The following is a 144,179-nucleotide window of genomic DNA, read 5'->3' as shown; positions in this document are numbered from 1 at the left end:
GACTGCCTGCTAGACCGATTCCCCGTGGGTGTGTAACCCTCAAGACTAGTCTCGTTCTATGGTTTTTAACTCTGGAGCGTCCGAATCGTTGGCTGAATGGTCAGCGTACTGGCCTTCGGTTCAGAGGGTCCCGAGTTCGATTCCCGGCCAGGTCGGGGATTTTAATCTTCATTGGTTAATTCCAATGGCTCGGGGACTGGGAGTTTGTGCTGTCCCCAACATCGCTGCAACTCACACACCACACCTAACACTACCCTCCACCACACTAACACGAAGTTGCCTACACATGGCAGATGCCGCCCACCCTCATCGGAGGGTCTGCCTTACAAGGGCTGCACCCGGCTAGAAATAGCCACACGAAATTAAAAAAAAAACCTGGAGCCAGTGCTAATATACGGTAATCTGTGACAGCGGCGTATTTTTGGGGGTAGTACTTTTATTTTTGTGAAGTTCGTCCCAAATGCTAGTTCTTTACAGACACCGGAGCGTCGGAAGTTTATCCCGCAGGAGAATTTTTAACGTGCCAGAAGCCAATGGCACGGAGCTGTTGCAATTACAACACCCTTTTAAGGGCCACCGACCCAAGCCTGGATTTGAACCTGCGAACTCGGACTCAGAAGGACAGCGACTCCAGCAACTGAGCCACATGAAAAGGAGGCGTTTGTAATTAATGTTATAAATAGGTACAGTTATCACTTTTACAAATTTTGTATGAGGAACATTTATTAAGACACACATTTTCCAACTGTCCTAAATGCACGAGACCGGACGGAAAAATTAGCTGGAAGCTAACGATCCTTGTAGGTGACTTAAGGCATCATGCATCGATTCCCGGCACTGACAGAGTTAGAAAACGAATGGGATGGGGAAGATACAGCCTTGTTTGTGGGTGCAATAGAGTTGGCCCTGTGTCTCCCGTAATCGAAATGTCTAGGACACACTTCACCTTCACGGGGCGTAGACCAAACGGGTTCCTTTTTTAAAAGACAAATTAATTAAATGAGATTCTACTTCCTCTCAAAAGAACGATATTGTTAATTTTACGATCAGTATCAATAATGCAGCCGCTTTATGTTTACAGTACAGAAGCTATGATTTCGATTGTTGGATATAATTACATCGTAACAATCAAAGCCACCAATATTTATTGAAGATCCGTCACCGTACTCGGCAGAACCGGCTTTCTTTTCAAATCCCCCTCTTTGAGGTAAAGTCGTATCCACGCTACTGGCCTGGATTTATACCGCACCCACTGAGTACGCCACTGAATCCACTCACCATTTAAGATACAAGGAAAGCCCGAAGAATTGTTGGATACTCAAAATACACTAACATAAATGATGTAATGATTCAGAAGTAAGTTACTTAAAAAAAGTAAGCAACCTTAGGGCTCGTGGGATTTTAAATCTTATAATCATTAGCGACGAGATCTACGGTTTTAAGTAGACTCCAGATCAACAGAACGTGACTTGCCATTTCAAAAATTGTGCATGCATCGACTGCGATTCAAACCTCGGCCGTCTTGATGAGAACATAGAACCATTGGAACTGAGCTATCACGCCCGCCAATTAGGAAATAGTTACCCGCACTTTTGATGGTGCTATTTGAAGTTCCAATCAGTCCCCGGGCATCTGACAAAACACAACTTGTGCACACATCCGCGATCATATCATGCTACTACTCGTACATGCTAGTGCTGCTGTTAGAATACAATACATTTTGATAACTTACCGAGGATGGGCATAGCTTTGGCTTCTTTATAACAAAACGGTCCATCTTCAATAATGTCACTAATATGGCACAAAATTAACTAACGTGCAGCTCGCAATTCCGTCACAGTCTTCCGAACACTGCAAGTTAAATACAGCACATATCTATAGCATGGTACAACCCGACAATCGCGACCACGTGACATTGTTGTTTCCAGGAACCGAGTTTATACAAAAGCTGACATGATGTTGTAAGCTTGCAACTGTTTCTGACCTTGGTCCCTCCCGTTACCTCGGTAGTCACATTCCGGCCCCCTACAGAGTAATCCCTTGTTAATTGCCCTTCTCCTTATCTTTTGACATTTGTCAACAAGTGGTTATATTCCTAATAGTGAGACTTCTACAGGGAATGTCCCCGCTCATCACAATGCTAAGTGTTTTCCTTCCATTAAAGCTCCTTCAAGCAGTACATGTATGGAGAATTATGTATGGCCCTACTGAGCCTTGCTAGTAGATCCGTTGTCGCTACGTTAATTTAACATTTCGGCGTAAGTTCTTTATTTGTTCCTACCGTACGTAAAACAACGGCTGAACCTCGCTCTAGTTTCGGGAAATATTTTTTTTTGGGGGGGGGGGGCCCGGCCAAGGCCAACTAGATATACAGGCCATAAGGCTCCCCCTCCACTTCGGGCGCTACGTCACACTAGTCGCCAGCCGCTTCACTTCTCGCCAGTGACTTGTAAGCTGATCTGAACCTCGCAGCAGTGAGGCTATCGATGGTGTTGAATGATTTAAACGTGTGTGAACATTGTGAATTATGGCCACGTCGTGTTGTATACCTGGTTGTAGAATCAACTACAGTTCAAAACAGCCTAATATTTCAGTGTTTAAATTTCCTACTGGCGTGTTTCGGAAACAAAAGTGAATCATAGCTATCCATCGAACCGAATTCATCCCTTCAGCAAGCTCAGTTGTGTGCATAAAACACTTCGACGAAGTTTCGTAATTAGGGACGATTCCGTTAAAAGACCTGATGAGTCTCTTTTAACTGTAAAACCTAAGCATTTAAAACTCTCAAACGATGCTATTCCTAGGTTTTAAAATGTGCCTGCCTATCTGTATAAAAAATCTTCCAACAACGAGCAAAAATCCTATTCAAAGACAAGAAGAAATTGAAAAACGGAAAGAGGAAGGAAATAAAGAAAGCTGAGGAAGAATATGACAGGATCAAGGACTTCGATGACGTTCAGGGTAATTTCAGTATTAAACGCAAATTAGATTTGGACAAAATTTCCGTCAACTTTAGCAGCCAAAGTCTGTATTTTCAAAATGTATATGATTGAGGAAAACATTCCGAAAATTGGTACTTCCTTAACATTAAACGAGGCTCTTGATTTTAAATCCATTAAACATGATATTTTCATGAGTGATAACCCTGATATACGTGCATTAGGTGATGGGGGCAAGATATTAAAATGGTCAAATTAGAAAAGTATTTATAACTTCCTGTTTCGACCTGCTCGTAACTCAAAAGTGACTGTCCACGACAAAATAGAATCTGTACACAAAATAATCGATGAAATTGAAAGTGAAATTGATGAGTGTATCATTACTGATAAATTATAATTTTCTTAAGAAACAGTTAAATATAGCCTTTGCAAAGAAAGTATCTTACTCCTGTATTCTAATAACATGGTTCACTTCAATATTTTTCGCATTTCCTGGGGCGTAAAAGAAGATAAGACAGTCAACGTTTCTTACAATGCCTCACTTGGTTATTCACAGTATTTTACTGCAAAACTAGGCACGGGGAAATTCGGGTATTGATGATTCACATTGGAATTACTTGAAAAGAAACTAAAATTGTTAAAGGAGCATAAACTATTTTGTAACTTGTTGAATGGAGTCTACATAAAACGTGAGCTGAACTATAAAGGACGAAAGGTTTTATTTTTGTTTTTGCTAGTGGCTTTACGTCGCACCGACACAGATAGGTCTTATGGCGACGATGGGATAGGAGAGGCCTAACAGCTGGAAGGAAGCGGCCATGGCCTTAATTAAGGTACAGCCCCAGCATTTGCCTGGTGTGAAAATGGGAAACTGCGGAAAAACCTTCTTCAGGGCTGCCGACAGTGGGATTTGAACCCACTATCTCCCGATGCACGTTCACAGCCGCACACCCCTAACCGCACGGCCAGATCGCCCGCTAGTAGGAAAGGTAGAGGGAGTTGCTTTTAGTAGTAAAAGCGGAGAAAATAACACTGCATTAGCTACAACTGCACAAACTTTTATGTTGTCATCCAGTCTTTAAAAAAATAAAGACGTTGTTGATTTGTTTCCATGTAAGAACCTAACGTGACATTTCTTAGAAGAACTAAATTTGCAAGTCTTTAAAGTATTAACAGATAGTCCTATAGCTTATAAGGTAGCATGCATAATTTCTAATAATAACAGGAACATGTTTGAAAAGCTGTGCAAAAGCAATTTACAAACCACTTTTCAAAATCCATTTGACGAAACACACACACACAAAAAATTGTTTGATACTGGTCATTTATTTAAAATCTTAATAAATAACTAGCTTAATCAAGCTGACAACTTATCCTGACTTTGACAACTCTGAGTCAGACAAAAAATGTCTGAGTCTATCTAGTGCGGCCTTGGCTTGCTCCTGCCCTGTACCAAAAGGTGTTGTACCAGACTCTTTTAGAGCTACAAAATGTAAACCTGTATACTAATGTTTTTGCATGAGGATTCTCAGAGAAAAATTCTGACTATTGAATAACAATAGAAAAGTTACCGTAGATAAACTCATCGCTGAGAAGAAGAAATCCTCAGGAAAATAAAAATGTACGAACTGAAACCTTAGGAATTGTTAGGTAAGTTTTAAGTTGCAGCTTAATTTCTAAGAAAGGTTTCAGACTATTGTTGTGAATTGCCATCATGCATGTTCCTAGAAACATTAAAACTTTTTGTATACGTATTATGCGTTCTAATCTTTTAAAGATACCGTGTTGAGTTACAAGTGACAGATGTCATCATAATTTTACGTAAAGAAATGTACATGTACTGCCCTGCCAGTTTTCTCCCCGCATAAAACTCGTGTAGTATACAAGCCTAAGTAAAGCCACAATTGAAGGAGGGTTCACTTTTATCGTTAACGTTGAATAAATGAACAATATCATGGTGAAAGTGAGAGCGGGCCCTACACTGCCATGCTGAACGCCAGCCACTAGCGTGACGTCACGGTCCGAGCCTTGTGGCCTGTCTATCTAGTGCGGCCTTGGCCCGGCCCCCCTGGCCCCCCCCCCTGGCTACGCCAGTGACTACAACCCCTAAATACCATCATAACCATGTGCAGAGATCTGACCCTTTATTTACAATCATATTTATGTGATTAGCCCTATGAAGATCTTCCCTTATACGGTATGCGCCTAAATACACAATAGGCCTACTCATTTTCGCGCAGTGCGCATGCGCACGCCTGAGCGTCTGCGTGTATTTACATCGCCATGATGAATTGTTAGTTGTGTAAAGAACTTTGTGCTCTGTAATTGGAAGTGACAATCGGTCTCGCGACGGAGGAATAAGTGTTTATAGTGGAGTATTATTTTCGCTCGCACAGAAACGGTTATCAAGGTGGACCTAGTTTAAAGTTAGCGGCGGAACAATATCGTGTGCATGTATGTATGTTCAGTCTTCAGCCCTAAGGCTTGTTGGATTCTCAACAGCTCTGCCATCAGCTGTCATAGATAGCCTAGGCATCACTGAAGAGGCGTAGTAGGGAATTGAGGAGTGAGGTAGTTTCCCGTTGCTTTCCTCACCGTGCCAGAAGTTGCTATTACAAATCAGTGTGCCAAGCACACTGAAATGCATTCACCAACCGACCCATTCAGCAACATTTTCACACCATTCATAGCAGGGGCTGGCTGCACAAGGAATGGCATTACTAGCATCGCCCACACCTCAGTCACTTTCATATCGTCTAAGCCAAGGATAAGCCAGAGACAGATCAATGAAAGTAACAAAATAACAAAATTGCTCTAGCCTATACCAGAAAATATAGTGCACTGTAAACACTAGGTCCTGCCAGCAAGGGCATTGTGAACACTTCAATAAACCAGCTCCTAGCAACACTGTTATGCTATCTATTGGTAAAAAATTTCTTCGTACGGGTAGTGTATTGTGTCAACGCAAGGGAAGTTCTGGTAGGCCAGTAACTATGTCCAGAAATGAAAATCATGTATGTGTCCTCAATCAGGTGTTCAGTCTCCAAAGCGAAAACTTCGTCGAATAGCCCTGAAATTAAACATCAGCCCTACGTCACTTCGATGATTGTTTGAAGACATAGGTGGATTTCCTTACCGAATACAGGTTGGGCAACGATTGACGGAGCACGTTAGGCATGTCAGGGTGGAATATTGTGCACGATTTTTGGCCATGGTGTACGAGGATCCAGATTTATTGTTCAACGTGTGGTACTCCGACGAAAGTCACATTCACTTGGACGGTTTTATCAATCGCCAAACAACTCGCTTTCTTGGTTTCGAGAGGCCAGACACTATAGTCCAGAAACCGCTACATAGTGTGCGTGTGACGATTTGGTGTGCATTGTCAGGAAACGGTGTGCTAGGTCCATATTTCATAGAGAATGATGATGGTGCACCTCTTACTGTTAACCAGGAACGCTTTAGAAACATGGTGATCAGGCCATTTATTCAGGATCTAAGAAGGTTTTGTCGTGCCAAGAATATGCAGATGAATAGACAGTGGTTCCAACAAGACGGGGCGACCTGCCACACCGCTCAACAGACTATGGCTATGCTGCAAGAAACCTTTCCAGGACGATTAATTTTCAGCGGGGCTGAATTTCTCTCCCCATCACATTCCCCCGATCTCACACACCTGATACTTACGTGCGGGGAATGTTATAGGAGCAAATTTTCAATTGTCCAGATCCACCCAAAACTGTGCCTGCATTACGACAGAAGACCGTCTCGTTCTTCGGGACTCTGCAGCAACCTATGTTCCAGAATATGTTGCAAAATCTGCGTGATCGTTATGAACACTGCCTATAGCCCAATGGAGCACATTTTGAACATTTACACTATCATCTCGATAAGTAAGGTAATGCCAATGGCATAATTTCCACTACTGTATATTTTGGCGCATACCGTATTAACACCTAGGTACTTACAATGATCGTCCTCTGCCACGTACTTCCGTAGGACTTCGATTCAAATTTCCAACATGATTGTTGATGCTGTTTGAGTATAGTTCAACGAAGTCATCCGTGTTAAGATGTCAGATGCATTCAAATGTATGTACTGTCAGCAGTATGTAAAGATTGTTGGTTACAAGGATAATGTCGAGATAGAGGAAGAGACTAAGGCCAAAGAAGTAATAAAATTTACATATGATAATAATGACATTTACAATAAGATACAAAAGTTGAAAACTAGAAAAGCGGCTGGAATTGATCAGATTTCTGGGGATATACTAAAGACAATGGGTTGGGATATAGTACCATATCTGAAGTACTTATTTGATTATTGTTTGACCGAAGGAGCTATACCAGATGAATGGAGAGTTGCTATAGTAGCTCCTGTGTATAAAGGAAAGGGTGATAGACATAAAGCTGAAAATTACAGGCCAGTAAGTTTGACATGCATTGTATGTAAGCTTTGGGAAGGCATTCTTTCTGATTATATTAGACATGTTTGTGAAATTAATAACTGGTTCGATAGAAGGCAATTCGGTTTTAGGAAAGGTTATTCCACTGAAGCTCAACTTGTAGGATTCCAGCAAGATATAGCAGATATCTTGGATTCTGGAAGTCAAATGGACTGTATCGCGATTGACATGTCTAAAGCATTTGATAGGGTGGATCATGGGAGACTACTGGCAAAAATGAGTGCAATTGGACTAGACAAAAGAGTGACTGAATGGGTTGCTATATTTCTAGAAAATAGATCTCAGAGAGTTAGTGTAGGTGAAGCCTTGTCTGACCCTGTAATAGTTGAGAGGGGAGTTCCTCAGGGCAGTGATATCGGACCTTTATGTTTTCTTATATATATAAATGATATGAGTAAAGGAGTGGAATCGGTGGTAAGGCTTTTTGCGGATGATGTTATTCTCTATAGAGTGATAAATAAGTTACAAGATTGTGAGCAACTGCAACGTGACCTCGAAAATATTGTGAGACAGTAGCGTAGCCAGGATTTCAGTTTGGGGGGGGGGGCCCATTTTTAGGTGACCAAACTTCCAGAGTTAGGTGGTATAGAATACCTAAAAAGGAAATTAGTGTCCTTGGATCCAAGTAAGAGTGGCGGATTCGTGCGGATTCCGGAAGCTAATAGTAATCATCATCATCATCATCATCATCATCATCATCATCATCATCTTCTGCTTCTTCTTCTTCTTCTTCTTCTTCCGTTTTTCCTACATCTGTGGGGGTCACGGGTGCGAACTGTGTCATACATGTGAATTTGGCCCTGTTTTACGGCCAGATGCTTTTCTGTATTTATATCAATGACATACCATCCGTGACAGGAAATAACATATCGACACTGCAAGACAAGATATTAACAATGACCTCTGATGACTCGGTATATATGCACAACGAAATTCTCAAACTCCACAAAATCTCAGGCAATCATAATTGTTTGTCCAACCCTTGTCCCGTTTCCCTACGGGGTCGGGTATGAGGTGAGATGAATTTGTCGTGGCGGTTTTTTTATGACCGGATGCCCTTCCTGACGTCAACCTCATCAGAGGAGTTAATGGGAGATGAAATGAATGACGTGATATATGATAGTAGGGAGAGGGTGAAACCCGGTGCCGGCACATAGCCTACTCCTGCCGAATAGCACCAAGGGGTCTGCTCAAGGCTTAACGTCCCCATCCGACGGACGAATCACCATCAACAGCGTCATATGCCCTCACTCCATATGAGCACTGCGGAGAGGTTTGGAATTTAATCCAGGCTTTTGGCACGCAATCTAGTGATTAGAAATTGTATACCAACACCTCCCCTACCCTGCCGGCCAACATTCTGATGGTGAAAATTTTTTCGACCAACGGGACTCGAACCGGCTAACCTCGGTGTTAGACCGTTTTAGACTTCAGCGCCTTAACGATCATGGCCACCAGGCGGGCTCAGGCAATCATAATTGGACCACGAAAAATTTTTTTTTTTTTTTGCTAGTTGCTTTACGTCGCACCGACACAGATAGGTCTTATGGCGACGATGGGACAGGGAAGTTCTAGGAGTTGGAAGGAAGCGGCCGTGGCCTTAATTAAGGTACAGCCCCAGCATTTGCCTGGTGTGAAAATGGGAAATCACGGAAAACCATTTTCAGGGCTGCCGACAGTGGGGTTCGAACCTACTATCTCCCGAATACTGGATACTGGCCGCACTTAAGCTACTGCAGCTATCGAGCCCGGTACCACGAAAATTACTGAGCTGCTCAAACAATGTCGCAATCCCGCCTATCCTACTGAATGGGAACATTATTCCCCACAGTAAACCGGTTAAAAATCTTGGCTTAATTATGAATGAAACACTTGATTGTTCTGGTACACGAAAGAAATACGTAAAAAAAAAAAAAAAAAAGACCTTTGGAGTGCTTCACCCTCTTAAACGGCAGAGGGACATATTTCCATTTGAGCAAAAGGCAAAACGAATACAGACACTCATTCCCCCTATTCTTGATTACTGTTACGTTGTATTAGTTGATATGACGAGAGAAGAAACACTTAAACTTCAACGAGCACTGAATTCCTGCCTGAGATTTATTTACAACATCGGGTACGATGTTCATACCACCCCATACTATGAGGCTGTCCCATGGCTGAAGCCTGATAAACGTCGGCAGCTACACACTTTAACGATGGTGTTTAGGAGTGTTAGCTGAAAGTCAGCCACTGTATATTTCTTCTAAATTCACCTTTTTATCATCATTTCACAACTTAAATACACGTTCTAGATCCTATCTTTCTATTCCACTGCACCGCACAAATGCAATTAATAGATTATTTGTGGTGATCGGCGTCACATTATGGAATTCCCTGTCAGCTCAGGTCAGAGAAACTAGCTCTTTATTAAGATTTAAGGTCACCTGCCGAGACGTCCGACTCGTTGGCTGAATGGTCAGCGTACTGGCCTTCGGTTCAGAGGGTTCCGAGTTCGATTCCCGGCCGGGTCGGGGATTTTAACCTTCTTTGGTTAATTCCAATGGCCCGGAGGCTGGGTGTTTGTGCTGTCCCCAACATCCCTGCAACTCACACACCACACATAACACTATCCTCCACCACAATAACACGCAGTTACCTACACATGGCAGATGCCGCCCACCCTCATCGGAGGGTCTGCCTTACAAGGGCTGCACTCGGCTAGAAATAGCCACACGAAATTAAATTAAACCTGCCGAGACTACCTGCTGAGGACAGCTGACTGAATGGTTGAAGTGTGAATGTGTGCGTGCCTGAGGATGTAATTTTTAAGAGTTTTTAATATTGAAATGAAATGGCGTATGGGTTTTAGTGCCAGAAGTGTCCGAGGACATGTTAGGCTCGCGTCGGGATGAGAATGTAATGATGATGAAGACGACACATACACCCAGCCCCCGTGCTAGCGAAATTAACCAATGATGGTTAAAATTCCCGACCCTGCTGGGAATCGAATCCAGGACCCCTGTGACCAAAGGCCAACTCGCTAACCATTTAGCCATGCAGTCGCACACTTTTCAATATTAATTAGTTTTAATATTAATTTAGTTAGTAATGTATTTACATGCATTTTTAAAACTATTAATTTATGTAGTTTTAACTGTTTTACGTATCTCAGTATTCTATTTAAGATTTTGATTAGTATGTGGTTAAGTATACGAGAGGGCCTCGAGCCCTAACTTCGCTACTGTAAAAAAGGCACTAATAAATAAATAAATATAGAATGTAAGGGGTATGGGTATAGACATTTTGTTAGTTGGTTAAGAAAAATATATGTCACACCATACGCTAGGGACATGGGCGCCCGCAAGGGGGGGCAAGGGGGGGCACTTGCCCCCCCACTTGCCCCCCTGGAATTCTAAAGATGTTGATGTTCAATTGTTTAATATCATACCAGATTATTTCATAAACTGAAATTACTTACAGTCATCTAGCATATGTTATAACTGGAAGTTTCTGTAAAGAATTTAGTTGCTGATGTTATATTGGTTTTTATATTCAAGAAAATTGTTAATGTGCCCCCCCCCTGGAAAAGATCCTGCGGGCGCCCATGGCTAGGGAGTGTTTACCTTGTCCTATTTGTTTCCCTTGCGGTTAGGGCAGCGCAGTTGTGAGCTTGCATCCGGGAGCCAGTGGACTCGAACCCTTCTGTCGGCAGCCCTGAAAATGGTTTCCCGTGGTTTCCCATTTTCACACCAGGCAAATGCTGGGGCTGTACCTTAATTAAGGGAACGGCCGCTTCCATCCCACTCCTACGCCTTTCCTATCCCACCGTCACCATAAGGCCTATCAGTGTCGTTGCGACGTAAAGCAAATTGTTAATTCGTTTCCCTCGTAAGCCTGGGGTGCAGAATATAGTAGCATTAAGTTACAGTTTTGTGACGCTAATATTCGTATGTATAATTTTTATTAACGTGCCAGAAACCAACGACATGGAGCTGTTGCCATTTCAACACTGTTTTGAGGGCCACCGACCAAAGTCGGGATTTGAACCTGCGAACTCGGAATCAGAAGGACAGCGACTCAACCAACTGAACCACATGAAAAGGAGGCGTTTGTGATTATTGTTATAAATAGATTCAGTTAGTATGTTTACACAGGTTTTATGAAGAGCATTTATTAAGGCGTACGTTTTCCAACTGTCCTAAATGCACGAGACCGGACGGAAGAACTAGCTGGAAGCTAAAGAGCCTTGCAGGGGTGTCGCTTACTTCTCTGTACACTTTTCCAAACCAAACTCCATGGCGTAACAGCCCCGAAGGGCCATCGCCTACCAAGCGACCGCTGTTCAGCCCGAAATCCTGCAAATTATGAGGTGTCTTGTGGTCAGCATGACGAATCCTCTCCGCCGTTATTCTAGGCTTTCTAGACCGGGGCCGTTATCTCAACGTCAGATAGCTCCTCAATTATAAGCTCGTGGGCTGAGTGTACCTCGAACCAGTCCTCAGTATGTATGTTGGGTTTTCAGCCCGAAGGCTGGTTTGATCCTCTACAGTTCCACCAACAGCTGTCATAGATAGCCTAGGTGTCACTGAAGAGGCATACTAGGGAAGTGAGGAGTGAGGTAGTTTCCCGTTGCTTTCCTCACTGAGCCAGAAGTTGCTATTACATATCAGTCTGCCAAGCCCACTGAAATGCATGCACCAACTGACCCTATGAGCGATATTTTCACACCATTCAGAACAGGGACTGGCTGCATAAGGAATGGCATTATTAGCATCGCTCATACCTCGGTCACTTTCATATTGTCAAAGCCAAGGATGAGACTGAGACAGGTCAATGAAAGTAACAAATTTATTCTAGCCCATACCAGAAGACATAGTGCACTGTAAACACTACATCCTGCCAGCAAAGTCCTCAGATCCAGGTAAAAACCCTGACCTGGCCGGGAATCGAACCCGGGGCCTCCGGTAAGAGGCAGGCAAGCTACTCCTACGCCGCGGGGTCGGCTTGTTACTTTCAGGTCACCTTATTTTAGAATTAGACTTAAGGCATCCTGCATTCGATGCCCGCCACTGACAGAGTTAAGAAAGGCATGGGATCGGGAAGATACAGCCTTGTTTGTGGGTGCAATAGAGTTGGCCATGAGTCTCCCGTGATCGAAATATCTACGACCTGGCAGGTAGTCACCTTCACGGGGCATAGTACCAAAGTGGTTCTTTTTTTTTAGAAGAAAAATTAAATGAAGATTCTACTTCCTCACAAACGAAGAACGATATTATCAATTTCACGATCAGTTTCAATAATGGAGCCGGTTTAGAGTACAGAAGCTATGATTTCGAATGTTGGATATAATTACATGGTAACAACCAAAACCATCAATATCTACAGAAGATCCGTCACCGCACTCGGTAGGACCGGCTTTCTTTTCATATCCACCGGGCGAGTTGGCCGTGCGGTTAAGGGCGCACAGCTGTGTGCTTGCATCCGCTTCGAACCCCACTGTCGGCAGCCCTAAAGATGGTTTTCCGTGGTTTCCCATTTTCACACCTTAATGACAGCTGATGGCGGAGCTGTTGAGGATCCAACCAGTCTTAGGGCTGAAGACTGAACATACAACATACAATTAAGGCTACGGCCGCTTCCTTCCCACACCTAACCCTTTACTTTCCCATCGTTGCCATAAGACCTATGGTGCGACGTAAAGCAAATTCTAAATACAAAATAAAACATCTTTTCACAACCCCTTTCATGGAAAAGTTGTATCCACGCTACTGGCCTAGACTTGGCCACTGAAATTATTTCGTGGGTACGCCACTGCATCCACTCACCATTTAAGGTACAAGGTAAGCCCGAAGAATGGTTGATACTCAAAATACACCATCATAAATGATGCGGTTATTACTCAAAAGTACTAAAGAAAGGTAAGGCACGCGACCTAGTGTTTTAAGCAGAATCTGTATCAAAAGAACGTGACTTCCCATTTTAAAAATGTTTCATGCATCGACCGGCCGTCTTGATGAGAAGATAGAACCATTGGAAGTGAGTTATCACGTCCGCTAATTACAAGATAGTTACATGCACTTTTGATGGTGCCATTTGAGGTTCCAATCAGTCCCCGGGCATTTGACAAAATATATAGACCTACCTATAGAACTAAGGTACGCATCTGCGATCTGTCTTGCAATTAGAATTTTAAAAAAATCATAACTTACCGAGGATGCACATTATTTTGCCCTTAGTGACAAAGTTATTATATGGCACAAAATGAGAAACTAACGTGCAGCTCACAATCCTGTCACAGTCTTCCGAACGCTGCAACTTAAACACAGCACATGTTTCAACCACGGTACAACCCCAGTTTCGTGGAACTGATCTTCAAAAGCTGACACGACGTTGTTCAACTATTTCTGGCTGTGGACCCCATTATCTCGGTGGTCACGTTCCGGCCCCCTACTGAGTAATCCCTGGCTAATTGCCCCTTTCCTCATCTTTTGGCATTTGTCAACACATTCGCAATACTGAGGGCTCTACAGTGAAATATCCTCGCTCATCACAATCCTAAGTGACTTCCTTTCATTCAAGCAGTACAAATATGGAGAATTATGAATGGCCGTATTGAGCCCTGCTAGTAGATTCTTTGTCGCTACGTTAAATCGTCATTTAGGCGTAAGTTTTAAGTTGTTCGTATCGTACGTAAAACAACGGCTGATCCTCGCTCTAGTTTCAGGAGACATTTTGGGGGGGGGGGGGCGGCCCCAGTGGGCCCCCCCCTTGGCTACGCCAGTGGGTTCAACTGTTCCACTATTGAGCTGTTCCATGCTGAATCATCTAAAGAAAGAAACTCTATAATGGTAACTGATCTTCGAGCAGTTGGCACTTGAATAATAATAATAATAATAATAATAATAATAATAATAATAATAATAATAATAATAATAATAATAATAATAATAATAATAATAATAATAATAATAAGTGCTAACCAACGGACATGAGTGGAAACAGAAGGGAGAAAGTACATATTAGCTTACAAAAATAATTCGTCAGTGTAAAATTGTTGTTGGTTAGGTTTTCAATGGTTTTGGTGCTGGGGGCGGCTGGGGGAGGGGGCGTATACTTGTTTTTTGAGAAAAATTAAAGTATCGTGATCACCTCCGTTATTATTCCTCGCGCAGTTAGGAAAGGCTTGAAACAAAGAGGATCGGAGACTTTTACTACGTACGGTTTGTGGATAAGCTAATGTTAACCGTGAAATTTGGCATTTACTCTTTACGTCCCCATGATATTACTACGTCACGGTTGAGGAAGAAGGGAAAGGTGCAAATAAACTGCAGGGCCATTCACAAAGCAACTGAAGTGGATTATTAAGAGCTAGATCCAAACCAAACCCCATGGCACTACAGCCCTTGAAGTGCCTTGGCCTACCAAGCGATCGCTGCTCAGCCCGAAAGCCTGCAGATTACGAGGTGTCGTGTGGTCAGCACGACGAATCCTCTCGGCCGTTATTCTTGGCTTTCTAGACCGGGGCTGCTATTTCACCGTCAGATAGCTCCTCAATTCTAATCACGTAGGCTCAGCGGACCTCGAACCAGCCCTCAGGTCCAGGTAAAAATCCCTGGCCTGGCTGGGAATCGAACCCGGGGCCTCTGGGTAAGAGGCAGGCACACTATCCCTACACCACGGGGCCGGCTTAGGAGCTAGATACGGTGAAATAAAATGACAAGGTAGCTATAGAATACGTTCGCTCGGAAGGACGTGGGTTCGAATTCCCATCAGAAAGTCATAAAATTTAAGAAGCGAGATTTCCACTTCCGGAGGTCACATGGCTCTGAGGTTGACTCACCCTCCACTAAAATGAGTACCAGGTTTCGGGGGGCTATTTCTAGCCGAGTGCAGCCCTTGTAACGCAGACCCTCCGATGAGGGTGGGCGACATCTGCCATGTGTAGGTTAATGCGTGATATTGTGGGGGAGGATAGGGTTATGTGTGGTGTGTGAGTTGCAGGGATATTGGGGACAGCAGAAACACCCAGCCCCCGGGCCATTGGAATTAACCAATGAAGGTTAAAATCCCCGACCCGGCTGGAAATCAAACCCGGAACCCTCTGATCCAAAGGCCAGTACGCTGGCCATTCAGCCAACGTGTTGGACAATACCAGGTTAATTCCTGGGGGCAAAGGCGGCCGGACGTAGAGCTAACCACTCAACTCCATCAAGTGCCAAGGTTACGGGTAGTGGAAGCCTTCACCTTCCAACCCTCCATGGAGATGACTTTGCTCTTTGCTTTGCTAGCTATAGAATATATCATTATCGTTCTAGTTATTCTTTGTTGTTGTCGTTTCTTTAATGTTGCATTTTTATGGTTGGCATTATGGCACGTGAGTAATACTGTGATTTTTATCTTCTTGCTAGGGGTTTTACGTCGTACCGACACAGATAGGTCTTATGGCGACGATAGGACAGGAAAGGCCTAGGAGTTGGAAGGAAGCGGCCGTGGCCTTAATTATGGTACAGCCCCAGCATTTGCCTGGTGTGAAAATGGGAAACCACGGAAAACCATCTTCAGGGCTGCCGATAGTGGGATTCGAACCTACTATCTCCCGGATGCAAGCTCACAGCCGCGCACCTCTACGCGCACGGCCAACTCGCCCGGTGATTTTTATCAGTTATTAGTATTGTTGGAATAACATAACGGCTTTTCTGCAAGGCGATGAAAGGACCAGCATGCATTTATACCAGGTACCAGTGGAATCCCCAAAATTTTGCCCCCTCCCCCCTATTGCCGGATATGTAGGTTAACAAATGAAGTTGCCAGTTATAATATTATTATAACGCTAGTATCAAGAGGGATAAACGTCAAATATTAAATCAAAACACCGAACAACAAGCATATTGCGACTGGATAATGGCTTTATTTCAGACTGAGGTGTACATAGGGTTACCAACTGAAAATTTCCAAATGCAGGACATTGCTTAGCAAAAAGCAGGACATTTAAGAAAAATGCCTGACAATTTCAATCGATAACAAAATTATACATATATTACGCACAACTTTTTACAAAAGGAAATACCTTACTTAATGATCAGTCCTTGCTGCAGTTCATTTCCTTGAAGCTGTATTTTCAACAGAACCTACTTTTGAAAGAAGACGCGAGTTATTTTCTTGAAGTACATATTTATAAAATTCTTCACACGACACATCTTTGAAACTGAACTTCACAAGTAACATTCCTTTCACTGATTCTATCAACAAACGGTTCCTTTCCTTTGTCCATTGAGCATTTATGAATAAAAACACACATTCAGTGGAGGCATTGCTGCCTGGTATGGCAAAGAAAACTGGCAAATGTTCAAAAGTTCAGAAAATACCTTAATGTTCTGGCACTTATTAAAAAAAACAGACCATTGATGGTCTATTGTTGTATCTTTATCCAAAGTTGAAGTTTTAGGATCCGGGAGATAGTAGGTTCGAATCCCACTATCGGGAGCCCTGAAGATGGTTTTCCGTGGTTTCCCATTTTCACACCGAGCAAATGCTGGGGCTGTACCTTAATTAAGGCCACGGCCGCTTCCTTCCAACTCCTAGGGCTTTCCTATCCCATCGTCGCCATAAGACCTATCTGTGTCGGTGCGACGTAAAGCCCCTAGCAAAAAAAAAAAAAAAAAAAAAAATAGGAAAAGCCCTTACGTTGCAGAACTGGTCGAATAATTTTGAATCATCTATTTCTACACCTTTTGACTGTAAGTACTGAATACATGGTACAATACCATCAAATATGAGGTCTTTAATGTTTTGAAGTTTCAACCATTTGAAACACTTGAATTCCTCTATAGGATGCATCCATTTATCCAAGTACTCAGTGCAGGTTTCATAGAAACAAGATACATTCTCCATAAACACTTTGCATTCTTTATCCACACCATCTTCTGAAAATGTATTTAACATCTGTCTGACTTTAAGGGGAATGAATTGACCTTCAAGTGTGCCTTTCAATGAAGATTGGACAGATTCTAATAGTTCAAGCACTTCTACAACTGAATTATGTTCTTTCTCAAGTGACAAAATTTTATAGTGAAAAATGTGCATGGTTGAGGAAAGAAGCAAAAGATAGAGCTCTGAAAAGTCATTTTTAAGGAAGTTTCTAATTGATGAAGGCACTGACTTCCTACCCTGAGAAAGAAAGTAGGATTTCAGAGCTGGGAACAATTGCAGGATTCTTTTAACTGCTGGATGCAATGTTAACCACCTAGTCTTAGAATGATTTAAAAGCTGCAGATAATTTACATCAACAAATTCACAAAAGTCTTTCAGTTCCTGAGTGCGCACTGCATATATATGAAAGAAGTTGAAAATTTTCATCACCACAGACACAGTATCAACAGGAAGAGCATCAGCTCCATGTTGAAAACAGTTATGTAGAATGTGAGCAGAACATCCAACACCTACTATGTTTTCATTCAAGTCTTTTTTGAGAGCAGAGAATACATTCTTCCCTTCCCTGTGTGCAAGGCCTCAAAAATTAACATTGGCATTGTCTCCAGAAAATGCAATGCATCTAGAAGTAATTCTATGCTTTTTGAGAGTATCTGAAACATAGGAGGATATACATTCAGAACTTTCATTTGGACATGCTTGTTTTTCACTGTTAACGTGTCTTTCCAAGTCACCAACACCTTTGTATCCGACATTAACATAACTATCACACACTGCACATTTTGCTTCACTTTCACTGCGTCCGTGAGTAAAGCAAGGATACTTATGTTTTAGTTTATCTGAAAATTTACACTGTCTTTTTTTAGATTCACTCCTTTCAGGTTGCAAAGATGACATACCGTTACGTAATAGGATGCAATGAGATTAATATTTCACTCCACTCGCTGCATACTCGCACTATAATTTACGGCGACAACCAGATAGCCAAACACGATAGCTGCAAATCATATGGCAAGCACATGTAAACTGTAGCTCTCGACACTTCCGGTTTCTCTCAATATAAACGTGTAAATGAAGCGTGTTGATTGGTTGATCGATGCCTGGACTTCGAGTTCAATATATCGAATATTAGTATTACTTATTTCCACCCTCGGAAGTAGCGCCCTGAGCACATGGAGTTGATGTACTATACAATAACATGCTGTCTTCAACCAAAAACCTAAGTGAGCAATCTTGTAACGAAAAATGCCGGATAATGTCGATAAATTAGAAATGCCGGCCGGACATAACCAAAATGATTGAAAAGCAGGACATGTCCGGCAAAAGCCAGACGGTTGGAAACCCTAGGTGTACATGAACTTTCTCACCAGGGCTACTTGATACAAGAACTGGAAAAAATTCAAAGGAAAGCGGTACGATTTGTTCTGGGTGATTTCCGACAAAGGAGAAGTGTATACCAATATAATGGTCCGTTATTGAACATTATAAATTTTCCAGCTAACTCATTCTTGGTTGCCTGCGTTTCACCCCCGTGGGCTAAGTTGGGCTCGTCAGTTGGGACTTAGCACACCTCCCAAGACGCAAGGCTAGTGCATACCGTGGAGGCCACTGCTTAGGCTACCTGAAGCCACCAGCAGTGCCAATGCACTATGAGAGCTATGCCTCATTTCCAAAAATTGATGCCTGCTTGGCCATTAGATGATATAGATGTTGATTCCCATAGGGAACCCAAAATATTTGTCCTGAATGAGCAAATTCATAATACCAATATAATGATCCATTATTGGACATTATAAATTTTCCAGCTAACTCATTCTTGGTTGCCTGCGTTTCACCCCCGTGTGCTAAGTTGGGCTCGTCAGTTGGGAATTAGCACACCTCCCAAGATGCAAGGCTAGTGCATATCGTGGAGGGCACTGCTTAGGCTACTTGAAGACACCAGCAGTGCCAATGCACTATGAGAGCTATGCCTCATTTCCAAAAATTGATGCCTGCCTGGCCATCAGATGATATAGATGTTGATTCCCATAGGTAACACAAAATATGTGTCCTGAATGAGCAAATTTATAATACCAATATAATGGTCCGTTATTGGACATCATAAATTTGCTCATTCAGGACAAATATTTTGGGTTCCCTATGGGAATCAACATCTATATCAAAGGAGAAGTGTTACAAAATTGTTGCAAACTTTGGACTGGAAGGACTTGGGAGTAAGTTGACAAGTTGCTCTTCTATCTGGTATACTTCCAGCTGTCAGTGGAGTGTTGGAGTGGAATGACATAAGTAGACGAATAAACATGAGTGGAGTTTTAAAAGTAGGAAAGATCGTAATATATAGCTAAATTTGTAATTCAAGAAGACAACTAGGGAAAATATTCATTTAAAGGAGGAACTGGTATAATTATCAAGGGAAATGTTCAATAAATATCCATGATCATTGGAAATGTTTAGAAAGAAAGCTAGGTAAAAAATTGACATGGAATCTGCCACCTGTGCGACAGCCCTAAATGCAGATGAATGATTGATTCATTGATTGATTGATTAAAATCATTACCTTATGTCTCTCCAGAAATGGACAACACGTTTCCTAATATTTTTACCTCCTGACTGCGAACGGAACACACATTCATCCGTGGGATCTGAGCATGCACTAAAACCTTCAGCTAGTCAGCCCCTAAACGACTAAAATCTTAGGACATAATTAGTCATCATTTCTGTGTTCAGATGAGCAGAGTAAACGAAAACACTCTCGATACAGGCATAAATCCTTGTTCATAAGTGGGATGGAGGGATTAGCCTGGCTACCTTCAACCTGGGAATTAACCCTTTCACTCTGGCGTAGCGAGTACGGTGGCATGACCCTCTGGATGCAAGCAGCGAGTAGCTCAACTAGACCACTGTGCGGGATACTTGTCTCGCTCCGCTCTCCCGTCCGCATATGGCTCGCAACGTGAGGAGTGTACAGAAAGAGGTGAAATGTATTTTGTTTCACTTTTAATGCGGAACTTCACCTGCAGCCACCTTCTGAGAAAAGTATATTAATCTCCTCACACGGAAGAGTTATGATATTCGCGTTATATACAGCTGAAGGAAACTTACATTGTTCACTAAACTTTTCAGTGCAAAATTAGCTGCGTCGAAATTATGTTTCTTCGGCTTTAGATTCTTCTTTTTCCAATTTAGTTTTATGCTCGGTGGTTCAGGCACCTGGTCTTCATGTTCACTATCTTCATCTTTAGTTGAATCGTTGAAGTAGGCTGACGTTTTAGACTACGAAGCAGTAACTGAAATAGAAAACATGCCTGAAGTAGAAGGTGTGATTGAAGTCGTTTCGTCACCAGAATCAGATGACAAGTCAATATCATCGTCATCTTCTTCAAATACCAATATAAATGGTCCGTTATTGGACATTATAAATTTTCCAGCTAACTCATTCCTGGTCGCCAGCGTTTTGCCCTCATGTGCTAGGCTGGGCTCGACTAAGTCTCTCATGGTGCATTGGCACTGCCGGTGGCTTCAAGTAGCCTACGCAGTGGCCTCCACGGTATGCACTAGCCACGCGTCTTGGTAGGTGTGCTAGGTACCAACTGAAGAGCCAAGCCTAGCTTACGGGGGCGAAACGCTGGTGACCAGGAATGAGTTAGCTGGAAAATTTATAATATCCAATAACGGACCATTTATATTGGTATTATAAATTTACTCATTTGGGACAAATGTTTCAGATTCCCTATGGGAATCAACATCTATATCATCTTCTTCAAAGTCACTACCCAATATAAGGGCAGGCGCTTCCTCCACATTATATCTTTCTTCCGTCATCAGGCCACTCAAAATTTAAAAGTGATTGAAAGCTAAATCGAGAAGCACTAGCATGTCAGCACAGGGGAGCAACTGGGCGCGCAGTGAGTAGCATACCGGATGCATTCGTATCATCTTGGAACTGGTTACTCCTGTCATCTGGTGATCATAGCCATAATTATAGACTCCCAAGACAGGCACGAGAGACCTCCCAGGCCGAACTTTCCCAGCAGTCTATCGTAGCGAAACGGTAAACAGCCGAAAGATACGCGACTTCCACGGCAGTCGACAGGCTATGAGGCACAGCTCCAGCACGACTGCTACAGCATTCCACTGGGTGCACGGCACAGCTCCCTCCCGACTACTAGAGCAGTCGACCGGAGTGAAAGGATTAACCTGGTACCCATTTATGGTGTAGGCTCAATGAATCCCACGATTTGTAACGGTTCAAATCCCGTTACAAGGTAATATCTGTATTTTATTATTATTATTGCATCTGTGATATTATTATTATTATTATTATTATTATTATTATTATTATTATTATTATTATTATTATATCTGTGAGATTACTATTATTTTCTTATAATTATTATTCAATTCCATTATACAATGCTTGTCGCTTGCGTATTTGTAATTGAGTGTATGCATATATACGTATATGCAGATTAACATTAAATATCTGTAAGTGAGAGCTTCGATGTGACAGATGTGGATGTTACGTTGTTATATTGCTATACTGCCGCCATTTCTGCCAAGTCATCGCCACGTCATGGCTACGTCATCGTGAGCTTTTAGCAATTCGCTCAGAGACTCAGCCGCCCCAGGGGATTTCCCCATTACATGCAACGGTTTGAGGCGTTGTGGGAGTATGTCATTGTTATTTCTGGAGATTACGTAGCTGTGTCAACCAACGTCTATAAAAGGTGGATGCATATTGTAGCGTCAGTCATTAGTTAAACGGAAGCTGAACAGTGAAGAAGTCTACGAGATGAAGAGGCCTCAGTCGGTCAGTCAACGAATGTGAACGAGAGATGGAGAAGACTCAGTGAGCCATTAATTATTGGTCATTGAGAGTGTGAGGCCAAAGTTAGTCCGTCACTTAGTTGAAGACACGGACGCAAGGGCTTACCATGGAGTCAGAGAGGGATACCACCTTCTATGAGGTAATACCATATTGACTTACAAAGAAGTCAGATGATATGGAGAAGAAGCAATCACAAGGATGTATCACCAAGTTAGGCGTGACACATCTACAGTAAACACCAGATCTAAGGAATACGTCGTAATTACACTCAAAGTGTTGAAGGTACAGTCAAGTGAATCAGTGAGGGAAATATTTCGTATAAATTGTTAAATGTCCGGTCAAGAAGAATTCAAATTCATGCCTAGTTTCTTTCAGTTGCAATGTCATAATTTCATATTCTCATCTGTTTTATCACAACAAGACTCACTATTTTCTATATATAATTTAAAGAATATATTTTGTTCTATCAAACAAATTCATAGTTTTATTTCAATGACAGTAAAATATCTTAACCTGAAAATTAATGGGGAAACCGAACGCCAATCTCCTTTTCCCAGAACTTATATGGTATGTTGTCAAAAGTAAGCTTATTACCCCACACCCTAGAGATAGTCAAGATTCTCATTCTATTATTGCTGCACTGAGTGGTAGCTGGCGCCCTTCAAATAACGTATGTGTAAGTAAGCAGGTAAGAAGTAAGCGTGAGTCCGGGGTTCGACGATTGTGTATTTTATTTAATGAATGTTAATTTTCATATTTTCCATTTTAAATGCAGATATTCAGATTTTTCAATATAAAAGCAGTTTTATATGTTTTAAAAGTTAGTCATAGGATTAGGAAAGTCTCAGATTATACTATATCCTTCCCCGGGAGACGGAGACTTGTTTCTATATTTTCTGCATCTTTCCTCATTTTAGAGAAATCGAAATATCAGGAAGGTGACATCTTGTTTGGCTAAACATACAGAAAGACATTCAACAATGGGGAAAAGCTTGTATACCTCATCAGAAAAGTAAAATCTCCAGGCATACCATAGCACCCACTAAATATTTTCCCAGTATAAATGAACGTTTCCAGGTGTTTCACATTGATCTCATTGGCCCTTTACAATCTTCAGATGAATTCACCAATTGCCTTACATGTACTGATAGATTTACAAACTGGACAGAAGTCATGGCACTGCAAAATACCCGAGCCAAAACTCTATCTCAAGCATTCTTCAACTCCTGGATCACTAGATTTGGAGCTCCACACTAAATAATGACAGATCAGGGAATGCAGTTTCAATCAAGTTTGTTTCATGCACTACCAAAGATTTGTGGTTGTCGACTAACAAGAATAACTACCCATCATCCTCAATCAAATGGAAAGATAGAAAGGTTTCATCGTACACTGAAAAGTTCAACATGTGCCCACGCTCATGTACTCATGTACTTCCAACTATCCTAATGGGACTCCATTGTATTTCCTGAGAAGAGGCTAACTCAACAGTCTCAGAAAAAGGTTTAAGGCACAACCCTAAAGCTACCCGGTGATTTCTTTGAGTTTCCTGACCTCAAGACACGCAGACTTGCCAACATTTGTCACTACCCTTAAGAATCAAATGAATAACTTTCAGCCAGCTGTCATCACAAAAATCGAGGAACACCATTCATCTATAATGACCCCAGGCATACCAGCTATGTGTTTGTGAGAGTCGACAGAATCAAGACTGGGCTCAGACAACCTTATGAAGGTCCGCATGAAGTCATTCAGCGTACTACAAAATTCTTCACACTGATGATTAAGGATAAACAAACAAAAATTTTATTACATAGGCTCAAACCGGTGTTTATCTTGAAGGACTGCGATAGTGAACTGGCCATTCCACAACCATTAATGTCGGCCAAAATTAAGTGCAATCCAATACCACAAAATTTTACCAGATCAGGACGTGTTATTAAACTTCCTGTGTGCTTTGCAGACATTGAGGTGTGAAATCAATACTGGGGTGGGGGGGGGGGGAGAGTGATGGGGGATATTGTGGACAAGGGATAAAGTTTATGTAAGCAATAAAACATAAGTATTAGGTTATTTTTGAGTAAGTGAAGATACTTAATTTTGTTAGCAAATTTGATAGGTCACCGTGGGTTATTATGTAATTATTCTGGTCTGGTGTGAATTTAATCATGTAATTTTTTTCTTCCTTTTCTCGTGTACTGTATTTTGAGGAGTTTTCGGTATTGCTTATTGTACTTACTTTCTTTTCCTGTCAAACATGGTTGCTTAGTAGGGTGCGAATTTTTACCACGTGTTTAAGCTTTTGGTACCTTATCTGTTGCGTTCACGCCTCCGGTGATTCTTGGCATGACCATGTAGTACTTTCTAGCGTGTACTTGTTCTAATCATTGCATTTTGAAAAGGTAATTGTGGTTTGCGAGAAGCGTGTGTACTTTCTTTTGCTCTATTGGTACCCAATTTCTTAATTGTTAATATCTAACTACTCTTTTGGTCTGGGTGCAGGTCAGCTCCGTCTATCATAATTCGATTATATCCTGATCATTTACGTTTGCGAAATTTTGATCATAAATTTATTTATTGGCTCTTGAACTGCTGTTGCCTTGGTTTGGTACTCATTTTGGAAAATTGTAGGCAATTTCTGCTCTGTGCGTTGTCGTTAATCCGGTAGGAAAGCTGTTAGTGTACTAACCCCTATTTATCTTGCCCTGTTTTAGTTTTTGGTCCTAGTTCTTGTTATCTGATTCCTTGCGGGTAATATTTCGGTTATCTATTCCAATTGTGGTATTGTTTGGTGTGCATTTGTTGAAACGAATTATCTTTTGGTTACCTTGTTGGTGTAAATTGACTAGGATCTGGATATACCCGGTGTTAGGTCCTGTTGGGTGTATATTTTGTTTTGCCTGTGGGTATTGGCAATGGCGGAACTCTGTCGATCGGAATTGGTGGTGGTTGGCTGTTTGTATTTACGGCATGGACTTCACAGTCTTCACTGCCTTCTGTCTCCAACTTCTGGTGACACGATTCCCTAGGTTGCGAGTGCTCTGATGTCCTTCTCTGGGGAATTTCTGTGATCTGTTGTGAGTTCCCGGTTTACTGAGTTATCTATTCCTAATCATTCTTGTACCGATGGTTTACTGGTGAGCAAAATCCTGTTCCGGGCTAACCTTATTTGGTAAATTTTTCTTTGGGTTTTCCTTCCTGGTAGTGGCGGTTAACTAGGTGGTTTCTTGTCGTATTTCTGCTTGCAAGTGGTATTAATTCTGACCTCTTCTGAAGACCTTACCTGCCTGATTTTATTTCCTGAAGTGGTGTATTATTCTTGTATTATGTTATTTAAACGAGTTGTAGCTCCATGTCGTCCTGCCCAGTCTATTTGTTATTGTGGTGTTTTGCACTTATTGCACTAATTGATCCTGAACCTGAGGAGGGCGGTCTCCTTTCGTGCCTAGTAGGTATTGGTTTCGGTCCTGACTTAATAAAGTTGTAAACGGTACCGTGGTTTGGTTTTAGGTTTACCTTGTGAGGTGGGATGATGGCTTCACGACATGTTGTTGAGGGTAGTTGCTGTTTTCTTCCCTTTTTAGCTAACGCATGTCCGCTGTGGTCCATTATGATTGTATTGTTGTCGTGTAGTATTAGTTATTTGTTATGGCGCTTCGGTATGGGCGGTGTTGCCTTTAATTTACCCTGTGTCCCCGTAGATTGGGAAATAAACTCTGGCATAGATTTACAACTCACTGTAGATGTGTCTTTTTTGCTTGCATATAATGTGTGATTCCTGTATGACCTGGTCTGTTCTTTGATTTTAATTCTCTGCATACCCTAGGAAACTGACGTCATCATGCAATTATCCTGTACTATAATGTTCTTCTCGAATCAACCTGCCAGCCTATTGGCCCTTTTCCTTCTGGAGTGTTTGAAAACCTTGGCTATCGGTTTGTTATCTTGTCGTCCTACGGTGCGGCAGTTGCGTATGGGATCAGCTGGTGCTTCATAGGCGGCATTGAAACCTCCCCTCTATCTGGTCATGTGATTGTTTAGTTGTGTTTTCTATTTCTCTGTTATTTGGAGTGTTTTACAGCGACCTAGTTCGTGACCTACCTTTCATATCCTATTTACCTTGTTCTATATTTGGTGAGGTGCCTGTGACTGAGTGGCCACAGTGTGAGTCTACGGATATCACTTATTTCTAGTCCGGATTTGTCCGAGATCTCTTGTGGATAGCCGGTAGGGAATCTTGTCAGGTCTGTGCTACCATATTCAAAGGCGTTGGCTTAATTGAGGTGCCTTACTGAACCTTTAATTGATTGAGTGGCCCATTGTTAAGGTATATGTTTGTATGTGTGGTAACATTGTGAGAAATATGATTTTAGATTGGGTAACACTCCTGTTTCCTTTCGGCCAATTTCTGTCCCGTTTCATCATGGTGTTAAAGATTGTGTTTCATAACCTCTGCTACCCTCCTATTACTCTTTGCTTGGTGTTGTTTTTAGCTCGTTGCTGATAACCAACTATACGCGTACCCTCCATCTGAAAGATCTCGAAGTCTCCAACTGCAGCCTCTACATTCATCTTGTCTTGAGTAATTATTTACTGTAACCCATGAATTTTGATCCTTACCTAGTATCCTGTTTCTGGGAGTTTCTCGTAATGGTAATATAAAAAGGGTAAACTATATCCTATCCTGTTTCTTGTTTATTTGGGTTTTGTATGGAGTGTATACGTGGAGTTAAAATTAATTTTTTGCAAAATTTATTCCTAGATCTTGGTCATGTACTTAATGGGTTTATGGCTTGTTTATTGGCTCACTGATTGGTGGTTCTATTCCTTTTAAAACTAAAAAAAAGGAGGTTGTAAGCTTAATTTACTTGTAGTTCTGTGTTACGTTTCACAACATGTTTTTCTTGGTCAGCGTCTTGGTTTGGTAATATTATGTATGGACGGGAGTTTCTCTTAGCATTTCTGTTATGGGGATCATTCTGCATCCATGAGTTGGTGCTTGTCTGTAGTTTTTTCCCTATGTAACGTTAGCCTCCTGGTTTCAGTTTGTCGATGGTGACGTTATTGTGTAGCCATCCTGATAGGGTTGGTTGTATGTATTGAAAGGTGTTTTGAGGAGATAACTATCTTTGGTTATCTAGGTTTTGGTTCTCCTTGTGTGTTGAATATTGTATCCCTGGCCATATATTTTGTTGGCATGATACTTTAAATGTAATGTAATTAGGTATCTGGGTATGGATTGTTTAAATAATTTTTGTATTCTCTGCTTGTGCCATACCGTAATCTTAAGTCATGTTAATCTAGTTTAAGGTTAGGTTAAGTATTTTCGGGTTTGACCTTGTGTTTGTGTTTTACGCTCACCAAAGTTGTTTAACTCCTTTTCTTCCCTTCCCCTTCTGGCATTTTCCTTTTTTGCGGGGTTGTCGTTACCATCCCAAAAAGGGGGTGGAAACAAAATGAAGGCGTTTCTTATCCAACGCAAGTCCTATAAATAATTACAAATTTGACAAACATGTAGTGATTTAAGTCTAGGTATGTGATCGAGTGCAGTTAAGACCTAGAAGGTCTAATGTTCTAAAAGCAAACATATATGAACTTTTCCTAAAGGTGTGTATGTACCACAAGGTAGCGTAACCTTCGATCAGATGACGCATACGAACTTGCGGAAGTTAATTGTTCACATTAACGCTTAGCAAGAAATCTGGAGGATAAGTATCCCCTGTGATCTGGACCATTAATAAATTTGCCTGCGTCTTGTGTGTTGCACAGTTTGGTGCATGGGACTTCATTATAATTGAAAGTGGCTAGACATTTGGTGCCGTCTAAGTGAACTGTACTGTTTCTTGAATTCTAATCACATATGTTTGGGTTCTTAATGATTGTTGGACTCGTTCTGCTGGTGGTGCATAAACTGAGACGGGCGATTGGTGGTCATTTTCACATACGGACTATTCTACCAAAAACTTAGTTTGCTTCAAGACCACCGCCTTATGATGGTAAACATGTGCTGTACATGTCAAGTTTCGGGGAGGGAGACTCTTACCTGCGTAACAATTTTTCCCTCTCGGTAAATATTTTTGAACTAGCCACATGGCTGTAGAAAAACTGTGTTCTTAACAGTGGTTCGCCGCTTCGTTATTCCTTCTTTTCAAAACTTATAAGCTGGAAACTTCTCCGCTGAAGTGGTTATTTGTTTTCCAGCTAACTGTGCGCTCGTCCTGTCTGTGCCTTACTATATTCTCCTGAACTCTAGTGGCGTAGGTATGAACTATCTCGCGAACTACCTCACCACTCGGTGGCTCTCCCTCTGTGTACATGTGATCGCTGGGGCAGTGGACTGTGGAATCTCGGGAAGAAAACGCCATTGCTGTTTTGTGAGAAGAAGGAGATGGATGTGTGGGGCTTCTCTCTCCCTAGCGAGATGATTTCTCCAAAAATGTTCGAGCCTGGTTAAAGTTACATTGGTAGGGCTTTGCCCTGGTGAAAACTGCAAGTTATTTTTGTTTAATATTCCTCGCCTGGAAACTGTATTTTATGCATTTCTTCAAAATACGTAAGTAGAATGTACTACCGAAGCGTCCTCACAACTTCATCTGGATGAAACTGTAAGTGTTGTTCCAACTAAACTTTTACTGACTTATTGTGAAAGACCTGAAAATTTCCCTATGTGAAGAAAGTGTGTGCGACACGATGTAATTTGGCGTAATCTAAAAACTAAGTCTTGCCTTGTGGAATTTCAATTTTTTTTGGCTTGTTCAATGGAACTTATAGCATGTGTAATTTACGTCAGTTAACTAGGGACTTGCGTGCTATGTGAACGAATGTTTTGATTTCTTCGAAATCGTAAATTGAAAACTTGGTGTTTATTAAAGGCTTTCTAAGTTTCTATTGTTGGTCGTTGCCATGGAAATGCTAAGGTTGTGATGTTGTTGTGATGGGATTGATGATTTGTAAAAGTTTTGTGGTAAAAGCTATTATTTAACTGGAATAATTAACCAAGCGAGTCGCTCCAGGGATGTGGGGGTTACGTGTATATCCTGTTCCGGTTCTTTCTTCTTTTCTTGCTTCTCTGTTTAATTTTAATTTTTAAATTAAATTTTTCTTTTCTTGGTATTTCGGTGATTTTCTGGGCCCGGTTTTCTCTTGTCCTTTGTAAGTATTCGCCTATTGTTGTTTTGAGGCTTGTGATTGGCCCCTTCGTTCCCTTGACCTATTGTTGGTCGTTGCCATGGAAATGCTAAGGTTGTTGATGTTGTTGTGATGGGATTGATGATTTGTATTGACGTGCCTGTTATGAAATCTGCCTTGTGGGCGGTTTTCCTTGGTCCCTTTTATTTTTCTTTGGCATTTTAATTCTTCCTTCTGCTCTTTGTTCCTGCCGGTGTCGCGCAGCTTATTTTTATTATTATTATTATTTTAATTTCGAGAAAAGTGTACGTAATACCTACCCATCCTTGTAGGGGCTCGTTTGGATACATCCTAAACAAGGTTTTCAGTATCAATAAAAACAAAAACTGTTTCTGTCAAGGTTGTTTTTCAAGGTTGAAAAGATGTTTGAGAAACTTAGGTACTGGTCAAGGAAACCTTTTGGTTTGTAAGAAACCTTATGAGTTGATGAGGTGTTTCATTAATCTACGTAATCTTACTAAGTCCTTTAAAAAAATTAAATAATTATTTTCTTTATTAACGGTCGACCGTAGGGTTTTAGTTTGAGCTTTAAGTTGTTATATTAATTTAATTTTTTTCCAGCGAGGATATTCAATTTTGTTAATTACTTAATTTTGCTGATTAAATATCTCTTTGTTCCCCAAAGGTGTTGGCGTTTTCCTTTAAAGGGGTGATAATTTGATATGACCAGGTGCACTTTTATCCGCTCCTCTGGGGGCTCTGTGTTTTTTTCTTATGGTAAGTGCCTTTCTTCCTTTTAAGGTGTTAGTCTAGCACGTTTCCATGTATCTGAACCGTGCCTTGGCTGCATGGTCAGACCTTTGGTGCTGTCACTTGGGGTAATTGCGACTTTAATTGCTCTAAGTGCTACAAGCTAAATTAAAGCAGATTGCAAATAAAGTCAACCTGTCAAGTGAATCTGAAGACAGTTTTAAGTTCCTTAGCAAGAAACAAAAAATAATTAATGCAATTGAAGATTTTTATTTAAACGGGCAATACGAAAAAAAGCGACTAGGAATAGTGATTTTTTTATTAAATGAAATTGAGAGAAGACATTAGATTTAATACAACTACTCTGTAACTGTTCACTCTTCTAAACTTCACTCTCGAGAACACGAAAGTTAATAGCTGGGGACACATAAATACAAATATAAACTACAGTATATGTGGCTTGCCCGCAAATTGCCACGCAAATAAAATCAATTATCACTCGTTGGTTTCCCATTTCTGTATGTATTGTATGGGCGCCAGCAGTAGTATAATAGGACAGTTCGGCTGCCGCCACCGCCACCGGGCTCCCAGGGGCTTCCTCCGCCACCGCCAACCCGAGGGGCCCTCCAAGGGGCCTCCTCCGCCACCGCCACCCGGGAGGCCTTCCCAGGGGCCAGCTCCGCCGCCCGCGGGAAATTTGAATTGGTAAACAATGCCGTTGTCCGTTTTGCTCTATGGTGCACCGTTTTCGAGATATTTAACATTTTGCATTTAAGCCCTAAATATCATGAATCGAACTTGCACGACACGTTAGCCTCTAAGCTACCTTTCTTCATAAGAGCGGCAGCCATCTTGCGCAAGCACCCTTAAAGCGTCTCATAAGGAGTTGTGTATAGTCGCCATCTTGTGTCCGCCATCTTGCGCAAGCATCCTTAGGGCGTCTCAAGCCATCTTATGCAAGGACTCTTAAGCCGTCCCATAAGAACAGCCGCTATCTTGAGCAAGAATCCCTAGGGCATCTCATAAGGAGCCATGTATAACTGACATCTTGCGCAAGCATCCCAAGGGAGTCTCGTAAGTTCCTATGTATAGCAGCCATCCTGCGTAAGCACCCCGAAGGAGTCATGTATAGCCACCATCTTGTGCAATTAGCGTCGAGAGATGGCTGCTGTAGAATTTTTCTTTTTAATTTATCCACCACCATATTTCAAAGGTATGTACCTAAAGAGCGCAGCACTGAGGTTTGTGATGTAAGATGGCGGATGACAGCTGTCAAAAAGCACGTGAGTTTGTTTCCAAACAAGAGCACGTGGAGTTCTTCAATTTTCCGCCACCACATTTCAACTGTATCTAGCTAAAGATGGCAGCACGGTGCTCTCTTGATTAAAGATGGCGGATGATAGCTAACAGAACTTTTCAAATTGCCCGCTACTACGTGCTTAAGGTAGTAGCCATAAAGATGGCAGCGCGGTGTTCTGTGGATTAAAGATGGCGGATTACAGCTGACGAAATTTCCCGCATGATAGCAGCACGGTGCTCTGTTGATTAAAGATGGCGGATGACAGCTGTCAGAAAAGCACATGGCTTTGTTTCCAAACAAGAGCACGTGGAATTTGCCGCCACCACATTTCAAAGGTATCTAGCTAAAGAGGGCAGCACTGTGCTCTGTTGATTAAAGATGGATAATGACGGCTGTCAATAAAGCGCGTGAGTTTGTTTCCAAACAAGAGGATGTAGAATTTTTCAAATTGCGCCACCACATTTCAACTAAAGAGGGAAGCACGGTGCTCTCTTGATTAAAGATGGCTGCTGTCACGTGGAATTGCCTGCCACCACATTTCAAAGGTATCTAGCTAAAGAGGGCAGCATGGTGCTCTCTGGATTAAAGATGGCTGCTGTCAAAAGGCATTTTTCAAATTATACGCCACCACATTTCAAAGGTAAGTAGCTAAAGAGGGCAGCACTGTGCTCTGTTGATTAAAGATGGTGGATGTCAGCTGTCAAAAAGCACGTGGATTTGTTTACCGATTCAAATCTCGCGCTAGTGACGTTAAGTTGGTAGCACTAAGGTTTAGGCCCGTCACGATGGCAGTACTGAGGTTAGCGATACGTTGTTGTCTGTCAAAAAGCACGTGGCTGTCAAAAACACGTGGATTTGTTTACCGATTCAAATCTCACGCTAGTGAGGTTAAGTTGGTACCACTAAGGTTTAGGCCCGTTAAGATGGTAGTACTGAGGTTAGCGATGCGTTGTTGTCGATGACAGCTGTCAAAAAAGCACGTGGCTTTGTTTACCAATTCAAATTTCCCGCGGGTGGCGGAGCGGGCCCCTGGGAAGGCCTCCCGGGTGGCGGTGGCGGAGGAGGCCCCTGGGAGGGCCCCTCGGGTGGCGGTGGCGGAGGAGGCCCCTGGGAGCCCGGTGGCGGTGGCGGCGACCGAACTGTCCTATTATACATCTCCCAGCTTTACAGTTTTAAACAAAACTGTACAGCAAAATTTATATTTAACAGCATAGAGACTTATAATTAAATCACAGGGGTGGAATTTTAAATAATTAATCATTAAGTATCGCCTTTAGAAAAAATTAACGCAATATCTGGTAAAAAGGATTCATTAAACCAAAAAAAAAGAGATGAGTCGGAAAAGTAACTTTTAGCTTGGAGGGAATTAAGAATTTAAAGCTACTGTAATTTACTGTTGCTTGCATTCTCTAATTGTGGCTCACCAATTGTAGCTTCCGTTGAGGTCATCGGTATTCCGTGGTTACTCGTTCCTCTTTTCTCGTTGCAGACTGGCTCCATGGATATCCTTCCTTCCTTCTGCGATATGGTTTGGGCTATCTGGATTAGCACTCCCTAACTGCCTAGTCTTTAAATTAGACATTGGATCTATGCTTGTGAAAATTTATCACCGTTATTCGTATGAGGAGAAAATTCAGTGTTGTTAATTTTTCCATGTTATCAGAAATCGTAATCCAACTTAGCTATTCTTCTGATACAATACAGACTTGTACCAAGTTCCGCGGACTTCAACTAACGTAGTTCTTCGTAAAGAATAAATATAGGATATATCACAAGCCGTATGCTTGTTTCGTCTCACCCTGACCCGACAACATCACAGCAGCTACGTACTGTGTCTTGAAGCAGCAACACACCGTCCCGAAAAATAATTGTGTCTCGAACCGACCACTCACTGTTCCAAAATAATAAAGTAGTTGTGTGTTGAGGATTACTCCGCGCAAGATAATATACAGGAGCTCTCCACTCCCTTGGTAACTGCTCCAGACCCAGTCTCTATACAACGTAGCATCTGATTCAAACATCTCATATCATATCTTCCCTCTCTTCATTTTTCACCCGGAACCAGTAGGCGCGTCGATGATGTAGTCTCCTAGCTTGCTAGCCTTGCACGCGGGCCGCTGTGTAGTACAGTACTCATGAGTCAAACCCAATGACTGATCATAACTTCCCCGTTTCAAGAATAACTTTTCCGTGTACACAATATGAGATGAAATGACACAAACTCAGACTCAACATATTGACCATATTTACAGTACATAATGAATTCCTATCTTGTAATTTAAATCATAAATGATGTTCTAATATATACAATATGATTCCAAATATCTTATTTACAATTGATTGAAGTTAAATTAATATGTGTTAATGAATAATTTCCGATGACCGATAAGCTTGATATCGAGTGATATCACGTAATACGACTGTACAATAAATTAGTATGGCTGGAAAAGCATGGACGGTTACATACGCCCTCCTGTTATTTACAAATATAACATATATGAAAATAACACACTACACCAATACGGCTGATACATTAATTCACTCATCATTATATCTCATAACAATTAAGAAAAACTTACATAATCAAATCTTGCATCTCACTGTAGAGTGTTTGTTTCAATGACACCATATAACACTTGTAATAATTCCTGTCGATTTTCTTCCGAAAGTTTGTCAGCAACACTCATAATATTTACAACATAACAACAGGCAAATAAAACTATCTTTGCACTTCACCATCAAAGTGTTCTGCAGTTCCAAGTTATATTACAGTATATATGCACCACACACATGTCATCACACGTGGCTTACCTCTCTTAGATGGCAGCAAGCAATTTCTTGTTTTCATGGCAAAAAATATACTTAGAAACTTATTGCATTAATTTCCTTCTGCAGTTTCAAAAAAAATTCCCAAGTTATTCATGGCTTCTACAATTGTGTCAGGTCTAGGTTCACAACCTATACATGAATTCATGTTTTCTAACTGAGGGACATTTGGTGTTATCAAAACAACACCTGGGAGATATTACGGTTAATTCTCAGAAATATATCGTCTCAGAGAGCGAATATTATAAGTGTCCAACATGACACGATCACCATCTTTCAATCGGTATGCACAAGGAACAACCCGACAATGATTCTTGAATGGACCCTGATACAACAAAAATAATTTCTTCGTCACTTTCTCTTCACTGGATGAGAACATAGGAACACGTGACAGAACAGAATCTCCTACCTGAAATTCGTCTAACACCTGACGATTCTGCTGTTTGCTACGCTTCTCAGCCGCTTTAATCAAATTCTCTCTCGCTAATCTGACATATATCTCAGTGTCCGCTGAGGTTCCTGTGTAAAACCTAGTACTTTTGTCAGCTCATTCCTTGGATTGCTGCCAAAATGAACCTCTAATGGAGTGAATTTCGTACTTTCATGCTGTACCATATTAATCCATTTCTCAATCAACGCTAAAGAACCAACCCACGCAGTGTGCTTGTCATGAACTAAAGATCTAAACACCCTACCTAATTCCTTCATCGTGCGTTCACACATATTCCCTTGTGGGTTCCTAAGTGAGAAAAAAACATGTGTGATACCCAACTCACAGTCATCACAGCCTTCCACTTCTTCGAGGTAAATTGAGATCCGCTATCAGATAATAACCTCCTATGCGTACCTAATTCCTGTACATACTTGTCACTAATAATCTTACTACAACTAAGACCTGTCGCTTTTCTCATCGTATACAGTCTGACTAACTTGGAAAACGCGTCAATCTCCACAAAAACGTATTGATAACCATATTTACAACGGGTCCAAATAAGGCTATACAAACAAGATCACCGGTTTTCTCAGAAATGACCGCTTGCCTAGGTCCTTCGAGATACTTGTTGGGAGCTTTACTCCGTTGGCATAAATCACAAGAGGAAATAGTTTTCCTAATTTCCCTTCCCATCTTATCCCATACAAAACTTATCTGAATCTCATACAACATTTACTTGCTCTAAAATGTCCCAACTCCCTAAGAATGAACCAAATTAATTCCTATCTCAATGACTTGGGTACACATATACGCCAACGATCCTCACCACAATCCTTCGTTAAAAATTGATCAACTATCCTATAAGTGTGCCTACCTTTCTTCACACTTTCCTGATCTCCGTTCTCAAGTTCACTTATCACATCTTTACACTCACTATCCTGAGATTGCTCAAAACGCATCTTCTTTAATCTATTCAAAGCCTCCTTATTGTCTTTATGAAGACATGCACAGATTAAAATGCCTGCCTTCATGGGTCTTAATGACACTACCTTCATTACACAAATCCCGGTCTCTATATAGCAAATCGGTTAACATATTGTTCTTGCCCTTAATGTGTACCACTTTAAAACCATACTCCTGTATTACTAAAATCCATCTACTGACCCTGTTAGATGACAATTTGCAAGTAGAAATAAAAAGATAGCGCATGATGGTCGGTCCAGATCTCAAATTTTGTACCCAACACGTACATCCTAAATTTACTTACAGAATATGTAATCGCTAAGAACTCTAATTCAGTTATCGTACAGCGTTTTTCAGCTGCACTTAGCCCTCTAGAAGCTAACGAAACAATCCCTAAGTTGTTCTCGTCATCCTCCTGACATAGAACTCCGGCAATACCACAATGTGTTGCATCAGTCATCATAACATACTTCCTATCACTTGTAGGATATTTCAGAATCACAGCTTTCCTAAAACCATTTTGCTACTATTCAAATGCCTCCTCATGGTATTCTGCCCACTTCCACTTCTTGCCAGCTTTCAGCAAATCTCTAAACGGCTCTAATAAGTAGGAAAACCTTACTACAAATCTTCTAAAAAAATTACATACTCCAATTTATGATCTCAATTCTTTTATATTCCAGGGCCATTTTGCATTCAATATTTTCTCTATTCTCGTGCTGTCTGGAGTCACACCTACTGCAGATACACGGTGTCCTAAAAAGATGACTTCGGGCTTACAAAATATGCATTTCTCCAGTTTAAGAGTGAAACCTGCCTGTTCCAACTTGGTAAATGCCCAGTCGACATGTTCTAAATGCTCTTCGAGACTGCTAGACGAAATGACTAAATCATCAATATAAATCGTAGCATAGTGGTCGGCTTCGTTCCCTAGAGCAATATTCAAAGCACGAATTAACGCAGAAGAACTCGTACGAGTACCATATGGGACACGACAGAATTGATACAGATTACTCTTGTGACTGAAAGCTGTCAAATGTCCATCTTCCTCCCTTAACGGAATCTGCCAAAAACGACTACGTAAATCTACAGTAGAAAACCAAACTTTCCCTTGAAAACCCTGTATCAGCTCCTCTACAGTTAACGATTTTAATTGATCTGCCGCAGTACGTCTATTCACATCCCTCGCATCAATACATAAACGGACAGAACCGTCGCGCTTAGGCACAATCAAAGAAAGGATTGACACATTGACTACTCGAAACTTCAATAATATCATCCTCTAACATGGCTTTCATTTGATTGTCTACTGCTTTGGCATATCTATGTTGTATCGGATATCTCGGTCCAGCGAATATACTTTGATCCAGCACTGAAATTGAGTGTTCATACACATGTGTTTTACCAGGTTTCAATGAAAATACTTCCTTGTGTTTTCTCAACACATACAACAATTGGTTCCTCTGACCGTCTTCCAAATTGCGACTATCTACCGCTTCTCTCAAAGCATCATCTTGGTTCTCGTCTAACCACACTTCACATAAATTAAAATTTGCTCTTTCTTCTTCATCTTTTGAAACCTCATTGACACACCACATGTTACAAACCTCCACTTTCTTCTCAACTTCGGCATCCCACCTGATTTTAATATCCTCATTATCCCATCTTAAATATACCATCGCCTCACTGTAGTCTAACCGGGCTGAGTATAAACTTAGCCAGTCAGATCCCAAGATAACATCAAAGATAAGGTTCGCAATAACAAGACATATGTGGATTTTCGACTTCCCGTTGATGCAAATAGGTATGGCAACTTGTTTACATATTTGCTTGGATCGTTTACCTACAGCAGCGACGATATATGTGGATTTCACAGGCATTTCTTCAATCTCAATATTCTCCTTTTTCTGTCCTCATACCACTTCGAACTTACACATGACATTTGACTGCCTGAATCTAATAACGCCTGATAATGCGCCCTCCCTACTTCGATCGTAACAACGGGGTTATGACTTTTACTAGCAACAGCGACTTGATCCACTTCCACCTCCCGTAATAACTCATCTCTGACATCGAGATCATAATTCATGTGGGTCATTACACAATTTCTCGCAACATGTACTGAAGACTGATAATCTGATCTCTCATTACCGTCTATTGTTAGTTTAAATTACTCTGTCTCCTTGTAACCTGATTTCGGCTAGTACCCACCTCAACATTACGTTCCTTCTGAACATTCCTATTTTGCTCGTGTGACTGATTACCTGTATTTTGTTGTCTCGGTTGAAATTGACCACGATGATTGTGTTCTTGTCTTCTGGGTGGTGTTTGATGATTTGTGTACTCTCGTGTACCACTACTATTTCCTAACGCATCAAAACTTGCTAGCAATCTTTCCATTCCTTGAATAGACTCTATCTGTTGCATACAGCTAGATTCGCGGATTTTGTTGGGAAAATGTCTGAATAGTTATTTTACAATATCTCTCTCCGCTGACATCCCATCTACGTTTTTATAAATCATAACGTGGGCCAGAAAATACTCTGTCATGGAAACCCCTTCGTGTGGCATAAATTTCCCAAGGACAATTCGCTCTCTTTCTCTACTTTGTATAAATTCACTCCAGAATTTATCCGTGAAGTATTTCTGGAATTCCACTATACTGGTCATGCTGCTCTTACACACCGCAAACCATGATTTTGTTTATCCAATAAAAGCATTACCAATTATTTCTGACGCTTCTTCCCATTCAATGACACCTTCTTCTATTCGTTTTTCAAACCGTTTCTTCACAGTGTTTAGAAAATCTAAAGGGTTTGTCTGGCTCCCATTGAATCTAGGTGTTTCTGTTTCAAATATGAAATTTGTACCATGGCACTGACTTCCTATATTACCTTGCTTTTCTCTGATATCTTTACGTATTTGTGCCTCCGACTTATCAGTACGTACATTTATTCTTTTCACTTTCGTTTCTACGTCATTCGCCAACATTTAATTATATATTTTAGCATTAATCTCTACCTTACCACACAGATCATCGTAATCTTGTTGTACTTGTCCTCTACTTTAGTAACTTCCCTTACTTGTTCCTGAATTTTACGATTAATTCCTGTGATCTGCTGGTCTTCTTCGCTAATAACTTTACAATTTTCTTTCTGTACCAACTCCATGAGTTCGCTTCTATGTTCAGATAACTTTCATTCTAACTCTTTCTCCTGTTGGCTACGTCTCATCTCCTGTTCCCCTAACTGATTCTCAAAACGTTTCTACTGCTCTAGTGCTTCATCTAATCTATGATTTAAAGCATCCATCTAGTATTAACTTCTCTGCAAATTTCGGTTTTCGTCTGGTCTATCTCCTTTCTATTTCCTTTAATCTCTGTCTGCGTTCTCTGTGCTTCCTTCCTAATTTCATCTGTTTCCTTCCTAATTTCATACGTCTCCTTCCTGATTTCGTTCGTTTCCTTCCTCATTTCATCTATCCCTTTCGTTTCCTTCCTAATTTCATCCGTTTCTTTCCTAATTTCATTCGTTTCCTTCCTAATTTCATCTACCCCTTTCGTTTGCTCTAATATCTCTTGCATTATCACAAACAGTTGTTGAATATACATTTCACTATTCGTATCGCCTCCTTTCTCGCCTTCCATCCTATCTATATCAGATTTTGTGCTATTTTCCATGCTCCCACCACTCTCTACCGTTTTATCTACTTCAATACTTTCATCTACAACATTCCTAGAATTCAGCGCCTCGCTTCCCTTTACTACGATTTCGCTACGTGATTTCTTTCCCTTTTTACCTTGTGCAGCCATGATTCCCCCAAAATCACACATACAAATTATACGGACACTCACTTGACCATCACAAACACAGACTCTACGTTTACTGCTTTCTTTACACGAATACTTAATGGTCGTTGAGTTCCACGTTGGTGCGACAAATGTAATTGTTCAATCTTCTAAGCTTCACACTAGAGAAGACGAAAGTTAATAGGCGGGGACGCATGAATTTAAATATAAAATGTATGTGGCTTGCCCGCAAATTGCCAAGGCAATAGAATCAATTATCACTCCTTGGTTTCCAATTTCTCTATGTATTGTATGGGCGCCAGCTTTACAGTTAAAAAAAACTGTACAGCAACATTCATATTTAACAGCATAGAGACTTATAATTAAATCACAGGGGTAGGATTATAAATAATTAACCATTAAGTATCGCTTTCAGAAAAAAATTAACGCAATATCTGGTCAAAAGAATTTATTTAAAAAAATGAGATGAGTCGGAATACCTTTCAGCTTGGAGGGAATTAAGAATTTAACGTTACTGAAATTTACTGTTGCTTGCATTCTCTAATTGTGGCTCACCAATTGTAGCTTCCGTTGAGGTCATCGGTATTCTGTGGTTACTCATTCCTCTTTTCTCGTTGCAGACTGGCTCCATGGACATCCTTCCTTCCTTCTGCGATATGGTTTGGGATATCTGGACTAGCACTCCCTAATTGCCTAGTCTTTAAATTAGATATTGCCCCTATGCTTGTGAAAAGTGATCACCGTTGAACGTATGAGGAGAAAATTCAGGGTTGTGAATTTTTCCATTTTATCAGAAACTAGCGAATGTACCCGTGCTTCGCTACGGTATTCTACATTGTATTCGAATATCGAACTAAATAGTGTGCATGCAGTAAATAAGATTGTTTTAAAATTGCATGTCTCTTAGCGTCATCCGAGAAAGAGCATGGGGAGGTCCCCGTACGTTGTTTCCAATGTAAAGTGTTTGTTATGGATTTGTGATATAACGGCAGGCTCACTTGCCTACTGCCATTCACAATCGAGTTGGGAAGTTTACATTATAATTGCAGGCCCCATTGCCTACTATGCGGACAGAATCGATTTGGGGAGTTTTCGTTAAAATGGCAGCCCCCCTTTCCTGCTTCCAGACAGATTACAGTTTTTATTATAATGGCAGGCAATTACCCTACTATCACTCGAAATTGAGTTGTGCAGTTATCATTATAATGCCAGGCCCATTTTCCTACTGCCAGCCAGCTTACTGCCAGTCACACCAAGTTGGTGAGTTTCCATCAAAATAGCAGGCCACTATGCCTAATGCCAGTCACATTTTAGATGAGGACATTTCTTTATAATGATAGGCACCCTTGCCTACTGCCAAACACAATCGGGTAGGGGAGTTATAAACAAAACTGCATGCTCACTTGCCTTCTGCAAGTCAAATCGAGAAGGGAACTATTCATTATAATTGTAGGCTTTCCTTACTAATGGCAGTTACACAGGAGTTGGAGAAGGAACTCTTTCCTACTGCCAGTCAAAGTCGGTGTGGGGAGTACTTATTACAATAGCAGACCCACCCTTTCTCGATCGCTAAAAATCGACATCAGTGAATATATATAGATCAACATACGAAAGTATATGCGTATTTACAATATTGAAGACCTTCATTTACAGATTAACTGCTACTAAACGTACGTCATATCGACAAAGGATTATACCATAAGACACGCCGGATTTAGTGGCCTAAATGGCTGGTCCTATGATATGTCATCTATTCTTGGGTCAGATTGAATTAGAAACGTGGAACAGGGTAAAGGTTTTGTAAGATTATCTCACATTACATTACTTTTCGGATACATACATAGCATTTGGCTCACATATGGCTACTGGGTGGGCCAATTTTCGTGAAGAGTTTAATGATTCTGTATTTCATATAAGTAATTGAAAGTATGAATTATGCATGTGAAAATTCCAAATTGACTTAACATCGATTAAAGATAAAAATCAAACGTAAAAGGGATACAGATACGGCAAAAAGTCATAAGACCACGGTTGTAGATCATTCCAAATTGAACGGAGATTGTGCAATCCGTTATAGGATAGGAATTTCCGAAGGTCTGCACCATCATTAAAATTGCCTGCGTATTTAGATATTCTTCGGGGATTCAAAGTGAAAAATTTAATGATCTAGGAAGTTTTCCGTTCGTTACAGGCTTAAACGTATAATTTTGTCAAATTTCAATTATCTTCTTTTTCTTCTGGCAGATTATGGCGCAATTTGGATTTTGGGCGAGGCGGGTAAAAATTAGTACTTTCAGGAAACTAAACCAAAAATTATGGAGTTGGTCATTATTACCCCTTAAACGGAAAGCTGTACGAAAATTTCGCCAAAATAGTCAGTGTAGAGGCACACAGTCGTTACGATTTGATTTATATAGATAAGGAATCTGCTCCATGTAAAACACCTTTTGGGCTATGTCCGCTGGACTTAACCTGCAAAAGTGACCATTCATGATATCTCCCTTAGTAATCCTCCTGACGAAAGAATGCACATGAAAAAAAGGTTTAGATGTGGAATTCCATCACGTTTGGTCGATTTCCAGTCAGGTTGGTCTTGTACTGTATATGTTGTGGAAGAGTAGATCACCATTTCGTTTCCCTATAAACCGCCTGTCCATTCCGGAACATGAAATGTTATTTACGTTTAAAACCTACCTTTGGACAGGTGGATGCTAAATATAAATTTTGGTTCGAATGTCTTCAGTAGTTTTCAAATTGTAAGGAGTACGCTTTACACGCACCCGCTCGGGAGTTAAGTCCGATGGGACTTGTACAGAAAAACGGTCCGTTAATGATATCTCCCTTATTAATCCTCGTATCGAAATGATGCACATGAGAAAAAAGGTTTAGAAATTATTATCTACCAAGGTAGGTAGATTTCCATTAAGTTTGGTTGTGTATATTTTGTGGAAGTGCAAAATCACTGTTTCGGTTTCGTATAAACCCCCAGTCAGTTCAGGGATTTAGAAACAATATTTGCCCAAAACCTATCAAGGACAGGTGTATTCTAAATATGAGTCTTGGTGGAAATACATCCAGTAGTTTGTAGCACTCGCGTACATACGGCGTAATTAAGGAAGAAATAATACAGTTAAGAAAGTTGAAAGTAATAGAAAATGGATTATAACTGCGGACAGCCGGATAACGACAAATATGTAAATGCCAAGTGAATGTATTGGAAAATCAAATGCCCCTCAATAAATTATGCTAGTGTGAGTACTGGATATAATAAAGCGGTAACATAGGAGAAATTTAGGTCAGTGATTCTTAGGTAAACAAATAATAAGAAGATGACTAATGGTGTTATTACTTAATCTATTCGAGGGCGGTTATAATATCCAACGATATTCCGCCAATATCCCGCAGATAGGCCGATTGACGCCTCTCTTGCCTTCTACCCAAGGAACAACCACGAATTTAAAAGCATGATGAGGAAAATGGCAATACGTTACTTCCCTGCTGGCATGCAGTCAGAGACGTTGCCATGGTAACCTGTAGTTTCGTTGTCGGTCTGTCGGTCACTCAATGCAGAGCATGATACCAGCGGAAAATTGTAAATTTCTCCGTCATGTGAAGAGTAAGGTAAATTATGAACATAACGAAAGTTGTTTATAATGAAGAGACGTTTCACGTACGGTAAACGAAGTTTACAGAAAATCAATAGTATAAGAGAAAATGGAGGAAACCCATTCTGGTTTTCCTATAAACCACCCGTCTATTCGACGATTGTAAAATAATATGCATATAGAAACCTTCCCCGAGATGAGTATTCTCTATATATGAAGTTTGGTTGAGATCTATCCAGCCGTTTCGAAGTGATGGTGGAAAAACCATTCAGGTTTTCCTATAAACCCCCGTCTGTTGAAAGATTTTAAAATGACATGCATATCGAAACCTTCCCCGGGATGAGTATACTCTAAATATGAAGTTTGGTTGAGATCTATCCAGCCGTTTCGAAGTGATGGTGGAAAAACCATTCTGGTTTTCCTATAAACCCCCGGTCTATTCAAAGATTTTAAAATAATATGCATATCGAAACCTTCCCCGAGATGAGTATACTCTTGATATGAAGTTTAGTTGAGATCTATCCAGCCGTTTCAACGTGATGGTGGAAAAACCATTCTGGTTTTCCTATAAACCCCCCGAGTATTGACAGATTTTAAAATGATATGCATATCGAAACCATCCCCGGGATGAGTTTACTCTAAATATGAAGTTTGGTTGAGATCTATCCAGCCGTTTCGACGTGATGGTGGAACAGACAAACAAACAGACAGACAAACAGACAAACAGACAAACAGACAAACAGACAAACAAACAGACACGAAACGTAAAAACCACCGATTCGGTCTTGAGTTGACCTAAAACGGATAAATATCTGAAAAATTGGCAAAACAAAAGAAATTACAGACAGCGGACCCCCTACAATTTTATTTATATAGATCATACTCCAACTTAGCTATTCTACTGATACATTACAGACTTGTACCAATTTCCGCGGACTTGAACTAACGTAGTTCTTCGTCCAGAATGAATGGAGATTATATCACAAGCCGTATGCTTGTTTCGTCTCACCCTGACCCGACAACATCACAGCAGCTACTTACTGTGCCTGGAAGCGACAACACACTGTCCCGAAAATAATTGTGTCTCGAACCGACCACTCACTGTTCCAAAAATAATAAAGTAGTTGTGTGTTGAGGATTGCTCCGCGCAAGATAATATACAGGAGCTCTCCCCTCCCTTGGTAACTGGTAACTCTATACAACGTAGCATCTGATTCGTAGATCTCATATCATATCTTCCCTCTCTTCATTCTTCACCCGTAACCAGTAGGCGTGTCGATGATATAGTCTCCTAGCTTGCTAGCCTTGCACGCGGGTCGCTGTATAGTACAGTACTCATGATTTAAACCCAATGACTCATCATAACTTCCCCGCTTCAAGAATAACTTTTCCGTGTACACAATATGAGATGAAATGACACAAACTCAGCCTCAACATATTGACCATATTTACGGTACATAATGAATTCCTATCTTATTATTTACATAATAAATGATGTTCTAATATATACAATATGATTCCAAAAGCCTTATTTACAATTGATTGAAGTTAAATTAATATGTGTTAACGAAAAATTTCCGATGACGAGTAATCTTGATATCGAGTGATATCACGAAATAGGACTGTACAATAAATTAGTAGGGCTGGAGAAGCCTGGACGGTTACAACACTGACAGTTTACGGGTTTGTTGATTTAGGAGATGAAACTCCCTACGACAAAAGGAACGTCTTTGCCAATCACGCGCTTGTATTTATATTTGTCCCTTTGTTGCACAGCTGGATTCAGCCTGTAGCAGTGTATGCTAGCAATAATACAACTCCTGCAAAACTGTTGTCAAAAATAATAATTCAAGACATAACTAAAATGCAACAAGATAGGGTGAAAGTAATTGGTTTTACGTGTGATGGATGTCAGTGTAATAAAAGGGCGTGGATTAATTTAGGAATTTCAGGGAAGAATGATAAAATAAAATGCTCCATTGTGCACCCTGGTGGGGGTGTGATAAGCGTCATGCAATTGTAATTATGATGAATTATTGAGGAATATATATTTCATGTTCAGAATAAATAGTATCTTACTGTACCTACAGTAAGAACAGGCCAGGCCGAGATGGCAGGTTTCACCATACCACAGAATGTTGTCTCCAGTGAGATTAACAAACACAATGAGGGACAGAATTAGGTTTCTCAGAACTTGGGACAACGAAGGAAAGAGAGAGGGTAACTTGTTGCCAAAGTTTTCATAGCCCCGGGCAGTCTTGGTAGTAGCAACAGCGCAGGGAGCCGGGTGCAAATTTCTGAGAAATGATGGCGAGGTATCTCCATGTAACTAGCGGGAGTGGAAAACGGGGTTGGCACTGGAAGAAAAAAATATGAGCCTTCCCGGTCACGTGGTTAAGGTGGACCAATGGAAAAATTCACTTGACCAAAGCAAGGCGACAACTTCGTATTGTAAGAAGCACTAGCGAGGCTAACTCCGTGGATTAAACTGATAGAAAGAAGTGAAATATCGATTCAGAATAAAGTGGAATTTAGGAGCCTTACTATACCATAAAACTCATATAAAGTTAATAATTGCGGGAGATTGCATGGTGAAATTCTGAGAATTCATGGACGCTATTCGTTGATTGGCTGAAGGCAAAGGACGCCACAATAGAGCGCGAAACCCCGAGCCGGGATACGGCAGCTAAATTCGCGAATATATCCATTACCAGCGAACGATAATAGTTGAGAATTGGTATAGAGCATTTGAGAACATAATTACATCATTGGATCATATATATAAGCCACGGGCCAAACCGCAAACTGTCGTATGAAGATATCGGGACTGTGCGTTCCAAGATGACCTCCGTTGAACTCGGAAGAGAGGGGATACAAGTATAAATATGAGGTCGTATACTAGGACTCAAGTACTTCTGATATTGTGTTCGAGCCGTGACTACGCCAGTGGTGCGCAAGTACTTCTGATATTGTGTTCGAGCCGTGACTACGCCAGTGGTGCGCAAGTACTTCTGATAAAGTGTTCGGGCGGTCACCACGCCAGTGGTGCGTAACTACTTTTGACAAAGCGTTCGAGCCGTGACTACGCCAGGGGTGCGAGTGTGTACTTACTCATGGAGTAGGATTCGAAGTATTATATTGTTACATAGTACAGGGATTTATGTCGTGATGTAGCTCATATTACAGTCCTGAGCAGTCTACTAGTATGAAGTGTTTCAAATAGACAGGACTCAGTAAAGCATAACTTACGGAGTGTGAGATTCTACCAACAGATTCGGAAGTGCGTTACATGAGAACGGTCACGAGTGTTTATGTCACCTAGTAAACAGTCGATTCTAAACTGATACCTGGTCAGCTACACGAACGTGAGACGGGAAATTCAAGTGCGCGTACGGGCCGTTGTAAAGGGAAACCCGATGTATCCCATGTTCCTAGTGTCCGGGAAAGGAATGAAGAATGTATATTTACATTAAGTGGGCTAGATACAAGGCCGAGAGTGTAAAATTTGTGAATAGAATTTAGGGTGGAAATTATTCCAAAGTGCAACAGCTAATTTATTTGTTTTTATTCAAAATGTGTAAAGTTGAAAAGGGTCAAGGATTAATTCTTCAAGCTGGCATGAAGACCAGTGGAATGCATTGCTAAAAACCGGAGGGGCTATGGCTTCTCGTCCGGTTTTAGCAGACTACAATGGCAGAGTTGAGTACCTTTTAATGTATTTATAGATTGCTATCGTTAGGGGGAGGAAATCATATTTTATCATGGTAACTTGATTGTGAAACGAGCCGTTACGGCTCGTATAAGTTCAAAGATAGATAGACAAAGGGACAAATTAATATGTAGATTAGACCAAGCACTCATCATAAGTTGATTATTAAATAGAGTATAATAGGGTTAAGTTGTTCATTCAAGTGCTTGAGTTGTTTGCGATGATATGGAGCACGTTTCACGTAAAGATAATGTAAATATTCATTTAGAAGTGCTTCCAAAGTGTTTTTCCGTTATCGGAACTTTAATAGATATTAAGGCATGTTGTTAAGATAATCCAGAGGTAGGATTGCCAAGTGATTTAAATTGTTGTGGGACGGAATGAAGTCCATTGATTTGTTTGTAAATATCGCGAAGTTCGCCAGTGGACAAAATAATAATAATATGTACAAGTGTCGAAATAGGACATTAGAATTTGGTAATGTGTAAAGGCGTGTTTAATAATAATCTTTGAGAATAAAGGCACGGGCTTAGTTGGATAGTATGATTGCAAATTAAAGTAATTTATATGTGGAGATCACATGTGCCGTGAATAATTATAATTTGTGCAGTGAATTCGGTTTTAACACTAATTGTTGATTTAACGTTTTTGGACTCCATAATAATCATAAATAAATTTGGTCGAAACGAGATAGGCACTTTTATAATATGGTCACGCTATGTTCGAGATCCAGAGGGATTTGAGCCAAAAGTTGAGATTTGGAGTTTTGTGGGACAGAAATCCGGCCCGAAATGAAAGTGACTTGTACTGATGTTGATGAAGAAATAGATGGATCTTAAGGCCCACATAGAGGTTGTATTTATATACCGGTGTATTGAGTGGCAGAATAGAGTCCACACACCGAGGGTTAATTTGTGAAAATGTTTTGAAGAGTTCCAATGGATAAATGGACTTCAAAATGGAAAAAGAAGGAATAATTTAACACTTGCAGAGATTGGAGGTATTTGCCCAACTGCGAGGTGTTATGGGATTTGAGAATTGTCTTAGGAGCATATGGTCTCCATGAATTAACGGCAGTACGAAAATAAGGTGGCGGATTCGAAAACTATTATGTCCCGACCGAGGTGAATTCGGATCTTGGTGATTTCTGTTTGGGGAGAGAACGTATGTGACCAAATTATAAAGATGGGGAATAAAAATAAAGATTCTCGAAATAATAATAGTATTAATAATAATAATAATATTCCAAGTAAATCATATCTGGATTGATTAGTGCCAAAACAAATCGGAATTGTAAAAGGGGTTATGCGTTAAACATATTAAGAGTGGACTACCGTGTACCAGGCGAAATAATTCTTTTTTTAAATTAATAATAATAATAAATATTTATAAAAAAACTTTTTTGAAGAAGAAGAATTTACTTTTTTAATTTTGGACATAATAATGATATTGGGAGTTGAAATGAAAAAATTGAGATTTTAAACTAATAATAATAAAAATGAGAATATTTGAAGGAGGAGAAGAAGAATAATCAACGAAGGTACTTTTATTTATTTCAGATGAAAATAAATAAAATCGCGAAAAGTTGAAATATTAGTCCGAGGATGATTACGGGTTACGAAAATCATGATCTCCACAAAACATGATGATAATAATAATAATAATAATAATAATAATAATAATAATAATAATAATAATAATAATAATAATAATAATAATAATATTTAATATAATATTTTTTTATTTTTTTTATTTTTCTTATTATTTCGGATGCTGATGATGGATGATACTAGGGAAGTCAGCTGGCGAATTAACGTAATAATGTCAATTGGTTGTAAATAATAAGTTAAGTTAATATGTGTAAAATGAAGGCAAATCCCTACATCTGGACAATTAGGTTAGAGTCCCTTTGTCGTATTCCTTCAACTAACGATTAGCATATCTTGGTTAGGAACCCGGGGAGAGTTTGTAGTTTCCCGGGTTGGTCTCATCTCAATTAAAGTAGAGGCGATAACATGGTCCATGTGATCGCGCCTACTTAGCCAACAGGTAATTGGTCCATGATCAAATATGGTCATGGTGTTAACGAAGGTAAATCTGATACCTTCAGATATCAACGGTTCTACCACCAAAATGGAAGGGTGGTCAAAAGTGACAAATATTATGTAATCAATTTCAGGAATAATTTGCCAAATTACCGGCAAATCAAGGGTCAACAGATTTTGATTGTGTGTAAAATTTCATTTGTTTACTTAAATAAATGCTCCTTTAGCATTTGCAAGGAAACAGTTCCAGGTTCTTGTTCTTGTAGAATAGTAAACCCTTGGTGACCGTTTAAATATCCGTCCCCATTCCTAGGACGGAGCCTTCATGATTTCCCTTTGATCTGAATATATATAATTTGTGTGTTTTATGATGAGCCTTAAAGTTAAAGATTAGAGTGTCCCGTTCAACCCTGTAGTACTGATTGGATGGCGCCCTTACATTTAGTTTGAGATCTTATATCTCAAAATATTTTTTTATTGAGTATTAGTTGCGATGGATTCGGACCGTAACACTCCCTGAGATAAATGCTGGTTGGGACTCAGGTTTTGAGCGGGTGCAATTGAAAACCCGGCAGGCAAAGGCGAGTGTGGGCATTTTCTGTTTCAGTGCATATTTTGAAGTTCATACGTAATTGTTCCCACGATAACATTATTTTGCTGTATAAAGGCAAATAGGTGAATTACAACTTTTATAGACATTTATATCAAATTGACACTTCTCCTGAGTTCGCCGGTCTTCGAAGTTGTCCTAAGATAACATTTTCTCACATAGACCCAACCTCATTTCAGAGGATGAACGCCAGGTAAGCTTTTCAGTTATTCAGTAATAGTGTAGCCGACGCAATTAAGCTGTTTATAGAAATTAAGTCTAGTGTATTCAGTGATAGTGAGCACACGTAAATTTTCACACGAGAAATCAATAATCCTGCAGATGCCCTTAACTCTATATTGCCCTTAAAAAGGATTTAAAAAGGTTCTCCGTAAAACAACATATTGGTTGAAATTTTAGAAAACATCACATCTCAGAGGAACACAGTTGCATCTTCAAGAACTTTGGAATCTTTAAGAGTAACCTTGAAAATTACTCTGGAAATGGCGGACTACTTGTGGAGCAAAGGATTCAGGTATGTCCTGACGGCAAAATATAAGCGGCATTTCGGTATTTTGCCTTCCCTTAGTTGTGACGATAACCCTTCCACTGTGGACTTTCCACATTTACACATGCTGCTGTCTGTGTACGTATCTGCGTACCTACCAAACTCGCTTTAAATTCGACCCCAAAATTGCGAGTCAGTGATAGAGCCTCCTCCTCCCCTCCACTTCATTTGTTAGTCATTACCGTGCAAATGATAAAGAAAGTGAACGTAAAGACAGAGAAATTAAAGATTCCACGGAGGTCAAAATTAAAGAAAAATAGTTCTTACGGACTGGGAAAACGAAATAACACTTCCTTAAGAGGGAAACAACACAAAACATAATTCAGTGCTTCACTTGGCAGGCTACATAGTAAGAAAATGTGACAAATATACACTGACTGACAGAGCAAATGCAACACCAAGAAGGAGTGGTCAGAACTTTATGCCAATTGCAGGGTAGACTGAGGTCACTGAGGTATGCTCATGATGTGAAATACGCCGCTGTGCTGCGCACGTAGCGAACGATAAATAGGACACGGCGTTGGCGAATGGCCCACTTCGTACCGTGATTTCTCAGCCGACAGTCATTGTAGAACGTGTTGTCGTGTGCCACAGGACACGTGTATAGCTAAGAATGCCAGGCCGCCGACAACGGAGGCATTTCCAGCAGACAGACGACTTTACGAGAGGTATGGTGATCGGGCTGAGAAGGGCAGGTTGGTCGCTTCGTCAAATCGCAGCCGATACCCATAGGGATGTGTCCACGGTGCAGCGCCTGTGGCGAAGATGGTTGGCGCAGGGACATGTGGCACGTGCGAGGGGTCCAGGCGCAGCCCGAGTGACGTCAGCACGCGAGGATCGGCGCATCCGCCGCCAAGCGGTGGCAGCCCCGCACGCCACGTTAACCGCCATTCTTCAGCATGTGCAAGACACCCTGGCTGTTCCAATATCGACCAGAACAATTTCCCGTCGATTGGTTGAAGGAGGCCTGCACTCCCGGCGTCCGCTCAGAAGACTACCATTGACTCCACAGCATAGGCGTGCTTGCCTGGCATGGTGCCGGGCTAGAGCGATTTGGATGAGGGAATGGCGGAACGTCGTGATCTCCGATGAGTCACGCTTCTGTTCTGTCAGTGATAGTCACCGCAGACGAGTGTGGCGTCGGCGTGGAGAAAGGTCAAATACGGCAGTAACTGTGGAGCGCCCTACCGTTAGACAACGCGGCATCATGGTTTGGGGCGCTATTGCGTATGATTCCACGTCACCTCTAGTGCGTATTCGAGGCACGTTAAATGCCCACCGCTACGTGCAGCATGTGCTGCGGCCGGTGGCACTCCCGTACCTTCAGGGGCTGCCCAATGCTCTGTTTCAGCAGGATAATGCCCGCCCACACACTGCTCGCATCTCCCAACAGGCTCTACGAGGTGTACAGATGCTTCCGTGGCCAGCGTACTCTCCGGATCTCTCACCAATCGAACACGTGTGGGATCTCATTGGACGCCGTTTGCAAACTCTGCCCCAGCCTCGTACGGACGACCAACTGTGGCAAATGGTTGACAGAGAATGGAGAACCATCCCTCAGGACACCATCCGCACTCTTATTGACTCTGTACCTCGACGTGTTTCTGCGTGCATCGCCGCTCGCGGTGGTCCTACATCCTACTGAGTCGATGCCGTGCGCATTGTGTAACCTGCATATCGGTTTGAAAGAAACATAAATTATTCGTCCGTGCCGTCTCTGTTTTTTCCCCAACTTTCATCCCTTTCGAACCACTCCTTCTTGGTGTTGCATTTGCTCTGTCAGTCAGTGTATTTACTACTTACATTGTGCTCGCACCCATTGTAGCAAACAGCCACTTGAGCTTTAACTGGCAACATTTACCTCATTAAAGAGTATGGCACGAAGAAAGGCTTGCGATACTTGACACATCCTTCACCGTGTATGTAAACTTTTTTCTTAAATGCTATTTTTTCGGGGCGTCGACCCATGGGGATCTTTTGCCCCTATTGGCACCATATTTTATGAACCAGCTTGTTATTGGAATGGAGGTAGTGTGGAATGTTATGTGTGAGGAAAGGAAGACTAAGGACGTCACAAACACCCAGTCACCAGGCCAGGGATCATTACAATTAAAAACCCCTGACCCGGTCGGGAATCGAACCCGGGGCCGCCGGGTGACAGGCGGACGCGTTACCCCCTACACCGCGGGGCTGGACTGTGTGTTTAAGTTGCCATTGCAAGTAGAAAGATCGTCTCAGAAAAATTGCGATCAAAACAATGTTTATGGGGTGATATATTTTTTGCATGTTTGGAGAGCATAGACTCTATAGTTGTCCGACACACGGACTTTGGATGCAGCGGAGAAATCAGATGAATTGCTGAGATGCAAAGAGCCTTAAGTCCACAAAAAGTAAAAATTGGGATAAGACCTACTTTTCCTTCTTCACATCATTTAGCATTGATTAACGCTAGCGTAGAGATTCAAAGCGCCTTCTGCGTTGCATATTTTGTAGGTTAAAAATCAGGGACCGAGCTCGATAGCTGCAGTCGCTTAAGTGCGGCCAGTATCCAGGATTCGGGATATAGTAGGTTCGAACCCCATTGTCGGCAGCCTTGAAAATGGTTTTCCGTGTTTTCCCATTTTCACACCAGGCAAATGCTGGGGCTGTACCTTAATTAAGGCCACGGCCGCTTCCTTACCACACTTAGCCCTTTCCTGTCCCATCGTCGCCATAAGACCTATCTATGTCGATACGACGTAAACCAACTAGAAAAAAAATCATGAACTGCTGCAGAGACCCGTATGTGCACTGCCAAGGTTGCTGCATATCCAACTACAAAAGGGAGATGGGAAACATTATTCCGCGCGAAGATATTCTTTACAATACAGATTATTCTGTAGCGAAGTCTCTCCACTGACAGCTCGGAAAATATCACTTAGTCTAACAGCTCGTCTTCTTTCTCCCAGGTCTTCCCAGCCCAACCGTTGCAACGTTTTTGAGCTGGGAAGACTTGGGAGAAAGGAGACGAGCTGCTCGACTAAGTGGTATGTTTCAAGCTGTCAGTGGAGAGACGGCGTGGAATGACATCAGTAGACGTATAAGTTTGACTGGTATCTTTAAACGTAGGAAATATCACTATATGATTGATAAAGTTGGAATTCAAGAGGACAAATTGGGGCAAATATTCGTTTATAGGATGGGGAGTTAGGGATCGGAATAACTTACCAAGGGATATGTACAATAAATTCCCAATCTCTTTGCAAATCATTTAAGAAAGGGCTGGGAAAGCAACAGATAGGGAATCTGCCACCTGGGCGACTGTCCTAAATGCAGATCAGTAGTGATTGATTGCTTTTAAGGTTTTAAGTCGATTTTGAAAATAGGAAATAACTGGGGCGCAGTTCAACCTGATTGTCCTTGAGGGAATCAAGTTGAAAACGGGAAAATTGGAGTATCTGAAATGCCTGTTTGAAAAACACTTCACAGCAAAGTGGAAAAATTTTGAAGACCTGAATTTCTTAAAGTATACACTGACTAGACAGGATGAATGGTTTGGTGATAATGACACAGTTCCACATCTAGAAGAAAATGTGGATGATGACTTATTAGATATTCCTGAAGAAGATGAAGTAATGACCATTTAAAGCAATTGAATTATTACTGTACTACTTGTAATGTATAATATTTCTTTGGCTATTGAAGTAACTTAATTGATATATTTTTCATCTTCTCTTGATCATTTTTAAGACAATGTTTGAGCCATAATATTATATAACCTGAAGAATTATAACTAGATCAGCAGAAACTTGACAGCTAAATTAATGTAAAGAACTTGCTGCCTTTATGACCTAGTTTTAAGTTAATATAATGTGAAATTTTGTTTTGTTTTTCTGTCACAAATTAAAGAAAATGTAAACAGTGTAAACCTAATGGAAATAATATATAGTAATTCAATGACTTTCTGTTTTACCTCCTTCCTCCAGTCCACCTGATTTTATGTTCCCAGTACTGTAGCATATGCCATTAATTATATTAAGCTGTTTACTGTTGCAAATACCCTTATGTATAATGTAATACAGCAAAATGCCTTATGTTCAAACTAAACATTTAAATATATAGAGAATAATAGAAATTTCATTTCTCTCGCACATGGATTTAAAATCAAATATTTCGTCTAATTATATACTCTTGCACATAAAATATGACACGTTTTACTTAACTTGTGATTTTTTAATAATGGACTTACGACTCTTTGCATCTTAGCAGCTCAGATATGACCTTGTTGGAAAATTAGTGTTTCATGACATGAAGTGCCTATCCTTCTTCCGTACGAAGGAAATAAGGAGAGAGCTGCTATTGTCCAAATCAGCGAAATCGTCCCGGAAGTTCTCCAAGGTTTCGGACAACTAACGCTTTCGAGGATGTGTTAAATCTTTGTGTATATATCTTAGATAATGCGAAATGGATCACGGTTTCAGATATATCTCAATACTTTGTAAGTAACTTCAGAATTACTAATCATCAAATATTTTCATAGGATAACATTAAGCCATGAAATTAGTGTGTTTACCTGCTTCCTCTATTCAAATATGCCTGAACTGTACACACATGGCACCTGAAAGAGAATTATTAAAAAGTTATTCTGGCAACTGGAAGTCTTAGAGAATTTATTTCGTGTACGTTTTTTATATTGCCGCTCCCGCTTCTTGTATTAACGCGAGCAACGCGGTTCATCAGTTGCTACACTAGCGTTATCGGCCGCTACCGCCTATTAACTATGAGAGAGCACGCGCTTCCTATTACCATACTCTATGGTTGTAGGTTAGGATTGCATGAAAGATGATTTTTTATTTTTAGTAATTTTAAATATTATTATTTAAATACCAGTAGGTTTGTTGATAGAATATATACAAGGACGCAACTTCCGCAGCGGTTATTTAAGTGCAGGCAATACACTAGACAGAGTATTTCAAATAGCAGTTCAACTGTTCCACCTATCACGAATATAATACTTCTTTAATTAACGCGATACTGATGTAAATTTTGTTTAAAGAAATGAATTCAACAGAATATACAATATTTTATTGGCGAAGTGGTTAACCGTCGTTGTATTGACATCGATACTTTAGCATTTAACCAACCGGCAGGTTTCATTTCTATTAAAGCATAGGTAGGATAAAGTAGAACTAAATTAATAATAATAACCTGTCTAGGCGTTTAACTTTGTTACGTAGTTCTTGCAAATTTTACACTTTAGGCCTAATTGTAATTTTCATTTCTATTTGTGCTCAGTAATATAGAAAAACCTCTATTATCCGTCCCTCAATTAACCGTTCTGCGGATTATCCTCACCAAAAAATCGAGATTTAAAAAAGCAATGTACTGCACCCGTCCAACTCCCGAGTCCCAGACTAGCATTTATCTCAGGGGTGTCGGTTCATTATTTAAGTCATCAAATATATAAATATAGGGGCATCAGTGAACACGAGAATGAACGGGGCAACTAAAAATAAAATGGGGTAAGGTCAATTGTGAACATGAATTTAAGGACTCCATGATAGGACTAGGAAGTGACATTTAACTTTGAAAAGGGCATAAAATCTAACTACAATAAAAAGATTATGAGAATGGTTTCCTTTGAAATAATTGCCAGAAGGAGCAGTTTATTGCGCCATCCGGCGCACTGAATTTTGATACACTTGATAACAACCATTAATTTTACAACACGTTAAATCAAACAAATCACTTGCTTCACCGCAAGTGGTGACAATATGCTGATGATGTATAGCCAGGCAGCATTAAAAGCACTATGTGCAGTTAAAACAACATCAAAACTGGTATGGAAATGCCAAAGGATGTTAGATCAGCTGTGTGAGCTTAGCTCAGTTACCTTATTATGGGCTCCTGGGCACACAGGAATCAGTGGAAATGAAGAAGCTGACAAACTAGCGAAACAGGACCAGAGCCCTTCCTGGGAGTGTCACTCCGAAGTGTGAGACTGGCAATATCCCAATGGATAAACCAGTCTCACCTAGATATTTGGAAGAGGTTAACCATAGCAAGACAGGCACGTGAACTTATCAAAGGGCCTAGTCAAAGCTATAAAAAGGTCCTAATGAATTTGAATAGGACCAGAATGAGAATGGTAGTTGGACTGTTAACAGGCCAAAATACCTTACAGAGACACCTACACATCATGAAAATCACCCAGGATCCGATGTGTAGAAGATGCGGTAAGGAGGAGGAGACCTCCGCGCATGTGTTATGTCAGTGCGAGGCTTTTGCAAGCACTAGACATCGATACCTGGGCTCACACTTCGTGAGCCTGGAGGACATCAGGAACGCCAAAATCCGGACACTGGTATCCTTTATAGGAGCACTAGGGCTGGACTAGGCAAACCCGTTCAAGGGGCACAAAGGGTCTTCATAGACCTACGTGTGGAGCTCTGCGAAAACAGGGCTCACCCTTTTCTTATCTATCTATCTATCTATGCTGATGATGTTCATCTTGGAAAAGAATTACAGTTGTGGGGTATAATACACTGATCGATCGCATTAGGATCGAACCTATGTCCATAGGACTCGAGAGCCCGAGGTTAAACCATGTTTATTGTCGGCTTCTCGATTGAAATTAGATGAAGTACCTCCGACTATTTACATTTCCCTGAGGTCGGCACTCGGGATGGGAAATGTCATAATGACCTCGGGAAGTGTAATCACGAACGGGTTCTATTTTATATCCAGCTGATGCCATGCCACGGGAACTAACATCTACAAATTATTTACACACGATCCGAATACCGCCCAACTCGGCCACATGGTCTCAATAGGTTAGTGTCTCGATGAGATAACATGAGGAGTAGTGGGAAATACCGGCCGATGACCTCCACTCACCCCACAGGAGAAAATAAACAAATCAAGTATTACGGTAACACGACTCACGCAGGAGCCAGCTAGTCACGAGAGAACCTGTGATTATTACTCCGTTGAAATCGCAAGCTGACTGATGTCGTCGTCAATACCTTAATTCATTATTAGTAGATTATTATTATTATTATTATTATTATTATTATTATTATTATTATTATTATTATTATTATTATTCGATGATTCTTAATAACGCCACGTTTTATAATGATCCTGATTATTACGGGATGCAAAACACAAATGTTATTACTGTTATTATTATAATGCTATCACTCATGTGATTATTAATATTATTAAGGTATCACTCATATTATTATTATGGGTTATGAGTTGGTCACGTCCGCAAACATCTCAATATACCGGTTACATTTACGTATTTACAACGACCGCCACGCCAAAATGTGATTATTATTATTATTATTCTGACAATTATTGTTATTGTGATCACTACGATTTACCACCGTTCTAACATTATTATTATTATTATTATTATTATTATTATTATTATTATTATTATTATTATTATTATTATTATTATTGGTCTCACACCATCAGTTATATTCCTCTTTAACACATTTATCCTCGTTTATTTATTTAACACGGTCCCACTTCTTGATCTGAAATTATTATTATTATTATTATTACGTTATCATGATTATCATCACTTGTCATTTTTAACTATCACAACATACGATCATTTATGTGGAATCTGAACCTCTCATTATCTTTAGGTCCGTGGTATTTCAGCGAACAGCTGCGCAGTCTATTTATTTCGTACATGCTGTCACGGGTTCGAATCCTGCCCGCTACGTAATTCAATATTACTCTGTTACCTTGCCCGTACTTTCACACTAATTTCTCTGTGTTCATCATTAATTTCATACATTTCCATATTATTTCAACACAGCTTCATCATATGCTAAGTGTTTCCCATACGGAATTTATATCTCTTTCTATCTCAACATTATGTTATTCATTTATTTATCACAGAGTTTTCAACCGACTTATATTTCTCATCTATGACATCGTACGACATTTTTATATCCGGACTGCGTGATCTTTATAATATCTCTCATCCCATCTGATTTATTTCTGAGGTCATTTTCCACAAATCATCGCAACAACCTGGAATTATATTGCCAACATCTGACAATCATGATCACGTAATTCATCATCATACGTGTTCCGACTAATACTTGCAAATGAAATATCTGACATTTATTTATAAAATATTGGACCGTCATTTAAACAACACGTTTATTAGCATATAAGGATTATTAGCACCGATCTCACTACTCATAATTATTAATTCACCAATTTAGATTATTACTCATATTAAGTCCGAATTAGAAAAACATACCGTCATTAACGATTCCTGATAATTTCAACATATCATCACACAAATTTATTATTACTCACTGTTCAGGTCGAAAGACGATATCTCAAGAATTATTATTATTTTGATTATTATTTGTGGCATTCCCTCCAACTTTTGACAACGTCAAACGGAGACTATTAACAAAACAACACAGACACAGCTGGCCTGACACATGGCTGGATTTTCCCTAAATATTATTATACAACTTGTCGTCAAATGAATAACATAAAAGCAAACTCCGGGTCGAATTGAACACTACACAAAATCAAAACTTGTCGAAAAATCTCGACTGTAAAATACTGGTAATACATGCATGACTTAACTGCTATCCTATACCTACAGAATCATATGTACAACAAAATGAATACATATTTCGATCCGACATTTACGTTAGAATTATTTAATCCCGTTCGTTATACAAATTTAGAATGGCGTCGAGAAGCGGCCCATTTCGTTACGTGAAGTAACCAAGTCAAAATCAAACTACTACCCTTCCCTAGTCATGATGACATCCCCAAATATTATTTACACATTGGTACTCATCTGGTAGTTGTAATCCTTAGCGGCATAGCAGACGAGAGACCCATTCGGCCCTCTCTGCTGTTTTAGCACTCCATAACGGCTGGTTGCCCGTCACATGTAATTTCCTGGCATTCCGGCATACTTATTAAATTATCACACATTTACTACTTCAAATATTAACGCTGTTGGTATTCACTGAAATACTATCATAACACTTAATCATCCTAGACCCAAATTAATTTATTTACACTGTTATCTCTTCGTCCCCCTTCCACATAAAGGACTTAACACAACGGCGGAGTGTTAATATACACGCCCGACGCGCTTCGCGTTGTCTGGCCCGTCGGAATCACGTCGCACTCTTGAAGAATTTATTATGATGACGGTTCGATTCCTACCATAAAGGCTTCATTAATTTATTGTTATTTCCTTGCACTGTTCGTCACACAGTAGCGTACCTCTGTATTCACTGTTTTAGGACAAGAAAGTATTTTCTCTCCTCGGAAATACTATCTACTCTTTAGACTTCACAAACTATATATCTCAAAGTCTCAAATGGTAACATGATTTGAAATGTTTAACTTTACCCTACTGACTGGAACAAGACGTAAATACTACAAGTCACTTCGCCCACACACGAGCACATCATGTAAGTACATGCGGCCGTTCCTACAAAATGCAAGTTAATTCAGCGTCAAAGTAAAATTTCAAAGTAAACTCCACGACGAGTTAGCGTCAACCTGAATTCAGAAATAAGCTCCACGATGAGTTAGTGTCAACATGATTTCAGAAGTAAACTGGTGAGCGTTCATTGTGCTCATATTTATCGGTGAATGTCTTCCTCGTGGCTCCGCTGACGTCATGTCTCAGAGAGAGGGGGTGGATTTCTCAAATCGGCACTTGCACTCCGAACTGGAAATTATAATTTATATCAAATTAATCCCCCCATTTGGAACGTACACTGGATCGAATATGATCTCCTAATGATCATAGATTTCGGAGATATGGACGGATTTCGCGCCTGACTTTTCGCTGGCTTGAAAGCGTCTCTCCCATCGTGCTCACCTACCAGCCAATAGCAATCGAGGTGCTTAGATTCCAAGAAATTCCGTCTTCAATTAATTTGATTTGCAATTTATTATTGATTATTCGTCCATGCATGACATCTAAAAAGTTCCTTAAGTTGATCCATATAACTGGAATAATTTATTGATGATTACATCCGAAGGTAACTTTATTATTTCACCCAGATCTTTCAAAGTGGTATTCCTGAGTCGCCAACTAAATTTCGTGATTGGTCTACAAGCGCGCGGTCGTTTTGAATTTTCACCTGCAACAACTTAGCCAAAAACTGCCGTGGAAACACTGTAATTTTCCACTCTCTGATTCCGAGAATCCGTGACGTAGCAGAAAGTTTGCGCTCACCCGAAATATACCTTCGCAGCGCTCATGTTGCAACCATTCTATTGTTTCTGGCTCGCCTTTCTCTTCTTGTACGAAACATATTTGTGGACATACGTATCTTCTGGTCGCTAAATTAATGGGCCCCCTGCCGAGAGGCAGCTCTCTACACATTGTGACAAGCTAATCTCCCAGGCTCCAGTCTGTCCTGTCCTTAGCTCATGTTTCAACACTACACAGATGAAATATTGTCAACTAAAATTCTGCACTTCAATAATATGCCCTATATTCTTTCATATAACAAATCATGATTAAATTATGACCCCGATCATGCGGGTTCAGTACAGTCGCTCCAAAACTGAATGAGCGTACTCTTGATGTCTATAATAATAATAATAATAATAATAATAATAATAATAATAATAATAATAATAATGTTATTGGTTTTACGTCCCACTAACCACTTTGACAGTTTTCGGTGACACCGAGGTGAAGAAATTTTGTCTCGAAGGAGTTCTTTTAAAAACCAAACCAAACCCCATGGCACTACAGCCCTTGAAGGGCCTTGGCCTACCAAGCGACCGCTGCTCAGCCCGAAGGCCTGCAGATTACGAGGTGTCGTGTGGTCAACACGACGAATCCTCTCGGCCGTTATTCTTGGCTTTCTAGACCGGGGCCTCTATCTCACCGTCAGATAGCTCCTCAATTCTAATCACACAGGCTGAGTGGACCTCGAACCAGCCCTCAGGTCCAGATAAAAATCCCTGACCTGGCCGGGAATCGAACCCGGGGCCTCCGGGTACGAGGCAGGCACGCTATCCCTACACCACGGGGGCCGGCAAGGAGTTCTTTTAGGTGCCAGTAAATTTACCGGCACGAGGATGACGTATTTGGGCACTTTCAAATACCACTGGACTGAGCTAGGATCGAACCTGCTAAGTTGGGGTCACAAGGTCATCGCCTCAACCGTCTGAAGGCTCGCTCCCACCTATTGGAATCGAATCGAACCGAACAGCCGAAATTTCCACTCGACCGCTCACATCTAGCGGAACAGAATCGAACGGGATTCTACGGGAAACTTCAGGCTTGCAATGGACGGTCTGATAGAAGGTGTGAGGAGGCAGATATCGGAGAAGTTTCTGGGTGCATGAAATTAACAAGAGAGCCGAAAGAAGTCTATTCAAACTTATTTGAATGTTTATTGCGCGACGAAGCTAAGTCTCGACAGTACCTCAGAGTTATTGTATTGCAATTTCAATAACTATTTCAGATAGCAGAATTTAACAGAAAAGTTCAATTTTACAGTAGGAAATGCTACCTCGGATGCAATGGGAGTCCGTGATCATTTTAAAACAACTTTAATATACCAGATTTTGTCCTGTGGCATGATGAAATCATTAATCGAGGTAGCCTCACCATTTTTTTTACAATTTGCTTTACGTCGCACCGACACAGATAGGTCTTATGGCGACGATGGGATAGGAAAGGGTTAGGACCGAGGCCTTAATTAAGGTACGGGCCGAGCATTTGCCTGGTGTGAAAAATGGGGTAACTACGGAAAACCATTTTTTTTGCTATTTGCTTTACGTCGCACTGACACAGATAGGTCTTATGGCGACGATGGGATAGGAAAGGCCTAGGAGTTGGAAGGAAGCGGCCGTGGCCTTAATTATGGTAAAGCCCCGGCATTTGCCTGGTGTGAATATGGAAAACCACGGAAAACCATTTTCAGGGCTGCCGACAGTGGTTTTCGAACTCACTATCTCCCGAGTGAAAACACATCTACGCCACCCTAACCGCACGGCCAACTCTCTGTAAGATTAATTAAAGACAGTGAAGTGTAGTCATTGTCCACAACAGAGCAATTTAGTATACAGTAGCCTACTATTTGTTAGGAACACATATACGACAGTTTGAAACCTAGGGAATGCGACTTAGAAAACGTTCGCTGTAAATATAATAAACACTTAAATATAGATCCCATATGGGATGTGGTGTCAATTATCGTGCTGATATATCGTATGTGGACTCCAACATAACATGATTTTGTGAGGAAGTCAACAAAAACTATGAAATAAATTGTATATAGACTACAGTAACCTACCACAAAATTTAATATTCTAGTAAGTTTAGTTTTTCATAGCCTTGCTTATTTCCTCCCAGGCATTATTTTTACGTTGTTGTAGTAATGCTCGTGGGTCTTGTAGTAGAGGAAATTATATTTTTGAATTAAACTGGTAAGTTTTCCGTGTCTTGTATTAATAAATTAAATTAACTAACACAAAACAGAACGTTCCCGACCGTATCCAAGAAACAGCTGACTTTCCAGCTGAAGCTGATACACATTTGCCGCTGAATGGTCGTCCGAAAGATCTCCACCAGACCGCCTACGAAATTGCACGAATCTTGATAATTCTGTTCGATTCCACTCCGCCAGTCGAAAACTATTCTTGGCAGAGAATCCTGTTCCGTTCGGTTCGATTCGATTCGATTCGACCCGTGGCGATCGCCATCTCTATCTCCCCTTTAAACACATGTTAAAAACAAATTCTGTTCGGTTCGATTCCATTCCATTCCACTAGGTGGGAGCGGGCCTTGAGCCACTCAGCCCGGCTCTTGACGTCAAGGTATCTTAATGCAGTATTCTGTTTTGGAGCGACTGTACATTGACTCTCCGACACCTGAGTCCACGATCATAACGTCCACGCGCATAGACCGACAATCGGCATTGGAGACATGACTTCATATTTTTAATACGTAATTTTATGTTGTGTAAAATTATTTAACTTCTAACTGTTACGAAAGAAGAGGGATTGTATTCAAATTCAACAGTCACAAACTTTATTATCCATTCCATGGTTGACGAATAATTTACTGCAATGTGCCCTCTCCTGGCCCACAGAGCGTGGAGTACGGTATGCTGGTCATTTCTAATTCGGAATGATACCTACAACTTATTTGGTAGCGTGTAACATTTCCGAGTACAGTACGTAGATTTTTCATATCGTTCTCTGTCGAGGTTAAATATTTTCACCACAGGCTACTGCATCGTAAATATTTCACAATGCACAGGAATCGGAAACGAGTCTAGCGGTCCGTCATAGTCAACATCCGCTATTAGTAGACCGGTTGGATACATTCTGTGCTGCAGTGCAAGGTAAGGAAATGTGAGAGAGAGTGTGAACATTTATTTTCCGTTCTAAAAGCCGAGAAGTGTTGAGATCGAAATCTGCATTAAAAAGAAAACGTGTAACTTATTTTTAACCATACAAAATAAGGTCAATATGATCGAACGGTTAAAGAAAGGTGAACTAGTCGCAAATTTAGCATCGGAGTTCGGTGTGGGTGTGACTACAGTGCGGGACCTAATGAAGAATCAAGACAAAGTGTTGCAGTTTTCGGCGAGTTCTGACAGTTCGCACAAATTTTTCACGAAAAGATGGGGCTTTCAGGGTCCTCACCAGCGTCCAATGATTGGCTACAGAGATTTAAGGACAGACATGGCATTCGAGAATTAAACATCGAAGGAGAAAAACTAAGTGTTGACAGAAGTGCAGCGGAAAACTTTAGATACGAGTTTAAGGGCATAATTGAGAGATACAGTTTCGTTAAGTCAAGTGTACAACGCCGATGAAACGACTTTATTGGAAGTGCTTACCCAGTAAAACACTAGCAGTTGCTGAAGGGAAATCAGCTCCTGGTCACAAATCTACCATCTTGTGCTGTGCGAACGCTAGTGGCGACCATAAATAAAAATTAGCTGTTCTGGCAAAGCAAAAAATCCGCGTTCTTTCAAAGGAACAGTGATGAAATATTTCCAAGTAGATTATTGTCATAACAAATCTGCATAGATAACAATCGATATTTTCAGGACTTGGTTCCATAATAAAGTCGTTCCACGCGTTCGAGAAAGCTTGGCGTCCAAAGACTTGCCACTTAAGGCTGTCCTTTTTCTTGATAATGCACCCTCTCGCCATGTTGATACAGAGTTGAAATCAGAGGATGGACACATTTTTGTTTCCTATTTGCCACCTAATGTAACTTCATTAATTCAGCCGATGGACCAAGGCGTCATCGCAACCTTTAAGGCGCATTATAAGCGGGAATTGCTAGACCTCTTACCTTCCGAAGAAACGTCGATGATTGAGTTCTGGAAAAAACTCACTCTTAAAGAAGGGCTTTATCTTGCCCAGAAATCATGGGATCTAGTAAACGCTCAGAACATCACTCGATCGTGGAGAAAATTGTATGTTGATGTCGAAGAGCTCGTCACAAACAATTGAGTACCGCTTCAGACCGCACTGGACTCGGCTGAAACGTTAATGGAATTCTTGGAGCAAGAGGACGATACGGACTTTTCAGACATTTTTGTAATTAGAAAGCTCAGAACGGACACAAAGAAGAAAATAAGTTGTAGGAGAGTGCAGAAGAAAGTAACGGATTTTTTAAAGCAGCTTAAATGACAACAGGTAAATTAATTATTTATGGTCTGCTGGTAATTGAGGTGAATATTTAGTATGTATTGTTGTAGCTTTGACTACATTTTGGTTTTAATGAGGGTTTAATGCACTGCATTTTAAGGTTATACGGTATGTATTTTATGCACTTCAAAGTCCATTAAAATTAATAGCACGGATTATCCGTTTTTAATAACCGTTCACACCTTCTCAGGCATGAGAACGGATAATCGAGGTTTTACTGTAACCTGTTGTAATTAAGATACGCCTGAACGTAGTTTATACATTACTGTAGTGTATTATAGTAACCTATTAGAAATTAGAATGCTTATTCTATTATTTTGAGTAGTCTTGCGAATTTCAAACTTTAATTGTAATTACCATTTATGTTTGTGCTTAATAATAACCTGTTGTAATTAGAATATATCTGAACGTAGTTTAAAGTTATTTTAATGTACTGTATTATAGTATCTTATTAGAAATTAGTGTGTTTATTGTATTACTGTGAAATATTTGTGTAGTATAGTATCTGTAGTATCTGTGGTATCTGTAGTAAGTCTCTTACTAGAATTCTATTGTAGTAATTAGTAGGGGCGGTGCGTGGTATTGTTGCAGGGTTGCACAACTCCCAATAACACAACCCAGCATTTTAAACCTAATTTTTTGCGGCAAGAGGTGTAATAGGTGATCTTAACTAATTTTGGGTCGCTGAACACGAATCCGTTGTCCGTTTCTGCGTATCACGTCACGTTTTCTCGCAATAGGTATATCAAAATAAGAGATAGACCTGAATATTGCATATAAAAAGTACTGAAAAATGTTGATAATTTTGGAAATATTTATAATTTTTTGTAATATTATATATATTTTGAAATAATTTAATATTGTCTTGAATTATTATATACAGTGAATAATTATTGAGTACAAAATTACAATGAAATATTTAGCATTCATTGTGTTATAATACTGATTTACACAAAAACACATAAACAAACAACTCTGAGGCAATTAAAGCAATTTATTTTGACAATTAAATATGATTTACAAGCAAACAATGTAACTTTTATTCAGTATCTTTATGAATTCATAAATGTGAACAAAATAAACTTTAACAGTCGTAGATGTCCCCTTGGAATGAACGCTTGGTTGCCCAGCGTTTGACTGCATCAAGTTTGTCTTCTCTTTTCAAACAACAACCGTAGTCGGCCATCATTGGTTCATCTCACCTCCCCTAGTATCTTCTTTCTGCCTCCTTGTTTTCCTGGTGGAACCTCTCTCCCATTTCTTCACTAACAGTCCCAAGATTTTCCGGAAAGTGATCGAGATAAGAATGAAGGAAGTGCAGTTTTAGACTCATTCTACACCCCAACTATTTCATATCATCCAACATCGTTTTCACTATTGTTTCGTATTGTTCATCCTTTACATTTCCTAGGAACTTCGTTATGATGTCTCGTATTGAATTCCATACAGCAAATTCCACGGCATTCATCGTCTGTTGAAAGTTCCTGTGTTTCAGAAGCTTTCTAATTTGTGGTCCATTAAAAATGCCTTCCTCGATTTTGCATCGTATAAATGTGGAAATTTGCTTGCAATGTACTTGAAACAGGGGCTACTTTTGTCCAAGGCCTTAACGAACTGCTTCATGATACCCAGTTTGATGTGTAGCGGTGGCAAAATAATTTTTTGTGGGTCAACTAAGGCAGCATTTGTAACATTTTTCACACCAGGTGTCCAAACTTGTCTCTTGGGCCAGAAAGGTGTAGACCAATGTTTGTCCCTAGCTCTGCTGTCCCATTCACATAAATAACAAGGGAATTTATTGTAGCCTTCTTGTTATCCGACCCGTGGTGTAGGGGTAGCGTGTCTGCCCTTTACCCGGAGGTCCCGGGTTCAATTCTCGGCCAGGTCAGGGATTTTTACCTGGATCTGAGGGTTGGTTCGAGATCCACTCAGCCTAAGTGATTAGAATTGAGGAGCTATCTGACGGTGAGATAGCGGCCCCGGTCTAGAAAGCTAAGAATAACGGCTGAGAGGATTCGTCGTGCTGACCACACGACACCTCGTAATCTGCAGGCCTTCGGGCTGAACAGCGGTCGCTTGGTAGGCCAGGGCCCTTCAAGGGCTATAGTGCCATGGGGTTTGGTTTGGTTCTTGTTATCCTAATAGAATACCACACACCTTCAAGTCACTACACACATCCGACCGGTGCTCATGATATTTTATTTTATCTAAAACAGTTTACATTGTGATATAATTTTCTTTTACTGAAACGGAATGTGCCCCAGGAATCGAAGCTAGAATGTTTCCGTCATGTAGTAGTACAACCTTTAAGCAAACCACGCCCACTCTAACAACAGCATATTCGCTGTTATCACAAAGCAGCACTGTGCCGCATTGACACATTTTCAGACAGTAAATGGCAAATAACACGACAACTAGATGTGATACAATAGAACCAATGACATTTCTGAAAACAGGAGACCTTATTTAGTTAAAATCACGTATCAGATGCTTTGCCGCAAAAATCATGCTGGGTAGTGTAATTTTGCACTTCATTTGTCGTCTTTTCTTCTAATATTTTAGTATAATAAACCTAACATGTATTCGAAAACATGTTAAAATCAACCATCTTCGGTTTTCCGGTGTACTAATGCTTCGTAACGGACCAACAAATGCTGCTGGCTTTAAATGAAACTCAAGGGGTTTGCTTTCCTACGGCAACTCTCTAGCAGACAGCGCGGCGCAATGTGCCTCAGCAGGGACGAGCATCAGGTAGCACGCTCGCCAGTATCGGTCTCAGGGAGTTCCACGAGACTAGCAAACAGTTCCAAATGTCCCCGTTATATTACTCTACTCTGCGGAGATTACTTCATTCCTACTTTCTCTCCTCTCGCAAAGGTAATTCATTTCAGTGTTTTACATTTACAAATTTCATTTACGTTGCACCGTTGCAGATTGGTCTTACGGCGACGATGGGATAGGAAAGGCTAGAAGTTTGAAGAAAGCGACCGTGGCATTAATTAAGGCACATCAACAGCATTTGCCTGGTGGGAAAATTTGAAACCTACCGGGCGAGTTGTCCGTGCGGTTAGGAGTGCGCAGCTGTGAGGTCATATCCGGGAGATAGTGGGTTCGAACCCCACTGTCGGCAGCCCAGAAGATTGTTTTCCGTGGTTTCCCATTTTCACACCAGGCAAATGTGGGGCTATACCTTAATTAAGGCCACGGCCATTTCCTTACCAATCCTAGGCCTTTCCTGTCCCATCGTCGCCATAAGACTGTGTCAGTGCGACGTAAAGCAAATGGCAAAAAAGAAAAAAAGGAACAAAAAAATGAAACCACGGAAAACCGTCTTCAGGGCTTCCGACAGTGGTGTTCGAACCTACTATACCCCGAATGCAAGCTCACAGTTAAGCGACCCTAACCGCTCAGCCAACTTGCTGGGTAATTTCTCTTCCACGCCATACCAGACCACCCACAATATTTCAAACATCTTGCTTCAATGAAAAAAGGACGGCAAATTTGCAGTTCAAATGAGACAAAAGTAACTGTGCCAGGCTGAGTGGCTCAAACGGTTTAGGCGCTGGCCTTCTGACTCCAAGGTGGCTGGTTCGATCCTGGCTCACTCCGGTGGTATTTGAAAGTGCTCATTAAGTCAGCCTCGTGTCAGTACATTTACTGCCACGTAAAAGAACTCCGGCACCTCGGCGTCTCCGCAAACCTTAATAAGTCATTAGTGGAACATAAAGCCTATAACGTTATTAATAAGAGTAACTGTAGTTGCCGTGTGTAATTAGCCTCTTATTTCCTGGGTGGTAATTGCCATATATATTACAGTTTTAGTAGGAATGTTGTTCATTACTTAACGATAATAGAGTTTATCGTTATTTCTGTAAGCTGTAAAAATGTGGCACTGAAATTTTTGGTACAACACCCAGCTTCAGATACCACCAGCCGCTACTGGTAATTAGGGTAGAATTAACTGCAGTTTAGAATTGTGAAATTCTTGTGTATCACTTAGGGTTTTCAGTAATTAACAGCAATTTTCATGCTGTTAGGGTGTTGTAGGGAAAATGTTTCGTACAACTAACAAGTAAGTAGTATTGTAGTGTAGTACTAGTAGTAGTCTATATTAATTACCTTATTGTCGTGTGATCGTTGTGAATATCCTAGACAATATTTCTCTCCTTTCATTTTAGTTTGCACAGAATAAGTTATTTAATTTTTCCTTTTCTTTTCATTATTCCCTAAAGTATGGCAAAGGAGTGCAAGTGTAGGAACTGCGGGTGTGGCCAGACATTAAAGAGTATGAGGGAGGAGTTGGAGAGTTTGAGGGAGATAATTAGGATTCTCTCAGAGGATAGGTAGGAAAGTAGGCCTCCCTAAAAATATACAGGATACAGTAGGTGTAAAATAAGGATGGGAAGGAAAGGGGGAATTGTAGAGGACAGGTGGTCTAATGTTTCAAGGGGAAGGAGATTGCAGGCAAAGGGCTCTATTCATGATCAGAATCAGGACAGGTGTCTGTGAGAAATCGGTAGAGTCACTGCAGGTAAAACAACCGAGGGCAAATGAGGAACAGGGAACTGTTGCTGAGAACTGTGGAAGTAGGAGGAAGGGAAAAGGTAGGAAAGGAAAATGTGGAGTAGTAGATAGGAAAAGACAGGTGGAACTGGGTCATGGGATGGAGAAAAGGGAGGAGGAAGTAGCTTCTCTAGCTGTCAGGAAAGATAAGGCTGACCAGGAGGGGAGGGGATTAAATGATGTGGGTAGGGTTGAGGCTCTGGTCATGGGGATTCCATTGTTAGACATGTGGGGAAAGTGTGGTGAGGAAAGGGAACCAGGGTAGAGTGTTATCCAGGAATTAGAGTGAGGCAGATATTGAGGAGGGAACGGAGAAGGTGGTTGTGTTTCACGTTGATCTTAACGTAAGTCAAGCAGGTACGGTATACGTACCAACATAGTTGGGGATGGGTGTGATCTGGTTAATTCAGCACGGGTGGAGCTTAAGGAAGCGGAGATTGTTATCAGTGGAATACTGTGTAGGAGGGATACTGACTGGAAGGTGATTGGGGATTTAAATGAGACTATGGAGTGGGTATGTTGGAATCTGGGAGTGAGATTTCTAGATCCTGATGGGCGGGTAGGAGATAGGGATCTGCGCTGAGCTGGCCTTCACTTAAGCCGCAGTGCTACATATAAGTTAGGAAATTTGTTGAGAAGAGTTATAGGGAGGTACATTGAGGGAAACGGGGTGGCCTAGGGAGCGGTGATAAGGGTACAGGGCACTGGAAACCAAGTAGGGATGACATAAAAATGTTAGTGCGCAACTGTAGAGCTAGTACAAAGAAAGGAATAGAATTAAGTAATTTAATAGATATATACTTACCAGATATTGTAATAGGAGTTGAATCAGGCTGATAAACGATATAATGGATGCAGAAATATTCTCTCGGAACTGGAGTGTGTATCGTAGATATAGGATAGGAATGGCGGGAGGGGGAGTATTCATTCTGGTGAAAGAAGAATTTGTAAGCTACGAAGAAGTTAAGGACGAAAAACATGAAATTCTAGGAGTAAGGCTCATCTCTAAAAAGAACAGGCAACTTGATGTCCTTGGAATGTGCGGACCGTGAAAGGGTAGATTCAGAATTGTTTATAAGATAGTCAGCTATGTGAGAAACGATATGGAAAGGAACGTGGTAGTAGAAGGTGATCTCAATTTACCAAATGTCAATTGGTAAGGTCATGGGAATGACAGGAAGCATGACCAACAAATGGCAAATAAGTTAATATTGGAAGGGCAGCTGATTCAGAAAGTGATGGAACCGACTAGAGGGAAGAATATTTTGGTTGTGGTGCTGATAAAATCAGATGAGCTCTATATGGAAACCACAGTAATAGGTGGCATAAGCGTCACGAAGATGTTTCTGTCGTAGTTAAAAATACATGTTAAAAAAGGAAGGTATTAAAATTAGGACAATTGGGCAGTAGGCTACGGCTGATAAAACAGCCATGAGGGAGTTTTTAAAGTAACTGTGGTGGGTGGAATTCGGTAAATAAAAATGTAAACAGACTCTGGGATGAGTTTAAAGCAATTGTTGAGGAATATGAAAACCGAGTTGTACCTTTAAATGTGGCAAGGAATGGTAAAAATCCACTATATTTTAGCAGATAAATAAAGAGACTAAGAAGGAGGTGCAGGTTGGAAAGAACTTGAGTTAGAAATGGCTGTGAATGTAAGTAGAAATTGAATGAAGTTACTAGGAAATTGAAAATTGGCAAGCATGATTGGCGGTCATAGAAATTTTAGTGAAAAATGGAAGAGTATGTCTAGGTATTTTAAGGCAGAAACAGGTTCCAAGGAGGACATTTCAGGAGTCACTAATGAAGGTGGGGGGGGGGGGGGAGGGTGTATGCGAGGATCTTCAAAAAGCAGAAGTATTCAGAAAGCAATATGTAAGAATTGTTGGTAACAAGGATAATGTCCAGATAGAGGAGGTGACTAATACTAACGAACCATTAAAATTTACCTATGATAACAGTGACATTTACAGTAAGATACAAAAGTTGACAACTAGAAAAGCGGCTGGAATTGATAAGATTTCTTGGGATATACGAAAGACAATGGGTTGGGATATAGTTCCATATTTATCTGGTATTTATTTGATGATTGTTTGCATGAAGGAGCTATACCAAATGAATGGAGTGTAGCCTCTGTGTATAAAGGAAATAGTGATAGGCATAAAGCTGAAAAATACAGGCCAGTCACCTTGACGTGATATTCAACTTGTAGGATTCCAGCAAGGTATAGCAGATATCCTGGATTCAGGAGAACAGTTGGTCTGTATTGCGATTGACCTATCTAAGGCATTTGACAGGGTAGATCATGGGAGACTACAGGCAAAAATGAGTGCTACTATACTAGACCAAAGAGCGACTGAATGGGTGGCTATTTCTAGGAAACAGAACTCAGAGAATGAGAGTAGGCAAAGCTGTGTCTGTCCCTGTGATAATTAAGGGGGACGTTTCTCAAGGTAGTATTATTGGCTCTTTATGTTTTCAATCAGTGATATGTGTAAAGATGTGGAATCAGAGATAAGGCTCTTTGCAGATGATGTTATTCTGTACAGAGTAATAAAAAGTTACAAGATTGTGACCAACTGCAAAATGACCTTGATAATGTTCTGAAAAGGACAGTAGGCAATGGTATGATGATAAACCATCAATCAATCAATCACTACTGATCTGCATTTAGGGCAGTCGCCCAGGTGGCAGATTCCCTATCTGTCGTTTTCCTAGCCTTTTCTTAAATGATTGCAAAGAAATTGGAAATTTATTGAACATCTCCCTTGGTAAGTTATTCCAATCCCTAACTCCCCTTCCTATAAACGAATAGTTGCCCCAATTTGTTCTCTTGAATTCCAACTTTTTCTTCATATTGTGATCTTTCCTACTTTTAAAGACACCACCCAAACTTATTCGTCTACTGGTGTCCTCCCACGCCATCTCTCCACTGACAGCTCGGAACATACCACTTATTACATGTTATAAATCTCATTTTTGGTCCGTATTGAAAATTTAGAGTTCAACAACAATAAAGGCGCTCCATTCAATCCACCTATTCAACACTTTTATTTTCACTTCCAGTGGCCACATAAACACGGGGTTAAAATTCAGGCTGTGAGTTTCACAAATAGGAAAAGTCCTTTCAGTTTCAATTACTGCGTTGATGGGGTGAAACATCTTTATGGGGATCACTGTAAGTACGTAGGTATTAATATAAGGAAAGATCTTCATTGGGGTAATCACATAAATATTATTCTAAATAAAAGGTACAGATCTCTGCACATGGTTATGAGGGTATTTTGGGGTAACAGTACATTGCAAAGGAGAGGGCATATAAGTCTCTGGTAAGACCCCAACTAGAGTATGGTTCTAGTATATGGGACCCTCACCAGGATTAATTGATACAAGAACTGGAAAAATCCAAAGAGAAGCAGCTTGATTTGTTCTGGGTGATTTCCGATATAAGAGCAGCGTTAAAGTGTTGCAAGGTTTGGTTTGGGAAGACTTGGGATAAAGGAGACGAGCTTCTCGACTAGGTGGTATGTTTTGAGCTGCCATTGGAATGGCATTAGTAGACAAATATGTTTGAGTGGTGTCTTTGAAAGTAGGAAATATCACAATATGAAGATTAAGCTGGAATTCAGGAGGACAAATTGGGGCAAATATTTGTTTATAGGAAGGAGAGTTTGGGATTGGAATAGCTTACCAAGGAAGATGTTCGATACATTCCCAATTTCTTTGCAATCATTTAAGAAAAAGCTAGGAAAACAACTGACAGGGAGTCTGCCACCTGGCCGATTGCCCTAAATGCAGATCAGTATTGATTGATTTGTACATTTATATAGTTAGCCTCTTATTCCCAGTATTTCATAATCGGGATACGTTTAACTAACGAGGGAACACATACATGTGTTACACTCGGATCCGGTTGTAATTGATCAGGAATATTCGCGGGAGGCTGTAGAATGCTTGTGTCTAGCACAAGTTTGAACGCCAACATTGAACAAATAAGTAGTCGTAAATTTAAAAGTGCCGCGGGAGTATCGGGGCGTGGCGGAGAGGTAGGGAGGAGCGAAGCAGCGGACGTGAGCAGCCTGAAGTCGGGCTGCTCACTCGAGTCGAATGAATGACCACTCACCCGCCTCCCGGCCACTCTTCTTTACTACACCGCAGTTCGCACATACCTCGTATCTTCCCGATTAAAAACTTCAAAGCAGACCAAGAGTTTAACATTGATTAGTCGTTCGATGAGACAACGTTCTAACAATGACAGGTAAAATCTGACGTTCTTATAGTCATTTTTATGAATGGTGACTGTATATTTACTTTAACCATGTGTGCTAATAATTGATTTTTTACACCTAGATACAACAAAACGCCCACTACAGAAGTCATTCAATCCGTGGAATGTAGTAGTGTGCCTTCAGAATTGTTTTGCAGAGTGTGACAAAAAAGACACCCCATTTTCTGAAGATGAAAGGAATTTGGGTTTGGAATTATATCGTTAGTAGATCAATCTATTTATATATATTTACTTTTACGAGAAAAACAAGTGTTCACAGGAATTGCGTTCTTATCTCCGTTTTACAGGTCTAATTGCCGACAGGGTTTTGGATACCGATGAGACAGTCGAACTGGATGACACATTGGATATGTTAGATGATGACTTTGTTTTCGAGGAAGACAATATTGAAACACCGTTATTTGACCCCGTCTCCAAAAATTTTGCTCCTAACCCTGCATCCACAACAACGGCTGAACGATGCATAATTCCAATAACTTATAAAAAGAAAGTCATCGAATATTGGTGAAACAAAGGTGGAAACAGAGGAGCTTCAAATCAGTGAAACACAGGTTTCGTAAATTAAAGTGCCGGGAAGATCTTTACAGGTGAGAGCGACAATTGGAAAACGGTGGCACAATGTGAGAAAGAAATAAATTTGTTACGAAGAAGACTTATTAAAAGTTCAAAGAAAGTATACAACGAAAAAAAATTGTTCACGATATAAATATTTAAAAACGTACGCCCGTCTAGTTAGCTACGACACGTTTGGATCAAGAAAGATTTGCAAATTCGTATCTGAAAAGTACCAATTTGAACAAGAAGACTCTAATTGTAACGCGACACTGCTGGTGGAATAAGTGTCGCAATTAATAGAAAGTCACGGCCCAGAGTGCGTGTTTAATACTGATCAGTCTGGTTTTCATGAAGAGTTCCATTCTGGCAGGACCCATAATGAACGAGGAGAAAAAGTCGTATTAGCGGAAGCACAATCTATGAATTCACTAACTCATAGCTACACAATACAGCGAATAATTTCGGCAGATGGACAACTCCTGCCGAAGTTGCTAGTGGTGTTGAAAGAAAAAATGGCAACTTTGGTCCTAATATAGAAAAAACTATTTACCGCGCCAAATGTGTACACTTTGCCTTCAAGGTATGGAAAACTGACCGAAGAACTTGTACAGAAATGGTTACAGGATGTTTATTGTGAGCTAGTACCTGATTCCTGGACCGGACAGAAAGAATAAAATATTTTAAATGCTAAAATTGGTAGTACGAAAATCATAAATGTTCAAACAATTCCGGAAGGAGCCACTGGACTTCTCCAGCCGTTAGATGTTTTGGCCTTCCGTATTTTGAAGCGATATATACGTATTTTGTACGATTTAATTTTGTTAAACTCGTTAGACATCAAGATACATTTGAGGAACAACCTTTTAAAAGTGCAATCTTTGACGCACAACCAGTTCTCCTCTCCGCGTTTTCGTAGCATGTGGCAGTACAGTTGGTACAAATGTGGCTGTGTTAACAAGAAACCTTCGCAATTTGTTAATCCAGTTGACTATTGTTTCAAAGAAGAGCCTTCCTATAATCAATGTAATACTTGTGAAAGCGACAGCGCTGTAAGATGTGCATGGTGCATACAGTATCTGTGTCTTGTCCACTTCTTTGTAAACAATCACTATTGCACTAATTACAACGAGTAACAAGAACTCGGGCGTGAATTTTTCAAACCTTATTGACATCGTTGTTCAAACCTCGTCCTTTGTACACTTGTTTCATGTTATTCTAACAGTTTGTTTCGTGATTGTATTATCGTCGTGAGATCATTGTGTAGTATACATTATCAATCAATCAATCAATCAATCAATCAATCAATCAATCAATCAATCAATCAATCAATCAATCAATCAATCAATCAATCAATCAATCAATCAATCAATCAATCAATCAATCAATCAATCAATCAATCAATCAATCAATCAATCAATCAATCAATCAATCAATCAATCAATCAATCAATCAATCAATCAATCAATCAATCAATCAATCAATCAATCAATCAATCAATCAATCACTACTGATCTGCATTTAGGGCAGTCGCCCAGGTGGCAGATTCCCTATCTGTTGTTTTCCTTGTCTTTTCTTAAATGATTGCAAAGAAATTGGAAATTTATTGAACATCTCCCTTGGTAAGTTATTCCAATCCCCAACTCCCCTTCCTATAAACGAATATTTGCCCCAATTTGTCCTCTTGAATTCCAACTTTATCTTCATATTGTGATCTTTACTACTTTTAAATACACCATCCAAACTTATTCGTCTACTAATGTCCTCCCACGCCATATCTCCACTGACAGCTCGGAACATACCATTTCCTTCTTCTGACAAAGATACGAATTTTTATTCGTAGAATACGCTATTTTACTTCTGTTGATATTTCCATATTATTTAATATTTCTTTGAATATATAAAATAATGGGTGAGAAAGGTAGGTGTTAAAACTCTGGGTGTGAGTGGGATCTAATTAGGATGAGGGAAGAGATAACGAGCTTAAGGTACATAATTAGACTTGTAATGGAAGACAAGAATGAAGATAATTCTCTCTCAATCAATGTGCAGGATGGGGTAGGTAGGGAAGAGATGGAAGGGATGGAAGGGGAGATGTTACGGAAGACAAGTGCTCTAATGTCTTAAGGTACAGGAAAACAAGGGTAAAGGGCCTTCCTCAGGAAGTAGGGCCAGGAGAGGTATCGGTGAGGAATCGGTATGAGTCATTGCAGGTAGATCAGCAGAGGGTAGATGGAGATCGGGGAAGTGTTACAGAGGTGGAGTGGTGTGAAAGGGGAAAGGAACGAGTAGTGGAGCTCAGGACAGGAAGAGGGAGATGGAACAAATTAGTGAGAGTGAGAAAATGAGGGGGAAGTGAGTTCTGCGGGCATCAGGGAAATAAATTGAGACCAGGAGTGGAGGGAATGTAATGAAGGTTGGGTTGAGGTTCTCGTAATGGGTGACTCAATTGTCAGGCATGTGAGAAGGTATATTGGAGGGGGGAGGGAGTACTAGGATAGATTGTTATCCAGGAGTCAGGTTAAGGCAGATGTTGAGGAAAATAGAGGGGAGGGAGGAGGGCAAGGAGAAGGTTATAATTTTTCACATTGGTAAAAGTAACATATGGCAAGCAGGGATAGGTACTAACATAGTTGAGTATGTTTGGGACCTGGTTACGGCAGCACGGAAGGAGTTTAAGGAAGCAGTGATTGTTATCAGTGGGATGCTGTGCAGGAGGCGTACTGAGTTGATTGTGATTGAGGATTTAAATGAGACTATGGAATGGGTTTGCGTGAAAATTGGGAGTGCGATTTCTAGATACAATTGGGAGGGTGGGAGATACGGATCTACGCCCAGATGGTCTGGTGTCGTCCCATTTGCGATCAGTCTCATTTGCGATCAGTCCCATTTGCGATCAGTCCCATTTGCGAGCACTCAGGTAGAATACAAGACTGATTTATTTTTGACGTGTTGAGTATTGTTCCATTTGCGATCACTCTTATCATTGAGAACATACTGACTTACAAACACTCAGGTTGCCGTGAGGGAATTCCCTACTGAAGGACTGGTACAGGGAGACATCCGTCCAGTAACTGGCGATAACTACATGCGAGGTTTCTAATGTTGAAACATTAAATTACCGGTACTTACGTTTAACGTTTGAGCCTGATGCGTTAATATCGGGGCAGACATACACTAAATTGGACTCAATGAACCTTTTATTTAGGGCGACCAATGGCTGTGGGTGTAAAGGCGGTCAAATGAATTTTAATATGCAGGCTAAAAGGACGGCGTATTAAAACCGTTGAAATTTACACTTTTAAATTTCAAAACAAAGATTTTTTGCTGTGACACTTTGCTTCCTGTACCATCCTTTATGAAGCAATTGTAGCTCATCTCCAACTTAGCAGTAAACTTACTTGCACTTTCTTATACAACAGGGGACGCTGTTAAATTAATGCTTAAATAATGCTCAAACATTTCAAATATTCAAACTGACACGTTAAGTAACCCAAAACCAAACCAAAACTCATTGCACAATAGTCCCGAAGGGCTATGGCCTAGCAAGCGACCGCTGCTCAGTCCGAAGGCCTGCAGATTATGAGGTGTCATGTGGTCCGCACGACGAATTCCCTCGGGCGTTTTTCTTGGCTTTCTAGACCGAGACGTTAAGTAAACAGCTACGTAAAATATGAAATGAAATGAAATGGCGTATGGCTTTTAGTGCCGGGAGTGTCCGAGGACATGTTCGGCTCGCCAGGTGCAGGTCTTTTGAATTGACACCCGTAGGCAACCTGCGCGTCGTGATGAGGATGAAATGATGATGAAGACAACATATACACCCAGCCCCCTTGCCAGCGAAATTAACCAATGATGGTTAAAATTCCCGACCCTGCCGGAAATCGAACCCGGGACCCCTGTGGCCAAAGTCCAGCACGCTAACCATTTAGCCATGGAGCCGGACTACGCAAAATATAATTAGCCTACTTTCATCTATCTGTATGTATATGTACCACTTACTCGTTTGTTGATACGGAGTCGTGGATGAGAGGCGTCGTTCCACGGCCGGATGCCCTTTCTGGCACCAGCCTCGGTTGAAAAGCTGTCGAAGATGAAGTGTGCTATGGCGAATATAATTGGGTAAGGAGGTGGGAGGAATTGGCTGTGGCCTATGGATAAGAACTGTCCCGGCATTTTCCTGGAAGTGAAAATATGAAACCACGGAAGACCATTCTGAGGACAGCCGACGGTGGAATTCAAACCCACGCTGCTCCATAGCCGTAGCTCGTTAACACGCGCGGCTGCTCAGTCTACTTTCACCTATATAAGTAAAATTATAATTTTGTATATACGCTCGAATTAGATGTAAAACATTCCAAAAGTTAATTGATTAAAATAATTTTAAGAAGTAATAATTCTATAATGATAGTGCGAAAAGATCCATCGTTAGGGCCAGTCAGAACTGCTTGCCTCCTTCGTTGATAGGCAACGCAACGGTTTTTAGGTAATTCTGTCTTGTTGCCTTGCACCAGTTTCGGGAAAGGTCGTCAAGTAATCCACGGATGCCATGGACATGCACAGGTAACCGTACTCGGTCTTCAATTGAAGACCTTGTTTTTTTTGCTAGTGGCTTTACGGCGCACCGACACAGATAGGTCTAATGGCGACGATGGGATAGGAAAGGTCTAGGAGTTGGAAGGAAGCGGCCATGGCCTTAATTAAGGTACAGCCTTGTGTGAAAATGGGAAACCACGGAAAACCATATTCAGGGCTGTCGACAGTGGGATTCGAATATGCTATCTCCCGGATGAAACCGCGCCTCTAACAGCACTACCAACTCCTCCAGTGACCTTGTTGTTCGTTTGGTATTAGTCAAGTTTCAGAACGTAGGAGATAGTCGTAGAAAACTTTCCAACATCAGAATCTTCTTCGTACTTTCCAGTAATCCTTGCTATTCTTCCATCCAACTCCCTTTTCAGTTTTTTTCCCTTTTCACTACTTCCAAATTCAAGTCCGTCCTCAGAATCTTATGATTACATTTCTCAGCTTCATAATTTAATTACTTTATGAAGTCGTTCACTCTGGGGTATGGTCTTCTAATCCGACTGTTCAGTTTATGATTCCATCCCTCAACTGAATTTTTCGTACTCTGACGTCGGCGAAAGCAGTTCCATAGTTCAAGTGGATTCTGTAGCCATTGGTACACGAAGTAGTCAAGGAATTCGACGAGCTTTTCTCCTTCTGATACTCGCCCGTGTATATATAGCCAGCCTTCTTCAACATTTTTAGGCTTGGGAAGATCAGGGGCAGCACACATTTGTACACAGTCTGACGTTTTCATATTCCTTGTATAGTGCAGTAATATCAATTTGCTGAAACCTCCTTCAGACTCATAGCGTAAAATGAACGAATAATTAAAAACAAGACACCCGCGGATATTAGTTTAGGGGAATATCTCCTTTAAGTTCCTCGCGGGATCAATTCTTCGCTCGAAATATACCATTCTTTACGTCCAAGTCCACCTCGCCAGCAACGCACAGATGATCGATCATTCTCAACACTGCGCCTTTTTGACACACTAGTTTTCCTTAACACTGGGATTTCTTCTTTTTTAAACATACCAATGTCACCAAACATCCTTGACTTTTTGGTAAATTTCTGTATCAATACGAGCACATTGAAAGAGTATATTTTTATCAAATATATTTACTCCGTAAAGTTGGACAATGAAATAAATTTTATGCAGCAAAGTGAGAGAAAGCCGAGGGGTGACATGCTAGTGGTTTCGACGAGAATGAGCGGGTGGTAAAAGTGACATTCCAATCATAAATTTCCTTAAGAAATGGGCGAGAACAATGAAAAAAGGTTGATGCACAATACGCTCGATATCCAGGCTCACGGTGGAAAGGAGTGTGACGAAAACGTTCTATAACATTTGTAAATAAACGCAATAGAGCCAAGTTATAAAATCACAACAAATTTTAAAAAAACGTCGTGGGACATACTGTGCCCTATAATGCTTTGATTGCCGTCAGGCAAACGCCGAGATTGAACCAAGAACATTATAGTGACCAATACATCCACCAAAGCAGGTGGTTTGGCACATAGCTTACCTTGCGATACGTATCCACACTCAGCAACTCAGTAGAACATGAATCAGGGTATCGGGGTATAAACAAGGGCGAAATTAGATAAGATAAATGGATACGAAAAAGTGCAGTGTAAGAGCAAATCCTACAAAAAATTATAAAACAGAAAAATTCGCACCATTCAAAGTTTTACAATAAGGGATTTATTACAGAAAAAAATCAGAATTATTACAAATATATGAGCTTTCCAAACATGAATGGGGTAAATAAAATGTTGAGCCGTTGACTACCAGTTCACTGCCTTCACGAAACCGCAAGGCTGTAACAAGCATGGAATCATGGAGTAAGTAATGGAGTAAAGAAAAACGGATATCTGCACAAATACTCGTCTAACAGCAACCTCCTACTCATAAATATACCATGCCTAAGTACACCGAACCCTCGAGCTAACAAATATAAACGCACTATGTACAGTGCTCAGACCGAGCATAGATCCCTGGTCCAGCTAAGAGCAAGGCACCTAATATCCACATAAAAATAATAGGAACACAACTGCGTCGTCCTAGGATCAACACATAAAGGACAAGACGTTTGAAGTGAAGCAAAACAAACGAAAATGCAATCTCTACTAGCAACGTAACATCAAGGTCGTCGTTCCCATCAAAACACTTGACCGACCGCGGACAGCTTATACTACCGCATTCCAAGGCCATGACGTCAGACACCCCATCCCCTCACCGTCTCTCTGCACGAGACAGGCGGCGGCCATACTTTATTTCATGAATAGCTCTCATCTGACTACCCGGGAGAACAGACTGCCGGGAGAATTTCGCTTTCACCGTACCTCTCGTAAATTGGCTCCCATAGCGCTCTCTTAATTATTTATGGGCTACACGCTATCGTGTCAACGTCATAAACAATACAACATAATCTCATTTCCGCTACAACTGGTCTTATCCATAAGTATACAAGGGCACAATCCATTGCGCTATAATCACATGGCCATATTAAGGCGTATCAAACTCATAAAACACATTATTATATATTTATTTCTCTATGTCAATACACACAGTCAGCTACTTGCATCATGCCCATATATCTCACACATGATGGCACGCACACCCTGTCACGTTAACCAAGGTGAGTTTAAGGGGTAAGTCCCGATCTCCAATGAATTACATACAACCTCAAGGAAATATACCCTGACGCTGCACTATCAACAGTATCTGTCTGCCTGACATCGCTAACTTGACCAAGATGGACCGACATGAAGAAATGGAGACAACAAGTACAGTATTATGATACTACCGAATGGAAAAGTAATCACACAAACGAGGAATATACAACCTACAACCTACACTAATATATTGAGTTCGAGTCCTGGGCATAACTATACTGTAAAATGAATTATTCTAATCTAAATTTACATGTTGGCTGACGGCCAACCTTGTTCCTATCTTGAGAAGATTAAAATAACATGCTTCTTACAAATTGGAAAGCTCTGACCTGAAATGATCGATGGACATGACGGAGCGGCCCCCCATATGGACCACTGGAATTACTGCATCATGACAGGCTTCGACGCTGGTAGCAGATATAGGCGGACTACTGGAGACATTCTGGCTGGCGAGAACATTTCCTGCAGCTTCTTAGATGGTTGGAAGATGTCCCCTTGGACGTCGTGATGAGCAGGTACTCCAGATGTTCCCGGGTCGATTCCCGATGTCATGACGACTCCTTGTCTTCTTCAGCTCCCGTTACTGCTTCCTCGCGATGAGGGTGCCGTAGCTCGTACTGGGTTGATGTAGGGAAAACTGTAAAGAAATGTCTTATTACATATTACGGATTCGATGCCCGTTTCCACTAAAACCATATCTCACACGTTCCTTTGACCAAGTCACTTTCTGAATTTAGACTTGATACACAAATGTTCTCTTCATCAAACCTGGTAACAATTTTATGTTATCCTTTTACTCTGACTGAACTTCCATATACAAGAGGTACCCTGAGCCTTCATTAATTCGTGCGTTACGTTTGTTGCAATAGGACCTCAAAATAATATGAAGCTACTAGCCAAACAGTCAAATTATTAGCAGTACATCTTCTCATGGCAGCAGATCAACACATATAATATCAAGAATTCAGCTTAATTATGCAGGTTGATTACTTACTTTTTCCCAGATTGAATCGAACTATGTGTATGCAGCTCGAAGATAAGGCGCTATTCTGGATGCCGACTCGCAGCGTGACGACCTCGTTCTAGCAGCCGTACAGTCAATGAATGAATCTGACGAGCTAGGCGGTCATGTATTTATAATCAGGCTAGCGTTACCACGCTCGCTTGATGGCGGTCTGGATAAACCGCGCCCGCACCTGGAAGTTTCTCCCGCTCAAAGAGCGTCAAGTACCACACTTAACGTATGCACTTATAATTATAGCCATGTTGCATATCAAAATTTAGCGGAAATTATGCAGGTTGCAATTCTCTTATCAGATCCAATGCATCTCTTCTGTAGCCAGTGGTATTAAATTAATTTCTTCTTCCCTCCAAATCTTTAGTCAGCCCGCGACATACGCGAAGTGGTGCGCGTCCCCACTCTCAATTAAGAAGCTTCGCTTGGGCAATAAATTCCTTTTATGAGTGTCTGGAATTTTCATAATGATACTGCTGCTATGTTCCCACGAGAAATGCTTCCTGTGGACTCTCTTATACAATAAACTATTATACAATGACTTCCATGGTAGTCTCAGGTAATCCCAATATCTAAGGCTAAAATCCAGACTACTGGCACATGAACTGAATGGTTCATAGCCCACCGTGGACGACAAAATAAAATTTTGTCAAACATTTTATTTTCTTCTATCTAGAGACCACCTTATCACAATCATTTATGCTGCTAATTTTCAATATTTCCTGGAATATGGCTTTCTTCGGCAACGGACAATAAGGCTTCCCTATCCTTCCTAACTTGGTAATAATCATCTAATAAGGCTAGAAATTTCCGGTGATTACTGTCGCAGCCTTGACATTCCGTTTCTTCTCGCTCCTCACATAGCTATGGTTGACTGTCCCCTGGTGTAATCATGTTTACTTCTTCTTCTTCTTCCTCGCCGTTGGGTACCTCTGGTGGTTCTCCTCTGTCGTCCCGTCCATCATCATCTGGAATAATAACGTCATCTCCTGCAGTTTCCTCGGCGTCTTCTTCTCCAAGTTCCTCCTCGTCCTCCTCTTCTTCTTCTTCTTCTTCATTTCTTAACTGGTATTGGCCTGGGCTGAAGAAAGATTTGCCGAGTTAAAGACCTTAGTCACTGTGCCATCCAAGCTTCGTACCTTGTAGGAATTATTTTCAAAACTATGAATTACTCGATGCGGTCCAGTATATAGCTCAGCAAACTTATGGTAATATCTCTCTGTAGGACAAGAGACAGTGGGTGTCTTAATTAAAACCAACTCGTCCACTTGTAGTGGCCTATGAAACCTCTCATTCCGTGTTCTTCGCAGCCGTTTTTCAGCCTGCGCTTTCAAGTGGTCTGCAACATTTCTAATACAAATTTCTCTAGCTAGTTGAGGGTCTCTAGGGCACGGAATGACATTCTCCCAAGGGCGCTTGGGCGGTTCATTGTTGTGAAGCCATGAGGGAACCATACCTGTTGATTCATGCTTGGTATAGTTTATACACTCAGTTATTATGGGTACTTGTAGTGTCCTCTAGGACAATATATCCGACAATACTTGGATATCTCCCTCATGATGCGCTCGCTGGGATTTGCTCCGGGTGTCTGATGCTAGACAAAACATGCTTAATTCCGAGTCGATCGAGTTCTCGCTTAAACCCTGCAGCTGTAAATTGGCTTCCATGATCGCTCAATATATTCTCCGGCTTGCCCATAGTGGGTATGATCTTATTCTTGATTTGAGATAATGCCGAGCGAGTATTTGCTTTCTGGATAGGACATAAGGTTACAAACTTGCTAAATACGTCTATACATACTACAATGTACTTTAAGCCCCTAGTAGCAGCGGGTAACGAGCCAAAAAAATCCATTGCGTATAGCTTTCGTGGTTGTGTGGGTATTAGTGGTCTAGGTGGTTGCTTAAGAATATAGGGGTTCGGCTTTACCCTTTGACAGATGTCACAAGTACGTAATATTTTCTGCACCATAGTTCGCATCTTAGGCCATACGAACGTTTCCTGTAGCACAGCCACCACTTTATCAATTCCAGAGTGTCCGGTGGAATGATGGGCTACCCATACCAGGTCAATATGTTATCTGGGAGGCACAACGATCCTAAATTTGGTATGGTTCTCATCTACGAATTTATGTAAGATGTTAAAATAGTGATATTTCGCAGCTTTTCTCTCTGCCTCGGTGTGCTGTGGAGTGCCGGGTTGCAATTCCTTACGGAAGTACTGGATCATTAGCCTGGTCTCTGGGAAATTTAGTTGTTCTTCGTGAATATTCCTAAGTCTGTCCAGTATTTTCTGATCTTCCTGGTTCAGGATTCGGGTTCCGGGTTAACGCATCTGCAAGAATATTTAATCTCCCTGGGCAGTGCTCAACCGTCAGGTCAAATTGTTGCACATAAAGTGCCCATCTACTGACTCGTGCATTCGCCATGTCTGTTTTCAAAATGAAGGTAAGAGCTTTATGGTCTGTTCTGATTACAACTGGGAAACCGTATACATACTTTCTCTAGTGAGCCAGTGCAGTAACTATGGCTAACATTTCCAACTCGGTGGTGGTGTATTTCATTTCATGCGCCCGCAATTTTCTACTCATGAATGCCAAATGTTACTTTGTGCTCCCTCTCTGGTGTCTCCTGATAAAGTACAGCTCCAACTCCGACTGCATCCGTTTGAATTATAAATTTTCTATCAAAACTGGGGTATCCCAACTTTACTGAACTTTCTAGTAGTCTTTTAGTGTTTAAAAATGCCCATTCCTGTTCATCTCCCCATTTTCATCTATTATTTGTCTTGAGCATATCCTGAAGTGGTGCCACGGTGTCGGTGTAACCAGGACAAAGATCTGCGAAGAAGTTAGTTAGGACCAAGAATTGCCTGACCTGTTTTATCCTTACTGGTCTTGGGAAGTTCTGGATCGCAGCGATCTTTGCTGGGTTAGGTCTGATACCTTGGCCGTCCACAACATGCCCCAAAAATAATACACTGCGCTGGCAGAAGTGTGACTTCTAGAAATTGACCTTAAAATTGCTCCTATCTAAGTCCCGAAAAAGTAGATTCAATTTTCCAAGTGTTCCTCCAAAGTTTTGGTGCAAATTGACATATCATCGATATAACGGATTGTAAACTCCTTTACTTCTTGACTCAGGTTCGTTTCTAGAGCCCTTGTTAATGCCGAACTACTTGTCGACAGCCCAAACGGTAAACGTAAGAAAATATAGGTCTGGTTGTCAAATAGAAAGCCTGTTAACATGTTAGTACTCGGATCCAGAACGATGTGATGGAAACTCGAAGTTAAATCTACGGTGCTGAAGAATTCCATGTCTCCGAACTTCTTAAGGATGTCCTTAAGGTTGGGTGGCCTTTCATATTCGGGTACTAGACGCCGGTTGAGAGAACGAGCATCCAGGCAAACTCGAATAGATCCGTTTGGTTTTGGTACTGCACATAACGGATTCAAAAATGGACTCGGGGACTTGGAAATTATCCCGTTCTTCTCCATGTCTGCAATGATTTCATGGACCTGGGGTAACATCTTCTCAGGAATTGGATACGGTTTCTGTTGAAATGGTTCCCAGTTATTTACACACAATTTGTACTGATAATTAGGAATTTTCCCAGGTTTAGATCCAAATACGGTTTCATATCTTAACAACAGTTCCTTCAGCCTACCCTTGTCTTCAGCAGCAATCTTCGCTTCGTCCACCTTGTCAGGTAAAAGACCTAAGATTTTTTCTTTTTCTTTTTGCTCTACCAATTCTGACAACATAATTTCAAATTCAGTTATTATCTCCTCATGTCCCCGTAACCAATTTTCTGAACTAGTGTTATCCGTCTGCACGTCTGCTGTCCATATGCGTTCTCCGGGTTGGTAATCCTTATTCTTGTTTAATTCTATTTTTTCTTGGTTCCCGTTCGTCTTTAACATGATTGAATTTGAACCCATATCAATCACAGCTCGTACTCCCGGAGAAAATACGCTCCTAAGATGAGATTGTATTCCATCCTTGAGAGTACTACACAAGGATGAGAGACAAGTAGATTTCCTGTTTGAATATCCAGTAACACCTGCTCCTTACAGGTTGTAGCTTTGTCGGGGATAATACCCTTAACCTTTACTTTCGAAATGGGTATGGACGGGATACGAACTCGGCTTTGTACTTCTGAGACCAGTGCTTGTGACACCACGCTTATGGTAGCGCCTGTATCAGTCAGAGAACGAACGTTCAAACTATGAACCCTAGTGTAAATGACTGGCAACTCTTTAGGCCTAGGCAAATTATTTTTGATAGGATCCTCAAGTAAATCCTCTGGCTTTATGACCCAACTATGGATGGCTACAGTCATCCATCCGGCATCCTCGTGATTTATTCTATCTCCTCGATCTACATTCCAAGTTTTTTTATCCCCCCTATTGTTCTCGGCATAGCTGGTGGCATTCGGATTTAAATTTTTAGGTCTTGAACCGTTATGGTACTCCTGATAGGCGATACTGGTCACACCGGGCGAATTGGCAGCCGCGTGAGAGTGAATTGCGTCTCGCCATTCAGCTCGGGGAGGTGTTTCTTTTCTTCTCTTTCTCTAGTGTTAAAAGAGCTTCCCCGTCTGTCTGCTTCTTGTGGGTGTAGCAGACCTTCGCTCGGCCTAACATAACTTGCTCTGTTTCCATTCCACGGCGAGTTAGTATGCCGTAAGTGGCGATAATCCCTATCTTGCCTCCAATACGGCCTATCGTTTCTTCGCCTCTCAAAAGAGTTTCTTCTTCTGTCTTGCCTTCTCCATCCTTCCGTGTTATCCCGGTGGGAATTCCATCTTCTGGCCCACCAGTTCAAGCCTCCGCGGTACTTCGGGCTTACTTCTTCCCTTTCCCTCAGCGTCGGAGTTTGCGTGCCAGAATTTTGACATTCTTTTAAGTCTCTTTCTACTATACGTGCTTCAGTTAACATATCCACATGATGCACGGCTTCCACGGTTCGAATTCTCGGTTGATGTAATGTAGATGTCTGGTCCCATAATCTGAGCGCCTCTTCTGCTTCTACCGCCGTCTTGACGTTTGCTGCTATGAGGGTTCTCTGTACCTCAATTGGCAATTGTTTAATAATTGTCGTTACCATCTCTGCCTCTTCTGGTGGATGATCCAGCTCTTGAAGACGAAGGTATTGTGTTATAAAATACTCGCTCAGTCTCGTTGGTGAGGTGCTTGCATATTTGCGAGCATATAATTCCATTCGTAGTGCTAGCTGATGTCCTTGGTTCCAAAACTTATTTAAGAACGCACGTTTGAAATCATCTTAGTTCTGAAATATCTGTCTAAATGCTTTAAACCAAGCTTCCGCTGTTCCTCCGAGAAATTTCTCTGCAGTACGTAACCTCCTCTCCTGTGGAATTTGGCATTCATCCATGTAGATCTCCAATTCCTTTAGAAATGATCTAGGGGTAATTTCCCCATTTGCTTCAAATTTCTTCGTCCTGTCTTCCGGTGTTCTCATCCATCCATACACCGGGATCGCATTGTAATTGCTAAATAGGGTGGTATTTCCTACTCGTGGCATGGAGCTAAATGACTCGCCTAACAGCCCATAGTCACTTTCTTGGCTCTCATTCAAGCTGTCGCGCTCGTATTGATTTTCCACTGGGTTGTGTGTGAGGCTCGTTTTCCTTTTCTTTACCCCAATTTCCTCAGAAAATTCTAACTGTTCCAGCTTATCACGAATATCCTCTATCTCATGCTCCAATTTTCGCATTCGCTTTTCTGTCGCGTTCTGCGCCTGCTCCCTGCTATTTTTCAAACCCAGTACTTCGGCACTAACCTCCTTCCTGGTCTGCTGGAGATTTAGTTCCAATACCGCGATCTTCGCCTTATTCTTTTCCGTAGTTTTCTCCCACTTTTCGACTACTTCTTGGGTCCTGACTTCTATATGATGTTCTATTTTTCCTTTATCCCCTCTACCTCTTCCTGCGTGTGATCCATTCTGACTACTACTGCAACTAGATTTTCCTGGACTGTTTTAACTCCGTCTTTGTATCTGCGTCTCTTTCTTCCATCCGCTGTTCCATTCCATCGATACTGCCCTTTACTTCACGAATCTGTTTATCTACCGTCCTGTGCGACTCTTCAAACTGTCTTCGCAACTCCTCGGTTGTGGCAACACAACATAGACGTACATTCTCTATTTTTGCATCTAACTCAGCTATGGTTTCCCTAGTCGCTTCATTTTAAGAGGCCAATTGCTCCAAACGAACGCTAGTATGTTCTCTTAACTCAGTTATTTGGTTCGATACTCGTGTCTCTGTGTGCACTAATTGTTCGGTCATCGTATTTGTTACCATTTCTTCACACTCCGCGAATTTCTCCGTGAATTGCTCGGTTAAGTGTTCTTTAAGTTCCTTCAACTGTTCTGAGTTCCTAGCCTCCTGTTCTTTAAATTTTTCATTAAATTGCTCCTTCAAACGTTCACTGTTCTGAACCAACTCTTTAAATTTTTCACAAAATTGCTCGTTCAAACGCTCACTGTTCTTAACCAACTATTCCGCTAAACCCTGTTGACTTATCCCGTCTGCCACCTGTCCTCTAATGACTCCTAACTCCTCTCTAAACGCTTAAAACTGTGCCTCGCTTTTAGCACATTGTTCCTTAAACTGTTCGCTAAACTGTTCATTCAAGCGCTCATTATTCTGAGCTAACTGTTCCTTAAGCAGCTCACTGTTCCTAGCCGCCTGTTCATTAAATTTCTCCCTCAGCCGTTCACTTAGGTGCCTCAGCACCTCTCCCATGTCAACCGACATCCTACACTCGCTAGTCATGAGGTCCGGCGAAGAGCCGCTCCGTATGTCACCAATTAAATTTCAATTTCTATAAATTTCTTTCAACTATAATTTAGCCCAAAACGCTCCTAACTGCCAAAATTGAGAGCTTCCAAAGCTTAAGTAGGTTACATAAGTGCAACCTTACATCACTCTAACTCAAGGTTACCGTCAGCACAACAATATAATACAAAACATATACAACGCAAGCACATAATTCTCCAACAAATGCCATAGAGCATATAGACAAACTCCAACATGCACTAAATAAAACTATAGGATTCTACACCTGTTAAACAAAACACCCTACAGGTCAAATCACCACACATCATACAAGAATATCATCCTATACTCCACAGTAATCAATAGATCAGCACACACTAGCTAATCAACACCAACTGCTATATCCATATCCTAACTGTAAGACCTAAATGACATATAGCTCAAGAAATACATTTGTGAATTGGAAGTCACGTAATCATCTCAAATCACAATTGGACACACCTAATATATCGCGAAGCTATCCTTACAAATCAAAGACCAATCTTGGTATTCCTGTACTACACATGACTGAAAGCAGCTGATCATAACATATGCCTGAAATCAAATCTTGCATGACAATTATTTACCGAAATATCAGGTCCTGCTTTTTATCGACGTAAGTTATGATCTATAAACCTATTTACGGACAACAACGGCGTAATAGAAATAGAAGTTGTGTAACCCCTTTTTACGGCAATATCGGGGTCGACACTTTGCATTCGCCAAAAAACTATGGCTGTATGAGCCCCGTTTACGGAAATATCGGGCCCCACAGTTGGCTTGCGCAAAATTAAATGTGCCCTATAATGCTATGTCCCGTCAGGCAAACGCCGCGATTGAACCAAGAAGATTATAGTGAACAATACATCCACCAAAGCAGGTGGTTTGGCATATAGCTTACCTTGCGATACGTATCCACACTCAGCAACTCAGTAGAACATGAATCAGGGTATCGGGATATAAACAAGGGCGAAATTAGATAAGATAAATGGATACGAAAAAGTGCAGGGTAAGAGCAAATCCTACAAATAAAATATAAAACAGAAAACTTCGCTGCATTCAAAGTTTTACAATAAGGGATTTATTACAGAAAAAAAATCAAAATTATTACAAATATATGAGCTTTCCAAACATAAATGGGGTAAGTAAAATGTTGACTACCAGTTCACTGCCTTCACGAAACCGCAAGGCTGTAACAAGCATGGAAACATGGAGTAAGTAATGGAGTAAAGAAAAACGGATATCTGCACAAATACTCGTCTAACAGCAACCTCCTACTCATAAATATACTATGCCTAAGTACACCGAACCCTCGAGCTAACAAATATAAACGTACTATGTACAGTGCTCGGACCGAGCATAGATTCCTGGTCCAGCTAAGAGCAAGGCACCTAATATCCACATAAAATAATAGGAACACAACAGCATCGTCCTAGGATCAACACTGAAGGGCAAGACATTTAAAGTGAAGCAAAACAAACGGAAATGCAATCTCTACTAGCAGCGAAACATCAAGGTCGTCGTTCCCCTCAAAACACTTGACCAACCGCAGGCAGCTTATACTGCCGCATTCCAAGGCCGTGACGTCAGACACTCCACCCCCTCACCGTCTCTCTGCACGAGACAGGCGGCGGCCATACTTTATTTCATTAATAGCTCTCAGCTGACTACCCGGGAGAACAGACTGCCGGGAGAATTTCGCTTTCACCGTACCTCTCGTAAATTAGCTCCCATAGCGCTCTCTTAATTATTTATGGGCTACACGCTATCGTGTCAACGTCATAAACAATACAACATAATCTCATTTCCGCCACAACTGGGCTTATCCATAAGTATACAAGGGCACAATCCATTGCACTATAATCACATGGCCATATTAAGGCGTATCAAACTCATAAAACATATTATTAATCTGCGCTGGGGCTTTCTCTATATATCAATACACACAGTCAGCTACTTGCATCATGCCCATATATCTCACACATGATGGCACGCACACCCTGTCACGTTAAACTAGGTGAGTTTAAGGGATAAGTCCCGATCTCCAATGAACTACATACAACCTCAAGGAAATATACCCTGACGCTGCACTATCAACAGTATCTGTCTGCCTGACATCGCTAACTTGACCAAGATGGACCGACATGAAAAAAATGGAGACAACAAGTACAGTATTATGATACTACCGAATGGAAAAGTAATCACACAAACGAGGAATATACAACCTACAACCTACACTAATATACTGAGTTCGAGTCCTGGGCATAGCTATACTGTACAATGAATTATTCTAATCTAAATTTACATGTTGGCTGACGGCCAACCTTGTTAATATCTTGAGAATTTTAAAATTGCATGCTTCTTACAAATTGGAAAGCTCTGACCTGAAATGATCGATGGACATGACGGAGCGGCCCCCCATATGGACCACTGGAATTACTGCATTATGACAGGCTTCGACGCTGGTAGCAGATACAGGTGGATTACTGGAGACATTCTGGCTGGCGAGAATATTTCTTGCAGCTTCTTAGATGGTTGGAAGATGTTCCCTTGGACGTCGTGATGAGCAGGTACTCCAGATGTTCCCGGGTCGATTCCCGATGTCATGACGACTCCTTGTCTTCTGCAGCTCCCGTTACTGCTTCCTCGCGATGAGGGTGCCGTAGCTCGTACTGGGTTGATGTAGGGAAAACTGTAAAGAAATGTCTTATTACACATTACGGATTCGATGCCCGTTTCCTCTAAAACCATATCTCACACGTTCCTTTGACCAAGTCACTTTCTGAATTTAGACTTGATACACAAATGTTCTCTTCATCAAACCTGGTAATAATTTTATGTTATCGTTTCACTCTCTGGATGCCGACTCGCAGCGTGACGACCTCATTCTAGCAGCCGTACAGTCAATGAATGAATCTGACGCGCTAGGCGGTCATGTATTTATAATCAGGCTAGCGTTACCACGCTCGCTTGATGGCGGTCTGGATAAGCCGCGCCCGCGCCTGGAAGTTTCTCCCGCACAAAGAGCGTCAAGTACCACACTTAACGTATGCACTTATAATTATAGCCATGTTGCATATCAAAATTTAGCGGAAATTATGCAGGTTGCAATTCTCTTATCAGATCCAATGCGTCTCATCTGTAGCCAGAGATATTAAATTAATTTCCTTTCCCTGCAAATCTTTAGTCAGCCCGCGACATACGCGAAGTGGTGCGCGTCCCCACTCTCAATTAAGAAGCTTCGCTTGGGCAATAAATTCCTTTTATGAGTGTCTGGAATTTTCATAATGATACTGCTGCTATGTTCCCACGAGAAATGCTTCCTGTGGACTCTCTTATACAATGAACTATTATACAATGACTTCCATGGTGGTCTCAGGTAATCCCAATATGTAAGGCTAAAATCCAGACTATTGGCACATGAACTGAATTTTTCAGTACAGAGTGGAGGTATAGGAAATATTAGAACCCTGGCCCAAGTTAGCAGAGGAGGAATCTAACTCAAGAACCTCGGGATAGGTCGCACAACTGGCCTCCCAATGAGAGAAAGCGTCATATTAATTAGCAGTTGGTGACTCGAGGAGACCGAGAGAAACCGAAGCGAAGAATATTCAGGAAGGAGGTAACCGGGATGATGAATTTAGCCACACGTAGCACGGAGAGACATTCTGTCAGTAGTCTGGCACATTCGTACATTCAGTTATTCAATGATATATTCAGTCATACACTTAGACAGTATTCTGGCTCATTCCGATATTCTGACATTTTATTTGCACATGGATATTCCTTTACATGTGTTAGTGAGATGCGTAGGCACTCTGAGCTTTACTTGCGTTTAAACGCACTTGTCTGAACTGGAAATAGAATACTATACGGACAGACAGCCAGTCACATCTAAAGTTCTCATTTCGCGATTGAGTTGTGCGGAACATATTCGCCAGTGGAAAGTTGCTATTCGCCTAGCGAAGTTGTAGTACGCGTGTGTTTGGCCAGCGTCGATGTTTGAGATCACATTCCAAGGGTACAAAACAGTGTTTGTGCGCATTGCGGGAAATGTTCTATTGGGTGATCGCGGCGCGAATCAACTGATAGACCTATGAAATGTGTGCAGACGGAGACAAGCTATTAGAGCACCTAAATTAATGCCAATAAATACTTTTAGATGCTATAGTAGCCAAAACCTCCCCTGTGAAACATGTGACCGTCCCGCGTTGGGGAGGCTTGCGTGTCCCAACGCGAAGCAGGTAGCCGAGGCGGAGGTGCAACCATATCGGATGGGTATCTATACGTATTGAGAGACCAGACTAACGAATGGTTGATCGAAAGTGGGGTAGCAGCCTTTCGGAAGTTGCAAGGGCGGCAGTCTAGATTATTGACTGATGTGGTCTTGTAATAATACTTAACATGACTTATTTGTGTTGATACTGCTACACGGCTAAAAACAACGGGAAAATATAGCCGTAACTAACTCCCGAGGACACGCAGCTCTCTTTGTATGAATGATGTCCTGATGATGGCTTCCTTCCGGGTAAAACATTCTTGGAAGTAAAATAGTTCCCCTTATTTTACTTTTTGCTAGTTGCTTTACGTCGCAACGACACAGATAGGTCTTATGGCGAAGATATAAAAAAATAGTTCCCCATTCGAATCTCCGGGTGGGGACTACACGAGAGGGGGCAATCATCTGGAAGATGGATACAGACATTCTGCGAGCCGGAGCGTGGAATGTTAGAAGTTTGAATCTCTGTGGTAGGTTAGAGAATCTGAAAAGCGAGATGGATAGGCTAAAGTTAGATATAGTTGGTATAAGCAAAGTACGGTTTCAGGAAGAGCAGGATTTCTGGTCAGGCGAGTAAAGAATTATCAAAACAAAATCAAACAGGGTAAATGCAGGAGTAGGTTTAATAATTTATAAGAAAATAGTGCAGCGGGGAAGCTACTATGACCAGCATAGTGAAAGGATTATTGTGGTCAAGCCAATGCCCACCAAAATAGTGCAGGTCCATATGTCTACCAGTTCATTGGAAGATGAAGAAATCGAAAGAATATATGAAGAGATAGAAGATTTAATACACTATGTAACAGGTGATGGGAATCTAATTGTGATGGGAGACTGGAATGCAGTGGTAGACCAAGGAATAGAAGAAAATGTAGTAGGAGAATTCGGATTGAGGCAAAGTAACGAAAGAGGAAATTGAATTCTGCACCGATCACAATTTAGTCCTTGCTAGCACTTGGTTCAAACACCACAAATAACGGCTGTATTCATGGACGAGACCTAGAGACACTGGAAGGTATCAAATAGACTTTATTATGATTAGGCAGAGATTTAGAAACCAGGGGTTGGATTGCAAGACTTTCCCAGGAGCAGACGTGTACTCTGACCACAACCTGCTGGTCATGAAATGCCACCTGAAGTTGAAGAAATTGAAGGAAAAGGAATGCAAGGAGATGGGATCTAGACAAGTTGAACGAAAATAGTGTGAGGGATTGTTTCAAGGAACATGTAACCCTGGGGCTAAAAGAAAAGGCTGAAGGAAACACATTAGAGGAATAATGGACAGTCATGAAGAATTAAATCAGTAACGCTGCTGAAGAAACTTACGAAGACAGGAAAGATCGACTAAGAAACAATGGATAACTCAAGAGATACTAGACTTGCATGACGAACGATGAAAGTACATGAATGCAAAAAATGAGGAAACAACACAGGCGAATAAAGAATGAAGTAGATAGAAAATTCAGAACAGCTAAGGAAGAATGGCTGAAAGAGACGTGCAAAGATGTTGAAGGTTGTATAGTCTTAGGAAAGGAGATGCTGCATACATGAAAATCAATTTGGCTTCAGAAGAAAGGTAAAAAATGAAATGTCGTATGGGTTTAGTGCCGGGATATCCCAAGACGGGTTCGGCTGGCTAGGTGCATGTCTTTCTATTTGACACCCGTAGGCGACCTGCGCGTCGTGATGAGGATGAAATGATGATGAAGACAACACATACACCCAGTCCCCATGCCATTGAAATTAACCAATTAAGGTTAAAATCCCCGGGACCCTCTGAACCGAAGGCCAATACGCTGACCGTTCAGCCAACGAGTCGGACAGAAGAAAGGTGGGAACACGTGAAGCAATCCTGACTTTACGTCTGATCTTAGAGGACAGAATTAAGAAAGACAAGCCCACGTACATGGCGTTCGTGGATCTAGAAAAGGCATTCGATAATGTTGATGCTGTTTGCTGAAGGTGATCGCCATCAGATACCGAGAAAGGAGAATTGTCTACAATATATACAAAATCAGTCTGCAGTGAGAAGAATCGAGGGCTTTGAATAAGAGGTAGCAATCCAGAAAGGAGTGGGGCAAGGTTGCAGTTTGTCCCCTCTCCTTTTCAGTGTTTACAAAGAATAGATAATAAAGGAAATCAAAGAGGAATTTGGAAAGGGTATCAAATTTCAAGGAGAGGATATCAAAACCCTGAGATTTGCAGATGACATTGTTATTTTATCTGAGTCTGCAAAAGATCTGGAGAAACTGTTGAATGTATGGACAGAGTCTTGGGGAAGGAATACAAGATGAAAATAAATAAGTCCAAAACAGACATAATGTAGTGGGGTCGAACAAAGTCAGGTGAAACACTAGATTAGGGAAAGAAGACTAGGCTCGATTGCATACAGTTATTTGATCGGAGATCAATTTAGAACTTAGTTCCAAAAATGAACTGAGATTACGACTTCGTCGAGTTGTATAAACCTGAACTGTGTAGGTGAAATGTAATCGGATTTCAGAAAAGTGGACGTTGCAACACCGCAAAACAAATGAAATACGAAATAGCTTTGCCCGTTGGATAATACAGGTTGAATTGAGCTGGCCTTGACTGTCGACAAATGCACGTCGTTTGCAGCATGTACTGGAATTTCTTCATATGCTTTTCTTGCAGCGAACACAGATGAATGGAAAACGGATATCAGACTTCCCTCAGTCAACCTTTCTTTTCTTTTTTATGATCCCCACTGTATTAGGCTTTCGAAGCCTAGTGAGTCTTTTATTTTCACGACCTTCGTGGCTATTCCTTGTTTTATTAATTTTTTTTGAAAAATCTATTAGTGTTAAGAAGGGGTAATATCCCAGTTGCAGTAGGGCTCGTTCGGTCTTGTGTGGTTATAATATCCTGAGAGGATAAAAATGTTGTCACATAGAATTCATCGCATATCGGTTTTTCCTTTGCGGTACCTGTTAGCTACGTCGGTAGTAACTTAACGAGGTTTTAAATCATAAATTTGGTCATAGTGCTTTTATGAGCACATCAGAGCGAATACGTAGCAGTCAGGAAAAGGTGAAGCAACTCTGCATGTCAATAGCTAGCTCATGTTTCATACGAAGCGCGAATCGATCAGAGCAGTCCCTAGTTGGCAAATGAAGCACGTTTGAATACATTACATTTTCTCGAGAAGTAGGCCTACTTGGATTTATTTTCGGAATAATCACAGTGCTGAACTCGAATTGTTTGTAGATTTAAGGCTAGGTGTAGAAAACATTGCAATTCCGTTTTTTAAAAACAAAGTTAATAGCATTATCGTCTGCCTCTGTGGTGTAGTGGTTAGTGTGATTAGCTGCCACACCCGGAGGCCCGAGTTCGATTCCCGGCACTGCCATGACATTTGAAAAGTGGTACGAGGGCTGGAATGGGGTCCACTCAGCCCCGGGAGGTCAAATGAGTAGAGGTGGGTGCGATTCCCTCCTCAGCCATCCTGGAAGTGGTTTTCCGTTTTCTCCCACTTCTCCTCCAGGCAAATGCCGGGATGGTACCTAACTTAAGGCCACGGCCGCTTCCTTCCCTCTTCCTTGTCTAACCCCTCCAATCTTTCCATCCCCCACCAAGGCCCCTGTTCAGCATAGCAGGTGAGGCTGCCTGGGCGAGGTACTGGTCATCCTCCCCAGTTGTATCCCCCGACCCAGAGTCTGAAGCTCCAGGACACTGCCCTTGAGGCGGTAGAGGTGGGATCCCTCGCTGAGTCCGAGGGAAAAACCAACCCCGTTGGGTAAACAGATTAAGAAAAAAAGAAATAGCATAATTTCAGAGGATATTGACGCTATTCTATCTTAATAATAATAATGTTATTTGTTTTACGTCCCACTAAGTACTCTTTTACGGTTTTCGGAGACGCCGAGGTGCCGGAATTTAGTCCCGCAGGAGTTCTTTTACGTGCCAGTAAATCTACCGACACGTGGCTGACGTATTTGAGCACCTTCAAATACCACCGGACTGAGCCAGGATCGAACCTGCCAAGTTGGGGTCAGAAGACCAGTGCCCTAACCGTCTGAGCCACTCAGCGCGGCCTATTCTTTCTTGAACGGTCCATAATGTTATTTGAGATGGACAACTTAGCTGAATAAGCTTCCATATCCCAGCAATCAGACATCTGTAAAACACGAATGTAAGCATTTGATAGAGGTTATGTTTTGAATTATGTTTCACTGCGTTATACGAAGCGCAATATAGCTTATATACGGACAACAACTATAGCTGACAATGAATTAGCTTAGTCTTTTGTGTATTTTCTTATGATTTATCGTAACAACAAATGTAATAGTATGTTTACTATCAGCTGTTCTTGTATCTCGAATAGAAAACAACTCCTTAAACTGAGATCAAAGAGTTTAATCGGAGAAATTTCTCCAGTCAAAGTTAATCCTAGTTCAGCGCGAATTGATCTTAGATCAATACAACAAAACATCCGAGTTTGGCGTGAAACTGAGATCAATTTCTTCTCTGATCCAAGATCAAATGGTTTATGCAACCGGCCCTTATAGGAAGTAGATGACTATTGTTACTTGGGTAGCAAAATAACTAATGTTGGCAGAAGTCAGGAGGACATAAGATGCAGTCTAGCACAAGCAAGGAACGCCTTTTTTAGAAAAGAGATTTGTTCACCTCGAACATTGATATAGGAATTAGAAAGATGCTTTTGAAGACTTTCGTCTGGAGCTTGACATTATATTGAAGGAGACGTGGACGATAACTGGCTGGGAAAGAAAGAGAATAGAAGCTTCTGAAATGTGGTGTTACAGAAGAATGCTGCAGGTGAGATGGGTAGATCAAATCACGAATGAAGAGACACTCAACCGAATTGGTGAGAGGAGATCGATTTGGCTAAATTTCACCAGAAGAAGAGGTAGAAGGATAGGGCACAACTTAAGATAACCAGGTCTTTTACAGTTAGTTTTTTGGGAAGTGTAGGTGGTAAAAACGTTAGCGGTAGACCAAGGTACGAATATGACAAGCAGATTAGAGCAGATATTGCATGTAATAGTTATGTAGAAATGAAAAGGTTAGCACAGGATGGGGTGGCATCAAATCAGTCTATGGACTGATGACTCATAGAACAACAGTAACCATAAAAACTTAGTAGGAAAACCATACATAGCTCAGTAGGTGACAATAGTTCTAAAGTGTTAACAGGCTACCCACGAGATACCTTTGTACTTTTGGACCAGAAGACCTAGCTGCAGAATCATCAGATCCAGTACGAGAACACAGCGATGAATAGCAGCAACTGGACCAGATTGAAGATGGACCTGAGATCTGAACATCCTACGTCAGTGACCGTAAGAAGGATGGGGCCGAGGAATAACCAGAAAGCTGAGTAGCAAAATACCACTTTTAATTATGAAGTACTCTACGAAGATATTTAGTGGGTTTTTTAAATTGTAGTCTTAGTTTGTTTGAATTTTTATTTCTAAGAGGCAACCGCCAGTAACATAAGTGTCAAAATATCAAATTGGTTAATGGATCGGATTCATTTCATGTCATTGCAATTTGTTTTGTAGGGGAAGAATAACGTAAAGATGCATGCCATTTTTAAATAAATGTAAGGCAAGATTATTGTTCACAACCGTGTCTCATTGAGAGAAAGCTATATAAATAAACGCGCAGACAAGCCTCAAATATAATGTCTGATCTAGTGTAATCAAGTAATATACATGCTTCTGAATGAATGATTTTATGCATGGAAATGTGTAAAATTTCACCGTATGTTAGAGAATGAAGGTGGTTGTTATCATCAATCAATACTGATCTGCATTTAGGGCAGTCGTCCAGGTGGCAGATTCCCTATCTGCTGTTTTCCTAGCATTTTCTTAAATGATTTCAATGACATTGGAATTTTATTAAACATCTCCCTTGGTATGTTATTCCAATCCCTAACTCCCCTTCCTATACATGAATATTTGCCCCAATTTGTCCTCTTGTGATCTTTCCTACTTTTAAAGACGCCACCCAAACTTATTCGTCTACTAATGTGATTCCACGCCATTTCTCCGCTGACAGCTCGGAGCAGCTCGTCTCCTTTCTCCCAGTTCTTCCCAGCCCAAATTTTGCAACATTTTTGTAACGCTACGTTTTTGTCGGAAATCACCCAGAACAAATCGAGCAGCTTTTCTTTGGATTTTTTTCCAGTTCTTGAATCAAGTAATCCTGGTGAGGGTCCCATACACTGGAACCATACTCTAGTTAGGGTCTTACCAGAGACTTATAAGCCCTCTCCTTTACATCCTTACTACAACCCCTAAATACCCTCATAACCATGTGCAGAGATCTGTACCCTTTATTTACAATCCCATTTATGTGATTACCCCAATGAAGATCTTTCCTTATATTAACAATCAGATACTTACAATGATCCCCAAAAGGAACTTTCACCCCATCAACGCAGTAATTAAAACTCAGAGGACTATTCCTATTTGTGAAACTCACAACCTGATTTTCAACCCAATTTAACATCATACCATTGACTACTGTCCATCTCACAACATTATCGAAGTCATTTTGCAGTTGCTCACAATCTTGTAACTTATTTATTACTCTATAGAGAATAACATCATCCACAAAAAGCCTTACCTCTGATTCCACTCCTTTACTCAAATCATTTATATATATAAGAAAACATAAATGTCCAATAATACTGCCTTGAGGAATTCCCCTCTTAATTATTACAGGGTCAGTTAAAGCTTCGCCTACTCTAATTCTCTGAGATCTATTTTCTGGAAATATAACGACTCATTCAGTCACTCTTTTGTCTAGTCCAATTGCACTAATTTTGGCCAGTAGTCTCCCATGATCAACCCTATCAAATGCTTTAGACAGGTCAATCGCGATACAGTCCATTTGACCTCCAGAATCCAAAATATCTGCTATATCTTGCTGGAATCCTACAAGTTGAGCTTCAGTGGATTAACCTTTCCTAAAACCGAACTGCCTTCTATGGAACCAGTTATTAATTTCGCAAACATGTCTAATGTAATCAGAAAGAATGCCTTCCCAAAGCTTAATACAACGCATGTCAAACTTACTGGCCTATAATTTTCAGCTTTATGTCCATCAGCCTTTCCTTTATATGCAGGGGCTACTATAGCAACTCTCCATTCACTTGGTATAGCTCCTTCAACCAAACAATAATCAAATAAGTACTTCAGATATGCTACTATATCCCAATCCATTATCTTTAGTATATCCCCAGAAATCTTATCAATTCCAGCCGCTTTTCGAGTTTTCAAATTTTGTATCTTATTGTAAATATCATTGTTATCATATGTAAATTTTAATACTTCTTTAGCACTAGTCACCTCCTCTATCTGGACATTTTCCTTGTAACCGACAATCTTTACATACTGCTGACTGAATACTTCTGCCTTTTGAAAATCCACACATGCACACTCTCCTTGTTCATTAATTATTCCTGGAATATCCTCCTTGGAACCTGTTCTGCCTTAAAATACCTACACATACCCTTCCAGTTTTCACTAAAATTTGTATGACCGCCAATTATGCTTGCCTTCATGTTATCCTTAGCTGCCTTCTTGGCGAGATTTAATTTCCTAGTAATTTCCTTCAATTTTTCCTTACATCCACAGCCATTTCTTACTCTATTTCTTTCCAATCTGCACCCCCTTCTTAGTCTCTTTATTTCTCTATTATAGTAAGGTGGGTCTTTACCATTCCTTACCACCTTTAAATGTGCAAACCTGTTTTCACATTCCTCAACAATTGCTTTAAACCCATCCCAGAGTCTGTTTACATTCTTATTTAGCGTTTTCCACCGATCATAATTACTGTTTAAAAACTGCCTCATGCCTGCTTTATCAGCCATATGTTACTGCCTAATAGTCCTACTTTTAAAACCTTCCTTTCTATCATATTTATTTTTAACTACAACAAAAACAGCTTCGTGATCACTAATACCATCTATTACTTCGGTTTCTCTATAGAGCTCATCTGGTTTTACCAGCACCACATCCAGAATATTCTTCCCACTACTTAGTTCCATCATTTTCTGAATCAGGTGCCCATCCCATATTAGCTTATTTGCCATTTGTTGGTCATGCTTCCTGTCGTTCGCATTTCCTTCCCAATTGACATTTGGATGCGATTGAATGTCAAGTTGTAAGTTCCACCGGTAGGAAAAGCTCTCTCAGTTTTTATTATTGTATTGGTGGGGTGAAAGTACCTTACGGGGAACACTGTAAGTGCCTAGGTGTTAATAAAGGAATGATCTTATTTGGGGAAATCATATTAACTAGGTTGTTAAGGAAGGTTACAGATCTCTTCACATTGTTTTTGAGAGTATGTAGGGTTTGTAGTCAGGACGTAATAGAAAGGGCGTATAAGTCCTGTTAAGACTGCAGTTAGAATATTGGTCCAGTGTATGGGACCCTCATTAAGATTAAAATTAAATGGAAAGTAGCACGGTTTGTTCTTGGTGATTTCCGACAAAGGGGTAGTGTTACGAGAGTGTTGCTAACATTGGGATGGGAAGGTGTGGTAGTGAAGGGAAGATATGCTCAACTATGTGGTATATTTCGACCTGTCAGTGAAGAGTTGGCGTGAAATTACACGAGTATACGATTAACGGAACCGGGTAGTGTAAACGTTAGTTCCCAATAAATCTTGAATATCTCCGAAACTACTTGAGCTATATTTATGACATTTTGAATAATTGTTACAATACCTTAAGGGTATACATTAATTGCATTTCGTGATGTTTGAAAGCTATGAGCAGTGGCGTAAGGTTAAATTTTAAAAGGGGCTGCTTTGTTTTTGTACAATTTTCTTGTGATCTAGAAGGCTCAGAACCTTGAGTACTACAGTATGTACTTGCAAATGTATGTTTAATAGCTTGTAGCAGATTTATATTGATAGGCTTGATGGTTGATGTTTGAACAAAGATCTAATGGGGCAAACCTTTTGAGCACTTTGTAATGGCATTGTTTGGTTATACTTCATAACTTATCTCAATAACTACTAATGGTTTCAAAGCGATTCTGCTACAGGCTATGTACTGGTACCTGCACAGTATGTGGTAGAAATTTCAGGATTTTAAAGTTTGTAGTTCCCGAGAAAAAGGTACATAACCGATCAACAATTGTGTTTTGAGAAAAATTAGGTTGACATTTGAATACGAGCACAATCACAATGTAAACATCAGGTTAACACAGACATTAGAAAGGCGGTAAAACGACTGACAATCGTTAAAGCTTGCTCAGGCTAGCCAATGTGATGAACAGAAGAATTTCCCATGATAACAAACTTTCTCGATTTCATTAACACGATGTAGAACGAGAAATATTACACGTAATTGACGTATGCATGGTTACATTAAAATATCAATAATTACCTCAAATATGGTTTCTATACCCATGTGTTATATATTGGTGTAATCGGGAAAGAATGGAGAATGTTTTGAACCTAAAAACGAAAAATGCTATTTTTGGTCATTCTACACAACCCGGTTCCCTTAAGTTCAGTGGTGCTTTAAGTAGCAAAGATTATAGTATGAAAATAATGTTGGAATTCAAGAGGAAAAATTTGGGAAAATATTAATTTATACAACGAGAAGTAATGGATTGGAATAAATTATCAAGGAAATTGTTGGATAAATTTCCATGTTCGTTGAAAATGTTTAAGAAAAAGCGAGGTAAACAGTTGATAGGGAACCTGCCACCTGGGCAACAGCTCTAAGTGCAGATCATTAATGACTGACTGATGATTGAACCTTATGTGGATGGATGTTTAACTATTGCTGGGTACTTTTGTGGTTTTTATTGTTATGTATGGTATGAATATGAAGAGTATAGATTCACATTCCTCGAGCTAGGATAATTAATTAGACGCGATTAAAATCCCCGACCCGGCCGGGAATTGAACCCGCGACCCCCTGAACCGATGGCCTCAAAGCTGACCATTCAGCCAAGGAGTTGTGCACTAACAACCTTGCATACAGTTATAAAATGATCACTTTCACGTCAATAATGGTTCTCGCTCCCTTCCACAAGAGGAACGTTTTGTTCGCAGAACATCTAAACAGAGCACATAGTTAACATTAGAATCCAGGTTCGTTCGTGGTAAACTGCGAAACAAGTACTAGAAAGAGGACAGTTACACCTAACACATGCTTTGAATCTTTCATTACCAGAAATGTTGTATGAGCCAAGGTTGGTCAATTTTTATGAAGTGACTATGGTGTTCTTTCCTCCGGCGCACGTTCGTAACATCTATTGAAGTTGACCTCAAACCTTTAGGTCTGTTCTTCATTTTCACCGAATTACCTTCGTATTTTTTCGATAGAACTACAGGCCATTTAGAGAAATTCTATAGCTGTGCTGGGTATCCAGGCATTAATCATGCAGGAATCCAATAAACAGTATTTGTGTCCAAGTAATCTACAGAATGCGAAAAGGTCGTAAAACAAACTTTTATCAGGATCGCGAAAGATAAAGGGGGATATAGCAAGACATTTCATATCCCCTCTTTCTCATTGTTACTGTACAATTCTAGTCTATAGTAAGCCTTTAATTCCTAGTATTTTATAATCAGGATACGTTTAACTAGTATAATTGTTCTAATAGTTTGTTTCCTGATTGCATTACCGCGGTGAAATCTTTGCGTAGTATACATTAGTTCCTTCGTGTGACGTATATATCTTTTTCATTTTATACAATACCCTATTTTACTTCTGATGATATTTCCGTATTATTGTATATTTATTTGAAGGGATAAAGGAATGGCTCAGAGAGGCAAGTGTAAGGACTGTGTCTGTGAGTGGGAACTAAGGAGGATGAGGGAAGATGTAGCGAGTTTGAGGTAGATAATTAGACATCTAACAGAGGATTTGAATGAAGATAGGCCTCTCTCAATCAATGTACAGGATAGGGTAGGTAGGGAAGAGGGAGGTGGTGGAGGGGGAAATGTTGAGGAGGACAGATGGGCTAATGTCTTCAGGTCAAGGACAATGGCGGTTAAGGGTTTTCCTCAGGAAGTAGGCACAGGAGAGGTATCGGTGAGGAATCGGTACGAGTCACTGCAAGTAGATCAGCAGAGGGAAAATGGAGATCAGGGAAGTTTTACAGAGGAGGGGCGACGCAAGAGGAAAGGGCCCGGCAGGAAAGGGAAAGGTAGAGTAGAGGATAGAGGGTAGTGTGAGGAACGTTCCGTCCATGAAAACGTATGTATAAATCTGTAAGGTCTCTTTTCCCGTTTCGCGGAAATAAATAGTAATTGCTCTACTCCTATGCTGGTATACGATCCTCCTGGTAGCAGACTGTCTTGGCATTTCGTTCACGAAATCGTATCCCTTGTCATGAAGATCTCCCAGGACTTCCGAATGAATGTTTGGTACTAATGGCTGGAAAGATAATGACGGTTTTAAAAACTCCAACGTAATAGCTTCTTGTGTTCATCACAGACTAAATAACATGGTCTTCCCTGCGACTGTTCATACTAATCGCCATTTTGCCGATGGTTGCAGGGCGCAAAAAAAAAAAAAAAAAAAAAAAATCAAAATATGATTGGTATGTTAAGTAAGTGGTTGAAAGGAGACGTCCCAAATCACATAAAAACAGTATTTGTAGTTTATCCGGTACTAAAACATTCTTTTATACCAGCAGACAGAGTATTTGGTGGCACTGAAAAAGAAATCCGAAGACGGGGAAATAATTCTATACGAAGGGAATTATACAGATATTTTTCAGAAATTTGGAAATGTAATCTGTCCCGATATTTTGTTTTACTGGGAGAAACACTTAAAATCACCAACAAAGTGGCATTTCAAATTTTCTCCCACGAAAAATTTAATCATACCAAGGAACAAAACCACAGTAACCACTCAAGAAAATCAACATATTTCAAAAATCTGGGGGGAGCCAAAAGGTGTGTGGAGAAGATACAAGAACCTAAACCAAATATTCAGTAAACAATTACAGCCTAAAGTTACAAAAGTTCACGACATTTTGAATCTGCTCAAGAACCATTATGGTAGTGAATGGGAATCTACTTCAATCAATCAATCAATCAATCAATCAATCAATCAATCAATCAATCAATCAATCAATCAATCAATCAATCAATCAATCAATCAATCAATCAATCAATCAATCAATCAATCAATCAATCAATCAATCAATCAATCAATCAATCAATCAATCAATCAGTCAATCAATCAATCAATCAATCAATCAATCAATCAATCAATCAATCAATCAATCAATCAATCCTGATCTGCATTTAGGGCAGTCGCCCAGGTGGCAGATTCCCTATCTGTGGTTTTCCTAGCCTTTTCCTAAATGATTGCAAAGGAATTGGAAATTTATTGAACATCTCCCTTGGTAAGTTATTCCAATCCCTAACTCCCCTTCCTACAAACGAAAATTTGCTCCAATTTGTCCTCTGAATTCCAACTTTATCTTCATATTGTGATCTTTTCTACTTTTAAAGACACCACTGAAACTTATTCGTCTACTAACGTCATACCACGCCATCTCTCCGCTGACAGCTCGGAACATACGACTTAGTCGAGCAGCTCTCCTTCTTTCTCTCAGTTCTTCCCAGCCCAAACTTCACAACATTTTTGTAACGCTACTCTTTTGTCGGAAATCACCCAGAACAAATCGAGCTGCTTTTCTTTGGATTTTTACCCGTTCTTGAATCAAGTATTCCTGGTGAGCGTCCCATACACTGGAACCATACTCTAGTTGGGGTCTTACCAGAGAGTTATATGCCCTCTGCCTTACATCCTTACTACAACCCCTAAACACCCTCATAACCATGTGCAGAGATCGGTACCCTTTATTTACAATCCCATTTATGTGATTACCCCAGTGAAGATCTTTCCTTATATTAACACCTAGATACTTACAATGATCCCCAAAAGGAACTTTCACCCCATCAACGCAGTAATTAAAACTGAGAGGACTTTTCCTATTTGTGAAACTCACAACCTGACTTTTATCCCCGTTTATCATCATACCATTGCCTACTGTCCAACTCACAACATTATCGAGGTCATTTTGCAGTTGCTCACAATCTTGTAACTTATTTATTACTCGGTACAGAATAACATCATCTGCGAAAAGCCTTATCTCTGATTCCACTTCTTTACACATATCATTGATATATATATATATAAATAAGAAAACATGAAGGTCCAATAATACTGCCTTGATGAATTCCCCTCTTAATTTTTACAGGGACAGATAAAGCTTCACCTACTCTAATTCTCTGAGTTCTATTTTCTAGAAACAGAGCCACCCATTCAGTCACTCCTTTGTCAAGTCCAATTGCACTCATTTTTGCTAGTAGTCTCCCATGATCTACCCTATCAAATGCCTTAGGTAAGTCAATCGCAGTACAGTCCAATTGACCTCCTGAATCCAGGATATCTGCTATATCTTGCTGGAATCCTACAAGTTGGGCTTCAGTGGAATAACCTTTCCTAAACCCAAACTGCCTTCTGTCAAACATTTTATTAATTATGCAAAGATGTCTTATATAATCAGAAAGAATGTTTTCCCAAAACTTACATACAATGCATGTCAAACTGACTGGCCTGTAATTTTCAGCTTTATGCCTGTCACCCTTTCCTTTATATACAGGGGCAACTATAGCAACTCTCCATTCATTTGGTAAAGTTCCTTCATGCAAACAAAAATCAAAGAAGTACTTCAGATATGGTAATATATCCCAACCCATCTTCTTTAGTATATAACCCGAAACTTTATCAATTCCAGCTGCTTTTCTAGTTTTCAACTTTTGTATCTTGCTGTAAATGTCATTGCTGTCATAGGTAAATTTTAATACTTCTTTAGTATTAGTCGCCTCCTCTATCTGGACATTATCCTTGTAACCAACAATCTTTACGTACTGCTGACTGAATACTTCTGCCTTTTGAAGATCCTCGCATACACTCTCCCCTTGTTCATTAATTATTCCTTGAATGTCCTTCTTGGAACCTGTTTCTGCCTTAAAGTACCTATACATACTCTTCCATTTATCACTAAAATTAATGTGGCCACCAATTATGCTTGCCATCATGTTATCCCTAGCTGACTTCTTTGCTAGATTCAATTTTCTTGTAAGTTCCTTCAATTTCTCCTTACTTCCACAACCATTTATGACTCTATTTCTTTCCAACCTGCACCTCCTTCTTAGTCTCTTTACTTTCCTGTTATAATATAGTGGATCTTTACCATTCCTTACCACCTTTAAAGGTACAAACTTATTTGCACATTCCTCAACAATTACTTTAAACCCATCACAGAGTCAGTTTACATTTTTATTTACCGTTTTCCACCGATCATAGTTGCTTATTAAAAACTCCCTCATGCCTGTTTTATCAGCCAAATGGTACTGCCTAATAGTCCTAATTTTAATCTCTTCCTTCTTTCACATTTATTTTTAATTACCACAAAACAGCTTCGTGATCACTAATACCATCTATTACTTCGGTTTCTCTATAGAGCTCATCTGGTTTTACCAGCACCACATCCAGAATATTCTTCCCATTATTTGATTCCATCTCTTTCTGAATCAGGTGCCCATCCCATATTAACTTATTTGCCATTTGTTTTTCACGCTTCCTGTCGTTCGCATTACCTTCCCAATTGACATTTGGTAAATTGACATCACCCACTACGATCACGTTCCTTTCCTTATCGTTTCCCACATAGCTGATTATCTTATCAAATAATTCTGAATCAGCATCTGCGCTACCCTCCAAAGACATCTAGTTGCTTATTATCTTTAGAAATTAGCCTTACCCCCAGAATTTCGTGCTTGTCATCTTTAACTTTTTCGTAGCTTACAAATTCTTCTTTCACGAGAATGAATACTCCCCCTCCTACCTTTCCTATCCTATCTCTACGATACACCCTCCAGTTCCGTGAGAAAATTTCTGCATCCATTATATCATTTCTCAGCTATGATTCAACTCCTATTACATTATCTGGTAAGTATATATCTATTAAATTACTTAATTCTATTCCTTTCTTTACAATACTTCTACAGTTGAGCGCTAACAATTTTATGTCATCCCTACTTGATTTCCAGTTCCCTGTTCCCTTAACACCGCTGCCTAGCGCACCCTGTTTCCCTGAATGTACCTCCGTATAACGCTTCTAAATAAATTTCCTAACTTATATGTACCACTGCGGTTTAAGTGAAGGCCTTCTGAGCGCAGATTCCTATCTCCTACCCACCCATTAGGATCTAGAAATTTCACTCTCAATTTACCACATACCCACTCCATAGTCTCATTTAAATACCCAATCACCTTCCAGTCAGTATCCTTCCTACACAGTATTCCACTGTTAACAATCTCCGCTTCCTTAAACTTCATCCTTGCTGCATTTACCAGATCCCACACATCCCCAACTATGTTGGTACTTATACCTGCTTGCCTTACGTTGTTAGTACCAACGTCAAACACTACCACTTTATCCTTTCCCTCCTCCTTCTCTTCTACTTTCTTCAACATCTGCCTTAACCTAATTCCTGGATAACCCTCTACCCTGGTAACCTTTCCTCCACACACTTTCCCGACATGTCTAACGATAGAATCCCCCATGACCAGAGCCTCAACCCTACCGACCTCATTTGATCCTCTCCCCTCCTGGTCAGTTCTATCTTTCCTGACAGCTGCAGAAGCTACTTCCTCCTCCCTTTTGTCCATCTAATGACCCTGTTCTACCTGTCTTTTCCTATCCAATACTCCACATTTCCCTTTCCTACCTCTTCCCTTTCTCCTACTTCCAAACTTCTCGGCAACAGTTCCCTGTTCCTCATCTTCCCTCGGTTGTTCTACCTGCAGTGACTCGTACGGATTTCTCACCGACACCTGTCCTGAATTTTGATCCTGAATGGAGCCCTTAGCCTGCAATCTCCTTCCCCTTAAAACATTAGACCACTTGTTTTCCACAATGCCCCCATTTCCTTCCAATCTCTCTATTTCACCTACTGTATCCTGTACATTGTTTGGAGGCCTACTTTCTTTCCTGTCCTCTGAGAGTATCCTAATTATCTCCCTCAAGCTCTCCAACTCCTCCCTCATACTCCTTAATGCCTGGTCACACCCACAGTTCCTACACTCGCACTGCTTAGGCATTTTTTACTAAATAATGAAAAGAAAAGGAAAAATAAGATAACTTATTCTGTGCGAAATAAAAATGAAAGGCAAAAAATATTGTCTAGGTTAGTTCACAAAGAACATACGACAGTAAGTTAGTTAATATAGGCTACTTCTACACTACAATACTTCTTAATTGTACTATTTTTATTCCTACAACAAGCTAACACGATGAAAATTGCTGTTCATTACTGGAAACAGAGAATAATACACAAGAATTACACAATGCTTAACTGCAGTTAAGTCTACCCTAATTACAACAACATAATTTTTGTAAGAGAGTTACTACAGATACCACAGAAACTGTACTATACTATACTATACAAATATTTCACAGTAATAGAATAAACACACTGCTTTCTAATAAGATGCTATAATACACTACAATAATTTTGAACTACGTTCAGACTAAGTACAGATACTACAATACACTACAATAATTTTAAACTACGTTCAGACGTATTCTAATTACAACAGGTTATTACCAACCAAAAACAGAAAAGAAAATTACCATTAAAGTTCGAAATTCGCAAAACTACTCAAAATTATAGAATAGGCGCTCTAATTTCTAATAAGTTACTATACTACACTACAATAATGTTTAAACTACGTTCAGACGTATCCTATCTTCTTACTAAGCACAATAGAAATGAAAATTCCAATCAGGCCTAAATTTAGATATGTACAATATTACAGTTACAATATTGTTATTACTATTATTATTACATTAACGTGAAATTTTCTAATCTTACATTATTTGCAAATACTGCAGTTACTGGTTCGTTTTAAGTAAAAAAATGATTACTAATGTCTATTTCACACAAACTTAACACTCAAACATTCACTCTTTTCCATAAAAATATGATACAAGGAACTATTTACTAACATTTACACATGTATATGATGTGTTCTAGCAAATGTGCTTAGGGAGGCACAAAGGGTGTACACCCTTTTTACACTGTTTACAAATGTATCTGGTCTTTTTGCATTTACCACCTTCACTAGTACTAATCTTTCTGCATACGTAACAATGACGTTCTTTCTTTTCGGTAAAAGAGTAAGGGGTTACTTGCTTGCCCAGTGGAGCTGAATTGCCGCCTGGTCACCAGGCCACTCTGCAGCAAGTTCCTCAACTAAACTTGTTGTATATAGTCTTATTTAATCCAATACTAGTTCAAAACATGTATTATACATTATTAAAACTAATCCAATACTAGTCCAAAGCATGTACGATACTATATATTATTAAAACGAGTAAATAACTTGGAAAATATATTTTTTCCGGAAAGACTGAACGTCGAACGTCCGATCAATCGGACGTTGGCTGTTAAAGGTTTAACGGCTTGCCTACCTCCCAGGGGCAAATTCTATGGCCCTATTGTGTAATAGGTGCAGGCAAGGATAGCCTAGCCCGCCACATACTTATCATTAACGGGTCTGCCTAATATAATGGCGCAATATTACTTTTAACCACGTCAATTACAGTGTTACCAAGCCAGAAAACTTTTCTCCACTAAATTTTAGTTGAAAATCAGCTAAATTCCGAACTGAAATAAAATACTATATGCCAAATTTTGTATAGGAGAAATTAACTTGTAAACTTTGCTCTAGCCCACACCGAATAAATTAACTCAACGCTCACCAGTTTTAGAACAGGAGGTTATCATTTCTACAAAGCACTATACCCTCTGAAGCTGATGTGCTGGGTTAAGAATCCGTGGTTTGATATGAAGCCATCGTACCAAATTATTAAAAATAACTGGTGACAATTCATAACTACCGCAATACCTTTCCACTCGTTTCAATCCTGCTCTTATGGTATGCAATACATTTATCATAGTGGTGGACATTCTATTAAGTAGGGCTATTTACCATATTTAGTTGGCTGGAAGCTCTTTCAACAACATTGAACAAAGGAAACACTAAAAGTACAAAGCTAATTTAGAAATTTCTTCGAAAGGATTTAAACCACTTGCATCTTTATACTGTACAATCGCAGTTCAGTCAAGGGCTCTACGGTATTTTTTATTGTTCTTCCACTCCAAGATTATTTGGGCCATTGGAAATCAATGTTTGTTGTACTACTGTCAGAATACTGTAGCTCCTTACTGATGGTATTATTGGCTCCTACAGTACACGAAGACACTCTTTCGGAGCAACCAAAAAGACTTTCCGTAAGAGTGAAACATTGTGCGGCTGCCGACGTTGCAGTTCAGCTGATGATGATGATGATGATGATGCTTGTTGTTTTAAGGGGCCTAACATCGGAGGTCATCGGCAGCTAGGCACGTAAGGAAATTCTCACATCTATTTCGGAAGTTATTTTCATTTTCATTATTGACTTCATTGCTTTTTCAGTTCGGAAAATTCCCCAACTTCATGCCTAAGATATATTTTCGGAGATTCATGTTTACTAACATTTACTGTCAACACCCTTGTGTCCTGGAACAACAATTCTTCTAGTGACACCGCTAATTAATTCGAATAGGTCAGTTTAAAAACTGAGGCTACTCTTCAGTGTTTTGCTAGAATGATTTATTTATTTTCTGACATTCTTCCAAATAATGTTTCAGAAAATCAAGGTAAAGCTTGTTAACGGTATCACAATAAGTGCTGTACAGAAGTTCAGCGATGAAACACTATTCATTTGACTTTGTCACTTGAAAAGTGGTGACTAACTCAAGCGATTGAATAGAGAGCTATCTTATGTTACTTTCTTGCACAATTTTCAGGGAATCAGCACCATCGTTGATTGCATGGCGTAACCGATTGTATAACATTTTTTCGCAAACACTACTTCGAAAACCAAGAATAAGTCTCTGACAGCAAAAAATTCACATTTCTAGGTAGCGATTCGGCTGCAGCAGAAGATATTGCCAACTGAATATACCGTAATAGATAGGCACACACGGGGAATTATAATAAGTTTGGAAAGTTCATGTTTTAATTGTTTATTCACTCCATTGGTAACGCCAAACAAAACTGAGCACGAGGAAAAGGAAAGCACCCACGAACCAACTATCTCCTTCTACCAACGTGAAAACGGACTCGATAACGTCTAGGTGTTAGGCGTTCCTCAGTGCAAGAGGAACAATACCTAAGTTTTTCGCTGAATTCCGCTCAAGATTAAAGCTATCAGAGTCGTTGAAGAAGAATGTGGTCCTCAAAACCTTGAAAGGTTCATTAGCAATACTTGGAAACTATTTATATGGTCGTAAATGTACTTAGTATACTTTGTCTTCAAGGGCAACCTCCTTATGGGGGGAGAGATTTTTTCCCTGAATAAATGTATATATAAATCCGAAAACACTATTTAAAAGACATATAAAACTATGACATACCTGTAAATAATATACACTATTTTACAGACATGTTGTAGTATTATTTAATCGTGTGCCATTTTTACGGGTATGTTATAGTGTTATATGTGTTATAGTTGGTGTTTCGAAAGACTGAAAAGTTTTAAAGTTACATTAACAAAGTCTACACCGGAAAATATTACTTCCTTCTTAACAAAACAACCGTAACTGGAGCAAATAATGTATTGTTGCTTCTAAAAAACACATATTTTACATATAATTCTATTTTTGACTGTCGTTGCAATGAAAATAGAAAATATATTTTAAAGTATTTATTAGATTTTCCACGATTAAGAATGACAGATATTTTCACATTTACATTGCAGTGACAATAATTAACTGCAACGTCCGCTTTCGGGATTACCGTGAAGCGCAACCAACTAGTCTCTTAAAGGTTTCGTTATTTAGCCACCATTTAGCTACTACTTCCTAAATATCTGCCTGTACTATTCGACCTTTTCTTTCGGTATAGTGATGTACTAAAAAGAACCTAATTTCATACGAAATGCAAGATCGCAAACGACACTACCGAGCTCATTAAGATTACAGTAGCGATCGCAACACCAAAAAATGCTGATCGAAAGTGAGGCTGCGGGCCAAAGCTGAAGTAGAAAATGAGGAGCATCACAGGCCTCACGTAGTGAATAATGACGGAGCATATACGGATTGCTTGGTCACTACATTTTTGTTAATTAGTGTATGTGACATACTGTACGTTCGATTAAGAAAGGGTGCTATATTATTTTTTCCTAATGATAACAGATTATATTGTTACGGAACCAGTCCGTTGAAAACCGTAACCAGAGGTCCGTCAAAAATATCACTATCCGCTAAATTTATCTGTTGTTCCATTTATTTAATCCGTCAGATTTAGCGGAAAATCCGCTGAGATCGTAAAACTGCGTCAGTATCAATCGAAGTTGAACCCCATGGACATTAAGCATTCGACTTCACTACACTCTTTGTCCATTAATAGACAAATATCAACTTCGATAACCGGAATTGTCCTATCTTAAATCATTTTAAAGCACTACTAAACATTGAATGTTTATCACTAGATCAATGAAATGGCGTACGTCCTTTATTGCCGGCAGTGTCCGAGGACCAGTTCAGCTCGCCAGGTGCAGGTTTTGATTTGACTCCCGTAGAAGAGCTGCGTATCGTAATGAGGATGAAATAATGATGATGAAGACGACACATATACCCAGCCCCTTTGTCCCTACCCTGCCAGGAATCAAGCCTGGGGTCCCTGTGAACAAAGGCCATAGAGCAATACACTAGAACAATGAAATTCACATTTTATTATCAAATCAATCAGTCACTACTGATTTGCATTTAGGGCAGTCGCCCAGCTGGCAAATTCCTTATCCATTGTTTTCCTAGCCTTTTCTTAAATGATTTCAATGAGATTGGAAATTTATTGAACATCACCCTTGATAAGTTATTCCAACCCATAAGTCCCCTTCCTATAAACGAATTTTTGCCCCAATTTGTCCTCTTGAATTCCAGCTTTATCTTCTTATTGTGATCTTAATTACTTTTAAAGATACCACTCAAACGTATCCGTCTACTGATGTCATTCCACGCCATCTCTCCACTTACAGCTCGGAACATACCATCTAGTCGAGCAGCTCGTTCTCTTTCTCCCAAGTATTCCCAGCCCAAACTTTGCAACATTTTTGTAACGTTACTCTTTTGTCGAAAATCACCCAGAACAAATCGAGGTGATTTTCTTTGGATTTTTCCAGTTCTTGAATCAAGAAATTCTGGTGAGGCTCCCATACACTGGAACCATACTCTAGTTGGGGTCTTACCAGAGACTTATATGTCCTCTCCTTTATATCCTTACTACAACCCCAAAATACCCTCATAACCATGTGCAAAGTTCTGTACCCTTTATTTACAATCATATTTATGTGATTACCAATATGAAGATCTTTGCTTATATTAACACCTAGGTACTTACAACGATCCCCAAAAGGAACTTTCACCCCATAAAAGCAGTAATTAAAGCTGAGAGGGCTTTTCCTATTTTTGAAACTGACAACGTGACTTTTAATCCCGTTTATCATCATACCATTACCTACTGTCCTTCTCACAACATTATTAAGGTCATTTTGCAGTTGCTCACAATCTTATAAGTTATTTATTACTCTGTACATAATAATATCATCTGAAAAAAGCCTTATTAACAAGGCCATACGCTCTAAGGAGCCCCAGATAGTAGACCCATGCACAGAAGTGGTGTACCGATATGAATAATCAACACTGCCCCACTCCAGTACTGAAAAGGAGGGGAAGGGAATGAATGGATAGTGCTGAAGGCACAATGTAGGTATTGCTATACATCCACCACTGTGCCCATTTCAATCACAACAGTTCGTAGCGAGCTGTCTATATGCAACAATGCGTTAAAGCGAGAAGGTGGGGGGACGCCATGCTTTGTTTATATCTTGATACCATTTCTGTGCATGTGGGTACAAAGACTGAAAGGCAAGCTAGGTCGAACAATCTTTTCAAAATCTTCAACGCATCGCGAGAAGAAGCGGTAGAATTTCTCCTACTGGGTATATGCTTCTTCTGGTCTCCACGTACGTAAGACAAGTGTTTACACGTCCGCCAGTACGAATGGTTCTCGAAAATATTCAAGGTCACGACTATGAATTGACGCGAGCTTTGAGGTTTCAGTTCCGGTCGACCAGTCTGCTTTTAAGGTGCTGAGCGAACCCACGCGTTGACAAAGTTAAGTGAAATAAATGTCACATTTTACAGAATATAGTGAACTACAGTGTATATAACACGCTCAAGGAGTTATAATTTTGTAACGCTTCTCCTTCTTCTTCTCTTTAGCCTTTTTCCAAAATTTTGAGGGGAAGCATGTGTGCGATTTGACCAAGATTTGGCTAACGCCTATCCCCTGCGAAGAGATGTAACCACTATTGCACATTTCTATGGTGGTTAGTAGTGTGCAGTGTTGTGTGCAAATGGAGAGTAACTCTTTAAGAACTGTGTGACGATATTTCAAATATCAGTCCAAAAAATAGACAGGGTCGAAACTCATGGCGGAATTTCACGACACGGTAATTAGAACAAAGCGGCTGTAAAAGGGTCCCCTTACCAGTGCCGAACGAAGCAGACTCTACAGGGAAAGGAGGAAATGTAAGTGCAAAATCGCCAACCGGTCTCGTACCCGAGCAGCATTACCGACAGTGACTCGTCAGAGGTTGTACTGAGTGGATGTAGTTTTGTATTGGGTATTGTATTGGATGGATGCAGACATGGATGTGACTTCCAGTGATTAGAGCATGAACATCGGCACCTATGACGTGCCGCTCGTCACCTCCACCATCGTATTCGATCATGCATCATCGAAAGAGTTTTCAGTACGCAAAATGTGGGAAGCAAGATGGGAAACAAGTAATACTCCCTATATGAACGTGTTTACCAACAAAGAGTTCGAGCTGGGGTGCGATAATATATACTTTCATAGATATTTAATAAAAGCGAGCAACAAGCACGTCAAGACTTTGCGTTCAGGCTTCTCGGACGACTTGGACATGTTGAACGATTTTCGGCTGTACGTTTCATGCAAACAGTTGTTGAATCGCGGCAAACTACCGACTGAGTCGAAAATGAACGGCTTCGTTTACCCGCGCGAGCCATGTGGGTTACGAAAGTTCGACTCAATGAGTGACCGTCTTCAGTGCCAGTTTCAGTTCATCCGCATATTCCCTGGCTTCCGTCTTCCAAATAGCAATACGGACGTAGTACAGTGAATAGCTTCCGCACCACCGAATCCGTTCTTAGCAAAATTAAAGTGGGGGACGAACTGTCTTAACATTGGAAAAGCAGGAGCTTTCTTGGAAAGAAGCCGTTCCAAATCTGTCGTCCGATTCAAATCCCTGTAGGAAATATTAAAAGGAAAAGTGTACGCTAATAATCCCGGCATGAGAGGAGAACTACCAGAGACCATTCGTAGTTATTTCGAGCATCTCACAGCCTGCGTTTTGCAGAGTATCTGCATACATCTTTAGGAGCGTCAAACATATTAGGGAGCAGAGAGACGTATCTTTGAGGATCTCACTTAAAGCCAACTAAATATTTAGTCTCTTAGTTACACCAGAAACAACGTTCTGTGACAGTTATTGGACGCCTTAAAACGCTCAGGTAAGGCGTGCATTTTATTGGTCATCCAACGATTGTCAATGTGACAACATTTCGTGGCTTGAGTGATGTTGCTGCTCAGCTATAAATCTAACAGCCTAACTTCTTCTTCTTCTTCTTCTTCGTCTGTCGCCTTTCGCACAGACTGGTGGGGTCGCAGGTGCGATTCGTGTTTCGTACGTGGACTTGGCCCTTTTCTACGGCCGGATGCTATTCCTGACGCCTACCGTACGTGGAGGGATGTATTTAGTATTGCATGTTTCTGTGGTGGAGTATTGTGTTCTTTGCGTATGAAAATGGTAGTGTTGGGGCAAACAAAAACACCAAGTCCACGAATCAGAATATTAATTACGTCCAACACAATACTTCACCGGGTCGGGTATTGAGCCTGGGAACCTCTGAATCTCTGAATCTAAGACACATACCGCCAAGTAGCTGCACAAATGAAACCACCCTGTATATGAATAATAGTCATTCTTCTTCTTTCTGGCTTTCATCCCAATGGTTATTTATATATATATATATTTATTTATTTATTTATTTTTAAATTTATTTAATTATTTATTCAGGATCAGCAACAGCATAACGCCGAGTTACAAAAATCCGAGCTATGCACAATAGATATTAATCTAAAATAGAAGATATACAAATATTTGCGAAGGACACAAATATACACAATGAAAACTGTACAATCTATATATATAAAATAACTTGTCCTGATTGACTGACTATGACTGACTGACTGACTGACTGACTGACAGACTGACTGACTGATTCATCATCGCCGAGCCAAAACTACTGGACATAAAGAGATGAAATTTTGGGGATATATTCATATTAAGATGTAGATGCTCGCTAAGAGAGGATTTTTGGATATTCCGTCGCTAAGGGGGTGAAAAGGGGGGTGAAATTTTAAAATGAGCGTATCTATATCTCAAAACTTTCAAAGTTTACAGATGTAAAAATTGGTATTTAGAATCTTCTTTAAAAATAAGGAATCACGTATTTTTTTGTTTTCAGAAAATCCCAATAGGAGGGGTGAAAATGGTGAAAAGGGGGTTGAATGCCTTTAATCAGGATACCGGTACTTATATCTCAGAAACTGAAGATATTACAGACCTGAAAATTGGTACATTTGATCTCTTTTAAAAACAAGGAAACATGTATTTTATTGTTTTTGGAAAATCCAATTAATGGGAGGGTGAAAAGGGGGTGAATTTTTAAAATGAGTGCATCTGTATCTCAAAAGTTTTAAAGTTTAGAGATGTAAAAATTGGTATTTAGAATCTTCATTAAAAATAAACACGTATTTTTTTGTTTTCGGAAAATCCCAATAGGAGGGGTGAAAAGGGGTGAAAAAATGGTTGAATGCCTTTAATGAGGATACTTATATCTCAGAAACTGAAGATCTTACAGACCTCAAAATTGGTGTTTGGGATCTCCTTTAAAAATGAAGAAACACGTATTTTTTGTTTTTTGAAAATTCAATTAATGGGGGGGGGGAAAGGGGTGAAATTTTAAAATGAGTGTATCTATATCTCAAAACTTTTAAAGTTTATAGATGTAAAAATTGGTATTTAGAATCTCCTTTAAAAATAAAGAAACACGTACTTTTTGTTTTCGAAAAATCCCAATAGGAAGGGTGGAAAAGGGTGAAAAATGGGTTGAATGCCTTTAATGAGGCTACTTACATTTCAGAACCTGAAGATATTACAGACCTGAAAATTGGTATTTGAGATCTACTTTAAGAATAAAGAAACACGTATTTTTTGTTTTTTGAAAATCCAATTAATGGGGGGTGAAAAGGGGGGTGAATTTTTAAAATGAGTGTATCTATACCTCAAAACTTTTAAAATTTATAGATGTAAAAATTTGTATATAGAATGTCCTTTAGAAATAAAGAAACACGTATTTTTTGTTTCCGAAAAATCCCAATAGGAAGGGTGATTAACGGGTCGAATGCCTTTAATGAGGCTACTTATATTTCAGAACCTGAAGATATTACAGACCTGAAAATTGGTATTTGGCATCTACTTTAAAAATAAAGAAATGGGTATTTTTTCGTTTTTGGAAAATCCAAATAATGGGGGGTGAAAAGGGGGGTGAATTTTTAAAATGAGTGTGTCTACATCTTGAAACTTTAAAAGTTTACAGATGTAAAAACTGGTATTTAGAATCTCCTTTAAAAATAAGGGAACACATATTTTTTGTTTTCTGTAAATACCAATAGGAGGGGTGTAAAAGGGTGAATAATGGGCTGAATGCCTTTAATGAGGATACATATATCTCAGAAACTGAAGATATTACAGAACTGAAAATTTGTATATGGGATTTCCTTTAAAAATAAAGAAACACGTATTTGTTGTTTTAGGGAAATCCAATTAATGGCGGATAAACAGGAGTGACAAATTGGGGTGAATTTTTTGAAAGACTATACTATAGAATATCTGAGACGCGTAAAATGTTACAGACATAAAAAGTGGATATTTGGAATCTCCTGTAAATGTAAAGAAACATGGGTGATTTGTTTTTGAAAACTCCACTTAAGGGGAACTAAAAAGGGGTGAAATTTCAAAATGAGAATTTCTACAGTATATCTCAAAAAAACTTAAGTTACAGAAGTGAAAAATGGTATTTTTCTCTATTAAACATAAAGAGACGTGTATTTTTAGTTTTCGGAAATACCACCTGGGTGGAGGGGGGTAAAAGTGACTGAAAATGGTGTTGAATTCTTTTAATTAGGCTACTGATATCTCAAAAATGAAGATGTTACAGACGTGAAATTTGATATTTGGAATCTGCTTTAAAAGTAAAGAAACATGTATTCTCGGAAAATCCAATGAAGGCGGGTGGGTGAAAGAATTGAAAAATTAATTGAATGAATTGTATGAGAATACATACATCTAATAAAAACTAAAGTTGTTACAGACGTGAAAATTAGTATTTGGATCACCTTGAAAAAGAAAGAAAAACGCGTTTTGGGGGGAGCCATCTTGGTGGGGGGGGGGGCGGGAGTGAAAAGGACTTGAATTCCTTTCATGAGGACACATGAATAAAAAACTGAAGAAGTTATAGTCGTGAAAATTGGTATTTAGAAGATCCTTTACTATTAAAGAAACAAGTATTTTTTGCCGGAAACTTCACTTAGGGGGGAGGAGTGTGATAGGAAGTGAAAAAAGTGAATTATTTTTATGGGGATACTTATATCTCAAAACTGAAGGTAATAGACGTGAACAATGGTGTTTGGAATCTCCCTTAAACATAAAGAAACACGCCTTCTTTTATTTTTTTGGGCGGGGGGGGGGTGTGGTAAATATACTTAACGGCGGTGGGGTGTAAAAGGAGGTGAGACCAATTGATTTTACTGTTCATAATGTACTTATAAGGAGCCTCCGTTGCTCAGGCGGCAGCGCGCCGGCCTCTCACAGCTGGGTTCCGTGGTTTAAATCCCGGTCACTCCATGTGACATTCGTGCTGGACAAAACGGATGCGGGACAGGTTTTTCTCCGGATACTCCGGTTTTACCTGTCATCATTCATTCCAGCAACACTGTCCAATATTTCATTTAATTTGTCATTCATCGATCATTGCCCCAGAGGAATACTTCGGCAGCCGGCATAATTCCTATTGTCGCCGCTAGATGGGGCTTTATTCATTCCATTCCTGACCCTGTCGAATGACTGGAAACAATGACAATGGCAGCAGATGTAATTTACCGCCAAATAGCGGTCCAGCATCTTGCTGTGGGGTCCAGAACATCTAATAATAATACTAGACTAATAATAATAATAATAATAATAATCATAATAATAATAATGTTCTGGACCGTCGTCAAATGTGCGGACCGCGCTGGAAACGGGTCCTGGACTGGTAATGACTAAGAATTCAGTCCGGCCGCGGGTTCAGTATCGCCAAGGCACCCAAGACGACACCACGCCGGATCTCCTGAAGGATTTTATCCATATTAAAAATGCTTATAGGAAGAGATGACAAAGATTTAGGGACGCAACTGACCGGGTGGAATACCTGGACCTAGCCCGGGAAGTACGAAATCGATTGCTGGAAAGAAAAATTGAAAAATGGGAGGAAACTTGCCGTAATCTATTAGAAAACGAGTCAGATCGCGAATTTTGGCGGATTCTCTCAGAAAACGAGTCAGATCGCAAATTCCGGCGGATTTTATATAAAACAATAAGCATTCAATTATAAATTTCAGTATAATACCGTAGCAAAGCACGGGTATCTTGCTAGTCATATATAATACATATTTACATAAACAACGGCATTAACAAAGAAAATACATTTACAGTAAATACAGGAGAAGAAACAGGAAAGAACGAGAAGGAAAATTAAGTGATGTGATAAGTATAATGACAGAAGGAAGGAAACGATACGAAGATGTCTAGGTTCCTGTTGATAGATAAGGTATTAAACATTGCTGGACTACGTACAGGTAAGGAACTTTTGGTGAGAGAAAGTCGGGAGTAAGGATATGAAAAACGGTCTTCATTCTGGTACTACGGGATGGGACGTGAAGGGGGAATAAGGAAACTAAATCTGGAGGCTTAATTAGACCATTAGCTGCTTTGTATAGCAGCTTCAGGTCGGCTACTTTCGTCCGAGCAGAAAGAGTTTTGAGTTTCAGTTTCCCAAGCACTTGGATAGTGCTTAAGTTGCGAAAGGCAGAGACCCTGGCTCCGACGATAGCACAGAAAAAATATTGTACACGGTGAAGATGACTGGGATTTGAAGAAGCAGAAATGGACCAGACTGGAGAGGCGTATTCAACAATCGGTAAGATACAGGAAACCTAGAATGTTCTGAGGGCATTTACATCTGTGATGTCAGAAAACCTGTAGAGTAAACCAAGAAGTGACATAGCACGTGAGGTGACCCTGTTTATGTACGAGACAAACAACAATTTACTGTCAAAATGCACTCCTAATTCTTTTTGATTATCAACAAATGCAGTCGGTTGGCTCAGTAGGTGATATTCATGTATAATGTGGGATTTACGAAGTGTGAGGTTTAAGACGCCATGTAGTACACGAACCTGACAGTGAATCAAATGCATTTTGCAATTGGAAGGTTTCTGTGGGAGAATCGATCTACTTGAAGATTTTACAATCATCTGCGAAGAGAAGCATTTCACATGAATGGTGGGAAACAGTATCGATAAGCTCATCAATAAACAGGGCAAGAAGAATGGGACCTAGGAGACTGTCCTGTGGGACACCAGAGAGGGTGGTGGTAGGAGAAGAACTGCATCCATCAGGGACCACGCGCTGTATTCTTTCACTCAGAAAGCCATTAATGAGAGCTAGGAGTCTCCCATGCACATTAACCCGTTCAGAAAATTTGTATGCAAGAAGCGTGTGATCCACGGTATCAAAGGCCTTCGCGATGTCGATATAGCATACATCATGTTTATAGCCCGCGTGGATGGCAGACGTGGCATGATGGAGGAGGATAGCCAAGTTGGGGAAATTTAGCAAATTGGGGCAAATATTCGTTTATAGGAAGGGGAGTTAGGGATTGAAATAACTTACCAAGGGAGATGCTCAATAAATTTCTAATTTCTTTGCAAACTTTTAAGAAAGGATAGGAAAACAACAGATAGGGAATCTGCCACCTGGGCGACTTCCCTAAATGGAGATCAGTAGTGATTGATTGATTGATTGATTGATTGGTTGATTGATTGATTGATTGATTGATTGATTGATTGATTGATTGATTGATTGATTGATTGATTGATTGATTGATTGATTGATTGATTGATTGATTGATTGATTGATTGATTGATTGAATTTCGTTACTCAGACCCTTCCAGGGATGAAACCATGCTGGTGGAGGGATATGTACGGAAATGTAAACGCAAGCAAACACTGGTGGATGATCCTTTCACAAATGATTGATAAAGCAGGTAATATAGAGACTGGGCTATAGTTTGCTAGATCCGACCTCTTTCCACCTTTAAGAACGTGTGTGATATAAGCAAGTTTCCAGGAGCTCGGAAAGTAGCCGACTGAGAAGCACCGATTGAATATCACGCTAATAGGTTATGAAAGACTTACCGTTGTATTCTTGAGGAAAATAGGACTGAGACCATGAGGGCCAGTGGGTTTATTTTCTGACAGAGACGAAAGTAAGGAGTAAACTTCAGATTACTGCTGCTATGGGAAGTAACGTGTTTGATTTTAGGAAATTCAGCATACTGAACAGATTTAACAAAATTAGAGGCAAAATGTTCATTGAATAATTCAGGTCTATCTGCTCCACAGGCTACAGAATGGTCCCAGGTTACTGTTATTTATAAGTGACCAGAATATTTTAATGTTGTGTCTTACTTCAGGACAGGCTTCGTTAACATATTCTGAGTAATCCCGCCTTAATAAATACTTGTGGTGTTTGCAAAGGTCAAAAATATTTTATAATGTATCTTGGAGGACGTATTCTTCCATTTTCTCCAGGCTTCCGATTTTTTAAGTTCAGCACTTTTAGTATCACTCAATGTGATTAGGGTCCACACTTTGTATGGATTTGGTTCCACAAATCTTATCTTTAAATAATTAAAATCATAGTCCGGAATCGGTACCTTGGTCTCCCTCTACTTCCCTTACTCTCGATGGCTGATTCCGCTATTCTTCTTTCTTTCTTAATCGTTTTATACTTCAGGGTTTTTTTCCCCAGAGAATCAGCGAGGAATCCCACCTCTACCACCTCAAGAGCAGTGTCCTGGTGCGTGAGACACTTGGTCTGGGCATACAAGTGGGAGGAGGACCAGTACTTCGCCCAAGTGGTCTCACCTGCTATGCTGAATAGGGGCCTTGTTGGGCGATGGGAAGATTGGAAAGGATAAACACGGAAGGGAGAAGGAAGTGGCCGTAGCCTTAAGTTAGGTACCATTCCGGCATTTGCACGGAGGAAAAGTCAAACTACGGAAAACCACTTTGAGGATGGCTGAGGAGGAAGTCGAACACCCCTCTACGCAATTGACCTTCCCGAGGCTGAGTGGACCCCATTCCAGTCCTCGTACCACTTTTCAAATTTTGTGGCAGAGCCGGGAATCGAACCCGGGTCTCCGGGGGTGGCAGCTAATCACACTAACTACTACACCACAGAGGAGGACTGAGCTCATTATTCTTCCAGCTAAATTAGCCTCCTCCATTCGCCTCACATGTTCCTATAATCGAAGTCATTTTAACCGTAGAACTTCATCCATTGACTTCTTTCCTAACTTGGTCATTTAGTTCCTCATTCCAAGCACCCTTTTACCATTGTTTCCATCTCTATGCATCTAATCCTTATCACTACTTTCATGCCTGTTACTTCTAATTTATGAATAAGATAGCCTGTGTCCACACAGCTTTCATAGTAAAGTCAATCTGAAAGCAGACCAGTGTAAATAGAGTTTCATATGGGAGCTGACTTCTTTGTTACAGAATACCGTTGATCGCAACGGCAATCTTGCTGCATTAGCCTTGCTACATCTTTACTACAAGGGTTGTGTCATAAGTCATTGCAACTACTTTTGTTGGCACGGATGTGGGATCTACCAGACAAATTGAAATATGCAGATGGGATTGGGGAGCGTAAGAAGTAGGGGAATGTATGAAAAATGACCAGTAGGTTTACCAGGTGTAGGATACAATGCGACGAAGCTGTCAACCAGGAAATCCTCGTGCTACATAATATTCGTTTTCAGAGAGTACAGTAACTTTTACGGTAAACGCCCAGAGTAACCCCTAGATTATCCATAATTCTTTGTCAATGATGCGGGAGACGTTGCATACCAGTTGCCTCACCATGTGTGGATTTAGTAATCTCATGTTCCACAGCGTTGTCAATGTCTCACAAGCAATGAGATCATAATCCCACGGAGACAAGTCCGGTTAGCATGGCGGGTGTTCTAGTACTTCCTACGCTGTTCATGAGTTCTTCACGGAGCCTGACTCACTGCTGCTGTCCCATCGCCCTGTGTGTGGAACCTGTCTAATACACCACCATCTCGTGCTGTGCCCCAGTACTATGAGTGCCATGCACTGATCTCTATACATGGATGGCTGGTGGCTTGGGTAGTAGTAAGCCGAATAGAAGATGACTGGCGTAGTAAGATGGCAGCGAGCGCACCGTGCAGTAGACCCATTGAATAGACCACGAGGAGCGCGCTTGCTTTGTTTATGCTTAGTTCAGTGACGCCAACCCCCTTGATTGTAGTTCCACGGGTGTTCTGTGCTGTGTTATTTCAAAAGAAATAGTAGTGTATTTTATGATTTAGGTTTGTTGCCTTGTAGTATGCTTGTAAATTCGTTCGTTCCTAATCTGTTTATCCTCCAGGGTTGATTTTTCCCTCGGACTCAGCGAGGGATCCCACCTCTACCGCCTCAAGGGCAGTGTCCCGGAGATTCAGACTTTCGGTCGGCGATACAACTGGGGAGTATGGCCAGTACCACGCACAGGCGGCTTCACCTGCTATGCTGAACAGGGGCTTTGTTGGGGGATGGGAAGTTTGGAAGGGATAGAGACAAGGAAGAGGGAAGGAAGCAGCCTTGGCCTTAAGTTAGGTACCATCCCGTCATTTGCCTGGAGGAGAAGTGCGAAACCACGGAAAACCACTTCCAGGATGGCTGAGGAGGGAATCGAACCCCCCTCTACTCAGTTGACCTCCCGAGGCTGAGCGGACCCCGTTCTAGCCCTCATACCACTTTTCAAATTTCGTGGCAGAGCCGGGAATCGAACCCGGGCCTCTGGGGGTGGCAGCTAATCACACTAACCACTACACCACAGAGGCGGACACTGCTTGTAAATTACAAAATTAAATTTAAATATGCATGTATTTATGTGAAATCCGAATGAAGAAGCATCCTACCGGGTATTAACATACCGCAGTATTCAGCTTATGGATGTACAAACAGAAACGATCAGCAGAAGGAGAAATCATTTCATCGGTGAGTTTTATACTGTACATAATAATCTTCCTAGGGTAGTGTTTTGAGTTTTAGGTTTATTGTACCTTATTTCGCTTATTCTGGGAGCAAAATGGCAATTTTTCTAGGTTTTCTTTCTCGAAACCCGAACATCTAAGATCATGGATTAGGAGTATCAGATGGGAGACTTGAGAGCCTTCTTAAACAGCTGTTCTCTGCTCCCATCACGTTGAGGAAGACTATTTAGATAAAAATGGACAAACTGCACGCCTTAGAAGTGATCTATAGCCAACTGTATTCAATTTTACTGAACATTAACTGCAAGTAAAGATTTACTTATATTTTTATTTATTGTCATAATTAAACTGACGGTTCTGATGAAATAATTGACGTGATCTTATAACAATCTTAGAAAATGAAGTCTGGAGGAATTCTAGACCTTATTTACATCAGTAATAATTATGGGTTTCAGACACTGGAGTGGTGGGAGAAGGCAAAGTGTGGTGGGTGTTTTAGGTTATCCCATTATACTAGTGGTATTTGGGTCTCATTTAACGGGTGTTACATATTTCTGATGATGACCATCAATATTACTTTGGTAGCTGAATTTAATTAAAGAGGTCTGTAATAGTAAATTAAGCTGCAGGTAATGTGATATATTGACAAGTTTTGAATATTTGCTGGTTTTATGAATGTGTACATTTGCTTCAATTATATTTTAATTTGATAAACTGCGCGTTACTTCATAGAAACAGGAAACAGGAATTCATTATGAAGCACCGATTATGGTATGTCGAATCTAGGCCTGTATAGTGAGCTACGTTTATAGGTACATCATTTTAAGAATGCATAATTTCGTGACATTCATGTACACAACTTACAGCAATGTTTCCAGAAACTGATTTTCACTCGTATTGTGTTACCGATCGCTAATTGCATGTATTCAGCACCTAAGTTAATATTAGTCGGCCGTTATTATACACTCATTTTTATTGCTATCCCGGAGATTTACTGACCTCGGAACGACGTGTCAGTGATCCCAATGTCCTTATCCTTTGAGTGAACATGTCCCTATATTTTTAATTATTCCAACGCGCCATTAATTGCGATTTAAAATTAACTATATTATCATTGCTTCCCCATAAGGAGAGCTCTAGGATGGGTACGCCAACATGGCGAACCGCGCGCTCAACTTGGCGTACTTTCTCCTGCAGCGGAGAGCTGCCATCAGCGATCCATGTATAGAGATCAGTGGTGCCATGCTTTCAAGGAGATGTAACCATTGTATGGTAGCACCGTGAAAATGTGAGTAAAAAGTAGTTGGTGTGATTTATGCCCCAAACTCCGTATACTTTGTACTACCATCCTGAGATAATACACATCCTAAATATTGTCGTTCATCATGTGCATCAAATTAACGTTATTGCCTGAATTATCAATGAAACGAGTTAAGTTGGCATGCTGGTTTCTTGGTCGGTGAGGTTCTATTTACCGCAATGCATATTGACGTGTGCTCACAGGTACCCTTGAACGAGATATCCACTTGATGATGAATGGGGAGCCCGCGGGGAGTTTGGAGCGTGCTATTGATCAGGGGCTTGTGTAGAAGACTTATGGTGATGGATAGATTTTAATTTATGTACAATGTCTCTTGCGTGATGTTAAAATGAATGAGTAATGACTCGCCGTCAATGAAAAGCTGTCCTGGCATTCATACGGCCACATATCAAAACGTATGAGTGAATGCCTGATCCGTATCCATCATACGCATCCATTCAGCAGGGAATTCTAACTTTACTGAAATGATTTTAACTGAGAAAATTTTAATCGAAACTCATTAACTAATGAATAATATTGAGAAAAAGGAATACCATTCCTAGGAAATGACATAGATTCATTTTACTTCACTTGTAAGGGGGCATGATTAGCCTGGATACCGGCTTCCCACCAGGAAGACAGACGTTCGAGTCCCGGTCGTTCCAAGGTTCAGATTTTCATCTCAAAAATCAAGTGGCATGAGGAAGGACATCCGGCCTTAGAAACCCAGTCAAACCCAAGACTAAAATGAGTCTGTGTGACTCCAGCGATCCCAGAAATAAGTGGGATAAACCTGAAGAAATTTGGTTTATACGTCACTCTTCAGTATGTGTTTTTTTTTTTGCGGAGCTTTTAGAAACCTCCGTTTCAGTGTCATCTAGCAAACCGAACGGATGCTGATATCTTTGAAAATCAAAGCACATATTTATGCACTAGTTCATTCATATTTCAGATATAATAATCCCCTTAGGGATAGTCCGAGAGTACCGGCCAGCTTGCAGTACCGTTCATTGCTGGTAATTTTTTGGTGCTAAATGGCAGTAACTTACAAGTGGCATATAGAGGATGCTACATTCCCGCGTGTCATAATTTGGGCGCTTCGTTTAGCGTTCAGTCTTGTGTGAGATGTGAGTGTTCTACGTTGGCTGGCTTACGATAGCGCGCGAAAAGTTATTTTCAAGCCCCAGGTACTCCATTTCCAGATAAACTGTCCATTTTGTTTTCTTTCTTTCTTTCTTTCTTTCTTTCTTTCTTTCTTAATCTGTTTACTCTCCAGGGTTGGTTTTCCCTCGGACTCAGCGAGGGATTCCACCTCCACCGTCTCAAGGGCAGTGTCCTGGAGCGTGAGATATTCGGTCGGGGATACAACTGAGAAGGATGACCAGTACCTCGCCCAGGCGGCCTCACCTGCTATGCTGAACAGGAGCCTTGGTGGGCGATGGGAGGATTGACAAACCACGGAAAACCACTTCCAGGATGGCTGAGGTGGGAATCGAACCCACCTCTACTCAGTTGACCTCCCGAGGCTGAGTGGACCCCGTTCCAGCCCTCGTACCACTTTTCAAATTTCGTGGCAGAGCCGGGAATCGAACCCGGGCCTCCGGGGATGGCAGCTAATCACGCTAACCATTACACCGCAGAGGCGGACTGATTTTGTTTTAACATTTTAACAGCTATAGCTGGTAAAATTTCTTGTCATCGTCTTTTAAACGATATTCAGTCTGGGAAGTTCCTTCACGTGAGTTTAGAATAGTGCCGGCCACCCGTATGTCTTCCAGTACTGGCCACACGTATGTCTTCCAGTACCGGCCAGTAGGACTTTTAAAGAAATAAAATTATATCCATTTGTTTTCACTTTCTAGGGTGAAATGACCGATAAGAGGTAAAATAAAAGGAAAGTGGATCGAGGACGTGATGAAGATGGCACTAAACGAAATTATTTCTAACAAAATGAGAGCAAGGAAAGCTGCCGAGGCTGTTTGCGTGCCAAGAAGTACGTCTGAGAGCACTTAGAGTTCGTGTGGCTGTGGATGTAACTCCTCAAATGGGGAGATTTAGAAAACCTTCGATGTTGATATAGAAAATTAGTTGGTTACTTATATGAAGGATCTAGATAATAACTTCACGCCCCTCAGCAGGAAGGAATTTTTACAATTAACATTCGCTTTGATCGAGCATTTAAAAGTGCTTCACCAGTTCAGCAAGGAAAACAATTGTGCCGGAAAACAGTTTTGTTATGATTACTTTGTGAATACTAAGGAAATGGAAGAAAACACAGTATGCATTATTTTTTGTGAGTCATTTATTGAAGAATGGAAGCAGTGTACGAAAAGCGAAGATTGGGCACATGTTGGATGTGTAGACCAAGGAAATATTTTCTATTTTATTTGTAATTATTGAAAAACGTAAACTAAACTTGAAGTTAGTGGATGTCAGTTCCAATAATTATGTATTTTCGATTGTGTAGCTGTTTGATGTTAGTAATTCATCAGGCATATCGTAGTTGACGGGACAAAACCTCCTGTGTGAAATATTTTAGCTTAGAACTTTGCCCGGTAAGGTTCTGTCATCTAAGGTGCAATATTCCGTGAATATTGTCCAGTCATTCTCGCTCTTCATAATGTATATGCTGCGGGTCATTATATTTCCAAAAATATTATCACGTACGAGGTTTTGTCCCCGCAACAACGATATACATCTTAGAAAATAGTAACTCGCCGGTACTGGAAGATTTTTGTAGTCCTTGGAAATTAAGCTTTAATTTTAAATATTAGAAACTTTTGTTAAGATTTTATGAAAATCACACCCTGGCATTGCTTACGCACTTAATGGAGATTAGTGCATTCAAATCTCATACTATATAGCATTTTATTTTTTATAAGGAAAAAGTTAAGGTGGCCGGTACTGTAGGACTCTCTCCTAGTGATTACAAAAACTGAAGAAAATATATCGAATTTTAATAGAAAATGTGTCTTTTCAAAAGACGCTATTTCCACCCTAAAAATGTTGTTGAAAAACGGAACGAAACGAATAATTAGAGGCGCATTTCACTTACCCATGATCGGATATGGTACTACTTTTAAGGAATTACGTCTTTCTCGTTTGGATTGAGCACGATATTCGATAGTATTCAACTACTGCAATGCATGCGAATGAAATATTAAATACCACCTTTTCAATCAATCCCTATTGATCTACGTTTAGGGCAGTCGCTCAGGTGCCAGATTCCCTATCTGTTGTTTTCCTACCCTTTTCTTAAATGATTGCAAAGAAATTGGAAATTTACTGAACACCTCCGTAGGTAAGTTATTCCAATCCCTAACTCCTCTTCCTCAAAATGAAAATTTGCCCCTATTTGTCCTCTTAAATTCCAATTTTATCTTCATACTGTGATCTTTCCTACTTTTAAAAACACCACTCAAACTTATTCGTCTACTGATATCATTCCACGCCATCTCTCCACTGACAGTTAGGAACATACCACTTAGTCAAGTAGCTCGTCTCCTTTCTCCCAAGTCTTCCCAGCCCAAAATATGCAACTTTTGGTAACGCTACTCCTTTGTCCGAAATCACCCAGAACAAATCGAGCTGCTTTCCTTTGGATTCTTCCCAGTTCCTGAATCAAGTAATCCTGGTTAAGGTGCCATACACTGGAGCCATACTCTAGTTGGGGTCTTACCAGAGACTTATATGCCCTCTTATTTACATCCTTACTATAACCCCTAAATACCTCCATAACCATGTGCAGAGATATGTACCCTTTATTTACAATCATATTTATGTGATTACCCCAATGAAGATCTTTCCTTATATTAAGACCTAGGTACTTACAATGGAACTTTCACCCCATCAACGCAGTAATTAAAACTGAGAGGACTTTTCCTATTTGTGAAACTCGCAATCTGACTTTTAACCCCGTTTATCAGTATACCATTGCCTAGTGTCCATCTCACAACATTATCGAGGTCATTTTGCAGTTCATCACAATCTTGTAACTGATTTATTACTCTGTATAGAATAACATCATCTGCAAACAGTTTTATCTCTGATTCCGCTTCTTTACACATATCACTGATACATATAAGAAAACATAAAGGCCCAATAATACTGCCTTGAAGAATTGCCCTCTTAATTATTATAGGGTCAGACAGAGCTTGTAACTGTACAACAGGGTTAGAGATTTCATTCATAATTTATTATTATTATTATTATTATTATTATTATTATTATTATTATTATTATTATTATTATTATTATCATTAATTGACCCGATTCATTCGAATTTAAATTCTGTTTTTCATCATTTAGACTGTAATAAATACGTATCACGCATATTATATTATATAATCCTTGGATAAGGGAATTTTGTTTGTAATTATTCTGTATATATTAATAAGTGAGAATTGTTGGTTTGAGATAGTCATACTGTAACTTGTAGCTGTGGCCAGATGAGCTGGCATATTATTTTGCAATCGAGGCTAAGTTTAACCGAGACTGTATGAGGCAAGTAGATTTTCCGCTGACACATGCTATATAGTCATCGTATGTAAGCGTGGTCAAGCTTTAAGACACATGACTGATGACATCAGTGCATGGTTATATGGTTTCAACCGAGTGTCTGTATTCGCTAACTACCGTGTGTTTAGGTGGAAGGGATGGCTAAATAGTAGGGAGATGAGTGGTCATTACGAGTTTATGAAAGTAGAGGTAAGAATAGTTGGTCCGTCTAAGAGTGGTGGTCAGTGCTAAGAAGTGGTCTAAGTGGTCTAAGAGGTGTTTGAAGAGGTCTTAGAATCGTCGAAGAGGTATACGTGTGGTGGTTTGATCTGATTAGAAACTGGTACTTGGCTGATAGTGAAACATCATCTACTTGTGAGTAGGGACTTCACAATGTAAATTTATTTCAGTAAATTCATCAGAGATTTAGTGCCGTGGTTTGCAGAAGTATAGGAGATATATATATATATATGTATCGTATTTTACCGATATATGCAGTTAATTTTCGTCATGGTACTTCGAATTCTTTATTGAATTCTACTACGAAATTCGCGAACTGTGTTCGAGAATTGAATCTAATGTAGATGCATCTTATACCGCATAGAACTGTTTTAATTATTTCAACAGTCTCCATATAGCTATCAGGACGTGTGAAACTAAATAGTATGCCTGGATATTACAGGTGTTTCAATAAAGTTTTCCAATTTCTACTTATAAATATTAAGTGGACGTAACCGCATTGGCGGTCACTACTTTCGGAAAGGAAATGTAGGTCAACTCCAGGTTACATAAGAAGATACGTTTACAGCAGACTGCTTCTGACTTCAACTCAGTGGTTGTTCCAGGAATTTCCAGTTCAACAGTGGTGTGTGCAGCCATCAGATAATTACAGCATCCGACACGTTATGCATTAATAACATGAAGAAGAATGTAATCAGCGGCGATATCATATTTCACTTCAAGTTCATGCCAATAGTTTTTCATTTAGATTAAATTTTCTGCTTCTGTAACAGCAAATCTCACAGGGTATATTTTTGTGTGTTATTAATTAAAGTACGGCAATGCTAGTTCATTTTGACGTAAAGTATAGTCATAAATTCAGTTTTCTTTTAATAATAATAAGTTATTCTATTTCATAGTACAATCCTCAATTGTGGAAATGCAACCGTAATCTACTATTGTCCTGATCCATATTCCTGTATATTGCCAGATGTGTGAGTTTATCACCTCACGCCTTGAGATAATTGGGATGAGAGGCATGCTCTAACGAATTTTGATTCTTATCACAGCAACTGGCGCTCAACTAATTTAATGTATATTGTGTGAAAGAGATTAAGGTGTAAGAGTAGTGGTAATAGTTACAACGTGTCGCTTCAACGTGGAGCTCGAAAGGTTCAGAAAAAGTGATTCTGAATTGTATTATACATGGATCAGTTCTTTTAATGAGTACGCACATGTTAAGTTAACCGAGTAATGTTAGGAAAATCATTTTGTTGAATTTTGTATTAAGGGGTAATGTCAGAGGAAGTGCAAGGGGAAATAGCTTTGAGATCGCGAAAAATTAGTAGGAAACCGCAGAATGACAATGATAGCAATATGCAGTCAGGTGATGAGGCTGATGTTATTGTGTCCAAGTAAATCCAAGGTGATAAGATGAATAGGGAGTTGTTGACAAAGGTGGGATCTTCTGAAAGCCAGAAAGTGGTAGAAACTGATGAAAACGCTGTCACGCAAGATCAAAGCAAAGGGGGAATTGACCTTGGTTTATTCAATTTGCTGATGTCCAAAATGACTGAGCAGAATAATGCCATTAGTGAGAAAATTGAATTTCAGAATAATATCATGAGTGGGAAAGTATAATCTCAGAATAATATCATTAGTGAGAAAACTGAATCTCAGAATAATATTATTAGTGAGAAAATTGATAGCGCCATTAGTGAGAAAATTGAATCTCAGAATGATGTCATGAGTGAGAAAATTAAAGCTCAGAGTAATGCCATAAATAGTATTAATAAGAAGATTGATGATGTTCGTAATAAGATAGATCATAAGGTATTAGAGATACGTAAGCAAATTAATAATTTAGAATGTAAGGTAAAGAGGGAGTGTAGTGACATCAGAGCTGAGATGGAATTGGGTGGGAGCAATCTCCATACGGAAGTAGAGCAAATTAGTGAGACATGCATCAAACTGATTGATGAATTAGGCGCCAAAATCGAGTCTAATAAGGGGGAAATCAATGAGTTAGTGGAAGAAACTAGGTAATGTATTAGTAGGGTGGAACATGTGGAAAGAAAAATTGGAGAAGTAGGTGATCTAGGGAGTGAACAAAAATCATTATCACAGAAGGTGAGAGAATCGGAAGAAAAGTTGCAGGAGTAATGAAGAAATTCAAGAAAAGGCTGAGGAAACAGTGGAAGGAAAATTTCTCAATTGCCAGAGAGTACTCCAGCAAGAAGTGCGTGATAGTAGAAATGTACGTGTGATAATTGTAAATAATGGTTTAATCTCTAGGGATTATGATATACCTAAGTTTTCTGGGAAAGTGTTCAACCCGATAGAATTTATGAGAGTAATAGAGAAGGAATTTGCTGTTCAATTAAGAGACAGCATTTTTAGCTGGGAAACTGTATTGGAGATCTTATCTAATGCTTTCGTAGGAGAGACTAAGTCTTTGTTTCAAGTATATAAAAGCTCGATGTCTAGTCTAACTGAATTTAAGGAGAAATTCATAGCTAAATTTTGGAGTGAAGTTGTTCAGATTAGAGAGAGAGAGAGTAATGTTTGGCAGGTATAATTCTAACGAGGGTGTTATAATGACAGAATAATTTTTGGCTCATGTTTTCGTGTGGAGAAATTTAGAATGTATTGGACCTGAGGCTGATATCGTTAGACTTGTGGCAAAACACTATCCCGATAGAATAAGAGAAGCTGTTTGTATGCAAAGAGTGGAGACGATTAGGGAAATGGAAATTTTGTTGGAAAGTTTTGATGCTTTAGGTAGTAGCGTGAATAATACAAGAACACAAAATAGGAATGTAGAAGGTAGGAGTAATCAGTCTAATAATCAGGACAGGCCTATGAATAATCGTAGTTACAGAAGAGAATATCATGAAAGGCCTAATAATAATTTCCACAGGGAGAGAAATTATCAAAATAGTTCGGAACATTTCAGGACTGGGAGGCGTGAATATGCTAGTCAACCAGAAAATGGGAGGCAGGAGAATACAGGCCATAATAATAATAATAATAAAGCTAGAGGTAATAGGCAACAGCGGAGGCCGACCGAGATGTGTAAACAACAAGTCGTAACCGAATCAAGTAATCTAAACGCGCAACGTGCTTTATAAACAGGTCACTGAGACAGTCCGGAAATGGTCAATTCGTGTATAAGGTAGATAAGTCAGTTAATGTCGACCAGCCTATAGTTGTAAGTGAACATGATTGCGACCTAAGTAGCAATAATTCAAATGTTTTAAGTGACGACTTAATCGTAGAAAATAAATTTTGTAAGTGTAATTTAAATTTAGATATAAGGCAAGACTTGTTAAGTGATCTAATATTATGTAATGAGGATAATTTAAGTAGTGTTACTGTTACACCGACGGTTGAACTGATGATATGGGGAAGGAAGGTTAAGATTTTGTTGGACTCTGGAAGTGAGAAGTCATGCGTAAATTCCAAGCTGTACGAGGAAGTATTGAGAGAAAAGTATGATGTAGTGGAAATTCCAGTGAGGAATACGTTCATCGTAACAGCCGTTCAAAACAAGTCTCAAAGGGTGAATAAACAAATAGCTGTACCCATTAAGATCAGTGGAGAATGTATTTTCCAACCATGTTTATTTGTACCTAATTTAGTTCATGCTGTTATTTTAGGTACCGACTGGTTAACATGTCACACGGCTAAATTAAATTTTGATCTATGTAATGTCAGTCTGAAAAGGGAAAGAGTAGCAGGGAAGTCAGGTTACCATATGATGTTGTGTCAGAAATTAGTGCGAATAAAGTGTGTTCTAGTAACGAAGGGTCTAATGAAGTTCCTAATATGAGGAAGAATATTGATGTCTGACATGTGTCTATACAGAAAGATTCTAGAGATGAATTGTATGAGACAGTCGAGAAATGTATTTTAGCGGAAAATCAGAAGGACGAATTGTGTGAATTATTGATATCACATCGTGATGTATTTTTGTGACCAGCCTGGTGGAATACATCTTTACGAACACAAATTCTTTGTTCATGATAACTTTTGTAGGACTAAATTGGATGAATTTGAGCTTGGTGACAAGGTTTTACTCAGAGTGCCACTCCCGTCATCAGCATAAGCTGGTCAATTTTCTAAGCTTTTCTTGTTGTATCAGGGATAATTCACAGTAGTGAAACGGATTGGGAAATGTGCTTATTCATTAGAAGACAAAGAAGGAAAGATCGTAGGCACATACAATATAAGAAATCTTAAGAAATATGTCACGTGAGTTTGTTGATTAATTATCATTACTATGTTAATTTACCATATTTTAGGAAGCTGGCATTGTGAACAGCAGTGCAATTAACGTGTGTTGTGAAATAAAGTGAAGCACGGCCGTGCAATAACTCCATTATTTGGAGAAAGTGTATCTAGTTAAATGTCTATGAGAATTACTATTGGACACTAAATGAACGTATGGAACGACCAAAGTGAAAAAGGAATGTTATCTCTATATGTAAATAATCTTGTATAATCAAGGTGAAAATTATATTTGATTTATATTTTATATATATGTTATAATGAACATCCAGATGGATAATACTATGTATGAAATTTGTAAAAGGTGTTTTTATACATGTATGAATAGGGTGTACCCGATTTCAAGTGAGAATGTAAATATTTCATGAATCAATCGATTCATTTAATCGATTATTTCATGAGAGAGGCTTTCTGTAACGGTACAACAGGGCCACAGATTTCATTGATCATTTATTATTTTTATCATTAATTGGCCCGATTCATTAGACTTTATATCCTGTTTTTCATCATTTAGACTGTAATAATTAGGTATCACGCATATTATAATATTTAATCATTGGATAAGGGAATTTTGTTTGTAATTATTCTGTATATTAATAAGTGAGATTTGTTGGTTTGAGATAGTCATACTGTAACTTGTAACTGTGGCCAGATGAGCTAGCATATTATTTTGCAATCGAGGCTAAGTTTAACCGAGACTGTATGAGGCAAGTAAATTTTCCGCTGACATATGCTATATAGTCATCGTTTGTAAGCGTGGTCAAGCTTTAAGACACACGACTTATGACATCAGTGCATGGTTATATGGTTTCGACCGAGTGTCTGTATTCGCTAACTACCGTGTGTTTAGGTGGAAGGGTTGGCCAAATAGTAGGGAGATGAGTGGTCATTACGAGTTTATGAAAGTAGATTTAAGAATAGTTGGTCCGTCTAAGAGTGGTGGTCAGTGCTAAGAAGTGGTCTAAGTGATCTAAGAGGTGTTTGAAGAGGTCTTAGAATCGTCGAAGAGGTATAAGTGTGGTGGTTTGATCTGATTAGAAACTGGTACTGGGCTGATAGTGAAAAATCACTACTTGTGAGGAGGGACTTCACAATGTAAATTTATTTCAGTAAATTCATCAGAGATTTAGTGCCGTGGTTTGCAGAAGTATAGGAGATATATATATATATATGTATCGAATTTTACCGATATATGCAGTTAATTGTCGTAATGGTACTTCGAATTCTTTATTGAATTCTACTATGAAATTCGCAAACTGCGTTCGAGAATTGAATCTAATGTGGACGCATCTTATACCGCATAGAACTGTTGTAATTACTGTATTTCAACAGTCTCCATATAGCTATCAGGACGCGTGAAACTAAATAGTATGCCTGGATATTACAGATGTTTCAATAAAGTTTTCCAATTTCGACTTATAAATATTGAGTGGACATAACCGCATTGGGGGTCACTGCACTCGGAAAGGAAATATAGGTCAACTTCAGGTTACATAAGAAGATACGTTTACAGCAGACTGCTTCTGACTTCAACTCAGTGGTTTTTCCAGGAATTTCCTGTTCAACAGTGGTGTGTGCAGCCATCAGATAATTACAGCATCCGCCATGTTATGCATTAATAACATGAAGAAGAATGTAATCAGCGGCGATATCATATTTAACTTCAAGTTCATGCCAATAGTTTTTTTATTTGGATTAAATTTTCTGCTTCTGTAACAGCAAATTTCACATTGTATATTTTTGTGTGTAAAATTAAAGTACGGCAATTCTAGTTCATTTTGACGTAAAGTATAGTCACAAATTCAGTTTTCTTTTAATAATAATAAGTTATTCTATTTCAAAGTACAATCCTCAGTTATGGAAATGCAGCCGTAATCTACTATTGCCCTGATCCATATTCCTGTATATTGCCAGATGTGTGAGTTTATCACCTCACGCCTTGAGATAATTGAGATAAGAGGGATGCTCTACGAATTTTGTTGCTTATTACATCAACTGGCGCTCAAAAAATATAATGTGTATTATGTGAAGAAGATTAAGGTGTAAGAGTAGTGGTAGGAGTAGTTACAAGCTTCACCTTCTGTAATTCTCGGAGTTCTATTTTCTAGAAATATAGCCACCCATTCAGTCACTCTTTTGTCTAGTCCAATTGCACTAATTTTTGCCAGTAGTCTCCCATGATCTATCCTATCAAATGCCTTAGATAGGTCAATCGCGATACAGTCTATTTGACCTACTGATTCCAGGATATCTGCTATATCTTGCTAAAATCCTACAAGTTGAGCTTCAACGAAATAACCTTTCCTAAACCCAAACTGCCTTCTATCAAACCAGTTATTAATTTTGCAAACTGTCGGATATAATCAGACAGAATGCTTTCCCAAAGCTTACATGCGATGCATGTCAAACTGACTGGACTGGCCGAGTTGGCCGTGCGGTTAGAGGCGCTTGTCTGTGGGCTTGCATCCGGGAGAAATGTGGTTCGAATCCCACAGTCGGCAGCCTTGAAGATGGTTTTCCGTGGTTTCCGATTTTCACACCAGGCAAATGCTGGGGCTCTGCCTGAATTAAGGCCACGGTCGCTTCCTTCCAACTCCTAGGCCTTTCCTACCCGGTCGTCGCCATAAGGCCTATCAGTGTCGGTGCTACGTAAAGCCACTAGCAAAGTGACGGGCCTGTAATATTCAACCTTATGTATATCACCCTTTCCTTGATACATAGGGGCTACTATAGCAACTCTCCATTCATTTGGTATAGCTCCTTCATACAAACAATGATCAAATAAGTACTTCAGATATTATACTATATCCCAACCCATTGGCTTTAGTATATCCCCAGGAATCTTATCAATTCCAGCCGCTTTTCTAGTTTTCAACTTTTGTATCTTACTGTAAATTATGTTGTTGAACAGACACTCCTCATAAATGATATAAGTAACTTCAAATAACCGTCACGTTTCAATCAAATATTTTAAATTTCATCCAACAACCGATCCTTTATTTTTACTTTTAATCTTAAGAGACTGGCATTATTTGGTTCCTTAATATATTTGAACATTAATTTGTTCTATTACAGGACAATATTTTTATGTTGGTATCATAAATGCTTGCCGCTGGCCAGGTGGTGTAGATGTGCATCTGCGTCTTGCCTGGAAGCCCAGGGTTCAATTCCCGGGCAGGTTAGGGATTTTTACCTGGCCCTGTGGGCTGGTTCGAGGCCCACTCAACCTACGTGATTACAATTGAGGAGCTATCTGATGGTGAGTTAGTGACCCCGGTCTAGAAATCAAAGAATTACGTTCGAGAGTATTCGTCATGCCGACCATACGATACCTCGCGATGAGGTTTCCGTCCATGTTCGCCACTGTGATGATAATAATAACGCTGTGTGGCCTTCGGTGTGTCCTAGTGCACGTCTTTCCAGTTGATGCCTTATAGGTGACCTGCGCATCTGCGGGGATGGGGACCGACCTGTGATTAAATGCTGAAGACGGCATACAAACCCAACCTCTGAACTATCGGAATTAACCAATGAAAATTAAAATCGCCGACCCAGCCGGGAATCGAACCCGGGACCCTTTGAACCAAAGGCCAGCACGGAGCTGGACATGTTTGCCGCTACTTTACGGTCTATGAGTGTTTAGTACTCATCCCGAAGGCAGGTTTGATCCTCTACAGTTCCTCCATACGCGGTTATATATGACTCAGACGTCACTGAAGAAGCGTGGGAGGGAAGTGAGGCATCAGCTAGTTGCCCGTCGTTTACCTCACCAAGCCAGAAGTTTCTATTACATATCAGTCTGCCAAGCTTTCTAAAATGCACGTACCAACCGACCCTTCGAGCAACGTTTTCACACCACTCATCACAGGATTTGCGATGTCACTCAGAGCTTCATTATCATAAAAATTCTCCACTACATTCAAATCTGCCGGGCTGAGTGGCTCAGACGGTGGAGGCGCTGGTCTTCTGACCCCAAGTTGTCAGGTTCGATCCTAGCTCAGTCCGGTGCTATTTAAAGGTGCTCAAATATGTCAGCCTTGTGTCGGTAGATTTACTGGCACTTTTAAGAACTCCTGCGGCACTAAATTCCGGCACCTCGGCGTCTCCGAAAACCGTAAAAGTAGTTAGTGGGACATAAAAATAAATAACATTATTATTATTAACATCCATATCCCCTCCCTCACGTGGTGAATTCGCGGAGACGATTCTCATATTTTTTTCCAACAGCTAAATCTATCCACAACATTCGCTCATTTACATGCCTGACAGAAACTATGTTGCGCGCTGTAGTGTGTGTTTTGCTAGCGGTTTAACGTCGCTCTAACCCATTAAAAGTTTAAGGCGATATAAGGATGGGAAAATAGGTAGTCGACGGTGACCTTAATTGAATTACAACCTCGGCATTAGCCTGGTGTGAAAATGGGGAACTACTGAAAACCATCTTCATTGCTAACGACTGTGATATTAGACCTTCTCTCCGGTCATTCTACGAATGCAAACTCACAGCTACGTGACTACGTGGCCAACTCGTTCGGTATTGTGTTCCCGATGAACAGTTCTACCCTACATTCCACCACGTTTGACAACTGCTAAGAACACTCTATAACATCCGATCTCTTTTCAGTGATTTAGTCTTGCCTGAACATCACTAATTCCTGACACATCTAGACGCATCCTCTTTTCTGACTCAATCGGATCTAGTTTCTTTCTTCTATTAGGCTCATTCATTTTGATAGCTTCCCTTCGAATTTCATTTCGTTCGTCAGGTTGTTTCCTGTGAAACGGAAGTGGGCCGTAGCCACTTCCATAGATACGAGTTTTAATCAATACATTCGGAGATCGGTAAATTTGTGTGAAGTAGGTTCCTATCCTATTTAAACATAGTCCAAGTAAGAATATCCACTCTAAAGTTTAGAGACCCCCCCCCCCAAGATTTTACAATCCTTGCCGCCTGAACGCATGGAGGGCCACGACTCAGAACATGTTGGAGATGCCCATTCCAGTTTCACGGCAACTGGATCTCGATTTTCAGGAGCACATACAAGGCCACAAAGGTCCGACTCATTGGCTGAGTGGTCAGCGGTGAGGCCTTCGGTTCAGAGGAACCCGGGATCGATTCCCGGCTTGGTCGGGGAATTTAATCGTGTTTAATATATTCTTTCTCTCTCGGGGACTGGGTGGTTGTGTTTATCCCAACACTTTCCTCCTCATATTCAGACAACACATTACACTACCAATTTCCACAGAAGTACGCAATAGTGATTCCATCCTTCCATATTAGGTTGGCGTCAGGAAGGGCATCCGGCCATTAAACAGGGACAAGTGCACATGCGCGACACAGTTCGCACCCGTGACCCCACATTACAGCAACCCGAATCATATTTTAAAATTGTCATTAACATTATTACCTAAAAATAGCTAAACGAACAGACAAATTATTAAGTATTCTTCTACTCCTTTTCTTTTTTAACGAGTTGCTTTACGTCGCACCGACACAGGTGTTACGTTGACGATGTGAAAGGAAGGGAGCGGCCGCGGCATTAATTAAGGTACAGCCTCATCATTTGCCTGGTGTGAAAATGGCAAAACGTACAAAACCATATTCATGGCTGCCGACAGTGGGGTTCTAACCCTCTATCTCCCGAATGCAAGTTCACGGCAGCGCCCCCTAACCGCACCGCCAACTCGCTCGGTCTTTTTCTCCTTCTTGACAACAATGATACTGTGCTGCTCTTGTGCATTATTCCGAAGTACTTCGGGCGATTTTCGGAACAGTGCTGGGATGGCCAAGGCGAGTTTTTGTTTTGAAACCCAAAACTTTCATCCTTATTTCAAATCGGAAAGAGCCAGTTTAGGCAAATTATTTTTATATTGCTACAAAAAATAAGTTAGCCATTGTAATCCACTTGCACTGTGATATTATTTTCGGATTGAAAAGAAGGTATTAGGCAAGGTTTTCTACGGAACGCCTCCTCTACAGTATTCACGAAAACGTTCGCAACCTCGGGAATTACTAGCTGATACCTTTCTAGATTGTGTGACCAAACTTATAGAAAAACTCATTTTTGAACTCAAGCTTAATATTTTTGTATTTTAGGAAATAAAATTCGAAAATGAATACCAGTTTGACAGAGTTATTACCCTAAAATTTTAATGGCAAAACCCAGATGTACAGGTACATAATTATTTTAACGAAAATATCAGTACAATCGGATTTCATGACCAATCATATAAACGAAAATGTCATTATGCAACATTCTTATCTGGCAGTGTTAAAAACATCATTCGACGATTGGTTCGTGTGGATGATGCAGTAATTTCACTTCCTTTAGTAAGGTAAGGGTTATTCTGCCCGAAGGCAGGTCCGAACCTCCGCAGAGGTGTTCCTGAGCCGGAGTTTACGTGCGGTAAGGTGGCTAGTTCCTTTCCGCTCTTCCATTCCCTTGTCCCCCCCCCCCCACCAACAGCGCGTGGCAACCCATCCAACTCCTGACCACGCCCAATGTTGCTTAACTTCGGAGATCTCACGGGATCCGGTGCTTCAACACGGCTACGGCCGTTGGTACTTCCTTTAGTGGTGGTTGAAAAATCGTCGCCAGTGCTTAGAATACAACTGCTTATTTAAAAGTCTATAATCTATAAAATCCATAATCTGGCTATGCATCAGTCATTTTGCTCCTCGGCAAGTCAAGGCGCCAATGGTCTGTTGTAACACTCTCTTTCTTAAGTACTTTGAATTGGGGATGAATGGCCCACGGGGTGGCCAAAATTGGTAGTTTCAATCCTGGCTCAGTCTGAGGCATTTTTTCTTTTGTTAAGAAGGAAGCCATACATTCCAATGTCGACTCAGTTAAATATAGCTTAAAGGCCGTTCAGAGTATCGACAACACAAGTTCGATTTAAATATTACACTATAACACCTGTAACAAAGCACTATTGAACAAGGAATGAAAGCAAGGAATAACATTAAAAATATCCGCCTCTGCGGTGTAGTGGTTAGTGTGATTATCTGCAACTTCCGGAAGCCCGGGTTCGATTCCCGGACCACTCAGCCTCGGGAGGTCAACTGGGTAGTTGGTTTGGGGGGGGGGGGTCGACTGCTACCTCAGCCATCCTCGAAGTGGTATTCCGCGGTTTCTACTTATCATCCAGGCAAATGCCGGGATGCTACCTAACTGAAGGCCACGTCATCCTCCTTCCTTCTTCCTCGTCTATCCTTTCCAATCTTGCCATCTCCCCACAAGTCTCTTGTTCAACATAGCATGTGTGGCTGCCTTGGCGAGGTACTGGTCCTCCTACCCAATTGTATCCCTCCGACCCAAACTCTCACGCTCCAGGACACTGCCCTTGAGGCGGTAGAGGTGGGATCCTTCGCTGAGTCCGAGGGAAAGACCAATCTTGGAGGTAAACGGAATCAGAAAGAGAAGAAGGACAGAAATAAAAAGAAAAACACACTATTAAACGTTTAATAGTGTGTATTTTTATTCCTTGTTCAATAGCGTGTTTTTTTACAGGTATGTTATGGTGTAATGAACTTGTGTTCAACAGACTGGAAATCATTTAACTTACATGTATTTGAAGATAGTCGAACACACTAGCCTCGTAACAGTAGATTTACGGGGCACAATAAGTCAAAGGCATATTGCAATTTATTCTAAACTTCTAATCCAACGTTTCTGAGCAAGAAATTGGTCCCTGCACCAATTCAGTGAAGGGCAAGGTCTGTCTAGGGAGGTCTGGTCACGCTACCACAATCCTTTGGGGTGGCGGCCATATTGGGTCTCATATATCGTTGTTATGTGGGCGTGCCCGATGTAATGATGTCAGTTATTACTTGTATTTTGAGGGAAAACGGGATACTGCGCCGCACCAAATTGTCAAAATAAGACAACTG

The sequence above is a fragment of the Anabrus simplex genome, chromosome 2 (assembly GCF_040414725.1).
Source record: "Anabrus simplex isolate iqAnaSimp1 chromosome 2, ASM4041472v1, whole genome shotgun sequence".
Classification (NCBI taxonomy): Eukaryota; Metazoa; Arthropoda; class Insecta; order Orthoptera; family Tettigoniidae; genus Anabrus; species Anabrus simplex.
This window is presented reverse-complemented; position numbering follows the sequence as displayed.